Here is a 127549-nt window from a genome sequence, read left to right as displayed (position 1 = left end):
TCGGATGGTCAACGACACATGCGACACAACCATGATGGGATTTTTTTCCATATTTTGAGACACTGAACACCTTGTTGCTTCCTAAAGTGAGCAGGCTCCATTTCAACACCCATAAGTCAAAAAGACCAAGCTCTGAATTGGGGCTCATCCAAAATCTTTGAAGCATACTTTGCTTTGGGGTGGAGTGGTGGGGGTTTTTTTCCATTCTTTCAGAAAATTAGTATTTTTTAACAAGCTCACTGCCAACCAAAAGACAAATTTTCTTTGAATGTCAAAACAGGATGTTTTTGACAATTTCAGGACATTCTAAAAGCGCTTTTTTATTTTCTTTTTGAAACAGGAAGCTCGTTTGAAAGCCCTTTCCTGCAAACGGTTTCAGTTGTGACAAAACTAGCACTTTCTGACAAAGTTTTGGGTTTGTTTTTTTTAAAAAAAGATGCCACGCACCAAAAAAAGTTTAAAAAAACCCCTCTGCCAGGTTACTTGGTACTCAAGGTGGGTGTGGATTTCTGGCTCTAAAAAAGCCCATAAATGGGTAATACATCAAGATTGAAGTACCACAGCAGCTGGGTGGTAGGGATGGGGATATTTGACATGGATATTTGCAGACCAAGGTCATGGCAAGTCACTGCAGTGAATGTGTCCATGACACATATTGCAACCCAGACCCGCTGCATCCCCAAAACCAGGCAGACGGCACCTCTTTGTGTGGAAGTGTGATGTAGGAGGGAATGGAGGTGACAGTGGATGGCAGAGAAACCCTGGTGAAACATGGTGCTGCCCAAAATGTTCAGTCCTAGATGAGGAACTGAAACAATATTTGCAAGTCAAACTCTTTCCCCCTCTTTGCACACAGAGGAAAGGGGGGCTAAGACAGGTCAAGGGGCCTAAAAGACTGGTCAGGGTAGGTTCATGGTGGTCTGGAGCATAGGAGTTCTTGTGTGGGGCTGAAAGGTGGTCAAGGCTTCCTTAAATCCTGGTTGCTTTGCAATGTTTGCCGAGTTGGATTCTGCAGACTGCCCAGAACTGTAAGACTGGGAGCAGTGTTGGCTCCTCTGCCCCTGCCCTGCAGATGTATTTAACCTGAGCTCTGGGTGGGATTGCAACAGGATGAAATACAAGCCCATCACTACCAAAAATGATGCCAAAGGTCTGACCTGGGGCTCTGGATCCCTGGATCTTAACGCATTAACCTAGATGCATTAATGAAGCTGCAGATGGGAAGCTTTTCCAAAGAGCTCTCCTCCTTTCTTAGCCTGACTCTGACTCCCTCATGATACAGGGGTGAGAAAAATAACCTGGTTTACACATGGGCACAGATATTCCAAGACATTTGTCTTTTATTTACTTAGAGATGGGGCCATTGCATCCTGGCCTGGCTTCAAACCATCACCACCTTCCTTGGCTCTCATCTGGTCCTCGGGAGGATGAGCACCCAGCTTTTCAAATGCCAAAAGAGCAGATGCTTGGTTGAGATGTCTCCTCCAGACGCTGCTAAATATGGCCTGGGCATTGCATCTGCAAAAGCCTCCATGACATCCCAGCTCTGTCAAAGCTCAGTGTCACCCACTGACCACAAATGAGCCTGTATGGTGCAGCAGGACCCCAAAACAGAGAAGAGTTGGAAAGGTAAAAGCACTATCAAGCATCAAGCCTGTTTTCTGTATTGTTGGGTGGTCTGAAAGTTATGGGATTAATATGGTACATACACAATACTTTGCATTCATCTCCTCTATTTTTGCCAGGCTTTTGTGGTGACTTGCAAGAGAAGTCAATGTCAGAAGGAATGTAATGAAATATTCATTCCTTCTGTTAAGGAAATTCAGAGAAAGGCAGGAAGAAGGAACCAAATGTGAGATCAAGACAGGAAGATGTGTCCTGCTCATTTCATTTGCATTTCTGTAACCCAGAGCAGGGAGAGGAGACATCTGACTCCTCACCGTCATGCTGAATGCAGCAGCACATGCAAAGAGCAAAGGCAGGACAAGGGCTCTGATGGGAGAGACAAAAAACTCCTTCTTGATCTACAAGGAGGAGAAGTGCAGGTTTATTTGAGTTTTAGCAAAGGGAGAACATTACAGTGAGGGATATGCCTTGATTTTCTCTTGTACAGCCCAAAGCAACAGGACTTGGTAGTGGTGGAAACGATGTTCACCTTCACCTCCTTGACTTGGACAGTGCAGTTGCCGAGTGGCACTGCCTGAATGAATTAATGTTCCAGTGCTCCCCATCAAAAATGTTCTACAGGAGTGCAAAGCACTAATAAAATTGTTCCCCAGATGGGATTTTCAGACTCCTTTTTCCTTGTCTTTCATCTAATTTGATTAACTTAGCTCATTTCCTGTTCTCCCTGTGATCTCGCTTATGAGATGTGCAATCACAGGTTTTATTGCAGCCTGATTAGGATCAGTAAATGACAGGAGGGAGCTTTGCAAGCACGACCTCAGCCTGGCTCGGCTGCTTCCATGTCCTCTGTGTCCCCCAAGCTACATCTCTGTACCCCACTGTTGGGATATGAGGTAGCCCAAAGTAGCAGGAACTGGGGGCTCCTGGGCCACTCAGGGAGCTTGGGAGCATCTCAGGGCCACGGCGCTGCAGCTCGCAGGTTATGGGCAGCGCAAGACCTGCTGTGCTTATGCATCATGGATAACACAGCAACACATTGGATAGACCCCAGATTTTCTACTGTTGCCCTGCTTTTTGGGGGTACCAACTTTGCACTGCTCCATGTGGAGTATCACCCAATGTGCAGAGGATGGAAATCGGGAACTTGTGCTCCCAGACTTGTTATCTGCTCTGACCTTTCTGTTTAAACATTGTTAAACCTTCAAAAAATAAATACGCTGGAAGAGTTTGGCTTTATTCAGCTCGCTGCCTGGCAGCACTCCTAAAATATCCAGGAGTTCTCGCGGAGCTATTTAGCATAATATTTGACACTTCTATCACTCCTTTCATCCTAAAGTGCTTCTCAAACCCAAGACCACCACTGAAGTCAAACTTCTTATGGGACAGGGGGGTTTTTCCCTAAGGATCAAATCCCACATTGTCCTGGGACCCCCATGCATCCTCCATCCCCCTAAAATCAGTGAGAGGTCAGCACATTGCACATCCATGAGGATGTAGCTAGGACGACGCTACTGCAAAAAGGTTGAGGAACACTGGAAAGTGGTCCTGCTTTTGGAAAAAGTGGTGTCTGTGGAAAAAATATGTCAAAAAATACATGCACAAAATATATAGGACATTGAATTTGGCTCTGTAGTGCTCTGCTGGGACATCAGCTGGTAAGGTGTTGCTGTTTATAACACCAAAAGCAGGACAACCACCTTCCTAGAACTGATTCCTACACATTTCTACCTTGGAGCCACTTTGGGTCCAGGCAGAGTGATGCTTTCCAGAGCAGTGAAAGAGCTGCCAAGCCATCAGTCTGCCCCAGGACAGGGATGCAGGTACAGGGCAAGGACAGCACAACTTCTCACATGGCACCTCCCGAGCACAAATCAACCATGAGCTAGTCTGGCTTTTTCCATCTGTGTGCCCTTGGCCAGACCCCAAGCACTTAAACTTCTCTTTCTACCTCAGTGTAGGTAAGTTGGAGAAGCTCACTCTGATTTTACAGAGCTCAGGTCTCCCTGTAATTCTGTTTATTGAGAAGCAGAAAATGCCTTGGATATAAAAAAAAAAACAACCCACTCCTGTCCCCATAATTAAACCTGACACTTGACAAACGCTGGTATAAAAAGCCTCCAGCATGGCAACGGGTCACAGCAACCACACAAAGAAGGATCAGTGCAAAAGGCCCCATTTCAGATGTTGCACTTGGATTTGATCCTTCCAGCTCGATGAGATTTTAATCCACTGTTTTCCTTAAAATCACCACAAAGAGGCGATTGGCCCCAAAATCCTCGTTCTTCTTGGTGCTGGGCTGCAGGGATGTGTTTGCCAGGGGCATGAGAGGTGGGAGAAGATGCTTTTGGGTCCAGCAAGAACCATAAGTTTGTGCTGGTGAAGAAGGATGCTCTGGAGCATCATGTTTCCAGGAAGGTTCTGGAGAAGCATCCTTGCAATTTGAGGCAGAATTGCCAGGAAAAATTAAGCAAATCTGGGAAAAAATGAAGCCGGAGATTGCTGTGGGAGCTCTCCTCCCTCTTCTGGACACCCAGGTATTGCCCAGCCCTGGGAGCTGTCAGGCATGTGGAAATGGGGTCTGGCTGACGTTAAGCAGGACGGGGACCGGCGGGTTTTATTAGCAAAATGCAAACAGGATTGCAACTGAGACTCGAGCGTGTGTGGTGGGGCGGGGGGGGGGGGGGGGGGGGGAAGCACGACACACCTCGGGGAGATGTCCTTGGGGGAAAGAAAGTGAGTGCATTAACTCTTCCATCTCTGAGCCAGTCAACCCTTCTGCAACCCCAGATCTGCCCCTGCCTCATCTGGGCTTTGCAGGTTGGGTGCTGGAAGAGGGAGCAGGGTCCAGGCAGGGTGGCCAGAGCTGGAAAATTTATTAGAGAAGGATGGTCTCTCCCTGCTAAGGAGGATGGCGATGGAGAATGTGCAGCGCATCAGGGAGCTGCCTGCACAGCCTGGGCTGAAGTTAAAGCAAAGGTGATTTTATGATTACCAGCTAATTAAGGACAATTGAAATGGATAAGCCGTGCTTGGAAAAACCAAATGAGGCCAACCACGGAGTTTCTAGGGAAGATTGTCATGATCTCATCTGAAGGAGAAAGGGAAGATGCAGATCCCTGCCAAGGACGATGTCTTTTCTGACTCAGAATCCCCAACTTTGAACCATCTCAGACCGTCACACACATGCTCATGTACCCCAAACTCAGTTAAATCAAGGCAACAACTTCGTACAGCCTGCTCGAAAAAGGGTGAAGACAAATTGCATTTGCTGCCCTCATACCCCACCAATGATTCCTTCACCCCCACGGCATGGTGCATTTACCAGCTGCTGCGACTTCAATCACATCTTCTAGTCCCTGGGCAGAGCTACAAAATTATGTTTAATCTGTCTGACTGGGAAGGATGTTATTAATTCATCTGGGGGTACTGGTCATGTTTCAAGCAGTGGTGCTGCTTCTTTCATCCAGGGTTGTGGAAGCAAATCAGAGGGCACCCAGAAGACGGAGCATCTATTTATTTGTTTTATTTAACAAATATATTTAATCCTTAAGCCTTGGCTGGCCTCACATCTTAAGCTGACCTCCTGCATGAATAGATGCTCTGTCAGGAAAAAGCCAGAGAGTTGGCTGGGCTGCGCATCCTACCCAAACCATATCAGCAGCCACTTGCCTGCATCCCTCAGTGAGGGTGAGGATGCTGTGCATGGCCAAGGGTACAATATTCTTGGCAAAAAGTACCGGGGTGGCTGAAGGCCTGAGCAGATTATCCATCTCCAGCACACAGCTGTGTTATTTCTGCCACCGGGAGATAAAATGTTGTAAATGTGTCTGAACCGGGTGTGCCAGAGATATATTTCCTGAAGACAGGTGAAACGCTCACCTGCAGGTGTTGAACCGAAAAGCAGCGGTGTTTGGAGATATCCCACCGCTTTGAGCTGCTTGCTGGGGATGTCCCATCCACGTTCCCAAGCGAGGAAAGAGCCGGTGCTGCTGAGCCACCAGGGTTCCTCCTCCAGCATGGCTAGTGGGTCCGGCACACAGACGGGAGGGGGTTGCGCCGGGCTGATAACAGCCCCGGAAACCCATCAGAGACACCCAGCCCCGGCACTCTGCCTCTCATCAAAATTACCTGCCAAAGGAGGCTCCGCTCCAGCCCTGCACCTTGTCAGCTTTTATGGTAATAGGAAACAGCTGCTTGTGGGGGATGGCGAAGCAGAAGTGAAAGGGGCTGGCGGAGGGGGAGAAAGAACCATTCATAATTTTTGCTCCTTACCCAAGGCTCCAGCACGAGACAGGGATGGGGAGGAGGCACCCAAAAATCCCAGCACTGGGGATGCTGAGGATGCTTCGACCCCCCCCGGAGCTGTCTCTTGGGTCCTGCTCACCTGTGGATGCAGCCGGCACATGTGCCGGGGTCGGTTTTTCCAGCTCAGTGGGGTTTCCCATTCCCCTGAGTAGGTCTCGGCTCTGATGCTGGTTCCTGACAACATCCCCCTGCCCCAGCTCAGAGGAAAGCTTTGTACAGAGGGGATTGCATCTAACACCAGAGCTGAGCATCACTGCCCAGGCTCAAGGTCATGCCCCAAGAGACAAGCTCAATTTTTTACCCAAAATAGCTATTCCACACCCCAAGCTGTCTGCAGAGCTCAAATCACTGCTCCACACAGGCGACAGACTCCAAGGAGGACTGGTCCCATGGAGAGGGTTGTTCTCCAGATGCGACAGCATCATCCCTCCCTGTGCTCCAGCACCCCAACCCATGCAGCACCCCAAATTTTCAGCTTTCCTTTTGGGATTTTCACCCACCTTAGCACTGGGAATAGGAGTGGGGTGAGGAGTTACACGTGTGCCCAGGGTGGGTTTATGGGAAGAGCAGCAGCATCAAGGAACTGGCTCCGTAATTGGGTTAGTTATGCTCATTTTCAGGAACAGGTTGCTGCTAACGAGTTTTAATTAAAACCATCTTCACAGTGTCAGCAAGTTGAAATCAAGGGCAGCTATTAATATCAATGGTAATTCTCCCCACTAGATCTGCAAGCAGGCAGTGGGTGGAACCAGCCATCTCCTGGCATTTCAATTCTGGGGCAAATAAAGCAAAATTTGCCAACACAAGTGGCTGGAGCCCCCTTTGGACCCCGCAGGCAAAGCCTGTGGTTGGCTTAACCTCTTCCAGCAACACAGATGCTTTCCCACTCTCCCATCTCCCAAGCTTTCTCCAGGCTAATTTTAGCAACCAGCCCCACCAGAAGGTTTCTCCAGGGCTTAATCCCACTCATGGCAGGGGGAAGGAAGAGTTTTCCTGCTGTGGAGTCACTCTCTGCTTTTTTTTTTTTGCCACGAAAATGCAAGTTTTGGGCCCTCTGAACCTCTGGAAGAGATTTTCCCCTTCTCTTTCCCAGTCCTGGCTCTGCCCTGAGATTTCACAGCTCATTGCAGCCACGTTTTGAGTACATCTTGAGTGTTTTAAGGACGGGTCTTTTATGCTCTCTCCAGCATTTAATGCTCGAGAGAGACGGGGCTGTGGTGGTTTTGGATGCATCAATGCTGCACCATGAAACAGGATCCGGCCGGGATGGGAGCTGCTGAGCATCACTGGGTGCAGGAGAGGATCAAGCCGATGGGATTGCAATAAATTCACTTTAACAGAGGCCAAATGTATTTTGTACATAGAAAAAATGGCCCCTGTCTCTATCCTTGCAGTTCTGATAGTTGGGTCAGTCTCATGGGTTGCTCAGATAAGGGATTTAATTCACCAAGAGGAAAAATTGTAGTTCACTCCATCAGTGGAAAATTAATATTGACTTCCAGGCACTGTTTGGGTCCATACCATTTTCCTACTCAACCCTGAATACAAGAAGAGCTGAAACATTGTGCTTCTCGTCACAGAAACTCAACATTTCCTTTTTTCCCACAAAAACACATCTCCAGCTCAAATCTGTGGCTGCTGTTGGCTTTTTGTCTCCCTCTTGTGCCTGGCCTGGAAAGGGTTTCCAACCATCTTGCTGTGAGGAGGTGGGATCCTGCTTATGGCATGTTGGGTCTCAGCTCCACACCGAGGATGGGCTGAGCACAAAGGGACTATCGTGACATCAGGCAAGAATTAAAGGCAGCTTTTTCTCAATGCAGGTCTGTTCCCAAGGAATTGCAAAGACACAAACCCTGCATGGGCATGTGCATCACTCATCCACCAAAGCCTGAGGACCAGCACTGGTGGCATGTGCTGATAGAAAAGCTGAATTTTTTAGAAAATCTCAAATCTGTCTTCCTTACCTGAAATAAAAAGACCCTACTTTGCTATTAAATAAAGGGAAAAACCTGTTGGAGTAGATTTTTTTAGCCTGGATGGCTCCAGAGCAGGCCCAGGGGGTGGGTTTTGTCCACACACGGTGCCTTTAAGACCCTGAACCACAGCAAAAGCTCAGCTTTTCCCAGTGCTGGTCAGATGAAGAAGCGATTGGAAGCAGATGTTGGAGGCAGCAGCTTGTTGCACGGGGGGCATACGGGGCACGATGAGGGGTGCAAGTGGCTGGGGCCAAGCCCCCGCCAGCAACCCCGGGCTCCCGTCGCTTGAGGAGGGGCTGAACTCGCAGCCCCCCCAAGCGATGCGCTCAGCAGACAGACTCCTAACCCAAACCAGATGGGAGGGGACGGCTTTTTTTTTCGGGGAGGGAATCAGGACCTGGAGAGCTACACCGATTAAAATAAATCATCTGCAGAAAGAGAGTTGAGGTGCCCCGGGGATGGGGGATAAAATCTGGGATAAAGCCTCCAACTTTTTGGAGGTTTTGCTGCATCTCTCTTGCAGGGAAGATCTTGCAGGGGTGCCTAAAAACATGCATGTATGTCAAGCATCTGGAAGGCAAGGTTTTTTTCCATCCTGGGAAACACAGTTAATCCATTCTCCTTTCCAAGACCCAACTTATGGCAGGTTTGACAGTCCCCAGGTCTACCTTCACATTTTCTCCCCATCCCTCACTCAGATCCTGCAGCAGGAGCGAGACGTAACGTAGCATCCTCCTCCCTGCCCATTGCAGGACTTGGTTTTCACCTGGGAAAAAGTAAAAGAAGTCCTGGCTTCTTCAGTCCTGGGGAAAAATTTGGGATTTTTTGGCTGGGATAGGAAACAGTGCCCATGTGAACTCCATGCCTCTGTTTCGACACACCAGGGAGGATTTTGGGGTTGGCATGAGTGCTGTATCGTCGTGCAAGATGCTGGTTGTCTCTTACGGAAAAAGCCCCTCAAGAAGCATGGCAAAATTTCCACTTTTTACCTTTTAGTTCAGAAAAAGTGGAGGAAATAGCGTGGGTATGTCATTGCAATGGCTGATCTCCACCTACAGCACAGATTTCATAGGCATCTGTAGGAAAAGCTGCTATTTTTAGAGCACTGTGTGGTGCAGTGGGTGGCAGCACGATGTGCTGGCTCCGGCCAAATCTGAAGTGCATTGAAAATCCAGTCTTTACCCATTTTTTTTGCTGCAGACTGTCCTTTGAAAAAAAAAAACAAAACAAAAACAAAACCAAAAAACCCCACTCACTAAAACCCCCTTTTCTTTCTCCGTCATGAAGCTGGGACTCTGCATGCACAAATCCCTCCTGCTCCCTTTCCAAACCAGTCTTGGAAAAGAATAAAATCATTGAATTAGCCAAGTTAATCAGGTGAGCTTCTGACGCACCTCATTTATCTTTCTTTCAAGCCTGAGCCTGGGAGACCCAAAAATGGGATTAAGTGCAGTGATAAACAAAAGATCCCAGACGGCCAAGAGATTTGTGGATTTTCCCCTGATCTGAACTCTGGGCTGTACGGCCCAACATTTGTTTTTTATTTTTGAATAATAGGAAATGACGGAATTGGGTTTTTCTGCCACACTTTAGTGACCTATTAAAATAGCCTGGAGGAGATGGGAAGAAGGTCTTGTAAGGTGATGGCCAGCAGGATCCACTGCTCTACCCTGTTTTGGGATCTAAAAGATGTGTCTTCTCCACCCTGTTAGTGCAGAGGGGTTGCAGCTCCCATCTGCCCTCACCCAGACGCTTCCCTGCCCGGCTCTCCCTGTCTGGAGCGGGAACAGCAGCTCATTTTTGAGTTATGCAGAGTGCAAGGATTGGGATGAAAACAGTCATGAAGCTTTCACAGCCTGCCTGCAGACGCCCTTGGCCACCTCCATCCATCACCCTGGATCCAGCCCCTGTAGGCAATCCATCACTTGCAGGAGCCCTCTCTGCCTGCAGCATCCTCCTGATGCCTTGCAGATACACAGCTAAATCCCCCTTCCTCCCCTCCAAGCCCCCAGCCAGCACTGCTCTCCCTCCGATTCAGCAGAAATCGCATTTTCTGTTTAAAAAAAATTCTTTCCTTGCAAACATTCCCATCACCCATCTCTATTTTATGTTCATTGGGGGATTTTGGGTGCTACAGAGCTACTGCTTACACTGAACATGAGCAGCAAAGCAAAGAGGGTCTGTGTCTGGAGGATGTCACGGCAAATGGAAGTGCATTCCTAGACCTTTTCAGCAGTGCTTCTGGTTTGGGGATAAGTGGAAGTCCTTTGCTAGGATTATAAGAAATAGAGACATAGGGGGTTTCAAAGCCCTTGAGCTAAGTGAAAATTTTCTAGCAGCTTTCTCCTTTCACATTTGGCTTTTCTTCCCTGAATGAAATATGTTCCTTCGTCTGGAATTTCCTGAGACGAGCACAGAAACCCATAGTCATGGTCTGAATAATTATAATTGATCTCTTCAGCTCTGTATTTTAAGAAAAACTTTTTTCCTGGAAGATGTTAAAGGTTTCATTAAAAAAAAAATGCAATGAACATCTTTTTATGTAAACTCTTCTAAGAGCTACAGCCTTATTCCTAAGGCTCCTAAATCATCATCATTTTCAAACAATGGATCTAAGGAATACATCTTTACAAGAAGGTGGGTGTTTTTCTTTTAAGTGAATAGAAAACAACCCTAGAAGGACAGAATTCAGCACTGGATGGAGGAAACTATGTTTTTGTTACCTAAGATGTCCCAAAACCAGTCTGTGAGGGCACGGGTGGACTGTGCAGGCATTGAAGAGAGCATGCACTGATCTGGACATAAAATCCCAGACACTCATCCACAGCAAGAAAACTCAGCCACCCCACAATTTTAAGTGGTTATCCAAGTGGAAACTTTATTTCTGCAGAAATCAGTAAGAATTTATTTACAGGCTGGTGGAGCGGGGGAGAGAGGGAGAGCAAGAGAGATGTTTCCCCAGGAATAAATGTTTCACACCAGCTTACACATGCACTGAAATTTAACCACTTGGGTCACCTGGAAACAGCTCTCAAAGATCCTCTGAGCCAGGAGAGTTGGGTTTTTCCTTTTCCGTAACACTCTTCATCTTTTATGGTTTGGGTTTCATGCTTCCAACATCCTAGAGGAGTCCCAAAGCAGCGAAGTCAGGCTGGAGGCAGGAGGAAGAGGAGGAGGTGGCCTTCTGACCCCAACCCAAAAACAGAGGAGGCATCTCTGTCCCTATAACCACTAGATGGTGCCAAGAGAAAGAGCGTGGGAGAAACAAGGTGGGAGGAAAGGGGGAGGGGGGTACTCACACCACCAAAAATCCCCTGGGCATGGGGGATGTTGAGCATCGTTGCCAAATCCGAGTCTCGACAGGTCAATCGCAAACTGCCAAACCACGCCTCGCACCAAAAAGTGGACAGTTTGCATCTGAAGACCTCCCAGACTGTGTCCATTGGGAGGTGGTAGGCTTCGTCTGGCTGTGGAGCATTTAGGACTTATCCAACGGCTGTGCTGGGTGATGCAGGTATAGTGGGAAAGTCCTTGGTTGGTTTATATTGGGTTTGCAAACTGATTTCACTGCATGAAGTTGTGTTTGCACCAGGGGGGACTTTCTGCACTCCTCCCATCGCTGTCCCCATCAGATGTCCCTGGTTTCCTCAACCAGTGAAGATGTGATGCATGGAAAGAGGGAGATTATTCTACTGTCACAATGGAAATTCATGACTACTGTGAGATGGGTTCTGGCTCACTTATTTAGGGGCTCACTTCCACTGACACATAATTTGGAAACCCTAGAAGACTCAGGCTGATCATACAGTGTTATCAGCCGATCTTTTGATTGCAGATCCGTTTGTTTTTGAAGCCAACCTGTTATATCATCCTTATTCCTCCCTTGCAGCCAGAGGTGGTCTTTGACAGCCTGCCCTGTCCTTCTTCTTGCAGTTCTAGCTGTCTTCCCATTTCTATTTTGCCCATCACCTTCTGGTAAAAAAACCCACAGCTATTCTGAAACCAACTCCTGGCTTTCCTCGGGTTGTTGTCCATCACTAAGTGTTGTTTCTTGATGTCCATCTTGTTCACGCTCGTAATCAAAACCCAACCTCTGCAGAAACCCAACACACCTGCAGCTCCAGAGGGACATTTCAGAGAAGCCAGATAAAGTATGACCACATCACTCAGATTACACGTTACCTAAATTCAGCTGAACCAAGAGCCAGAGACATGGCTGTGGGTTCACCACGCTGAGATTGTTCATAACAGTACCCTTGTAGGTTCCTGTTGCAGGAGAAAGCATGGATGGAAATACTGCTGGGGTGGGGGACATGTAGGTGCATTGGGTGGACCTGCAGGTATTACAGCCTCCTGGGAAATTTGGGGTGCGAAAGGCCTGGAGGGATTTGGAGAGCATCTCTGGGTTGCATTTCAAGATCAAAGGCAAACCTCATTTAGCTTCTTTTTGACGAAAGCTGGAAGCTTGAAAAAAACCATAAAAGCACAGTGAAGTTTCTCTGTATCTGTCAGCCTGCTGAATTTGGCATCGATGCCAGGTCACCTGAGTTGCTTTTGTGTCTCACACTCACTGCATTTCTCCTAAAAGCCCCAGTTCCCGGAATCCCATCATTACAGATGAATCTCAACTTTCTTTTCTTTTTTAATTGAGGAGGTTTCTAGACCCGATTCCATCTCAAAAACATGACCTTGGGGCACCTCAGAGGCTCAGAAAATCCTTTCCCATTCCCAGAGGGCATATAAAAAGAGCTCATGAACTTTGAGGTACTCTCCACATCAGGGAGGAGAAGGGAGGGCTGGCAATGCCATTTGTATTCACCTTTGGTATTGATTTGCTCCCTTCATCGCAGCCAGTCAGGTTGGACGAGGTGGACCCATTGCACACTCAAAGGCTTCAGTTTTAAACTGGAGTAGGAAAAGACCCCAAAAGTGCGGAAAAAAGCCAAAGTTTCCCACAGTTTGACACTTCCCATGCAATAATGAAGATCAAGGAATAATGCCGTGGTGCACATGGAGATGAAGAGATAGGATCCACACTGCCATGCATGATGCTGTCCTGGGCAAACTGAGGCAAGGAGGGATTTGGCTGTACTGGAAATCTTCTGCACAGCTGGTGGCTGGAGCCGAGTGCCCTTTACTAACATGATTTTTATCCTAATCAGTGAAAAAACCCTGCCTGCAGCATGGGCATGTCTCAGGACTTCCCTGCAGTCAGTAAATAGAGCTGGAAATATGACATGGGGATGTGTCTCTAGGCCCCTTTCCATCCTTCGTCTCTCTCTTTGGCAGTCCTGGGGTTTGCTTTCTTCACCCTGTGTTATCTGGGCTGGAAAATGGATGCAAAAGCAGCACTGGGCTGGATTCTTCATCCACAGCATTCCCAGAATTTGGTAGTTTCTTTTCAATTTTTCCCTCCTTCATCCTGCAGTCAGTAGGGGGGAAGAGCAACATGTTTCAAGAGAAGAAACCACTTGAACTTGCTCAAGCTGAGGCAAAACCCTCCAGGGAAGCTCTTTTTCATCCCTCGCGTTTGCATAGACCTCAGCATGGAGCAGTCATCCACCATGGTTTGGCTGTGCTGTGCTGCCACATTCCCATCCCCAGCGCCCAGGAGCTTTTCCTCTTTTAAAACCAAGTAAAAAAGGAGCAGATCAAGCTTGGAGCCAAAACCCAGGGAGAAAAACCCCTCTGCTAATAAGCTGCGTGCCAAGCATCTCCCTCCTCACCCTTTCTCCCGCACGTCTCCATCCTGGGGAGCCAGCTGCGGCTTGTAGGAGAAAACGACCCTGTCACGGCTGTCTGCGCTGTGTTATTGTTAGTGTTACGTTACAAATCCCCTTTCCATGCGGAGGTCCCGGGGGGGTCATAAACGGGGGGGAGGTCAGGACCCTGCCAATAAACAGGACCCCCAGCCCCACCGCGGCCTCCCCACAGCGGCTGGAGCAATGCAGATGGGATTTACCCGCTTGTTTTGCAGTCTTGGTCCTCCAGATCCTGTCTCCGAGATGATCATCATCCATTCCCATCCAGCCAGGACACATAAATCCCCTTGGAAATACAACACAGCAGTGGTGCAGGGTGGCCAGCGTTGCTTACAACCACTTGCAGCTCTATCTATAATTAACCACCTTGCGGAGATGAAGCTTTTAAAAATAGGTATAAGCACAATTGTTGTTTTTCCCCCATAATTAGTTTATGTGTTTGGTGGATATTGTTGTCTGGTGGCAGCCCTCAGCCAAGTATTGTTTTCCAGTGCATACTCCCTGCACAGCTCGATGCCTATTGTAGGCCTAGAGTGCAAAAATATCTTAAAATAAATTCAGGTGTGGATGGAAATTCGAGGCTGATGCTCTGGGTTGTCTCCTTATGCACAGTATAGAGCAGCTTTGCAATGTCTTTTCGGCATCTCCTGATGCAAAGAGGGTTTTGAGAGCATCCCAGAGTGGGAGCCGGGCTCCAACTCTGCCACAATAATTGTGATCCTGAGCAGGGGCGGGGAAGGGGTTAACACGAAGATTCCCACAGGAGAAGATCCCATCTGATCCCATTAGGAAGGTGCACAGTAGCCCATGAGGCAAATATCAGGAGTGGTGTAGCCTGCAAATTCCTCACCATCTTCTCCAGCCCTGGACCAGGCTGACGAGGATATTTCTCATTAACTGAGGATGTTTCTTATTAATATGTGTATTTGTGTTGCTGCACAGTGTGGAAAAAGGCCAGAGAAGCTAAAAGCACCCAAGTGAGGACCAAAACTCAAGCTCTCCTATTTGCATCCCCCTTTCCCACAGTCTTCTCCAGCACCTTCTGCCCTCTCATGGTTTGGCATGACAGCCCTGGGTAGATATTTGCAGAACGGGGGAGGATAAAGAAAAAAAAAAGGGACTTATCCACCATGAGGACAGAAATAAAACACCACAATAAATCATAGATATTATGAAGACCACATAGTTCAAAGCACTGAAGTTTCTGGATGATTTAGGAGCTTGAACCTCACTCAGATGCCAGGTCTCGTAAAAAATCCCACCCATGGCTGCCATGGGAGGGTTGCAGGGGTGGAAGTGACAGTTCGTTGCTCAAGTCCAAGCGACTTTCGGTGATGCCTCTGAAAACCCCACACCCAAAGAGCAGCTTGCTGCCCACAGACTGAAAAATGGTCCTCCCACGTCTGACTCACACAGCCAGGTTCAGCTGCTCCTTGCAGGTAGTTTGCTACTAGGAAAAAAAAAGGAAAAAGGAAGAAAAGAGGGGAAAAGAGAAAAAAATACTTTAAAAGAGAAAAAAAAGAGAGAGAGAGAAAGAAGGGCTAAGCTGGATGAAGCCGCTCAGCTCAAGCTGGTGATGAAACATCTGGGACTGGTCTTAGGTTCAGCATCAGACCAATTTTTAATAGCCACAATCTGGTTAAAACCAAAATTTCTGCCATTGCATACTGAAACTTTTCAGAAGGGCACAGCTCATTCTCGGCTCATAAACCTGCATCTCAAGGAGTCAGTAAGGGACCCGTATTTCTTATCATATTGGGCCTTATTGTCAGTGATGTTCAGCTCTGAAGTAGAGGAAGATTTTGGGTAAGATGTTCTCCATGCAACGCAACGCATCAGATGTTTTAAACATCTCTTTTACATTGCATCTCTCTGAAAAGCAAATACTGTAGACACAGCAAAGAGATTTCTACGTGTCCTCTCGTGCTGAGATCCTGAGTGTTACCATGTACACCCAAAAAACCTGAGGCAAACAGTGTGGTGACTCAGAGCTATGTGTGATATTGGTTTCGGGTAGATGTGAAAAGAGCTCCCCATCTCATTTCTGCTTGCAGGCCGGGTTGGTAACAGCGCCTGTTTTAAAGGCAGGAGGGTTGGTTTTTTTGTCATTTTTTGTGTTTTGTTTTGTTTTGCTGATGCTTTGCCCAGAAGCTGAGCGAAGTGCTGGTGATCAAGATAAAGAGCTGAATAGCAACAGAGGACCCTGCGATAGGCAAAACAAAATAAATAGGTGCAGAGAGCTAAGAACCGCAAGAGTCAAGGTGGTGTTGGGTTGGTGCTCCTGCTCCAGCTCTTGAGCAGTTATATGGTGGAGAAACCTGGCGGACGATTCAGCTGGAGCAGAAAATGGCTTTATGGGCCTCAAGTCCTTCCTCCAGATTACATTTACAAATACAGATGGAGCATCTTCCCTGTAAAAACTTGCAGATTGATGCAAATCGATTGAAAAGAGTTGAGGTCGGAGATGAAAATACAAGAGCTCCTGGCCCAGATGCTGCAATAAGCCTTATTTGGGGGGATTTTAATCCATTTGCAGATCAAAGCCTTTAATTGTATCATTTTTCACAAGAGGATGGCAAAGTCACGATGCGCTTTGCAAGGGTAAAACCCCCCTGTTTTTAGAAACAGAGAAACTGAGGCACGGCATGGGGATGTGCCTCGCTGGCATGGATGGGATAAATCATGGCCAGCTACAGTATTTCATATTTATTGGAGAATTTTGAAGCTCATTGTTACGGTTTTGGTGGAGTAAATCAGGGGTTGGTAATAAACCGGTAAGAAAAGAGTCTCATGTCCAGGGAAACTTTGACTGACAATGAGTCAGGCGAGGAAACGATGCTGAAAAGGTCAAGTTCATCTCCAAAAATGCAAATCATTGTCTATTTTGACAAAGTGTCCCTTTTCGGAAGGCAGCTGATATTTTCCCATGTAACGTTGTATTTTGCCCAGAAGCCACCTTGCCTGTTCGAGTATCCCAATAGAGGTTGAATAAATAAATAATAAAGAATATGTTCAATAAAGAACATATATATGCATCCTCGGCGAGTCTCTGTCTGTCCCTCAGTCAGATGGAGAGGTCTCCCCAGAAGCATCAGCAGCTTCAGATGAAAATAAACTCTCCCCTTCCTCTCCATTCACTTTTCCTCCCAGAACAGGCTTTTCCTTAGAAACCAGAAACCTCCAGGATCAGAAATATTCAAACTTTCCAGTTTTATTTTTATGGGAAAGTTGGAAAGAAAGCATCCAACCCCAGTGACAGTTTGCATTTAGTAAAATCCCGATTTCCACAGATATTTTTTTTTTTTTTAACAGTCACAAGGCCTTCCCCTCCATGAGAAAATATTTTAAAAGCCTCAGAAGAAAGGAGCTATTTGGGCTCAATTCAACCCAAATACCAATAAAAAAGCAAAGAGCCTCCACCTTTCTCAGCCTGTTTTGCCAAGCAGTGAAGGGCTGGAGCATCCTGGGGACCAAAGACTTCATCTTCATCTCCTCTTTGCCCGTCTTCACATTGAAAAGTGGTTTATTAATGAGGCCTGGTGTAATTATATCCCCTCCTCATGATACTGTAGCCTTCAACAGTCTCTAAAGGAATGGGGTTAGTGGGTTTGATCCCCATTTTCCTTCCAGCTTCATCCCCCCGGCCCCAAATTTCCTCTTTCCCACCTCATAAAAGGATTTTCTCCCCAAGAAATGCAGTTACTATTTTACGGATGGGGTCAGGACCTTTTTTTTTTTTTTTTTTTAATCCATTTTATTGCCCCCTGGGGAGTGAGACTTTCCATCTGGGGAGACATGTAATACAATCCAAAAATAACAGCACAGCCAGAGAGATGGAGAAATGGAGAGTGATGGTAAAACCATGCACCAAAACACCCATCCTGTGGTGCAGGACCAGCACTGCACACGTTTGAGAGGAAGATTTATATATATATATATGTTTGTATATGTATCCCAAAGGCACTGCTCCAGAGGGTTACATACTTAAAGAAACCCCCAGTTATTGAAAAATTAAGTAGGTGAGGATGGGAGCATCTTAAACCAGCCTTGCTCCCATAGAGATGTTGGCAACTTCTGGGTCTGGGCTCTTTTCCCAAAAAAAGTTGTGCTGCCATGAAGATATTCGGCCAGAAGCGCACACCCCTATGGATTCACCCAGACAACCTGAGTTGGGCAGCATTTTCCTTGTAAAAAACTGGGAAAAAAGCTTGCTTTTTTCTTGTTTGCTTTTAATTCACCCTGTGACCAATACTGCAGAGCCCCAGCCGTGTCCTGGTGTGTGGGCAGATGCTGATAATTCACCTGATAATGATGAATCCAGTGAAACACCGCTGCACCCTGGCACAAGGTGGCTTATATGCACTTAAAATAACACTTTTCCTATTTTTTTTTCAACCGTTATTAAACCTTCTGTGCTCCTTGCAGTGTCTCAGAGCCCAGCAGGTACCCCAGGCTCTGTGCAGGCATGAGGTCCCGTGGGGGGCTCACCCCAAACCCTGCCATGGAGGAGCTGCAGGTTACCAGCTCCACCCGCTCACTCATTTGTGGAGCACTGACTCAGCCTGCCCTGCCAACCAGTAGCAAAGGGAAAATGTTTTTTCTCCAAAAGAAGTGGGTGTGTTGGCAAATCCACCCTCCCCCTCTAGCTCATCCTTTTCAGCATCCCATCTCCCTTATCTTCTCTTTCCATTTTGCTCATCTATGGCTCGGCACAGCCTCCCCTCTCCCCACCCACCCATCCTCTTCTCCAGAAGAGAGAAAAACCTATAAAAAGAAGAGTTCCCTTTGGCATTGCCACATCTTTCACCTCTTGCTGTCTCTCCCTTACACTGGCGATAGGGCAGGATCACTCATCTGGTCTGTGTGATGCTCAGCACAGCCCCGCCACCTCTGCATTCATCCCTAGTAATCATGAGTTTTAATGTTATTATCACCCATAACGTAATTAAGGAGAGGAAGGCATCCCTCCATCCTCACACGCTCAGGTCTTGCTCTGTTGTTTTCAGTGTGGGCTTCTCAAAGTGGCACCCAGCACCCAAACCTTGCAAACGCCCACAGGACGTGGGCATGAAGCCCCCGGGGGCTGTCAGAGCACTGGGGACTGGTGTGCACTTACAAACCAGTAAAAAGGGCAGACTGGGGCTCAGGGTGGGGAGCTGAAAGATGCTGAATATGGGGTCCCTTATGCAGAGCCCTTCAGACCACACCACCGGTGTGCACACGCTAAATTTCATTGGAAAAATGCATTTTGAACCCAAATCAGTCAGCTCCCCTGACACAACCCAAGAACAACTTGACTTTGGAAAGCTTGCCCAACCTGGGGATATCACCCCATCCCAGCCCTGTCCCAGTCCCCTGCACTTCTGCTCCCACCCTCCCCGTGGCCTGACCTTATCCTTGCAAAGCTGTGCCCCAGCCCCAACAGGTGTTAGGTGATGCCTCCAGCCCTTTGCAACCCCTGTGTGAGGGCAAAACGGTGGGTTTTGGCACCAAGAAAACACCCACAGAAGCTGCCAGGGCTGCTGAGGACTGACCCACCTCACGTCACACACCACCCACCCCCAACCCTTTCACATCGGAGGGGATGGGGAAGGGATTGGAGAGTCTTTTTCAGGCTGATAATTCAATATGGCATGGGAGACTTCTTTAAAACCTACTCTGAGCATGGGCTATGGGTGTCCATGAGAGTTATTCCCCCTGGATATCCATCAAAATGCCCCCTGCATCCTTTTTTACCTCCCGACCAAGCCTGTCTGCCTGCAGAGATGCCAGAAGGGTGGATGTCTGGGTAGCAGACAGCAGAAATGCACCCTGAAACCTTTTGCAGCCCACACTAAATACGGTGCCTCTGCCTACGCCTGCTGCAACCCCTAGAAACAGCTATTTCTGGAAAAAAAATCACACTCCTAACCAACAAAGCTATAGCAGCATAAATACCAATGGAAGGTACTTAATGTATAGGCAGAACATAAAGCTGCATGTTTCCTATGAAAAACTGGGATAGGATATGATGGACAGGGTGGCTGGGGAGGGATTATTTTATTATCTATGCCTTATTTTATAAACAATGCCCCAAGGTACAAGGACAATGCTTTTCAAGTTGTTTTTTCCCATTCTTCCCTTTGTTAAAATGGTTGAAACTTCCAGCCAGAAAACAAAATTAAAATGTTGTTTCCCTTTGCAACCAAAATAAACATCTATTTATTTTAGAAATATGGCTTGGAAAGAAACACGTAAACTCTCTGTAAAGCCACCATCCCTCAAAGCTCCCAAAGACCCCTTGTAACATCATTTTCTTTTGAAATGGAAAGGGGGAAAAGTAAAGGTTAGAAAAAAAGCCCAGTCCCCACATAGCCCTGTTTCTCCTCCCGCTGCATCACTCCTCCTTTAGCTTTTCAAAAGAGTTTTTTCAGTTCTGAAATGAGTGTTTTCTTACCGTTTGTTGCCTCAGAAGGTGCAGAGAGAAAGATCTCAACTGGCCAGATGCATGGCTCTTTCCATAGGTGTGCTTTAAGAAAATAAGAAAAAAATAGGGTTTGGGGCTTTTTCTCCTCATTTAAAGAAAAATACTAAGTAAAATATTAAAATTGCTGGGGGTTTTGGTGGTTTTTTTGGAAGTAGAGCTGACCCTCAGCACAGCCAACACCACTAGAGGGCCCAAAAAGTGTTTCAAGTGATGCTAGTGCCTTCCTATAGGTGCTTTCCATATCCACTGCCTGAAAAATGGCAGAGCTGCTTGTGCATTTCCCAACCCCTCAAAAAAAAAATCATAGTTTTAAAGAAAAAAACAGTACCAGAGGTTATTTGGAAGGATTTTAATACAGAGACTCCTCCAAGTCTCCTGCAACAGCATATCTTACTTATTTTAGACCCCTTTTGCAATTGCCAGTATGTTTATATGTATTTAGAAGCTATATTTGGGGTTCATTTGTAGCTGTATAAAGTTTTTTCATATCAGTACAGCTTACATGGATGTAATTCCCCTTCTCAGGGGTGGAATTCAGCTCCTGGGTTCGAAGAGCCCCATGCTGACCCTCCTGCCATGGCTAATGCCCGTGGGCTGTGGGACCCCATCAGCTCCAGGCAGCTGCGGCTGAAAATTGATAATTATTTCTCCTGGGGTTTTTAAACGGCTTTTCCACATTCCTCTATGAGGTGAAAAAGAGAACAGCTTTTCCTGGCATTCTTCTGTTGTGATATTTGGTTTTCAACTTATAAAATATAGAGGTAAAGACCCCACAGGAGCAGACCCAGGGGTATTTCAGCTCCTGCCATAAGGACCCAAAGGGATGTTTCTGAGGCAGGGATGTCGGGAGATGTTGTCCCCAGGCATTTCCAAGCTGTCATCACTAATTGATATCTGCACTTCCAGCATCCTCTGCCCCCTCCCAAATTAACCCGGTCATTTAGCTAATTCCCAGGGGGGGCAAAGGCATTGAGAGCAAGTGTCCTCAGGGACACCATTAAGGATGAGAGATGGGAAATGCAGTCTTTAATGGACCGGTGATGAGGTGATAGCTGGCGAAGAGGGGGAGAGAAGAAGGATTTCTCTGTCTTGGAGAAGATCTGGCTGTGCTGCTCTGAGCTCAGCCCCGTAGAGATGTAGGTGTGGGTTGCAAGGTCCAGGTTGGCTCCCTAATCCTTTTGGACCATGGAAAAGTGTGAGTCTGTAGTCTGGGGGTGAAGCAGAGCCTCCAGGAAGGACCTACCCTCATGCAGGAGGCCACTAGAAATGGTTCTTGGCTCACAGAGACCTGCCAGCTCTCAACATGAGGATGCTCTTGCAGGCAAGCTCAGAGCTGAGCAGCCAAGGTGCAAAGTCCAGAAACCAGATCAATCACCCCAGCCCAGCTTCTGACCTAAATTAGGGGATTTCCAGGGCCAAATTCATTGAGCTCTCCGTGCTGCTAGCAGCGATGCTCAAACACTTTCACACACAGGGTTAAAAAGCCCTTTCAGGGAGGAGTACAAGTCCCAGGTGACATTTCAATGCCCAACGTGCCTCTCCAAAGGTCCAGAATGGAAAATCAGTGTGTAAGAAGGTGTTTGAACCACAGGCTGTTGTTTGGGAGGCAGCTCCCAGCAGAGCAGCTTCCTGAGCATTCCCTCGCTGGGGCACCATGCCGCGTCTGGGCCGCAGGAAGGGGCTGGGCTCCCCTCCAGCACCGTTGCGATGCTCTCGCCGGCGATCACAAGCGGCCAAGATGTTTCCTGCAATTCTTGCTGGCCCTGACCTGGTTTTCATTATCGAGTGAGGTCCCGATGCTCTGCACCCACAGCAGCCAGCTATCTCTGACCTTCCCTGCTGAAGTTGAGCTGGGCTGCAGCATCCCCCTTTATGTGGGTTTATCTGTCCATAGCTCTCACTTCCTTTGACGTCTTTAGATTAGCATGGAGCAGAGGTGGCTTTGTGGGGTGGATTACACGTCTGGGGAGCATCGTAGCCTCCTGTGTCCTCAGGAATCATGGCAACATGCACAGATAACCCCATGAGATGCTGGAGCAGGGTGGGGAAGCCTGCCTGCCTCCAGCCAGCTCTGGAAGAGCAACCTAAGATACCCACATCATTCAAGAGCAGCTCCCTCGCTACCAAATACCTCTAATATTGCCTTGGTGTAAGGTTCTGGCTAGATTTAGGGTGGCCTTGCAAAGTCCTGCAAGCTTTGGTGTGGAGCAGGAGGTGTCAGCCCTCCTCTCCAGGCTGTTGGGATTCTCAGCGTGAAATCATGGTGGTATCTTAAATCACCCCGTCCAACATCAACAAGGTGCTGTGTCCCCTGCCACCACGGCAAACCAGCACCCACAGAGGTACGTGCACCCCTTTTTTGGGAAGTGGAAACCCCAGAGCTGGCAACAGGGTGCTCCAATTGCCAACCCCAAAACCCCAGGATCCAGCCCACACCAAACTACCCAACCCCGCAAAGAAACCAACACAACTCTGCTTATGGGGGGGTCACCCTGCAGCTCGGGAAACACCCAACGCCCCACAACACCCATCACTCCGCAGAGGCCAGTTGCACACCCCAAACCTCCTGGAGCCCAGCTGCATTGCTTCGTTACTGCCCAGCATGGCGGCCTTGGCCCTGTGGCGCAAGCAGCTCGTCCTCACCGGCCTTTTCCATCCTCCCGCTCCCTATTGTTCGCTGGAGCCTGGCCCTGACCCCGGGTATTTATAATCCCCCTTTCCGGCGTGGCATTGTGTGCCGGCAGCCCCGGCGCACACCCCACGTCCTGGATGAGCTGGGGCTCGACTCCTCGCTTCCTCGCTTTCCTGTTTACGGGGCTCAGGAGGAGCCGGTCCTGGCCACTCCTCAGAGACCTCCGCAAAATCCTATTTATCCTCCCAGCAGAGAGAGGGACGGCGGCTTGGGATGGGTCTGATGAATTCATAAAGCCCCCAAAATTTGGGAAAAGATAGGTTGAGCCAGGATGTGCTGTCAGACTTCCTATTGCTATTGCAAATGTGTCATGTGTGTCACCAGCTCGCAAACCCCAACGGGTTTGTCCTGAGACGGTTCACCCACCACAGAAGGAAAATGGGTGCTGTCAGTGGGAGAGCAGCTCCCACATTGTTTTTCTGTCTGTCAGATCAAACCCTTTCTTATATTCATTGCTGTTACGCTTCCTCCAGTCCAGGCGTGCTTTGCACTAAGCAATACAATCTGGGCTATCTCAAGTGCCTTTACCTCCTGGAAATGCACTGTAACCCCAAAACAATGCCCAGGCTCAATATTTGGGCCCAAAATGGGATTTTTCTTCTCTCCTAGAGCAGGCAGAGGGTTGTAGCCCAGTGGTCCATGGCCACGGCCATGACTTGATGCAGGCAGGTCTTTTATGTGTGCTGTGTTAGAAAAATAATCTACACTCTGTATCATGTGTGAAACGGTTTATTACAGCAAAAAAGACCTTTTGCCCGAATACCTTTTATTGTTCAGGGTGGTAAATTAACAACGCTGGCAAAGGACGTTTGCTGGTGAGCGGGTGTTGCCAGGAGCTCACAGGCATTTCCCCGCCTGCCAGTGACCTCTGCGACAGAGCTGGGCCAAAACAGGATGGGGTTTGGGCTTCTCTCTGCTGAGGGATTCGTTTCAGGCTGAAAAAAATAAAGCACTCTTTAATGAGAAAAGGTGTGTCAAAAAAATGTGAGCACCCAACCCCAATTTCAGTTGCTTTTGTTTGGGTGTGTGGTGAGCACAAGGATTGCCCGACCATCACCATGATGCTGTCCCAGCAGAGGGAGAGGCGAGACATAGGGAAAAGGCATTTTGCTCACGCCAGAAAGAGGGGAAAATTGAAAAAAGGAGGAAAAACAACCTTTGGGTTTGCTCCGAATGGGTTGTGATCAGCACATTGGTCAGAAGCGTGGCCTGTTCCCACCATCATCCTCTCTGCGTTGTGCAGGGGGATAATTTATCCCCATTTTTTCCACTTTTTTTGCCTAAACAGGGACATTACTAACCCCATAGTTTGCAAAGGTTACCCACAGGGCCAAACTCTGTCCCCCATCCAACATCCTCGTTAGCATGGTCCCCTCCCACCACCCAAAACCCCCCAGTGCAGTCCCAGCAGCGGGAATTAAACAAAGCCAAACAAGAACCCTCCCAGCGTTAATCTAACCCTCACAAAAGCTGGGTGGAGCGAGCGCTCCAGGAAACCCCCATTCAAAGCCATTCATTAGTCAAAACGCTGTATAAATAATTATCTTTGCTGCTGGTTCCTCAGCTCTCAACCTCTGGGTCCAGGTGGGGACGTCAATCCCCGCGTCTACTCATCGCTGGAGGAACACGAGTCGTTTTTTCCCCCTCCGACGTGCAAACAGCGACGTGCGAACAATAGCCTTGCGTCAGCCCCCAGTCCCACCGCCGTGGCTCACAAAGCTCCAATATTTGTGTTTTTTTTCCTGGTCCCAACCCGCTAACAGAGAATTACCCCCTGAAATCCCACCTGGGCTGTCAGATGTGCAAAGCCCACGGCTGTCACTTAACATTTATTCTTTATCTGGCTATGACAGGCAAGACAAATATATTTCCAGATGTTTCCTCCCCCAGAGCCCAGCCCAAGGTTTTTGGGTTTTTCAGTGATGGGCTGTCTGCTCAGCCAGGCTGGTGGTGGACTCATCTGCAGAATAGAGCAGCTGCCTGCAAACACTAATTTTTTCCACAAAAAAATAGAAAAAAAAGTTTAAAAAAAGTAATCCACAGAGCTCCTATTAATCAATATTTAATGTCAAAATAAAATCTCATGTGCTTTCTTATTTATTAGGTCATTGATATCACTATTTGTGGGGTTTAGGGCTGGGGAGAGGGATGGATAACAGGAATATTGCTCTGTAAGGGAGTCGGTAGAAATGTCACCGCATCACAACAGTGTTCATCAGAGATGGACTTTGCAAGGAAACCAAATTTCCTTTGCTGAGAATGGTACCAAGATGGAAACCCAGCTGAGAGCTGGCACATGCATAGGTTTCACCAGTCGCTGGTAGGGAAGGGACAGAAGCAGCTCCAGGTATGATTTTGAATGTGTTGGTTTTGGCAAAACTATATCTCATGAGAAAAATAAAAAAAAAATAGACTTCAATTTTCATTTTGAATTTTATTTTCATTCTAAAGCAAAATACTGTATGCATTTTCCATGGAAAGCTGGCATCTGGATGTCACCATCTCTGAGGTGGAGCTGGCGAACCAGATCCAAAGCATCCCACCCACATCCTGGCAGGAGGAAGGTCCTGCTGCCAGCGTAGGTTGAGGTTTCTCGGTGCTGTGACTATTTACTCATCTGCTAGACCTGCTTCAGTCAGTGCAAAATGAGCTTTGCCTTAGCATCTGTTTGCCAGCGTAAATCCCACCCTACATCACCTTCATCACCCTGAAACTCCTCCTGCAAATGGGCAGCCGCTGGGGAAGGGGAGAGATCTTTTTCAAGCAGGGTGACACTTTCTGGTGACTGAAATTGTGCATCAAGGAAGATGGAGGTTGTGTGATGTGGGAGTTTACAGCAGGGAGATGTGTATTTTTTCAGGAGAAAACGAAAATATGGTGCTGGTGACCCACCTCAAATGAGCAGGGAAATTACAGCTGATGTAGTTGAAGTTGGAGATCTACCTTCCTTCCAGATGGTAGCCAGGATGCTTCTGAAAGAGCTGGGAGATCCTGCCATGGGTTTATGCCAACTATTTTCTCCCTGCATTAATTTTCCCTTTGGACTTTCCTGGTTGAGATCCTACACAAGGTCCCCAGCTGCATTGATGCTCCTGGTGTTATTGATGAGGTCTCTAGATGCCCCCATCACTTTCTCCTCTTTCCCTCATTTGGAGGAAAAATACAGTGCCTACCTAGATCTACCTCTGCCTACAGTCAGGGGAGATAAACTTCATCTCTAATTAATAAGGAGAAGCAGAGAGAGAGAAGAGCAGAATCCACATTGATGGTGTAATTGAAAATCCCACAGATCCTCCATGTCCAGAGGAGACTTCCCAAAGCCTTCATGCCCCACGGGACATCAAGCCCAGCTGGGTTCATACTGAACATCTAAAAAGATCTGAAATAAAGTGATTGGAAAGGAAACGCTCTTTCTTTTACTGACTGGTTAGTGATAGCTACGGGAAGTGGAATTTCCCTTTATTTATATTCAGGTCATTAGAAAGAAACACTCAGAGTTGTGGGTTTCGTAATCTCCTGGCCATCTAGATGAAAGGGTGGACAAGCGCTTGGTGGGGTGTGCGCTCGTGCTTGTTTGCTAAGGGCGGGATCCATCTCGTTTGGTGCAGGTCACCTTGTGCTGAGACGTCTCTGTGGGGCTAATGCCCTGGATCCCACGGGGACATGGGGACACAGCTCCAAAATCGGTGCCCTGAAACTACTGGAGTAGTTTCAAAGTGCTTTGCAACCCCTGAAGCTGCTGGGTGGAGGTGGTTCCACACGCCACGTCCCCACCATACTGAGCAAACAGGGTTTGGGCTACCTGGGGAGAAAACTGCTGGGACATGCGGGTTTAATTTTCCCCCAGCCTTTCCTGAGACAAGAAATAAATTTCAGCTCTATGACCGTAACACCCACAGGGTTTGATTCCTCTCAGATCACCCAAAGTCCTTGAAGGTGCTGAGTCTCCCAGGTCCATCTCGTTGCACATCCCAAGCCAGCATTGGCACAAAGCCACGTCGCAGCCTCCCACGCGTTCCCCTCGCCTCGCTGCTGTGACTCAGGAAACCAGAGCCTCCCTGTTTGTAAACTCAGCAGCTTTTATCAGAGCCCAGGCCCCAGCGCAGGGTTGGGGGGGAGAGGACACAGGCTGCTTTGTTGTGCAGGCAGGCTGGAAGGAAGGAGATGGTATGAGACCTAAAAAATGTCCCCAAGCCACAGCTGTATTTGTGGAGTCCACACAGTGTGACACTGCCCATGTAACTCCACCCATTTTACAGATGGGGAAACTGAGGCAAGGTGTTACAAGGGAGATAGTGAGACCCATGGCCTGAAAAACTTGCCTAATCTTCAAACTTGTTTTAGAAAGTCACCTTAATTCTGTGTATCTGGTCCAGGCTGGTGGCTCACACCAGAGACAGGCTGGATGTTTCTTTTTTTTTTCCAAATATAGGTAGGCTTTCAAAGCAATTTGGCTCATGCCTAACCGCACTGCGCTCTCAGTCACGCTGCTGCGAGGCTGCTGGTTCTGTGGTCTTCACTGAAGCACAGCAGAGAGCAAAGGCTTTGTGAGGCACGTCTACTCATCCCCATCCTCCCCCAGACTTGGCCCTGAAATTTTTGCTGCATGAGGTCACATCTTTATTTTTAATATAGCATTATAGATGGTTAGGATAGTGCTGCAGCACTCACAAAGGTGGCTTTTCTTCTCCGGGGAAGAGATGGCTTCAGCATGGTCCCGTTAGAGGACAAACAGGAGATCTTAGCAGTGAAGATGGGAAGAAACCAACAACAGGGATTTGTGGGAACATTTGTGGATGTTTAGAAGCTGGGAAATCACTGGATACACCAAATGAAACACGCGTCCTTTTTTTTTCCCCACTCCAAAGAAGAGGTGGCTGTGGCTGTGCCAAGGGTGGGGGAAGGAAGAGCAAGGAGAGTTGGAAAATAGTCCGTGATGCTGGCTGGCATGGGATGGGGAGGTTTTGCAGAGCTGTTCAGCTTTGCAACAGGAGAATTTTGTGAAGAAATTCACATTTTTGGGCCAAAAAGCCAATAATTTCTTTTTTTCTTCTTAATTAACCATTACTTCTGGTGGGGAAGGAAACTAGCCCCCTGGAAATTTATGAGATTTCAATGAAAACCAGATCCCTGCCCCTCCTCAGATTTGTCAAAACCTCTTGCCTCCATTTGTGTCACAACATCCCTCTCCCCACACCAGGAAAATAAGTCACTTCCCCACCAGCCCTTCCAGAAACCTTCCCAAGCCCTGATCCCTTCCCCCTTTATTTCCTCCAGGATTGTCCAGGCTATGAGGAATGGGGATAAGCAGAAGATTGTTTAGACAGAAGGATAAACACTGCTGCGAGGAGGAGATGTGCGTGGCACCGTGACATCTCCCTGCTGTATGCACCCACAGGGACAACGGCATGGGACCCTTGGTGGGTGGCTCCAGGTGGATCAGCAAAGACTCAGCTTAAGGCCATGGAAGTCCAATAGCCCCTCCAAAACCTGGCTCTGGAGATGTTTAGTTTAAATCCAGCTTCCTTAGGGACACATCTAAAACTACTCAGCAATATCTTCACACCAGCATCACTGCAATGCCACCAGGCATGGAGAAACACCTTGGCCCCTGCTTGCCTCAGTTTCCCCAGCGATTCAATAGGGATTAATGATCTTTTTCACCCTGGCTCAGCGAATGCCTGTGTAGCACAGGGATGCACATAATAAATACCCGTTTTTAATGCCATTCTGGCATTTAACATCTTAATTTTCATAACAACGGAGCCAGCGGACTGGAGCCTCTGCACTGTGAGCCATTAGAAATCCACTGCGAAGCTCTTTGGGGGGCACAGGCATGGAGAGAAGATGATCTTGGTTTGTTTTCCAGTGTTTTCTTTTGTTTTCCAGTGCACTTCAAAGCTTTGGTGAATATAAACAGGCCACTAAGATTTTACCCTTGTTGCTTTATTCCCTTCCCATCCACGTGCTGAGCAGAAAGGGGTGTAGAAGGGCCACGTATCTGCCAAGCCTCATCTGCAGCTGGGAGACGTGACCTGCCAATATCGATACATCACTAATAACAGCAAAAGGTGCTTTGGAAAAAGAAGAAATTCCAGAGAAATTAAGCAGTAAAGCAGGATAATGCAATGCCCTGAATTGTCCTGGAGGTTGGAGAGAGCTGGGATAAAGCCTCTGTGGGTTCCCCATCCTCTGCGGCCCTTGGGGCAGGACCACATGCCACTCCAGGACTCGTATCTACATAGCCCAGACATAAAGAATAGGTTAATTTGGGAACTACAGGATAAATTTCCTACACAGGTCAGTTCAGATTGCCTCACCAGTGCACTGTATCCTCTAAAGCTTATAAATCTATTAACTCAGGACTGCTAAGCTAATTACGTCTGGTTACACTTCCAGCTAATAAAATATTTGTCATTTTTAAAGCACGTGGGAGTTTTTCTTCAGCTTAACCAAATCACCCTGACAATCCCTTGAACTAAAGAGATTCCCAGCAGCATTTTTGCCAGAGGTAGGAAAAATCTGATTAGGCGAGATGATAAAAAGGTGCATTCCTGCAGTTTTCCCAGCTGGAGCATAACACAGTGGAAGGAAGTGATGCGTGGCTGCATCGCTCCAGCATTGCTGCCATCGATAATCCAGCGGCGTGCAGCAGCAGGGATGGAGGTGCGAGGAAATTCTGGGTTTGAGCACTCAGAGACCTGTTGGGCACTTCAGTTCAAAGGGATTCATCATTTTGGTTTCATCCCTAAGCCAGGTCTTGCTGAGCCTGGGAGGATACAAGTTCACCTGGCTGTTTTCTTGGTATTTATTCATCTCCCGGTTTGCTTGAGACATGTTTAATTCAACAAAAAGAAAAAGAAGCCTTTTGAATGAGTTTCTCCATCTAAAGACAGCTTTTCCCCCCACCTTCTATCTTCTCTTATTTTTTAATGGACTTAATAAAAAAGGAAATGTATTAGCCAAGTCCGGCCCATGTGTTTCTAATAACTCAATTTAATTAACATCTCCCAAACTGTCTTATTAAAACTAAATTAAATCCTTCTTTGAGATGTTTAATAGATCACACAGACTTTGTGCAGAGACAACTGCAGCTGGGGGAGTGCCAGAAAAAGGAGCTGAGATTTTCCTTGCTCACCTTTGCAGGGGCCAGACCTACTCTTTTCCCCATTTCCAGGCCACTGTCTGGGTCTCCTGGTGGGATAAATCAGTGTTAATTCACTGGAGCCAGAGAGAACCAGGGGGTAGAAATGGGCAGTAGCGCCCCATCTCCCTAGTCTATCCTGAAAGGCAACAGAACTGGTAACACAGCAAATTATGCAGAACATAAAACCTTTTCCATGGTGTTTTCCATTCATCTAAAGCACGTTTTTGTAAAATTACTTTTTTCCTTAGAAAACCAAGGATGCTCAGGTTAAATAAGAATTACCATAAAAATTGCACTGTTTACGCTACGTGGGAAAGGAGTTTGGCTTTGGGTTTGCTGGGAAATAGTAACTTTTTTAAGAGAAAGGGGGAAGAGCAAGAAAATACCAATTTCTTTTGCAAATGCTTTCTCTCAACAAGAAGTCAGCAGGAAAGTGTTGGCTCCACTGCCCTCATCTTTTTGTTGAGAAGCTGGTGCCTTCTCCTGGTGCCTTGTCCCCATCATCTCGTCTTTCTGTGCTCTCTTCTGTTTACTGCCCTTTGCTTCCTTTCCACTTTCTGTGTTTTTTCACCTCCCCTCACCTCGCCCAGCTTTGGGGGATACTCGCACACCACAAAACGTCTGGGCAAGTGCTTCTGATGCTTTTCCCACCAGGACCTCCAAAGCCAGAGAGCCAACAAAGACGGCATCTGCTTTCCGTCACACCTGCCAGGCAGGGCTTAGATCTCCTCCAGTTTAAGACATGTCGGTGCATTAAATATATCCAACCAGATTAAAACCATGTTCAAACAATGCTCGCTCGTGGCCGCTGTGGCCCAGCAGGTTGGAGTTCAAAGGAGCTTGTTGGGGGCGATGGCCTGAGATTACACAGCCGAAAGCTGTTGGCGAGGTTGCCTTGGACCTCTTGGAGGGATGGACAGGACTGAAACTGCTCACTGGAGTTTTTATTTTGCATCTGTTGCTCATGTCGAGCACTGAGGTGATGTCAAACACATGGCCGAGCTCTTCCCCTGTGCTCTGGATGGATGGGTTTGGTAGCAGGGTTCAGCTACTGCTTTCACCGCAGGAACGCAGAGCTGCCCCGGTTGGACGGGGGCACCCGTAATGGTGGGAATGGCCAGCATCAGGAGATAATGTCAGTCTGGAAAACGTCTAAACTAAATATGGAAGACACTCTGCAAAGCAGCAGATGCAAAGGCCATGGGACTTGGGGAGAGTCATACAAGTGGGCTCAAATCCCTTAAATCCAGCTGGCCAGAAGGTCACCTCTGAGGGGGGTTGGAAAGTCCCACTCCTCGGTGGGTGTATGAAGCCTGTTTTCCCTGGGCATGCAGCAGCAGTGGGAAGTCTGTGATTCATTTATTTGTGAGCCCAAAAGATGCCCCATGCTCATCAAAATCAACACTTCGTGTCAGCCAAGAACACAGGGCACGCAAGGGAGGACTGCCAAGATGGGTCAGACACAGGACTCCAGCACTTGAGCAAAAAAGCATTTAAAAACCACCTTTAAATCACAGTAATCAGTTTAAAAGCCATTGTTTCATCATTTTGCTTTAAGAGAGCAATTTTAAGCCAGCATCTGGTTGTTTTGCAATTCTGTTGACAATGATTTTCCAACCTCATGTCCATTCCTGCTGACGTTCGTGGAGTTATATCACCTGGAAATCTGCTCCAAATGTGTGTCGAGCAACATTGTTTACTGAAGATTTTTAATCCTCCATTAACAGCTCCTCTGATGTAAAGCTACGCTGAAGTCAGTAAAGGCATCTGCAAAAAAAAAAAAAAAAAAAAAAAAGAAAAAAAAGCCCTTTGGAAATGGAAGGGGAAGGAGATTTGAATCATCGAGTGCTGGAAAACTTCTCTCATCTATTTGTTCCTGGGCCTGATATCTCAGGAAAGAAAAAAAAAAACAAAAAACAAAAAAACCAACTGCTTTCCAAATTCAAAGAGGGGTCTGAAAAGGTTAATCCTGGCACAACTTTACTATCAGCCCTTCTGGAAGCTGTATCCCCCATCGGAAAACATTATCTTTGGTTGGGTTGGGGTGTCCCTGGGTGCTTTGCTACCGGGAGGGATGAGGATTAGCCCCTGACTGTTTTCGCACAGTAACTCCTTTTAATGGTGGGAGATAATGATCGTGTGATAATTCTCTCAGAGCAGGGAAAGATAAATGCTCATGGCTTCTGTGCCATCGTTTGTACGGCTCCAGTCTTGCGCTGACGCCGTTTGGGGGAAAACTCCCTTTTCCCTAAAAAGCATTTAAAAAGTTGATAGAAAAGCAGCACTGGGCATTTTTCTTGCACAACACCTTCCAGGGGCAGCCTATGACTTCTCCTGATGTGGATTTTTGGGTACTTTCTTCTCATCATGGGGTTGTAGTTTTAGGGAGGCGTGGCGTGACGTGGCGTGCGGTGATGGCTTCAGCAAATGGTGGCATCTCCACTGGCTTTGGCCAGGAGATCCTGAGCATTTCAGATGAAACATGATGTTGTTTCAAAGTCGGAGCTCTAGCTAGAAGGGTGATTTGGAAACTGAGATCTGCAGGTTCTAAAGTTGTTATTTTCTTTCTACAAAGTGTTGTTAGAGGCTCTTACTTCTTGGTATCAAAAATCTGCTTTTCCCTTTCCTGGTAATTCAGACTATTAATTCTTTGGTAAAGCCAAGGGTTACCCTTCCAGCATCCCAAGGAGGCTGGCTGCTGTCATTAAGGCCACGTTTGCAGAAATTCAGGTAAATGATGAAAAATGTAGAAATTTTCCTCTTTTTTAAAACTTCTTTCTCCTCTCTGCCATCTCATCTTTTTTGAATTTTTCCTTTTCCTTTCATGGAGCAGTTGGTTGTGAGCATGGTTCACCTTTTCATTTTCACATTGAACTTTTCTTTTAGAAGAAAAATTTTCACTCAAAAAACCACCAGTTCCAGGAAAATGGCATAGTGAAAAATATAAACCACTGTCTTAAGTGCAAAATAATGGTAAAAAACAGCTATGGACAACCCATTTATTGACCTGTTTCTGTGCAGTGACAATACATCCTCCTAGGTGTGTTTTTTTTCTCTTCCCCACGCTGGCTTCCTTCACCCTGAGGACACTTTTAGTGGTGTAAGCGCCACAAAACACCTGTGGAATTGGGGTCCCTCATCCAGAGCTTCTCCCTCTTCTCATCATCAATGCGATAACCTGAACTTCCCAGGGCAAACAAGAGCAAACATCAAAGCCGCGGGGAGTCAGGGCTGGTGCACAGAAGCCGGTGGCTGGTTTCAAGGGTTTCAGGTGGCGAAATCTCCCCAGTGAATCTCCAGTTTGAACTCAGGAGGTTAATGTGGCCATTTATAGATGGGAGCAGAGATTAGACATGTTGAAAGGGAAGAGGAGGAGGGACCCAACATTGCTTTTGATCCCTCTCCACCGTTCCCCCACAAGCCACCATGTGCCCAGCACCTGATAAACACTATTTATAAACCTGGAGGAGGAGAAGGGAGGCCATAAATCTTCTTGCTTTACTTTTCTCTATGGATTGAGAGGAAAATTAAAAACATGCACTTGATTTCCCAAGGATGCCCCATCCTCCTGCCTAAGCATGGAGGTGGCCATGGGGACCTGCCTGTCCCAACCCAGTGATACGCGAATAAGTCAGGATGTGAAGCCCACACATTGGCAAGAGTGATGTTCCACCCAGAAGAGACACTCCCCTATAAAACTTGTGGGGAAGAAATTTTTATTGATGTTTTGGTGGGGTTTCATGTAAAAAATCAAGGTGCCAGGGCCATAAGCTTTGCTGCTGAACCTTCATCTCCGTGGCTCAGCTGAGCCATATTCCCTCATGTCATTACCAAAGCCATTTTATTGGAAAACAGAAAGCTGATTGCTTTTGGTAGGGAGCCAAACCCTTAATTTTGCCAAGCAGGAACCACAGAGTTTCCAACAGGCTCATGGAATCTGCAGTGGAGACTCTCTGATGTCTCATAGGGGGTTGAGCTTGTGCTACAGCCCAGCACCTCTATGTTCATGATAAATTTGGTTGCTGAACCCAAAATTCTGGATGGAAATGTGGATGCCAAGCAGGCAGGATACTCATACAACATCAGACTCAGTGATATGCTGCACCATGCTGGAGCAATAATGCCCCTCTGACGCGGACAGAGTTATCTGATGGGAAAAGCTGCTTTCTTTGGGAGCAATGGGTCAAAGGTCAGTGCCACCAAAGGTGACCTGCATGGATGACCTCGTGCGGGGGCGAGGAGCACATCCAGACGCCAAAACTCATCACAGGGGCGTTGGAGGCAGCAACAGGGGGGAGATGGGGAGGGGATGATGCTCCATCTCCCTGTCCCTGCCGAGAGAGCAAGGGTGAAAGGGGAGATGCGCTGGGCAGAGCCAGTGACCCAAAAGGCCACAGGAGAAGTAGGACCAGATGTTAAACAGAAGCTTGCAGTGTTGCTGTGGCCAGCAGGAGCCTGCCCCGGAGGAAATGACCCTGCGTAAGATGCATTGTCACCAAAATTTCTTAACATGAGATGGCAGCTAACTGATTAGGATGAGCTGCCCAGGGGCAGCAGCTGCTAAAAATACCAGGAGACAGAAAAACTGGCTCCTCCTGTCCCTGCAAAAAATGGTGCCATTGGGAATTTGTTGTGCTGTTTGCATGACAATGAAAATAGGACTTTCCCCCAGTTTTGGGGGGTGGGGGGGGTTCCGTTCCTCCATCCTTTCCACCGGTGCTGTTCAGCTCTGTGCCCTGGACCTAAAATGCAGAGCCTGGGGATCTCTTCTGCCAAAAAACCCCACAGAGAAGCACTTTTTGATATAATTTTTAAGGTGGGAAAACCGAGACACAGAGGAGGGATGGATATTGCCCTGTCCTTCATATCCTGGGGATGAGGCAGGGCATTTCCGTTCAAGTTTTCATGCAATCCTGGCCAAAATAAAAGCCTCTGCCCAGCTCCCGATGGACACGTGTGATGCCCTCCAATCAGAGCAATGCCACCTGCCACGGTGCTGCCCAAATCAGTTTACATCCCCTTTCCCTCTGCCGGAGGAAAAATAAATAAATCAAACAAACCAAGTCACCAGAATTCCTCCTAAAAGCCCAAGTTCTCATGGCCAGCAGCAAGGAGCCTCCCCGTGGTGCTTTCCTTGGGAAAACTTGGGTGTTATATCCAGGTAGGATAATCAGAGCCAAAAAAGGGCTTATTTCAAAACCACAGGTGTCGCAGTGAGAGGGAGGTGCCAGAGAAATTAATTCAATGTGGCAAGAGCAAGGGGCTCACAGTGGTGCTGATGCCTGGCTACACATCTGGGCATCAAGCCTGCGAGAACCATGTTTTCGGGATGTAGTTGGGCATAAGATTGGGAAAATCAGCAAAAGAAAAAAAGGAAGAAAGGTAAAACATCCTCCAGCACCATCCAAGTGTTTCCTAAGCCTCCCGGACCAGGCTCGCACGCAGGAAAACAGCAATAATTCAGTAAATAGAAGTGGGATTTGAAGCATTGGGAAAAGCAGCGTCTGAAGTTTCCAGAAACGTCCCACAGCACCTGCGTAATATTTTTTCTTGCTGCCTTCCCCCTAATTGCATCCATCTGGGACGGAGTATCTCTTTCAACGCCGCAGTGCGTGGGCAGGAACCATTGGTTTTTGCCCCATTTTTTCTCACAGATCACAGATAAACATGACCTCTTCCCTTGGAGAGGCTCTTAGATGCTACGATAAGGCAAATACGCGGTATTATTCTTACAGCACTTTCAACAGAGCCTTTAAGAAAGAAGTTTTAATAAAATAGCTAATTTTCATTCTCTTTCTGACATATTTTTGGGAAAGAGGGGATCGTGTTGAAGGTCAAAAGGAGGGGGCAATCTCAGCTTTCCTTTTCCCCCAGGAGCATCACTGGGGGATATAGGCACCCGCTGCCAACTCCTATGCCAGGCTGCGTGCCTCAGTTTCCCTGTTGATCTTAAAGAGAGGCTAAAACTTCATGCCCAAGTGAGCTTTGCCAAAACCCCCAATGTTTAAAGTAATATTTCCACGTGCTGTCCCCAGGCATGATGTTCCCTCCATCAAACCAGTGTCAAACCAGCTGGAATTTAAAGAGAAAGATAAATCGTTCCCACTAGGCATTGAAACCTCTGCTAGAGGGATAACTCCTGTGAGACAAGGGGCCGGGGGGAGTTTCAAGATGTTTGGAGTTCAGCATCCCCCCAGGGATCAGCATGAGGCTGCAGCAGGGGCTGGGATTGTCATCACATTTTTTAACATTTCTATAAAACATCCAAGTTTTCTTCTGGTGGGAAAAATCTGCAGCGAGGGAGGATGGTTGTTTAGGGGGTCTGGGGTGGGGTTTTTTTCCTGATTGCAATTTTCTTTGTATGGACGTCAAGCTCTGATGCTCCAAAACACCCCAGTGACTCCAGATGCTTACAGACACCAACTTGAAAACAATCCTTTCGCTTTTTGGCACCATCCGATAAAGATGTGGAGAGATTTATCTCCCCGTCAGGAGCCTCTATCAATCGCTTCATAAATACTGGGGAGAGGAGATCATTTAGTTGCCATTTCAGTGAAACCTCATTAAGTGTTTCGAGAGTCCATCTCTCCTAAGTGCTCATATGGTCCCTGTAACTGCAATTAGTCTCGCAGCAACCTTTTTCTGAGCTCATCCCATATAAGATGGTTGGAGAAGGGGGAAAAATCCAAACGTGAGACACCCAGGGATGGAGAAGGGTTGGGAGCAAGGATTTAGACCCGATCCCCTGGGTGGCATCTCTGCTTCTCATGGCAAAACATTTGGTATGAGATGTTTTAATGTCAAGTGGTGGCACCTGAAATCGCAGTGGGACTCATGGAAGTCTCGTAGGATGGTTCGGCTCTGATGCCACTTCGACACCCTTTGTGCTAGTGTGCCATGAAACCACTCGCCAACTGGATCATAGGAGGCTTTTTTCTGCCCTAGGGTCCTACCTGCTCCCCCCAGCCCAGCCAAACCTTGCGTAGGGACCAGGATGAGATGGTCAGGGAAGTAGAGGAGGGAGCTAGAAGAAGGAGGAAGAGGAGGGAGATTCAGGGCCAGCAGATTGCCGAGGTTTCTGCTGTTGTTGTTTCTATTTTTACTCCCTTTATGTTTTTCCAATTTCGAAATTCCACTTTAAAAAAAAAAAAAAAAAAAAAAAAAAAAGAAGCCCTGCCTGGAATTTCTTTCATGCCCCGTTCTCAGCCTGCGTGCGTATTTCCCAACGCGTTGTCAAGGGTTGCATTGACTCAGCGGGGACAAGAGCCAGCTCTGGTTTCTATTACCAGTGATTAATGCCAGGGAACATGTTTAGACTCCCAGGGCTTACACACTGCTCAGGGACTCGGAGAATTTTTGGTACCAGCTCTGGTAAAACCCTTCATTCCTACGGGGCAGTCAGGCTCACGTTACCAGCCGGCGTTTTGAAGTCGGCTCCCCGGGAGGGTGGGAGCAGGGCAGCGTGGCAGGGCACCCTGAGTCCCAGTGACTGATGGGGTACCCCCCACTTTCCCTGCTCTCTGCACAGGATTTCTTCTTGCTCTGGTCCTCGTTTCTTCCGTGGGAAATCCGGTGGTGCAATATGGGGAGGAATGGGAGTGAGCGGCGGTAAGAGGGTTGCAATGGCAATCATGAAACGAAGCAGATCAAAGAAGTATTTCTCCTTCCCTGTTTGCCAGTAAAGTCCTGGGGACATTCAGAAAGTCACCTCCAGGACCAGCATCTTCCTCACCCCCAGCAATTTTCTGCTAACTTCAATCTCTTCCCTATCAAAATGATCACTAAATTCGATTTTACTTTATACCTTATACTTTTATTTGGTTTACTTTGTTCAAATTGTAACAGCTGGAGCTGGCTACTCCCAAATCCTGGATGATGGGGGGATTTTAGGAGGAATCAGGAAAGCTGGGAAGATCTTCAGGGCCGTGGATGAAAGCAACCCCATTCAGTCTATGCACACCAAGCTCGGGGTTAGGAGCCCCCATGCTCCTGTTGTTGTGCTTCAGAGGTGAAGCCACATCTCCCCTGGGAAGGTTAAACCCCATGTTCCCCTCACCCAGAGGGACCACAGCAATCCCAGACACGCTTGTAAAGCTTCCCCCATGCTGGGTTAATTGGATTAGCCCCAGGAGGAAATGCCCAGGCTCCCCAAAATCCTTCTCCAACAGATGTTCAAATAATGCCGCATTAAAAAATAAAATTTCCTCTTCCAGGTAGCTTTAGCTGTCAGCGATGCAGAGGTGAAGTTTATCCTTTTGCTCTTGACGGTATAAATCCTTTCCTGGGCTTTGGGCCAAGGCAGCTGCTGTTGAGAGGCCAATAGATCCTTGGAGAGTTAATTCCTGCTGCCCTCACACCAGCCAGCCTGGACCTACAGGGGGAAAACCCCCAAATGCCTTGAAACCCCATGGGGTTGTCTCGTTACCAGATCTTAGAAGCAAGACTCCTCCCTGCCCAAAAAAACAAGGCAGCCTTGGAAGTGCATGAATTATTCGGGGAACCTCAGTGGCATCGCCATGCACCAGCAAGACCTGGGTTGTGTCTTGCTGGTTGGTTGGGTCACTGCTCTCCACCTGGGCAGATGGAGGAATCCATCCCTTTCCGTTGCCTCCGAAGCCTTGGATGGCCACCAAAAACTCCAGCTATCAGCACTGACCTCTGACAGCCATTGCTCTGGATTGCAAACCTATTAGAAATCCCACTGACTGTGATTTTTTTCTGAACATTTTCCATTTTCACCTTCATCCCCTGCTCCTTCCAAAATGATCCTCATTTTCTGCCACCCGAAATATTGGCACAGCATTGTTTATGGACCCGGGGGAGATGCCAGCAACAAAATCATACCTGACTTGCTTTCCCAGCCAACGTTTAACTGCTTGACCTGCTTATCCTTCTGCCTCCCAGTGATGGGTAACTTCTCTCTCACTTCAGTCATATCAATGTTGCATTATCAGCTTCATCTCAGAAGATGCAGCTCTTTATAACTGCCCATGGTCAGCTATTTCTAAGCTTTTGAAGTCATCTTATTGGAGGGTCACAGTTCTCAAAGTAAGATCAGGGCTTGCTTTTGCAGTCAGAAGGGGCTACAAGATGCGGAAAGGATGGAAGAAAGAGCCCCTGCGCCGTGCTGGGAAAGCCGCTTGGGTTACAGGCTCCAGTACCTGGGAGCCTTTGGGAGAGAAAGATGCTGGGATTTTTTGGAGAGCTGGTCAAAACATGTTTGGATTTAATTTGGTTCCTCTCCACCCCCAGAAAATTGTTATTTTTCAGCTAAAAGTCAAACTCTACCCAGTTTACTCCCACACAGTGAGTATTTCTGTGTAAGTCTGTGTTGATTCTTTCCCCTCTTTTGTAATGTCAATCCCTGAATTTCTACAGAAAGCAGACATCTCTTGAAGAAACCTACCAATTTATCAGAAATCCCATTCTTCACCTAGAAAACTTGAGGCATTATTGCCTTTTCCAGGAAGGAGATTATACAAATTATGCCCTTTTCAGGGTTTTCTTTCACTGAGCAATTCAAGCGACCAAGAAGCTGGCAGAACCATGGGGCTGCAGGGTAAACATGTCCTGTGCTCTGAACATCCGGCATGGAAGAGGAGAGCAATCCAGGGCTGCGTTGGCCCCTTCAACTCTGCTTGAGGTCATAGTCCCCCGTGTTCATCCTCCATTCCTGGAAAGCAGATGGATATTGTCTTCTCCATCCTGACTTTCAAGCCAGGCTCCTTGCTTCCCAGCCCGCCCCATGCTCTCTTGCGTGGAGCCTGAGCAACCAACTCAACCCCAGCTTTGCTCTGCTGGTGATGAGGATGAAGAGCCAATGTAGCCTCCTCCCAGCCATGCTCCTAAATAATAACACATGCACACACAACCGCGTACTTCCCGCTGACTTCGGCGAGACCTCTTGTCTGCTTCCCCCGTGTCCTTCATGGGGAGAGAGAAAGTGGTGGGAAAGTTATTTCCCAGGGCACCCAGCCGGCTGCGGCAGTGTCTTCGGGCTTGGAACAATGCTTGGAAGGGAAGATGGGGAAAAAATAGACTGGGATGACGGTGTACGGACTTATCCAAGCAGCAGCAGTGCATAGTTTGTGGTGGAAATGTCCTAGAGTTATTTCCTAGAGAAATCTGGTTTAGGTTAGGCAGCTCTGCTAACGGGCTGAGATCTTCACAGCTCCCAGTTCCTTTGCTGGACTTTCATTGACTTACCACCAGCTTTTCTGCTACAGACTTTGCTTTTCCCAAAGGAGATCTATTGGCCTCCTCCCTGGCTGGTTTTCCAAGGGGTGTTCCCAAAAACACAACTGCTGGTAGCTGGGATTTCATCCACAGGAGAACACCATGGGATTTCTCATCAGGACATGCAGGGCTGGAGTCCCCCAAGACTCACTCTTACCATCCATCACTTCTCTGTGTTGGGGCTTCAAGAACTAGTCAGGGACTGTGCCAGCAGTTTTGGTGGCTGCATTTGGGTGAGATGAAGCTCATGGAGAGGGTTTGTCCAGCAGAAATGGGGACATGCATGGCTTGGGCCTCTCCATGCCACCAGAGCATGACAAGAAAAGCAACTGGGCAACTGAGTCTGGGTAGTTCTCCAACGACTCTCAGTGTTTTGGGGGGGGAAATACGGAAGGCAAGAACTGAGTTCCCATTTGTCAGCACTTCTATTATCTGCTGGGATGTGAACCATATCTACTAAGTTCTTTTTGAACAAATCAACCCTTGCAGACCACCTTCTTCACTCATAAGAAGTGCACATGGGAAGGCACCAGCATTTTTTTCCCGTTACACCTTCATGTATGTTACTAAGCTTAGACCCCCCTCTCCATAGCTCCATCAGCTCCTACTTATAACACCATGCCTTAAATTTTGGGCCCCCACTTTGAATGGCTTTAAACTTAAGCCCTGTTTCTCCCAGACAACGTCATCAGCGCTCTCTGAAAAGCCATCCTCTTCGAAGCATCTGGAAGCCGAATGCACAGAAGTTGGTCAGTCAAAAACCACAAGTCATTTTTATCCACCACCAGAAACTTCTGTGTTTATTTCTGTAGTTACGGCAACCCAAAACGGAGATCTCTACGGCTTAAAAAGAATGTCTGAGAAAATTGTCAACGAGTCTGAAAGACCATCCGGGTACAGGAGGAACGTTCTCAGAAAAGACAAAAGGATGCGGGTCCTTGCGCAATGCAGGGCTGGAGGACCTTCATCTGCTCTGTGCTGGTGCTCCTCCTGTGCCACCTCATTTTGATCACCATCAAGACAAGATTTAGGGCTAAATTCCTCGAATCCTTCTTCTACCCCCTTTCCCAAACTAATCTGCGATGGGTCATCTCCATGCGTGCACACCGGGAGTGAGGACCGACTTGCAGATTCAAGCTAACCCAGCTGGCGAGCGCATACCAGCCTACAACTGATTTGTATCAGTTTTGCTTGTGTGGTTAAGCAAGTTTGAATCATAAACCAAATTGTTTATTAAACTAATTTAGCTAAAATGTGCAATTTCTGGAAGCAGCCTGTGCTCTATTTTTTTTTCCCCTCTCTTACAAGCCCGATGCTCACGGTGGGGAAATCGAACGCTCCAGCTGCCGAGATTTCTAAATCCACACATAAAACTTTATTTGTTCTGTTTCTGTTTATCATTTCCATAAGCCATCCCGGTAGGAATTGCACATTCCTCGTTGCTAATTTTAACGGAGAAGGATTGCACAGATCCCCAGGCCGCCGTCAGGAATGCTCCTATGGAAATTGCATCGCGTTTTTCTGCCAGCGTGTTGTGTGTGCACCCAGTGACTCTTCCTGAGAAGACTCGCAAATGGCTTTTTGTTGAGTTGTTGGGCTTGCCTTGGGGCTTTTTTTCTCTTTGCTGGTGGGTGAGCCAGCAGTTGGCACGGCCTCACTGGTCTTGAGGCTGCCGATGACTCACCATGACCAGGCAAAGGCAGCCACAGCGCTCCAGCTTTTTCCCTGCATGTCTGGTTGCAACCACCATTTTGGGTTTGGGTTGTGAGGTTTTGGGGACAGGCACCAGCTTTGCGCTGGGTTGGTGCCACCTTAGGTGGTTGGGAAGGAAAAGATGTAAAATCCCATTTTGCTACTGCTACAACACTGCAACGTTGGGATTAGGGAGGGATGGGCTTCCCATTGGCACGGAGGTACCTTTCCAGCTCAAAATAAAGACCTGGTTGCAAAAACTCTCCCAAAACTCATGTGAAAATCCCAGTCTTGTTGTCAGCACCTCTGTCTTGGCAGCCTGATGGGATGTCCTTAAGGAGTTGCTGTGCCCTCTGCTAGAAGGCCTGTGAACGCATTTCTTTGAGCTAGAGCAAATATTCATGTGGGGGGAAAGCAAAACAAGAGCCCTCCAGGCTCCATTTGCACCATGGCAGTCGTGAGCAAGCCCTTCCAGTGGTCAACACACCTCACTGCTAAATACCTCTTCCTCGTTTCCACTTTCAATTTGTTCTCTGCCTGGTTTTTGCCTCTGGATCCCTCAGCCCTGTGCTGCCAAATTTCTCTTTCCCGTGGAGGGAGGGAGCCTGAGAGCCAGGATAAGCCTTTCCTACCCGTAGGGAGAGAAATGAAGCTCCCAGCACCTCATTCCAAGCATTTTCCTTGCTCTGCCTTGAATTGCAGCCAATTTTGCAGCTCCCCCACTCCAGCTGTAAATATCAGTGCTGCTGGAGTCCAAAAGCTGTCACACCATGAGGATGTTCCTTGCTGCTCCTAGTTGATATTCCCCTGTTTGTTCACCCCAAAATCAGATTCATATATTGGCAGAGCCATGAGACCAGGCACTCTTTTTCGGTTGTTATTTTACTGGGGGACAAGGATGCTCAGACATTAAAATTGAGGCCAGTTCTTACCAAAACCTGGAAAACCCCGTGGCAGCATCAAACAATTTCATAGAGCGAACCAAATCTTGCCAAGAAAATCATCATTTCTATAACATCTGAGACTATCAGTTGGGTTACACTTCCTTAGATGCTGAAACCACCTTGAATTACCCAGCCACAGAGCACCCCTAGATGCCCTTTGCACAGGCACCCATGGGTGCTGGGAGTCCCAGGGGGCTCAGGCAGGTGCTGGGTGGCTGAAATCACCACAGGACCTACTGGCATCCCAGAGAAACCCCAACAGATTTGACACTGTGGGATTTAAACCCCTTGGCCCACCCCAGCCAAGAGCTTGGCACTGCCTTTAAATAGGTCAACAGCGACAGAGATTTCCAAATTCAGTCGGGGAACGGGCTGTAGGATTTAGATTGATGCTTAAGGACATAAATCAGTGCAGATCCATTGCCTTGCACCAGCAAAAGGGTCTTCCCCTGCGTCGCCCAAGGATGGTGGCAAAATCACACCATTTGAGACCGTCCCCCATATTAATACCCACAGCAGCCAGCAACCCCTTGGATCCACAAACCCTCCTGCAGCCCAGCAAGTGCCACTCACTTGCCTTTATTTATTAATTTTGCATTTCACCCCCTCTTTCTCCTCTTTCCCTTGCTGGCATGAAGCCCTCAACGCTATTTGTATCGGCGGGGATTGGATCTGGCATGGAAGCCGCCGCGTGGGACCTCACAGGAGCAACACCACAACCCCAAAAAGGGGAAAGGGAAAAATAAATATACGTATCACCCCGTGCCAGCCAGCTGGGCTGGGGGCCGGTTCTCACGGGGAGGGAAAAGCTGAGCCGGGGCTGTGCCAGTTTTGTGCCGAGAGTGATTATTTCCCCCGCTTGTTATTTTTTTGGTGCCTTCGCAATGAAAAACGAGCCCCTGGTGATGCAGAGCTTGTGATTTACGGGGAGCTCTGCTCCGACAAGGGTTTTCCGCTTGCCCAGACTGGGGGGTTGAAGAGGATAAGGGGTTTTGGGGGGGGTCAGGGGGGAGGAGCACAAGCTGGCAGGCAGATTGGAAACAGATGCTGATGGTGCTCACGCCAAGGGCGGCAAAACGTGTCTAGCCCGGGCCCAAAAGGGCCCAAAAGGGCCCCCTTCACCCATGGTTTGGGACAGTTGCAGGGCAACATGGTGCCTCCATCTGTCTTCACCCTCACTGAGGTGCAGCCACCACCACCGACCCCATTTTGAGTGTCCCTGAGCCCGCCAGACCCCGGAGTAGCAGGATAGGTCCAAGCTGGATGAAGCAATGCTGTGCAGAGCGGGGTTTGGCTTTTGCACGTCATTAAGGTCCAAAATCACCCAGGTTAATTTTTAATCCTCCGTGTTGCTGCCTCTGGTCTCTCAACTGTCCCCCATCTTCCCAGAAAAGCATTCTGGGGACCTAGGTGGGTATATTTGGAAAAACAGAACCACTTGCAAAGGCTGTTCATAGGAAGCAAGTGCCCTGAGCTCTTCAGAGCATCCTACCAACCTTCTCACGGGACCCTCAGCCCCGTGAGGAGGGTCCCAGCATCCAGGTTTTGTGTCCCCAGGGAAACCCCAGACAACATCCCCCGGTGACCCCCATCCCACCCTCCTGGGGAGATATTTGGGGTAGAGCCAGGGAAAGGCTGCCTGAGTTGCGGGCATGGGTTTCTTCTGCAGCGCCGGGTTTATTCTGGCTGGGTATACAGGTAACTGGAAAAAGGTTTTGTTGAAATAACTCGGCGGTGACAGGGCTGGCAGGAGCAGTGATCCCATCCTGCTCCCACACAGGGACCCCCGGCATTCATGTGGTCTTTTTAAGCCAGGTAGGGAAGGCTTGGGAAATGGGTTTGCACTTGGGGAAACTGAGGCACGGAGGGTGAAAGAGGCCAAACTTCCTAACAGCTCCGCAAGTCACAGCTTCTGCCTCCTCAATCTACACCATGGGACACCTGCCAACCCCTCCTGCCCTTTCAGATCGGCAGCAAACCCCTTCCCTGCTGCCAAATCCTCTTGCCTGATTTCTTGAGCTCATTTAGCAAGGGGTTCGCCCCCCTCAAGCGGAGCCCCCAGCATAAGGACAGCAATGTCATCACCAGCACGGAGCCACAGCTGGGATTTTAGCAGGAGCAACCAGGATGGGGAAGGGGAGAAACATAAAACTCCTAAAGAAAAACCCCAATGCGAAGATTTTTATTTTTAATTTCCCTTGGGGCACCTAGTCCCTAAAAGGATGATTTTCCCCCTCTGAAAGAACCCCCTTCCTCTGCCAGGATTTGAGCTCAGAACACTTTGCTCTCTTCTCTGTCCCTCCCAGCCCACGCAGCCGCCCGCACCCAGCTCCCCACGAGCCCCAGGGCTGTTTGGGTTTGGGCTCCGGGCCCTGGGCTCGCTGGTGGTCTGTGGCGGGCACGCTGGTGGTCTGCACTGAGCCAACGGGTTGCATGGTTCTGGCTTCGCCTCGTCGTTTCCAGCTGGTAAATGTCATTAATCGAAGCTGAAAATACATGGCACCGTTCCTGAGATGCCTTTTCCATGGTGCCAGAGCTGGAGCAGGAGGAGGTAGGAGGGAGGGGGCAGGGATGACCCCGGGCAGGAGGGGCAGCAGGAGACAGTGGGTTTGGGATGGCAGGAGGGGTGAAAGAGAAGGGGATGGGATGAAGATGGGGGGTGTAGGAAGGCACTTCAGAAATCACACAATGCTGGGCTGGGGCATGGAGGGACAGCCAGCAGGTCTCATCACTCTGGGTCCATCAAGGGCAATTTAGGACATCCCAGTTTTACCCCATGCAAAGACAGTGCTGTCTTAAGGAAGAAATAAGCTCAGGTCAGGGATGCGAGTGTCCTGCTCCCACCCCAAACTCCGAAGAGATGCTGCAGGCGAGAAGGGGATGCAGCATCTCGGGGAGCATCCCTACCCCAGGGACACAGCGTTTTGGAGAGCATCCCTCCCCCAGGGAGGCAGCATCTTGGGGACCATCCCTGGCCCTGGGCTCCCCACAAGGCAGCTGGGTGCTGGCAGGCACACGCCCCACCCCGCCCCGCCTTCAGCAGCTGGGTTTTGGCCCTGGTCGCTGCCTTCCCCCCGCCAGAGCAGCCTGGCACAATAGCTCATTGTGGGGCCAGCTTTCAAGCGAGGCCAGGGAACGGCAGCGCTCGCCGGCGCGGGGGAAAGGGCCGCTGGAGGAGCCGGAAAGTTGCTGTTGGACGGTGTTCAGAGGCCTCGGCGCAGCGGGAGGGAGCCGGCCGCGGAAAGCAAACAGCGCGTGGAACGGAAAGTGCTGACTCCGAAAGGCGTCCCTGGCACCCCCGGCACCACCCGCGGCAGCACCACCCCGGGCACGGCGAGCCCCGGGCACGTAAATAGGGCCCAAGTGTCTAAATACCTTCCAGCGACCCAGTTATTCTGGTGTAAGGCCCTTGCTGTCCCCAGCAAGCTCTTGGCCGTGAACACAATGTGTGCAAGGGCGTGCGTGCCCCACGTCCCCAAGCAAAGCTCATCACCTTGCCCCTGCAGCACCCCATTCGCCTCCTCACACCTCTCCCTCCTGCTGCCTTCCCCTATATTCACATTTCTCCTCTTTCACCGCCTCCTTCCACCTCTCTTGTTCTATTTCAGAGATTTCTAGAGAGCCCTTCCCTTAGTTTAGTCTTCAGTAATTTCAGTTCCTGTTTCAGCCTCTCTTTATTTCCCACAAGCGCCACTTTAGATGTCTCATTTCAAGACACCAACCTGAAAAAAGACCCGTTTTGCTCTCTGGCCTCTATTTAAAGCAGCAGCTCTCAGCGTGTGCGGCTGCTTTCGAGCGTGCAAACCCCCCCCACACTGCAAACTCCAGCCCCTGGCCCCGGGGATACGCTGCCTCCTGCTCCGCTGCGCTGCGGGATGCATACACCCCTGGACATATATATGCTAGAGTCTGGAAAAACCCTGCTTGCTGCTCTGGCTTTGTTTAAATCACGCGCCTGAGCAGCCACACAACAGCACCTGGGGTCAATAAGCCGTGCAAAATCCTCCTAAAAGTGCAACTCCCCGCACAGGCAGGTTTTTCCTGCTGGGGAGCTCATCCCTCCCAGCAGACCCCTTCCTCTTAAGCTAAATGTTGCTGCTCTTTTACGAACAGCTTGTTTGCAGGACACACTGCTGCAACGGCCAGGCACTGCTTTTGGGGGTGCGGAGTTGTGGCCGGGATGCTTTTCCCACAGGAAGAGCTCTGGCTCCCTCCCCAAACTTCGCTTCCCCATCCCAAATCTCCTAAGCAGGTTATTGCACCCAGCGCCAGCATGGAGAGCTTCGGCGCGGGAAAAGGAGGTGGGGGGACAGAGCCGGGGCATCGAGGGGGGGAGCTTCATCCACCACCCCCGGTGCTTCCTTTGGGGCAGAGGGGAGGTGGGGTGCTCGCCCGCCAGGGCCGTTAACTGTTGGCCGCCATTTCCCCAGGGGGTACCCCAGGTGCGCGGGGGCTTCCCCCGGCCAGTATTTTTAGCACAAGCGTTAAAGAAATCGTCTGTGATTGCTGAGGGAGGGGGGGGCACAAGGGATGCTGGGTGCCTGTGGCTCCGCTTCCCCTTCAGTTTTTAATTCCTCTTCCTCCCTCTCGCTTGCAAGGACCAGCAGTATCCAAGCTGTGTGCTCCCCTCAAAGGCAAAACCCCCTCGAAGAGCTGGGGCACGGCCACCTCTTCGCTTTTTAGCTGCTCCCCCCCACCAAAAAGCCACCAGCGTGGAGCGGCTGCACGGAGACTTGAAAGCGGCGGATGGGAAAGGAGCTGCGCTCGCTGTTTATTTACCCAAAGCGGCCGGGCTCTGCCGAGCACGAGGCCACACGGCCTGGCCCGGCGGCTCCAGCTGCGATGAAAAAAGCTACGGCAAGATCAAGGTCCCGTGGCGGCTCGGCTTGGGGCTCCGCATCTCCAAGCCAAGGAGGGAGCAGGCTCGTCCCCACGGCTGTCCCCATTTTGGGGGCTCACCCAGCCTCTCCGCCAGACCCTGGTGTCATTAAGCTCGGGTGTAAGCTGAGCTTTGGAAACACGCGGGTGTCCGCAGGCAGCCTGGGACACACTGCAGCTGTGATAAGGACCATCGCGGTTCTCCACCTCTCATCCTCCAGCCCTTCCCCAGGCCGTCTTGCTTCCTGCCTGGCCGCAAGCTGAGCTACTATAAATGGAGTTTTTATAAATATCCCTTATCCTGGAGATTCATCCGTTGCATCCTCTCTACGCCGATGACTCGTCCACCCTTCTTGGTATCCAGCGAATCTGAGCGGTGCGTTTCAGAACGCTTCGTCTAATCCACTTCACGCTGACTCAAGCAAACAAGCGTCAAGGAGACTGTCCTCTGGGAATTTCCCACCACGCAGACTCACCAGCCCCATGAATAAGCGTCAGCTCCCGGACCGAGAACCTCTTCGAGATGCTGGCCCCAGACCTACACGCTAACGGGCTCCAATCAAACCCCCCCTCCAGTTATGGACAACACAGATTTCCTCCTGGCTTGGTGAGGACGAGGCGATACCCGAGCCAGCGTAAAACTCACCGGGGAAAAGATAATGTATAAAAATATATGTGTTTTTCAAAGATCCAAAGCACAATGGTGTGATTTGATCTGTTAGCAGCTCAGAGGCTGATTTGTCCTCCTGACAGGCCACAGCCAGAGGGCTCGAGTGGGAGAGCAGATGCCCAGCAGCATCTTCATGCTCCAGCGAGGGCGAGCTGGTGGCCACAGGGCTCTGCGAGTTGGCTACACCCATTTAACAGGAGCCTGCTGAAGAAAATACTACTATAAAAAGTCATTTGAGGGGGTAAACCACAGGTATCCCAAGCTCCCTGTGACGGTTTGGGGTGACAGACCATTTTGAAACCCTGGAATTGCCCCTGGGAAAGCAGCGTGGAGGGGTGACGGTCTCCGAGGAGGCGGAGGGGACACGCCACGTGTCCTGCTCCCACAGCGGGAGGAGCATCTCCCTTCTCCCACCCTCCGAGACCACAGGCTGCAATGCCAGCCAGCCCCTTATTCCCTATCACCACACAATTTTGTTTAATAATGAAAAATAACTACAGAAGTCGCTGGGGTTCCTAAGTTTTGGCATTGTTTTTCCACTTTGCTCTCTGAATTTAAAGAGTAAAGCCAACGAATAAGCACACCGACACTGAGGGTTATGAATTATTCTTCTTTTAATTTCACATGGTTTAAAATACGATATGAAATAAGGCTACAGTATATAAAAAACTCTCCAGCAAAATGATGTGCCAGCATCAGCAATTAAAACAAAACCAATCCCCTCCTTCTTTAAGAATTCAATGTAGGAGGGATTTTTTTTTTTTTTGTATCCTTTAAAAACAAAACAAAACAAAACAAAACACAACACACGGACACACACACACATCGCTACATCTCTAAGCTACCTCAGCTCAGTTTTTTTAAAAAGCACCTGCTTTTTCTTTTTTTTTAATCTCGCTTTTAAAATTTTTTTCCACTTTTAAAAAATATAAATTATATGAAAATACAAGTTGGAAAATAGTCGAACAGCACAATATAACAATCTCTTTTTTTTTTTTTCTTCTTCTATGTTTATCAGCTTAAAAAAAAATCCCATGTGTAAAAACAAAACAAAACAAAACAAAGACTTTTTTTTTTTTTTTACTGAGGCAGTTAATTCCTGGAGATATTCCATTATAACATATATGTATACATAGATTTATCATTTATTTAAACCTCTTTGGAATGTAGACAACAGCTCACGGATGTTATATAGACCCTACCAGAGAGCAGAGCACACCAAGGCATCCAAATTTTGCGACGTTAACGAGGAACAAGCAACCAAGCCCTAAAGCCTCGCAGAAAACCCCCCCAGAAGAGCAAGAGACGGAAGATGGGGATGTTTCCTGCAGCATCTGAATTTATCGGTGCTTACTGGGACCTTTGTTTTGGAGGAGGTGTTGGTTTGGAAAGACATGAGGAGGTTAAATCATACAGTATTTTTTATTTCTTGCCCTGTTTGGTTATTTCCCCACGTCTGGAGCGGGACGGTGGTAGTGTGGAAATAAAATGGATCTACACTTGCACACACACAAGTGTCCACGAGTTATGGTCACCCTACATGCAGAGATGGAAGAGAGACAGGCAGCAGAAAAAGCACTTGCATTTTGCATCAGGTTTTTGTTTTTTTCCTTTTACTGAGGTCCCAAATACCAACTGCCGAGGCCCCAGAAAGCTGTTTGCAAGCGCTTATGCTCCCAAGGTAGGACTCAGGCTCTGCCAGAAAACCAAGGGGACATGCCCCTGCACAGAAAACAGCAGATCACGAGCAGGACACAGAAAATATTAAAAAAAAAGAAATCACCAAAAGCACCTGAGACATTCCAAAACAAGACAAAATTACCCAATTTCTAAAAGGCGTGTGTATCTGCTGAGGGTGAAGCTCGGCCCCTTGCAGAGAAACCAGCACAGGAGCGAGGCCCATCCCAGGCAGATCTCCACCATCCCTCTCAAACCCATCCTTCTGGTCCAGCACACGGGAGTGGGCGAACCAGAATTTCATGGCCTCAGAGAATAGGAGGTCAGAGGGTTTGGGTTCCAGCACATCCCTTGCTAAAAGTCAACATGCAGTTAAAAAGCAGAAAGAAAAAAGAAAAAAACCAAAGGAACAAGAACAAATCTGCAAATTTCCAGTGTATAAACAGCACATAGCCCTCTCCGGGATGGTCTCTAGATGGGGAATAAAAAATAGAAGAAAACAGGAAATGATGAACCTGCTGTCCCTGGGACTTTTCCGGCTGCACTTGCACACAGGCTGCGAGCTGGGATGGCAAACAGCCGGGAGAAACGATGGAGAAGCTCCAGCCAGGGGCTACTTCCAAAAAACAGAGCTGCTTTCCACGACTGGCCCTTCCTAACCTTTAAAGCACCTTCCTAAAATCACTAGGAACACACAGGTTCAGCTTGGAAACCTGGAAAAAATAAGCACAGTGGAGCTGACAAGGGATTTAGCCTGGCAGAAGGATGGGGTTGGTACCCGAACCTGCGGTTCCTTCCATTGGAGGGAAATTTTATCCCTGTTTTCCGCTTGAAAAAGGCACTTCAGCTGCAGTGGAGCATCCGAGCGAAGCAGGAGGCATGTCCTGGGACACGGCGTGGTGCCCAGGGCAGGAGACAGGGCACCCTTTCTAAGGGTGTAAGAGGGATTTTCCAAAGCACAGCTAGAAGTGGCCCGTGGTAAGCTAAGGGCACTCTGCGGTTGCACGCGAGACAGCAACCCCGACCGCCCGAAAAACCCCACCCGACTGCTGAAAATCCAACCCATACGATGTGTCCTGTCGGGATGCTCTTTAACTGCTCCTCCCCTGCACATTTCTGTGTCCCTTTTCAGCAGAGCTCTGCCCCGGTGCCTCACCGGTGGGGGGGGTCTCATCCACGGTACCTGTGTTTTCCTTTCCTCTCTCCAGCTCGGCCGAGCTGCTTTCTCCCATCCTCCCTGTCTGCCCGAGGAGATGAGCTGAAGTTTAACTTCCCAGCGGGCAGCGTCCCTTTCCTCCTTTGGTGCATGCTCCTTTCACCTTCCTTTCATCCCCTTTTTCCTTCCTTTCCGTCCATCCCACCCTTTTCTTCCCATATGCTCAGTGGGATGATGCGCAGCCCCAGCCCCGTGAGCTAACAGCATAATAACATCCCTCACCTAAACCACCTTCTGCTTCCACCCCCCATGGCTGGAGGTCCCTCTTGGCCCACTCATTTCCGCTCCACCAGCACCTTTTTTTTTTAAGCATGCAGCAGTTTTGGGGTTGACTTGCGCCAAAATGACCAACTGGGGATACAAAGGTGCCCCGAGGTCCGGAGGATGAGGAGGAGAGCCCAGCACCTCTGAGCATCACCTTGCCCCGGGGTCGAGCTCCCCATCCAACACTGCCCCTGTGCAGGGCGGGTTACGTGCCTGAATATTTTGGGGTTTTGCACACAGAGTCCTGCCCTGCTGACACAACAAATCAGCCTGTACTACACAGGCATCGCCCGGCGACCAACTCTGGAAAGCCTCTCCCCACCTCGCCCCCCGCTACTGTCTCACAGTGCCTCTGTAACGAACACAACTACCTAAACCACACAGACAGACAGACAAACAACACAAAAAGAAGGTACTTTTGGTTCAAACGCATAATACTGTCTTTAGAAAGAAAAAGCCCAGTGGCTCTCAGGGGTGACAGACCCCGTTTGGCGGTTGGATCCGCACGGATCCGGCTTCGGGGTCGTATCTGGATACGGAAACGCTCGCTGCCCCGTGCTCTAACTCACACCAGACCTTCCCCGAAGGCAGTCGGGAGCCTCAGTCTGCTCAGAGCAGCCTGGGAAGTGCTGGGGGCCGCAGGATTTACCCCTCTGAACGAGTCGCCGAAGGTTTGGAGGACAGATGGGAGCAGCTCCCCCCGGGACTGGTCCTGCAACCATCTCGGGCAAGCGCAGGAGACCTCTCGTTTACCCCAGCGACACCGGTCATATGCTTCATGTTAATCACACCCTGCCAGGGTTTGCAGGATCAGGCTTACAAAGAGCAGTAAAGAACCCATTTGCAAGGACAATTTCCTTTCTGCGTGTGCCCAGGCTGGTTTAGACATACAGCAATAAAGATAGAGCTGGTCGAAACAGGAAGGAAAGAACATTTCCCTTTGGTTTTTCAACTTTTTCCTGATGTTTTCGCCCCCAACCAACTTACATATTTTCCACTTACCACATTCAAAACATGGGAATTTCTCCCTTTTCCCCTTCAAAAAAAAAAAAACAAAACAAATTTTCTGAAAGCACCGAAGTGTTCCTTGAGCAAAAAAAGTGGTTTGGAAAATGCAGAAAAGACATTTTCCCCACAAACCTTGACAGGTTTCATGCACAAAACACAGCTGTACAAAAAGGCCCCTTTTTAAACAACAACAACGAAAGCAGAAATTTCAACCAGCTTTATCAGCAAATGGTGGAGCAAAGCGTGTGGGACTGAAAGCAAGAGTGGCACACCCAGCCAGCATCACCAGGAGCCAGTTTGGAGTTAAAATTTTCCTTCACACACGATTCGGAGATGCCGAGTCGTAGTGCTACACTTCTCCAGTGGGGTCTACATAAACTCGTTTGTTTTTTTTTTTTTTTTTTTTTCTTTTTCCTCACTGTGATAAAACTCTCTGCTGGCATAACAGAAACAAACACACACAATATTGCAATACTGAGACCATCTTAGAGCTTAAGACTATTTAAAAAAAAATACTGGCACAAAATTTAATAAAATAAAACTTTAACAAATTTTTTTTTTAAAAAAAAAAGAGTCTTGATCCCTCCTATAGCAAATATTCTGTCTTTTGTAGAAAAGAAGACAACCGACAGAAAGGTGATGTAACAAGAACGACAAACAGTTCTTGGTTCTTTCCTATATTGCCCCTCCCCGAAGCAGGAATATTCACCCACTTTGGTTTTCCCTCCCTGCCCCCAAAAAAAGTTTAAAATCCTCAAATCCTCGGGAACACTGTCATTTCCTGAACTGTCAGTTTGTGTGCGAATAATACAAAAACCAAAGGGATCCACATTTGATAACATTTTTTCTAAACAGCAGGGGATGGGGAGGGGTTTGGTTTTTTTTTTAAGTGAGCTACATTTTTCTGGCTTTCTTAAAACTCAGAATTTCACCCCCAAAAAAAGCCTGTCTTGGAGCTTTCAGGAAAAAAGCAAGCCCATCCTTCTCTGAACCAAACTTTTTAGGTTTTGGCTAAAAGTTTGTCTCTTCCGCCACCCTCTCGCCCAACATCCTCAAAGCATCAGATCTGAGTTGCTCTTTAAAAAAAAAAAAAAAACAAACAAAACCCAACAAAAATAACAGTAAAAATAAAAAAAGAACCAACAGAAAAGGTCCCATCGACTCTCCAAAATGACACGGGGCGATCCCTCCGCCCCGGCCGGCCACCTTCACTCGTCGGCATCGGGCTTGACGTCCAGCATGGCGTGGAGCTCCTCGGGCGTGTAGCCCAGCAGGCTCTGCAGGTCGCAGACGAAACGGTAGACGTAGCGTTTCCCGGCCGTCTTGTGGATGATGTTCTTGTCGTAGTAGTAGCGCAAGCCACGGCTCAGCTTCTCGTAGTTCATCTTGGGCTTGTTTTTCCTCTTGCCCCATCGCCTGGCCACCTGGGACAGGGGGGAGGAGAGTCAAGGCGGGGGTGCACGTCGCAGGGAAGGGAAGGAAAAAAATCAATCTGGCTTGGTTGGGCAGCATCAGGCAGCAGGGCCAGACTTGAGGGAAGGGAGAGCACTTTCTTTGTCTTTAAGATGGACACGGATGGGTCACAATCATTAAAATTTGGGAAAACCAACCTCCGTGCAATGGCAGAACATTGCAGACGACTCTATGGGGATTCAGGGAAAGGAACCAATGTCCCATCTGTTCCCCAAAATCAGTGGGAAGCCCCCCACCACCTGTACACACCCTATTTTCTTTGCTTTGATGATACATGTCTCTACAGTGTTTCAACTACTTCACGCCAGCTTTGGGCACAAATTACTGCTTCCTAGGTATTACTGCAGCCCTATCTTTAACAGGTTTTCAGCTGGACTCTAATTCATTCTTTTCCCCAAGAACAGAACAACATGACTGCCCAAATCTCAGCCCTGAAGGGAAGAGGGGAGGATTATCCACACCAATATTTCAGCGGCATTTGGGCTCTGCACTTAATTCCAGGGCACTCTACCTCGTCTGGGTCGGAAAGTTTGAATTCCCAGCCGTCGCCCGTCCAGCTGATGAAGGACTGACAGGACTTGTCAGTGAGCAGTTCCAGCAGGAATTGCCACAGTTGGATGGGTCCACTGCCTAGAAAGACAAAGGAAACATGAGATGTTAATGCCAGGAAAAGCACGGTCCCTTCTATCCCAGGGGATTTAAAAAAAAAAAAAAAATCACATGCAAACGGTGCTCACTGGAAAAAATAAAACCTTTTCCTATCAAAAAAACCCCATCAGCGGCCACAGGGCAAGATCTAGGCTGAGATGACAGCTTGAGAGTTAAATCCTGCAGGTAAAAGAGCTCCTTATTTGCAATAAGAGCTGAATATTCATGCACTGGAATGCTTTACTTCGAGTTACATAAATAGGATTATTTTTCTGGCATCCAAACAGTGAAGAGTCATTGTCTTGGCACAAGAGCACCACCATTTCCTCTGTGCCAAAAAGCTGCTGGCCATCATATGAACTCCGGCAGACTCCTGCTTCCCGACCTTGACTCTTTGCTCCGTCGCTGTTTAACCGAGATAAAGGGGGACCCAGGTATGAAAATTATTTGGCCTCTTTCCAGGGCGTGTTGCTGCAGGAACGGGCTCCGCCGGCTCGCGGAGCTCGGCGCGGGGAAGGCAGGGGCTGGCTGGCTCGGCAGACAGATCTCACCAGCTCAGGAGTGGTGGATCTCCCCAGCACAGCCTTGGCACAGTCTTAGCAAAGCCACGAGCAAACCTCCCCGTGGCTGCTGGTTCCCTTAAGCCAGGAGAGGCACGAGGCAGCACGCAGCATCCCACGCCACGGACATTCAGCTTCTCCTTACAACTCTGCCATGTCCATCTTTCCCCTGGGTGCTAATTGTGGCCAACAGCGATTTGCCTCGGTGTCCTGAGCCTGACCCATCTATCCTGCAGTACCCCGTGCACCCCGCTGCGAGCTTGCGGCTTCACAGCCTGGTTTTGGCTTGGATTAATGGTGTACGTGGAGTGATTTCGAAATACTTATTTCTTTTTTGCACTTGTGAACCAATCAAAGGTAGAGGAGAAGCCCTCAAGCCAAAATCTCCTTGATGAGCAACTTCCAAATGCGGCCGCACCCAAAATATTGCACTTAGCTCTGGGCAACATGTTTTGGGCGAGATTTTGCCATGTTTTAAACGGAGCTTAGAATATATCACCAATAATAAGAATGACAATAATAATAAACAGAGCCAGAGGTTAGAGAGAATGATTTATCACAGAAAGAATTGCACAGGCTGGATTAGGATGGCAGGCTGGGGTAAACCCGCCTGCTGACAGCAATGAGCAGAAGCTTCAAGCAGGGAAAAAAAGGATGGAGAACAGCCTATTTCCACGAATGACAATGAAGGCTGTCAGAGCTGTGGCTGCGGGACAACCCGCGAAGGGAAGAGAGGGCTGTTCCCCCTTTTCCACAAGGTTTAAAATGACTCAAAAGCAGACAAGCTGCTGGGGAGGAGGAAATGAGAGAGCTGGCTGTGGGACAGGGGAATCACTGTGCGCCGTCCAGCCTTCCCCAAATTATTTCCCTCCTGTTATTCCTAAGGAACCGCTCCAGAGTTTTTCAGGCACCGGGTCCTCCGCCAAGCCCTGAGGGTTATCGAACAGCCACGGGCAGGACAAAGCAGGGAGCTCACAGCATCTCTCTGCTTGTAAATGGGAAGACGACACTCAGCGGGGAAAGGCTCCAGCCCGTTGTTCTCGGCAGGAGCTTGCCAAGACGTTGACTCCACGACCACGCGCTCCGGTAGGGATGGAGCTGGGTTATCCGCACCAAAACAAGGGAGGAAAAATTCAGATGACGCCTTCGCCTCGCTTTTGAAAGGGAAGAGCCAAAACCCTGGCCTGAAATGCCACCGCATCTCAAAGCGTAGACCTATTTATAGCAGCGAGCTTTAAATACCGAGAAAACATTGGGAAAAAAGGTTATTTCAGCTGCCTGAGGTCCTCCATAGGGAATGGCAGGTGAATTCACATGGGGATGGTTTCTCTTGGCCCATCTGACTTTACACCAATTCCCTACAGACACACAGCATCCAACACCCAAATCAGGTTAACAGAGAAACAGGAGAGAAGACTGACGCAAGATCAGGTTTATCACCTGGCATCGATCTCTCTCCTGCCCAACCAAAGAACAAGGAATTTTTTCTTAATTCCTTCCCCAAAATAAGACGGATGGAAACCCATCACCTAGGCACCAGGTTCTTGGGGGAGCAACTGCCCTCAAAATACCCCTGGGCCACCCTGGCTCTGCGGGGAGTGTTTCAAGGTTTGAGTGTCATTAACCCTGAGCCAAGCGGCCGGCGCAGTTCACGCTTGGTGCTCGCAGCTCGGCTGCCAGCTGGCACGGAGAGGTGTCGGGAAACCCAGCAATTCCTCGCCCTCTCTCCAGCAAGCGAGGTAGAGCTCCTGCCGCTGCGCCGGGTGCCGCTCTGCTGGGTATTTTGGGATTTTGAAGGAAGCAGTGTCATCCTCGGAACAGGGATTCCCAAGGTCTATTCCGAGCTGCCTGCAGGACACGTGTAAAACCCCAAATTCCTCTGCGTTGGACAAGCAATTATGTCAAGAATGTGTTTACTGCAGGGCTTGCAGGCATGTCTGAGCTCCTATAAACACACGCCCTGCCAGAGGGGAAGGCAGCAGAGGCCCTGCAGACACCACTGCGAGGTGTCAGCCAGGCGGGTGATGCCTGAGGTGGCAGGAACCAAACCCTGGCACATGCCCGAGCCTGCGTGCCCGAAAGCAGCTCTGGGGACACCACAGGGTAGGAAGGCAATATGATCAGAGAAGGGCTGCTGGAGGTCCGTGCATCATCTGGTGGGCCAGTAGAGCTGTAATTAGTGCTGGGAGGGCAATCTGCAGTAATAAGCGTCTTTTGCTCACTCTGCACACCAGCAAGGAGCTGGGAGTTATTTTTCCCAATGCTTAATAGGATTTCACAGTGACCTTTGGCTCGGGCAGAGATGCCACTCCGCCAACGCTGTGTTCCCAAAGCTATCAGGGCAGGGATGAAGCTGCCAGGCTTGTCTCTGTACCCAAAACCTCCACCCCCGCAGGAGCTGGGAGCAGCACCCATTTTCCATCCTTTCTGCTTCAACCCTTCTGCTTGTCCCTGGCCAGGGCTGGAAATCCCCACCACGATGCCTGGTCCAGATCGCTTCATGGCACAAGCCCGCACCAACCGCCCCACGGCTGGCGTAGCTCGATGGGTGTATCCCACCATGCGACCTGTTGCAGAATCCCAGAATCATCTCGTTTGGAAAAGACCTTGAAGCTCCTCCAGTCCAACCATGAACCTCACCCTGACCGTTCCCAACTCCACCAGATCCCTCAGTGCTGGGTCAACCCGACTCTTCAACCCCTCCAGGGATGGGGACTCCCCCCCTGCCCTGGGCAGCCCATTCCAACGCCCAACAACCCCTTCTGCAAAGAAATCCTTCCTAAGAGCCAGTCTAAAATTGCCTTGGTTATCTCCAAAAACAACCACCACTGGAGTGTTCTCGCAGGCTGTTTTTCAGATACAGCTCCGAGCGTGGGGTGGAGGGACACAAGCCACCTTTGAGGGTGCTGGTCCTGCTGTGCACATCCAGGGACTTCCCAGAGCGAGCCCAGCCCAGGCTGGGGAATGGGGGCAGCCCCTGCTCCACAAAAGACAAGGGTGGTGGGACGTCCTCCCGCCCTGCCGCGACCTCCGGCACCCGTGAAGGCTGCTAAGAATAGTGCCCGCCAGGGCCACAATGGGGGCCCTGTCTGGCCTCGGTGGCACTGAACGGGCTCCTTCAGCGGGGACTGCCACACTGCAGGAATTCTCCCGCGTCAGGGGGAAAATATGCCTCTTAAACCGGATGATGACCAGCTGCTACAGCCGGAACCGTTGGCTGAGCAGTGCCTCCTCCGCATCAGCCCTCCGATGGCACCCGTGGGTGTCCCCAGCACCCAGAGTTTGGTGCCACGTCATCCCTGTGCCATCCTCCCTTGGCTGGGACTGGAGGTCTCCTACCACCTTCCTACCCAACAGCTCTGGAGGGGTTTGAAACCGCTTTCACTGGCGTGGTGATGGTGGTACCACCCGGCTGGGGCAGACAGGCATCCGTGCCTGAAACGCATCATCCTCACTCTCTCTCAAGACGGTTTCACACCCCCACCCCTCTCAACGGCCTCTGTTTTGTTTTCCTTCTTTCAAACAACAAGAAAAAAAAAAAAAACTACTGAAGAAAAAAAAAAGAAAGGGGCGCACCTATGCTTTTCACTCTGTGGTTTGTGGTTCCAACCCAACAAAACAATTGGGCACAGCAACATCTCCAAAACAGCCTTCACCTCACTCACATGCCCACCCTGCCCAAGCCCCCTTCACTGTGGCACTGGCGGTCCCCAATTTATCACACTGTGTTGAGGGACGGCAAAGCTCGTCCCCATAGCTCCCTCGTTAGGCCAAGCTCAACTGCCTCCTCCCAAGCTCTGGCTCAGGTCACGCCACCGTGAAGTGCCAGCTTTGTATGGGTGGGAGGGCAGCGATGGAGCTCGGATGGAAGCATCTCCAAAGAGCAGGCACGAAGAAAGCAGGGAAGCACCCAGACAGCACCTTTCTTGGGGAGCCACATGCTTTTTGGTTGTGCTTGTAGACAGGAGAGCAGCCAGGCGGGCCACTGTGGGCCAGTTCTGCTTTCCTGATGCATCAACTGTTTCGAGGAAGAACATGCTGGGAGGACTGGTCTCACTCCAGAGGCATCTGGCAAAGCACAAGGGGCTTTGTGAGCTTCACATCACCCCCTGAAGGTGGTCCTGCAGGCCAAGAACTGTGGTTTAAATGCTCCAGCTCATTGGTCGAAGGAAAGACAAAGCCTCCGGGCTGCGGAGAAGGTGCTGCCAGTGGCTGCAGCAGCTCTGGTGAGAGCTGAGGTGCTGTCACGGTCGGGCAGCGATGCGTGGGGCTGATTTCACTGTCATTTGCACATGTCTGGCAGGTGGAGCAGGAGCCACTGAACCAGCCCCGAGCCCCACCCTTGAGCTCCCCACCTTGTGGAGGCGAAAAGGGCTGCTGAGCCCAGGCAGGCACTGCAGTGGAGGCAGAAAGCGGGCAGGAGCTGCTGGCTGGTCACACTTGAAGCCACCCTGCAAGGGCAGGTAACGGGTAGGACCCAGAGGGAGCGAGCTAACACCACCCCCTGCATCGCCCAGGGGACAGAGGTGCTGCTGTGTTGCTTCTGAATCCTGGGGCAGCTGCCTGCATCTCCAGATTCCCCTAACTCAATATACAAGTGGCTATGGATGCCCATGCAGGCACGCTTCTCCAGAAGTGCAGACAAGCAGGCAGGAAGGATGCTGATGTTTCTAGAAAAGCTGCTGCACAAGCTCTGGATGTCAAGGGCAGCTGGATCACCGGACTGTGTGGGAGAGGGGCTGGGAAGGCAGCGGCTGGCGGATTTTCGGATGCTGATGACCACAGCACGGCCAGAGAGCTCGCTGATGGAAGCTTCAGGCCAGCAGCACGGGCAACAAGAAGAGGAGAAGCAGCACACAAGCTCTCTTGAAAGAGACCCACTTTCTTTGGCACTGACTTGACTTTCTTGCAAAACAGCAGCTGCATGCTTTCACTTCTGTGTCACAGATAAGCATCGCTCAGAAACAGAGCCTTGTCGAAGGCTTCAGGCTCTGCACCGCAGACAATTCAGACAGGGCAGATGGGTTTAGCAGTCAGATTTGGGCCCTGTCGACCGGGTACTGCGAATGCTGATAGCAAGGATCAGGGCTGGATCTGGCCTGGGCAAAACCCTTTGGTAGACAGAAGCGCTCCTGGGCGCTGGGGTGAGATAGCATCTGTGAGAGGTGGCTATTCCCTGCACTACTGCACTATTTTCAGTCTTCAGGGCAGCATGATAATGAAGATAGCATCAATCTGTTGCTAAGAGAAACACTCAGGTCATGTGCGGTATTAGCTGCGAAGAGGGCATTAACTCTTTAGGTGCTGTAAACAGCAACTTCCTAACCAGGTCGGTAAGAAAGTACAGCATCACAAATGCAAACCCAGCCTTGCAGAGGAAGGCTCACAGTTTGGGGCACGCTCGCTTCACCTGTCTCATCCCTCTTTCCTCCCTTCACCTCTCGAACACGAGGGGAATGGCTCTGCTCTGTCTGTTGAGCTCCGCGGAGCAGCAGCCCGGCCCATCACAGCTCTGGTGGTGTGGCAATGCAGACAACACCCTGCGATGGAAAGCCCCGGCCTGCACAGATGATGCTGAGGTCCTACGTGCCACAAAGCAAACAAACACCACATCTTGGCTAGAAACCCACGCAGGTGCTTTGGGGGCACGCAAGAAAAGCTGAGAACAGTTCAGCCCTGAGTGGCTATCAGCAACCACAGGGGCAGAGGGAGGGTCTGAACCGCCGCTGGACCGGCATCGCCAGGAGGGCAGCGGCACAAGTAGGTCAGCATAGTGGAAAAGCGAATGTAGGACAGAAAGAGCAAAGACCAACGCGGTCAGACCCCCACCACAGGCCCTCTGCATGGGCCGCTCGCTTCTCGACTGCATTTATCCGCGAGGCGTCAGGTCTCACAAAAGGGGCTGGAGGCCACGGTACCCATTGGAGGCAGCAGCTTGCAGGATCTGGCTCAGGCACAGCCGCAGGTGGCACGGAGGCAAAGCTGAGCTTAATTTAGCCCTGCTGGGCTCAGGTACAGAGGGGTCTATGCCCACATTCCAGCATGCGCCTAGCACGAGCCACCCGCCCACACCAAACGCTGCATGAACGAGGGACCTTAAACTGAGCTCAGCTAAGCCAACGTGAGGCTGAGCCTGCAGAGAAGCTGCATCCTAACACAGCATTTACCTAAATTTAATAGATGCATTCTGTCTCCGTTTCCTAGGTCGTGTCAATAAAAGAAATAAATCTGGCTTTATGTAACACTCAAGCTGGCCAAGCTTTGAGAGATCTGGCCCCTAAACCAGAGGTGTCCAGAGCTGGCCCTCCCGGCAGCTATGGAAACTGAGGTTCACCAACTCCTGAGCAATTACATTTCTCCCTCAAAAAAGATAAGAAAATTGCATCAACCTCTATCTGAGCAACCATGGCAACTTGTTAAATTAGGTCAAGATGTGGGGGCAGATAACGCAGCTTTGAAAAGCTGCTTGCGAGCTGGGTGAAGAACACATCAAACGCAAACGGAGCTTCCGCCAAAATGCACCTTCTCACCAAAGCATGCGCCTCTTAGGGCAGATACCATCAGAGATGTGCCGCGGCTGCGATAAAGCACTGTGCCACCTCCCTGGGCCGCTGGCAAAACAGGCCCTCGGTAACAAAACCTGAACAGTATTGTTGAGTTCTTAAAGCCAAACCAGAGAGCCCTGGAGATGAAGGACGTGATGTCCCAGGTTTCACCCTTCCAGCCCGAAGAGGTGCTGGTCTGTTGGGTGCTCCACGGGCTGGTCACTGGTGGTGGACATGTGCTCAAGGCATCATCTAAGTGAGACTTTGGGACCCTGGCTGCTTTGGGACCCTGGGCTGGTAATCCCCTGCTCTGCTCAACTGGAGGCTCCACCTCCTCACCAGAGCTGCAGCGCCCAGACTTTAAGTTCCTCTGCTCTAGCTGCTAGACAGCACTTCCTCCCCCGAGTAAAGTAAAAGTAATGTAAAGCAAAGCATAAAAAGAAGAACCTAGGAGTTCTGCCTGAGAGTCCACACACCCCTTGCTCAGCTGGCCCAAGAAAGAGGTCCAGCACTTCTCAGTGGCCAGTCTGGATTTTTTTTTTTTGCAGAAATACACTAATACAAAATAGTTTTGAGAGTGCCCAGTTCTCCTCCAGTTTGTAATGCAACATGTTCTCACTTGCGCTCGCTGTGACCTGCTTTCACAGCAACCCGGCTTCGCTTTGCACCCACGCTGGGCTCCCTTTGCACAGAAAATGTAAGGTGCTGACAGGTCAGTAGGCTTTAAAAAGGGACAGAGGACATCTCTGGAGTCACGTGCCTGCAAAGATCATCTGTCCAAAGATTGTTCCCAACAGTAAATGCAGGCTGTGGTGGTTTGAGGACTGAATTATTGCTTAGCAGCCTTCAGAGCAAGCAAGCAGCGCTCCAGCCCAAGGATTTCCAAGTGACTGCTGATTCTGGAAACCTCTGATTTTCCTCTCCCCATTTAAAGTTTCTCAAGTGAAGCAATGCAAAAAAAAAAAAAAAAAAAATCAGGCGCTCCCACTTATTGATCACACCGAAATGCCCGGGCCAAAGGATTATCTTTCCGGCTCAAAATGGGGTTTGAAATGAGGCAAGGGAAAATGTTATGCAGTGCAAAGCGTTTGGAAGTGTGCTCTGGCATTGCATTAACCGAAGTCTCCCCTTCCTGGCGGCAGGAATCCAAGGACACTCTTTGGGGTGCTAATACTCCTTGGCAAAACACAGGGTCCAGCCGCCGACTTGGGCTCCACGCTCGCGGAGGGAGCTGGGAACGTCGCCTCTCTACGGGGGCGGCTCTTTTCCATGAGCTGCAGCAAATGCGGAGGGAAACGTCCAGCTTGGAAAATAAAACTCCTGGTTTTGCCAGTGCCTCTGTGCCTCAGTTTCCCTAGCTGTTAACATGCAACCAACGCTCCTGCCCAGGCACCAGGTACCCAAAACACTTCCACAGGCCGTAGTGAAAGGCATTATCAGGAGAAAATAGGAATAAAAATTGCAAGTTCTGCTCACTGGTCTCTTTTCTTAGGAACATCAACTTCTGTGGCACGGCAGAGGATGGTGTCCCGCAGCACGGCCCCTCCTACCACTCATGCCTCTCCGCACCACTTCCCCCAGCCAAAAACCATTCAGGAATAGCAGAGCATTTTGCATAGACTTGGTTGAAACAGGCTCATTCAGCAGGCAGAGCTGAGCTTTCTTTCTAACTAAAGCTATAGTAACAAACCACTTCCTTTTTTACACATAGCTCCTAAAATTATCTCTCCACCTCTCCTCCCCTCTGCATCTCTTCCCCCCTCACAAAAAACTAGATATCAGCCCTAAGATGAGCCACGCGTGGGAGGAGATTTCAGGGACAGTCACACCTCAGGATCTGCTCTGAACCTTTTGATGATCTTTATCTTCACAAACTATTTCCACCGCTTGGCTCCTCTGGGCCACAGCTGCTACCAGCTGGGGTAGGAGAGATCAGTATGTACGAGGGAAAGGGGAACTGGCAGGAGGCTGCCCTGCGAATTTTACTTATAGTACAGGGAAAAGACATGGCACAGAAGGACTGGAAAGGATTATCTCAATTTTAGCTGGAAGCTCCATCCCACCAGGTTTCTCTCCCAGGAGATGCCAGATTGCTAGAGGGCTGTCATATAAAAAGCCGGAGTTTCCATGGCCTATCCCCTTCTCATCTCTTCCAGTGCAGGGAAGGGAAAATGTTTGGGTCTGCTTTGGCACCATCCCATCCCTGCCTCCCACCAAGGTAAAGAGCAAAACCAAGTGCTTCCTCCATGCCAAAAGGGGAGAAGATCATTTCACATCACACACAGCAACACCAGAAATGCAGCCGCTCCTCCCTGAGGCGGGAGACCACGAGCAATTGGCCAGCACGCTGCATAAAAGTGTCAGCGGGGGGAAACGAGGGATTTCTACTACCTTGTGTTCTCAACCACACAAACTGGGCACCAGTTCCTTCCAAACCCAACCAGGAGGCACCCGGGTGTAAATGAAAACACAAGGCATCAAATGCCCAGCGTTCAGTCAGGTCCTATTTCCTCCATGAGGTCTGGAAGGCCGACGCGTGAAGGACATGCAGCCTTGGGGGGCTGCATGCTCTCAGGGGTGCCCACATGCATGTGGCTGAGCCCAGAGACACCCCAAAACCCCTCACTCACAGACTGCTGAGATGTTGGGCAACCCAGAGCCTCTGGAGGCTCTGCCCTCTCCCTCGATGGAGAGGCTCTACCCAAGGCGCTCGGCAGAGAGGCAGTCTCCTGAGAAGCGTGACCCTACCTGTGTAGCCAGCAAGGGCAGCAGCAGGAATGACAGGCTTGTCCTTGTTCATATCGGCCCGATCTCGAACATAGTCCTTGAAGGTGCCCTTGGGCTTGTGGTTGGGCAGGGCGGTGGGGTAGTCCTCCGAGTCGAAGCTGTCGTAGGAAGGGACGCGCTGCAGGCTCTGGAAGGAGGACTGGCTGCTCCAGGACTGCGTCAGGCGGTCGCAGCTGTCGTAGCTCTCTATGCTCTCGAAGGAGTCCTGGCCACCCAGTTTACCTGGCGAGAAGGAAGGGCATGTGAGATGGGCTTGGCCAGCACAGGGATGCTTTAGCTTGCCACAGCCAGGAGAAGGATGTTTTGCCAGCCCGCTGCGCAGGCAGAAGGCAACCGGGCAAATGTTGCTGTCCCACCATGCCTCCTCTCCAAACAAACTCGAAAGTATGGCCTGAAACTGGGATACTTTTATTATCTTTGTAATTCAGAGCAGGGCTACCTGAGCCCCAGAGAAGTTCAGGCAGCAAAGCAAGGCAGAGTCAGGGGAAAAACCCACTCTCTACCCAAGACTGATGCCTGGGGCTAACTGGAAATTGTCCTCTGTTTCAAAAAGGCAACGGCAGAGAAATAATCCACTTTAGACAGATATTCAAGGCTCAGTTCAGGTGCCAGGACCTCTTGCTCTTGCTGCTGAGAGATATGGGTCTCCAGTAAGTCCTGTATTATATCTATATAAATGCCTCTCAGGCATGTTCAAGGGCACTGGACACCCAGCTTCTATACTTTTGATGTTTCCTGCAAAACTATACAGCAGCCTTTTATTGCCATATGTTACAACCAGCTTCCACCCCCAAATCCCCAAACAGCAGCAGATTTGATGGAGGAGGAGAGCAAAAGGCTGAGAGCTCAAACAGCTATTTTTCCAGTTCTGGTAAGGTGAGCACAGCTGGGTTGTATCAAGGCTACTCTCTGGGGTATTTTTAGTACAGACCAGAACATGAGAGGCCAGATCCTCAGGAGTGCTGTGCTGATTTACACCCACTAGGGACAACAGAAGTATACCCTCTGTACTTAAAACTGAGAGCTAAAAAAGGTCCAAAGAACAAACTGAAATTGCTCTCTCTGATCTCCCGTACACTGCCGATTGCTCAACATCTTTACTGACAAACTAAGAGCGTAACAGGATCATTCAAGTTCACTAATTTCCCAAACCGGGCTAAAAACAGCTGCTGGGATTGTGCAAGAACTCCTGGAGAAATTTCCACTGGCAGAGCTACCCACAGCTTGGGCCCAGACAGTAAATCACAGGGGAACAGAACTGTGGAAGGACGCTGGCACGCTCCCCCAAATATTTGTTGTGTTGTAGTTTGACGAGCACTTGCTGTGAAAAGACTCGACTACCGTGGGCTCTGCCCTGATTGCTGGCCCAGAATCATCTAAAGTTTGGATCCATTGGATTGATTCTGCTGGTAATATCCATGCTTCAAACTCATTTTATTTTTTTCTTTTTGTTTTTTGAGAATTTCCCAGAATACACTTCAATCACTTCCTGAATCCTGCCAGGGGAAAATTAACACCGCTTTGTGCATGTTCATTAATTGGCATAACCACTTCCCTGAGAAGTGCTGCAGCACAAGCTCGTTTAGAAAAGGAATTAAAAGTCTGCCAGATGAACAGCCACAGTGACGGAGACGTGACTTGGGTCATTTATTTGAAAATTCACCTAAATTTGACCTAAACATGAGCCTTTGGAAAAATCACGCCTTGTACCTAGTCAGGAGAAATTTGTTAAGAGTTTGGCAGTTACACTTTCCAAGCAGACGCCCTCACTGATAAGGCAAAGTCAAACAACTCCTGTGGGACCACAAAATTAATTCCTAAAGCCCACACAAAGAAAGGCAAAAGGCGACTGTCTGGAAAACCTCCATCCTGAATTTCACACTGCTTGAAGTGCTTGACTTCACGGCAGACTAGCCTTTTAATGCAGGGAAGGTAAAGACGTACGTAAATATAAACTGGACTCTGCTTTATATTAAGGCTTCTTTATACCACTCTGGGAGGATTAATGCCACCCAAAGGCCCTTCTACATGGCTGAAATGGAGCGTTAGTGTAAGCGCGGCCGTAGCCTGTTGCATTTCTTCAACTGCAATCAGTATGTTGAAGTGTTTGCTAACACCAGGGGCCCTTTGGTCCCCAACGCTGAGTTAAGGGCTCTTTCCTCCCTCCCCTAGAGCCTTTTTAGGCTTGCCAGTGAGACAGGCTCCAGGTACAATTGCAAAAGCATGCCTGAATCATTGCATTTCAGTGACAATTATTATGAAATCACCTACGTTAAAGAAAAGGTCAAGAAAAGGGAAAGACACTGATGAAAGACAGCCAGAAAAACAAGCCCAGAAAGAAGAGTTTACCTAAAATTATAACACCGCTGCCCTTTTGGCTCACTGTATCGTCTAAGTCACCTCTCTCATATTAACACTCAGCTAGCAGCAGAAGCAGAGGTAATAATACAAATAACAACTTTCCTGTCATTAGCTCTCCCAGCTTGGAAAAAGAATGAGAAACTTAAAATGAGCTCCACTGAGCATCGCGTATGTGATGCGGACCTGCAAAGGGGCTCTAGCTTTCACAGGGAACCAGCACATCTTCAGCTCTCGTTGCTGGATGAATGGGTTTAAATGTTCAACATCAAACCTGGCTCACAGCAACACGTTACTATAATGAATTTTAGGCATGGGGACACCTGGATTCTATTCAGGGCGCGATCGCAGGCAGGTCAGATCTCTTCCCCGTGCCTCAGGTTCCCTACCTGGAATCAGGAGATAATGATAGCCCTTTGTAAGTGACTTTGAGCTCTATGGATTAAACTTTTGCTTTGAATATATACTGTGAGCCAGATCCTCAGCCTTGCATTAAGCGATGTAATTACAAAGTAGTCGGGCATCTGGGCCCCATGTGTTCAGAATTTAATAATATTAATTGAAAAGGTATTTGGACTCAGATCCTCAAAAGTGTTTAGGTGTTGAAATCCCATCATCTCAAACAGGAATCATGTACCTATAACTCTTTGGAGATGTAGGGTTGTAGCACAAGGATTCAGGGGGTCCTTCAGCTCTGTTGCTGACTGAACCCATGACATCTGCATCTCCTAACAAAGCACAGGGCTTGGGTTCATCAGAACAGATTATCAGTTCAAGCAAACAGCCATCAAAATCAGCGGAGATAATGGATAAAGACTTTGGATCATCAAGTGTAAAACCCTTCAGAGCCTTGGACAGTAATTCCTGATGAGAAGTTGTGAAGAATTTGTGGGGTTTTGCCTGGTCTCCTAGGAAAATGAGATTTATACAACCACACAGCAGTCTGTCCTCCCTAATAACCTTAAAGCCTATTTCGACTTCATTCAAGTCTGACATCAAAGTACAGACCCAGAAATGCTGTATTTTGGCAGATGTTGTAAAAACAGGCAGCAAAGTAGAGAAAAGAAAGGCCTTCTTCGTGTTTTCCCTGGAGAGAAAGGCAGGGAGGGCTCAAAGCCATCAGGGAATCCATCTGGGAGTTCAAGGCCGTAAAATATATCTGTTGGGAAATGGCTTCATTACCGGCACTGCACGGCTCCCTGATGGCCTGGGTGCCCCCAAAGCACTATCTCCTACAGAAGGGAAAGCAGCACTTCTGTTGATATAGGTAGAATAGCAATAACCCAACCAAACCCTCCGAGATCCCCAACTTTACCTCGGCTGGCACGTCCCATACACATGTTATCTGGCGTTACTACTTCTTGCTTGATCGTGAAGTAGTCTGTCTGCAGGGAGTCTGTCTGCACCGGGTCACGCAGGATGACCGAGGGATAGTCGTTCTCATACTTGAGGGACAGGAGCTCTTCCGAGCTGATGGGATGGAGGGTCTGGTAGGACTCTGTGATGAAGCTGGGCTCGGAAAACTCAGAGGGAGGTACGCACTGTGCATGCTCAATGCCATAACCTGCCGGCAGAACGGAAGCGTCAGAAAGCCACCCAAACTCAAAGAGCTCAAAGAAACTAGAGTGTTGCTCGCTCCCCCTCCAGTCTCCCAAAACACACTGAGATTTGAGGTCTGCAGTGCAAGAGGAGACTGCCTTTGGATATAAAATACCTGGCACAATTGGGCACTAATTTTGAGTAAGGTTTCGAAATGCTACAGAGAGATGGTGTCTTATAATTGCAGCAATTTAAAAAAATAAGACATCCTCAACTGTCATCAGGACACTTTATGCCAAGCACCTCTTGAGCAAGGTGCTAGTGGGAAAAAGCTGGAAAATCCTGAGGAGCGTAGTCTCAGCAAAGGAGATACAGGGCAAAGAATCACTGATGATTGTAATAGATGAGTCACTTCCACAGTCACTTCTCCTCACTGGCCAGAGCCTGGAATCCCAATTCAGTGAGCTGTTTCTTTTTGCTGGTTCATGAAATACATCACAGATTTCAAATGCCCTTAAAGAACATCTCCAAACCAATGGCAATGGGATGTGCAGGAGTCCAGATCGGTGACTCATCCCTCTCCTTGCTCGGCTCCTACCGCAGCTATCCAGAATTAAGCCCTCTTCCCCCATTCCCTCCCTTTTTTAATAAGTTTTTAAAAAACTGCCAGTGTTCTGGAGTGTTAAGGTCACTTTTCACGTCTGCCGAGCTACAGCTTCAAACAAATAGTGTTTGCAGATCATGGCACCTCAAGGCAGTCACCAAAAAATGCAGATGGCTTCTAAATAAACCCAAACCACTACAAAAGACAAAATTACACACTTTGCATGCTCTGCCACGACAGAGCAACAGCTGCATGGTGCAGTCCTCATGCGATGCAGGCAAACCTCTAATAGGTGGCACTTACAGGCCTAGAAGGACCAGAATGATACTGATAACTGAGACTTACTAATGAAGTAGTCTGAAGTATAGCGGGATTCTGGATATGTTGTATTCACTCCATTTGCTGGGTACGGTTTTACCTCTTCTGCAAAGAGGAAAGGAAGGAAATGTCACATGTCCATAGGCATATCGTGCTTCACAAGACTTGCTGTAACACAGAGAGGTCTGAACTTCCTAAAATGCTCCTCTCTGGGTTAAACTGGGATGTTCAAAGGAACAGAAATCAGTTAGGAGCTGAAATCCCACTGAAACAAGTGCTTGATGCACTTGGGTTCCTTTGGGAATCCTTGCTGCAGGCATGTCCAAGTTTAAACAAAACAAAGCAAAACAAAGCAAAACAAAACAAAACATCAACAACTTTCTCAATCAGAGGCTCCAGGTGGTTCTGAAATACTAGTTGCATAATTTCCTTGCTTGCCTTAATTTTTGTCGCCTTTCGTTCTCTTGGGGATTGCTTATCACGCTTACATGTATGAGCTTGTGAAAAAGCTCTGCCATACAAGGACAGCTGTTTTTCTGAAAAAAACCCTAATTTTGGACCAGCAGTAGATATGTGCAAGCAAGTGGGTAATGCATACCAAAACCAGCTCCTACAAATCCAAATTAATGCTAATTCCCAGCCTATGCAGCACCTTTTACCTTGCACCTGATGCAGGCAGAAGATCCCACGCTCAAAAAAGCTTTGCCTCACTGTCCATCACCCAGCTCCTGAGACTCCACCATGTATATATATATATATATATAGGCAGCATGCAAAATTTTAGCCTTTCTATAGGCATAATTCATGGAGAAAGAGCAGGTAACACATCAAAGCATAGATTCACTGCTTTCCATTGCTTTTTCTGAGCACTTTGGTACTCCTGGGCTTGGCGCTGGATTTGCTTTCCCATGTAAAAGCCACATTGCTCCTACCCTGCCCAGTTTTTCCATGAACACCTTACTCATTCCAGCACGGCATGTGGGCAGAGATACCGGCATGGGAGATTTTATTTTCTTTGCAGAGGGTAACCAAAATAAAAAACACACAGACAACTTAGGGTTATGTTTATTTCTGCTGAGGCTAAAGAGAAGCGAACCGAAGATAACGCACGTTCGCTTGCAAGGAGCCTAATTTTGGCCCTCTCTCCTGGGGATTGCAGGGTGGAAAATATTCTCTAACAAAAGGAGTTTTTGTGCAAACAGAGAGACCTAATGAGAAACGCTCTTTTCCTCTCCCCACAGTGTCTGCCAAGGGGCAGGGTGGGTGACCACAGAGAAAGAGAGCAACCTTCAGCTATGCTTACAGTCAAATGGAGGGCACTGCTGACTGCTGGTAACTGAAGAGGTTATTTTAGGAAGAAATTTGGAAAAATATGCCTGAAAATACCCAAATCCATGCAGGGAAAAGTCACCCATCTGCTGCCGTTTTTAAACCCTGAGCAGCCTGTGGTACATGAGTCACTCTCAGAAAGTGCTCACAAGGGAGGCATGTTAGCTGAAGGGACAGCAAGGTCACAGCCTGTCCCAGTGTGACCCCATGCTGGCGGTCACCCCGTTACAGGTAAAGCCAAACACCTGGGGGTTAACCACCACTCCCAGCATCAACACCCCCATGTGATGACGGTGGGTGGCTGGGGAAGATGGAAGAGACAGGGACTGGCAAGTTGGACCTTGCCTCACGGTCGAGCCCGGGGAAACCTTGATCTCTTCACACTTCACATCCCCAGCTGCAAAGTGGAGACAACCACCTCCTCTTGAGTGGGGAGAGATGCAGCAGGGACGATTTTGCACGTTAGGTTGGTACAAGCACCAGCACAACAGCACCCAGATCTTGTCAGGGGCTGGGAGATGTCCCACCAGTACTACAAGTCCCATAACTTACAGGGAAAAGAAACTAGTCCTTGGAGTGAGGCTGATTATTTCTTGGAAGCTCTTCTTAGTTACTCTCCAGATACTTCACAGATACTGCCCTTCTGGGAAATGTGTTAAGAACCCACCATAGCAGCTAAGGCTCAGATAGCTTATGCAAGAATTAACAGAGCCACCAGTAAAACTGAACACAGAACGGAGATATCTTGGTTCCCAGGGCTACGCCAACAGTGCTGAGACAAAGGAATTCAGCTTTCTTCTTTTTCACCCTTTTGGAAGAAAAGCTGCAACAGGCACAAAGATTTCCAGCTTCTTTGCAAAAGCTCCTCTCTGTCTCAGGCCTTTTGCATCCTCGTGGCTGCAGCATCCTAACACCTGCATGGGTCAGTGATGTAAGGAAACACGATTCCCTACTTTACTGTGAAACTACAAGTTCATCTCCCCATGCCTTGGGGAATCTGCAGGAAGAAGCAAACCCAGCTCTGATGCCTCAGTCAATACCTGCAGCACATTGCACCCCTTTCCAGCGGGTTACAGCCTGAACAAATGAAGAAGGGCTGCAGGAAGGCATATCTACGTTACAAGCCATGGCTTATACCAAGGAGAAACTGGACTGACCGCAACGTTTTGCTTTGTTTGGTTAAGCTGCTTGCTGTTGATATAAACACTCAATAAAAATTATGCCAAATGAGAAGAACAGAACAGATATAGAGTCAAAGACCAGAAAAACAGCCTGTCATACACAGACCCTGGGAAGAGCGTGTTTACCTTTTGCAAACCACAGGTAGCAGTAAAATTAGTAATCGGCAATTAACATCCATTTGTCAAAGGTTTCCTGGAAGGCATAACTTTGCTCCCCCTCCCCTTCCTGCCATCAGTACAGGCATAACCAGCACAGACAAGCACACAGGGTCGATATGACAGCGCAAGGGATATTCCAGGAAAGCAAATTGCTCTGCAAAAAAAGGAGCTAGAGAAAGAGCCCAGATTTGCTGCTGCTCCTGCTCGTGGCTCAGTTAAAAGTGTTAAGCTCTTCACCTGCTCTTTCGAAACCATCACAGGTGAAGTGTTGCTTGGGCATCCAGACGCTATGAAAAATCAACACCCAAAATCAAGGTGTGTGTCCCCAATCAATGAAAATTAATGCCCTTGAATGTTATCATGCTGGGACTGGCAGAGACAGCTTCTCCTGTGCGGGACACAGCCACCTTTAGCAAAACGCCATTCCACCTTTTGGGACATGAAACAAAGCAAAGCAGCTTCCAATCACAACTGGGAAATTGGGGTGGGATTTTGGTAGTATTGTTGTACCCAGTTCCACCAGAGGAAGTAGTAAAATTCACAACGGGAGTTGAACGAACTGAGGAAGAATGCTTTGGAAAATCCCACCATCGTTTCCAGGCAGGCAGAGCGTCCCTGCCCGCTGCGGATTCCTGCCAAGCGGCCAGCGCAAACACCCTTCCTCTTTCAAGCAGTGCCAGGATTTGCACTGCCCACTCCCGGTTGGGATGCCCATTTGAAATCCCACTGGAAAGTTGGGCTCTGAAAGCTGCTTTTATTGGGATTAAAGTCCAAGGTGAACATCTAATTGCAGAGCCAGACTGCGAGCCAAGGGCTTTGGACAGGCACAACATCAGGCTAGCCAGGACGGCGTGAGCCATTCACCCTGGAGGTTTTTCACTCACCCTTCTGCAAGATCTCCAGGTGTTCCCAAAGGATATCTCCCACAAAGTCAGGCGCTAGCTCCAGGAAGCACTCTTTGCCCAGGGCGCAGAGGGCAGCTCCATTCATGCAAAACTTCTGGAAATCCACTCCCTTCAGGCTAAACTCGTTCACTGCCCACATCACCCAGTCCCGCACGTGCGTCTCCGTCCACTGCTGGGGATCTGCACCAAGGGGGTGTAGAAGAGATCCATTAATGAGCACCCACAAGCCATTTCCCCATGAAAACAGGACACAAACAGTGCTACAGCTGCACTGCACTCGCACAGCCTCATCTCATAGAGACCGGCAGTCCACTGGCAAAAGGGTAAAACGTGGTGGGGGAACACCAAATCTCATACAAAGGAGGAAGTTTTGGATCTGTTTGGGACTTCTAACCCCTTCTCTGCCCCCTTCTCCCACCCATTGCTCCATCTTGCTTGGTTTCTCCCAGTCATCAGCCTCTGGTAAAGGGTCCCTGCTGCTTCTCTGTGTAGTGGAGATGACCTGGAGCTGCCTCTAAAGGAGCAGGTCCCCAAAGCTGCAAGAGCAGTCACGCAGCCGAGGTCGGCAGGACAGACAGGCACAGTCGGTCAGACTGGTGTAGTTTGCAAGTGGCACTGAAAGGTTTTGCCTCTATGTCCAGATTTTTCCAGCTGAAGCTACCAAGAAAAAGGCAATACTACGGGAAGAGAATCAACAAAAGAGATAGCAGGTGTGGAGAAGGGCAGCCGGGCAGGAGGACACAAGCTCTGTGGCTACCATGGTTGCTCGCTGGGAAACCACGTCTTACCTTTGGGGATTCCCAGCCGCTGTTGTTCTTTCGCAAAGCCGCTGAAGGTGGCTTTCAACGCCTGAGACATCATTTCTTTGCTGCTGGGAGTTAATAAAGGCACATCCGCACATTCCATATCTGAAAGAAGCAGGAGAGAAAAATGGCCGTAAGGACACGGGACTGGGAAAGACGACAGGAGTCGTGCTGGCCATCGAATTGTCAGAAGAACAGAGAAATCTTTTTTTTTTTTTTGAAATGTTCACATCCAGACCCTCTAGCCCTACTCCTAAACCCTGCAAGTCCATGAGTCCATTCTTAAATACAGGAAAAAGAACCTTGTGGTTATAATAAGCCTGTACTTAAAGGGCATAAACAAGCCATGTCTGGCAAGCTAGGTTACATGGTGCACATGGTCTCCCTACAAGCCAACCACGTGGAAGTTTGACGGTGATATCAAAGACTTTTCCAGACATCAGCCTGCTGGGCTTCATCACCCCAGGTGGCGTCTGGAGCCTGGGAGATAGCTGAGCAGCTCCAGACGCCAGTGAAGGTAGAGTCCCACACCAGGGTGAGGAAGAAAGCAGGGAGAAAAGCCTCTCTGAATTACCGTTCCACCTCAGGGCATCTCAGGCCAAAGAAAAATAAAAAATTATTTTTAAAGAATCACGGGCAATCCTGGAAAAAGCTGACAGCAGGCTGAGGCAGGATGAAGAACCAGCAGAAAACCCATTCGAGGAGGGAGGGAAAACAAAGAGCTGGAAAATCCCACATTAGCACAGAGTTACATCATGTGCAGCCCATAGCACGGAGCGACGCGATTCGGAGTGAGTCACTGAACAATGCTCAGTCGCCCCCGTGGGAGAGCACGGGGCCAAGCCAAGAGCCGGGCCTTGGAGTAAGTCCTGATGAGAAGCAAAGCTCTTCCTTTCTTTTTTTTTTCCCTTTTTCTAATTTATTTGGAAGGAGGCGGGTATTTGTAGCCAAAGAGTTTCATAAACAAAAGCAACATTGAGAAAAAAAGAACCTCCTCGATCTGAATAAAGGTTTGGCTGTTTTTCATATATTTTAGGCATTCCTGAAAAACAACTTTCACAGAGAAGGAAAGCCTCGTACAACCGCCATCTCAAATGACTGAACTTTATCGGTCTCCTGTGTCAATCTTCCACCTGAGGCTGGTTTAGCAGTGGAGCCTATTGGAAATTTTTCAATGAAAACTCTTCTCAGTGGAAAAATGACAACATGCGCAAGCTCTTCTGGTGTTTTCACGAACATCTGGATGTTGACATCAAAAATCAAAGAATTCTCTGTTTTGTGGAAACCCCAGCCACCTCGGCTTAGGCTTACCATCACTCTAAATTAATTTAAGCTCTGATTTAATAAGCCATTATACCTGCGAAATGGTGGCGAGCGCTTGTTTCAAGCACCGTTGAGTGCACCCCTAATCCAACGAGACAGCGCTGCAGCTGCCGAGCACGGGCAGCCCAGTGCAACAGCGCTGCTTTCCAGTCCGACCCAGTCTGGGGTTCCTGCTCCACTCGGGTCCTCCACAACAAGTCCAAACAACACAATGTTGGGGGTTTTTTTGCAAGTGGGAATCGGGGGGTTGGGTCAATAAGCATCCATGTGCAGCTCTGTGGCACAGGGTGAGGTTGACCACGGTGCAAAGCGTCCCCAAATCATCAGCTGGATGCACCAAATGCAATTCCACCGCCAAGCCAAAACAGAGCAACTTTTCTGTCTCCATCTTTGCACCCTCCACCTATCATCCCCAAATAAAAGACATGCAAAATCACCTCCTCTACCTGCAGCTCCCTCTAACGTTAGTCACCAAGGCACTCAAGTAATGATTTGCGTGAGACTCTTTGCTCAGGTGGGACTAGTAAAATTCCCAACACCGAGCCTCTTGGGACCCGATTCCTCCCCCCTAACCCCACCACGTAAATCAAAGATTGCCTGCCACAGTGGAAGTATCAGGACCTTCGACAGCAAACAATACATTCAAAGGCTATTTGGCAAATTACACTTCATTATTTACTGGATTTGGCTGGAGAGGGCACGGAAAAATGAGCAGCCACCCTCGCTATCTCTGTTCTCCATCTGCTGCGTTGAGATAACACTGGGAGAAAGTGGTTCAGTGCCCCTTTCCCTTCATCCTCATGTTACATTTTAATGCTTTGCTTTCTGTGCTCTGTGGTTACAGGGACCACCCAGGAATCCGCTCCCCTCCACCGGCTGGTTAAACGGCAGTTCACTGCTCCCGGGTGCTATGGGAAGATGAGTCAGAGTTAGGCTAAGAAAAACGTTTCTAACCCCCAATTTTTACACTGAATCACTCGCAAAAACCTGTGTGGAGATGACCTCCTTAGGCAAGCCATGAAGAGCAGCAGGGCAAGGTGAGGTGCGTGCAAAACTGTGTTTTTATCTCTGCAATACAAGTGAGTACCTATCACTGATCCTCCCTGTTTTCTCTTGCAGGATTCATGGGGTTGGGTTTGCACATAGCCAGCGAATCAATTTTTCAGTAGCGGGGGATAAGGTTTCGGTTTAGTAAGGTGAACGCTGAGCTCTGCACAAACAATATGTCAAAACAGGGAAGACTTAAAAGTGATTCCCAGGGAGAGGTCATCGCAGAAGCAAACAGTCTGTTTCCAAATTTAAAAAAAAAAAAAAATTAAAAAGCGAAGTGCCAGAGGAAGATTTCTATTTAAACACCAAAATAAACCAAAATGTGCATTTCAAGACTTCTCCTCCAAAATACGTTGTACTCGGCAGATTTAGGATTGAAACATCATCTACTTTTTTTCCTGTTAGACTGTAGCTACTTGTTAAAAATTCTTCAGAAGACAAAACAGCCAAAAAGCCCCAAGCCTGCTAACGCTTGCAGAAGCCTTATTTTAGTCAGCAGTGTCCCACATCTATAGAAAAGCTCACACGTGTAAAACTAAACGTGTTTATAAAGCTCAGCATACGTGTTTGTGGACAAGTCTTAGCCATGTGATCTGAAAGAGACGGGGGGGACAGACAAGTTTTAATCGAAATTCTGCCTCTGCTGGTTTTCAGATACTGAAATTACGTAAATATCATTTTCTTTGTTAGTCCCTGCGTGTCCGAGGAGCACGATGGGCTTTATCCAGCTCTGCCCAATGCAACTTTGCTGGTGCAGGGGAGCTGCATCTCAGGAAGCAGAATCAAGCCCTGGTGATGTCCCCCAGTGCCTGCAGACGAGTCCTTCACCTTCAGCCTGGGATGCATAAAGGTCACAGCCAAGCAGAATTTCGGTAACAAAAGCAACCTGGGCTTAGCTCCCCCGGTTTCAGCTTTCACTGCCATCTGAAACCTGTTTCCAAGATTTTAATCAAATCTTGCACAAATAAAATGTCTCCTTTTGTGCACCTCATGCTGTCCACAAAGTACATACACACATGCATGCGTGCACACACACGGGTGTATGGGAAGGAGCGTCAGCCAGCACCAACCCCAGCTGTTACACCTAAGCTCGGTTCAGAAATTTCAGGGTTTTAATCCGAAAAGCAAGCGCAGCAGCAGGGGCCAGGCGACCACAGTGTTGCATCCCAGGCTGTGTTTGCTGTATGGGTTTTACGACGCCCATTAAAGCCTCATCGACACGGCTGCCACGTGCAGTTTGCTGCCTAGATGCCATGTCCTCCTCTTGCTGCCGCTGCACTGACAGGGAACTGCATTTGATTTTCCTCCTGGGAGACCAGGCAGGGTGTTATGGTTTGATTTTTAAATACTAACAGGAGTTGCAGTTGCTCTGGAAAATTATGTCACCAGCATCGCCAGCATCTGTAGAACAGAGATAAGTAATTTGCCTTGCACGGTGGGAAGGCAGAGAGGGACATCTATTCATCTGGCTGCAGCTTTCCAAAGCAAGGAGGGATCTGGGGGCTCAGTTTAAGACCCTGGAGGCTTCTCAAAACGGGATCCCTATTTTTCCTCCAGCTCCCTGACATCCCTGGAGACAGGACTTCAGAAAGACAAGAGGATAATAACAACCCTGACACTGCTGAGAGCCAGCGCTGCATCTCTGTATGAGTTTCATGCTAAGGGGGATCTGCCCAAAACCCGCCACCCCACTTGTGCTAGGTGGTTGCACCAACAGATGTGGAGCCTGAGAGAAACCCAGCCAGCAAAGGGATAAAAGAGGCCAAGATCACAGAGTTCATCTCCCAGTCAAATTCCCAGTCTGCTCTCCCCAGGCTCCGCATGTATAAACTATTTCTACGCATCTGATCTTTTTAAAGGACTACGATTTACAAACTTTAGGGATTTTGACCTTAAAATGCAAGCGACTCCGCTGCACGCCAAAGCATTAGCATCTGATTGCATAAGCAAAATAAATGGCAGTAAAGGAAAAAAAGATGCTCTGAGCAGGAGGATGGGAGTAAAGTCATTTTTCACCCGAGTTTCCACTCAGGGTCAATGCCTCTTTAAAGCTCCCCTCGGCCACTCACTTTTTTTCCCATCAAAAGCCCCAGTGTGTCCTTGTCTGGTCCCTGCTACTTTACCCGGTAGCCTGCGTGTAAATGGATGTACGGCAGGTCAGAGTGGAGCCAGCTGACCCAGAGGCCTCCTCCCGCCCTTGTTCTGATGGATGGACACCAAGGTCAGGAACTCAACGCGCTGTTGTCTCAGGTAAAAGCCCGCTCCCTGCCCAGCCTCCTCATCCTCCCCTTCCCAGGCCTGAGACTAACCCCGCAGCACGCTGAATCAGGAAGATTTCAGGCCTTTTGGTGGCTTGAAAGCGGCATGGGGACAAGTTTGGAAGCAGATGTGTGTTGCTTTCAAACCAGATCATTTGCAGAGAGTCAAGAAAATTCACCTCTCTGGGACTGTGCATCCCAGGGCTGCATGAATTTGTGCCTGTCTCCCTCAACAGACCTCAGTCGTTGAGCCCTGAGCTAGCTGAGATCCTCCCCTGAGCCCCCACGCAGGACAGCCACCAGCCCTGCCCCACCTCGAGGTGTCCACAGCCCAGGATGTCCCCCCACCCCTGGATGCCTGCGATGGAGGAAGAAGAGTTTCTCAGGGGCTCCAAGTTTCTCCTACCCTCTTCCCACATGCCCACTGTGAGCCTGTTGACTACCAAGCCCCAGTAGCCCCCATCTCCAGTCCACACCAAGCCCGACGCTGCCCAAGCTCGTCCCCACACTGCGCCAAGCCCCGTCTATCCCAGCCTTCATGAGGACCAAAACTAGGGCAGAGTTAGTGATGGGGGAAGCTGAAACATCGAAGATTTCCCAACATCCCCCAGCTGGCAGGGTTCAGCAGCCGAGAAACCTTTCTCAGGATAAGAGGAGGCTGGGGAGAGGGGGGCCGGGAGCCGAGACCCTTCCCACGCTCCCCATCGAAGCAGCCCGGGCACCGTGGAGGCACCATCTCTCCATCTCAGGTTTCCATCACCACCATCAGGCACCTCCACTCCCCCCAGGGCAGCTTTGCCTTTCCCAGGTGCCCCCTGCTTTGGAGAGGGGACGCCCGGGCAAATAACCCCGGCTGAGCCCCCTGTTATTTAGGCAGGATTAGGCAAAAATTTGTCTGCACTTTTGAACTGTTTTCACAAGCGTTGCCTCTCACTCCCACGCAGGAAGCAGGAGAGGAGCCGGCCTGTTCCAATTAGGGCTCCTTGGACCGAAAGGGCAGCGAAATTCAGGGGAGGGAAAGGGAAAGTGGGACAGAAAGCTGGGAAAAAAGGGAACAGAGGAAAATCTGGGAAGCAAGGATGGATGGGGAGAAGGATTGAGCACAGGGAGAGGTGTTTGCTGGGGATGTGGGGATGGGATGGGAGGAGAGAGGCAGAGAACCAAGCAGTATGGAGGGGAGATGTGGTTCTCCTTCCTGCAGCAACTCGCCAGAGATGGGCCCTGCTTCCCTCTGCAAGGAATGGCACAAAAGGCACAGACATTTGCTATTTTAATTTAAAATAAATATATTTATTTTTTAAAAAAAAAGAAAAAGAAAAAGAAGTCTTTTTTTTATTCCTTCAAGCAGTGAAAAATAAATACTCTGAGATGAAAGCTGGGCTTCAAGAGAAAAACAAGAGAGGAAACCGAAAGCCCACACTGCTTAGCGCTGCAGAAAGCACAACAAAGCCGGCTTTCTTCCGGCATTCAGCAGCTTTCTTATGGAGATGTGGTGTGTCATGGGGGTGAGCTCTTCCCCTAAATAAAAGGCCTGAAAACTGTCTTCCCTAAATGCAGATAAAAGCATTTCTTCCAAGTTTGGACTCTGAGCACTTAGAGCATGGAAGGGAGCGAGGAAGGGGAAAGGTTAAAATGAGGGTGAGAAGTCAGGATGCTCTGCTCAGACCCAGGCTTCGGAGTAAATGTCTGTAAAATGGAGTCATCCTCGCTTGGGTGCAAGCTTGCTAGAAGAGGGTGCTTGGGGTAGATGTGTCCTGAGGAAAACTGGACACAGGAACAACCAAAAGCTGAAGGAGAGTTTGTTTCGGCTCTGGGTATCTTGCAGCTGGCGAGAAACCAGCCACCAGCACCAGCAGGTAAAAGGATGCTTCACCCACTATCCTGATGCTATCAAAGTCACAGGCTTCGCCCTCCAAGCCTGCCTGCTGCCCTCGTTCAGGCTTCTTTCCGCTCCCTCTCTCTCTCCCCCAGCTTTATAATGTGGGTGTTGGATGGAGATCCTGGGAAAGCGGCATCCCCTGCAGTCCCAGGAGCTCGCAGGGGAACAGAGCTTGGTGGTCAGCTTGCTCGGTCCTCCCCAGCTTTTGTGGGGGAGAGGAGGAAAAGAAGTGCTAGAGAAACCTCTGGACCAAAGTTAAGCAAAACCACAAGGTTTGAGTCAACGCTCGCTGCAATTACAGGAAAGTTTCCCCAGTCTCAGCAGGCAGGGACAGGACCTACAGTTCATCTTCTTGCAGCCACTCAAAGTGGGGCTTCCCTCAGTGGAGGGCTTCGCTCTGTCCTCCCCATTTTTAAGCTGCTGGAAGGAGCACGGATGGATAAAAGCAAGCACCGGGAAGATGCAGCCACCTCTGAGGTTGGGGAATGTGACCACGGTTTAACAACGCTCATCAAAACTATGCAAAGCAGTCAGCAAAAAGATTTTTCCATCAAGATGAAGCAACAGCAGAGGTTACGCTGTGCTACGAGGCTGGCGTGGTTTAGCACCACCGTTAACTCAGTACAAGCCCTCCCCTCTCCCCGCAAAGGCAAAAGCTCTTGAATCACCTTCAAAACGGCTCCTGTAGCTTTAGATTTAACAGCATTGCAGTTAAAAACTTGCGCAAGCCTTTCCCAAACCTGCCGGCCTGCCGACAGAGTTAATTAAACTTGTGCAAAAGCCGTGCGGAGGCTGCGCTCGCGGGTCAGCGCTCTGGAGATAGCCACACACCAGGAGGCTGCAGCCAACGACGAGGCAGCGAGAACAACCTCCACGTGCTCAAACCGCTCCTGGGCGGGAGCTGAAGCCTCCCCTTGAGGCGGTCAGGCCCTTATCCTTATCGCCCTTCACCCTCCCGCTTTCCCAATCGAACATCACATGAGCCGGGGCGTCCCCTCTGAAGACAGGATTAGCATCTCACTTTCAGGCTTGTTTGCCTCCGATCCTTCCTTAGCAGGGCTGGGAGGACACTCCCTGCCTCACGCAAACCTGTGAGACATGCTTCCCCTGTGATAATTCGCTCTAATCCCCGCTAACCGTGCTGCTAAAGAGCTCTAATCCCCATGCACAGGCACACACGCACTAATGGGAGCGTGGGGTGGGCTCAGCAAAGCCTGTAATGGACACCCAGCCCTGACTGAAAGGAGGTCAAGTGTAAATAGCAAGTCCAGGTCATGCCTGTGTCAGCTGCCCCACATCAGTGCTCCAGCTCCGGGAGATGCTTCTCTGCAAACAAGCGGCTAAAACCCGGCTCCTCACACCCCGAGTCCCAGCAGCGAAGCTCAAATTGCTCAACAGCAATGAGAAAAAAAGATTAAAAAAAACCCCAACTCCAAAAACCCAGCGATCCCCACCGAACAAACAACTAGATATTCATTTGCTTTCTTGGAAGGGTGCCCGAGGTATTCAAATGGCTCACGCCTGGGACCAGAAGCCTCTTGAAATTCCTCGCTCTCTTCAGGCTGGGCTGGGAGCCCTGCAAGGCCAGCCAGGCTGGCTTCACCGCCCGGGAGGTTTCCACAGCCACAGGAGCACGGCCGGAGCCCTCCCAAAGCAAACCCACGGCTGGGCTCCGGCACTCTGTGGAGGAGACAGTGATCCAGGTCATCCACACCCAGTGCTTCCCACCATCCGTGAGAGCATACATTTCTTTCCAGTCAGGTTAAAACCAGGATTTCTGCTGTTGTCACCTCAAATCGCTGGTTGACTATGCCATTTCTGGCATCTCTGATGAAGAAATGATGCAACTGGAGGATTTGTCCCAAGAGAAGGATAAGGACGCATCGCAGTACCTTGACATAGATTTACCCTGGGGCAAAAGCACACGCGTGATGCTACCAAGGTACTACAGTAATCACACCCGAGCAGTTCAGATTGAGCATTTCTCCAGCCAAACAAGCCCTCACTCTCTCCTCTAGATATTAATCTCCCTCTCCTTCATCATCCGGGGATACAGACAGACATACAATGGGGATCCAGCTCCAACGCCTCCGGCTGCTTGCTCTGGGGAAGGATGAGGCTGCCAAACCACACGTGATAGTATCCCGGAAAAAGGAGAGCAGAGATTTTGCAAGGCCGGGTTGAGGTTAATCGGCAGTGCGTTGTGCGAGGAAGATGCTGTCAGGATCGGAATTGTAAAAAGGGAAGGCTGAGATCTCTTGGCAGGGCTGTCCCCTCACAGCAGGGATAAGGGCCAAGGAACTTTCACTCACGTTGAGCTCCTTCATCACCCCACAAAGAGATCCCAACCCCTCTAAGCTGGCTCAAACACACCTGAAGAACACACCGTGCCAACACATTTTATGAGCAGCTACACATGACCTCACAGCTTGTGATGGTTTCATTGCGTATCCAGTCACGTGAAATGACTCCATGCCCTGAATGAAAAACCAATTATTTGTGCAGCCCATCACCCTAATACGACACACTTCTGATGCAGATGGACTCCATAGATGTCCCTGCTGCTGGGAGCCTGCTGGTCCCAAAAAGGAGCCTCAATTATCCTTGCCTCAGGAAGGGATTAGACATGCAGATGCTCAGCCAAATGCCTCCGATGTGTCTGTCCCAAGGAATTCCCCAACCTTCACTTGATTTTCAGGCCAAGTCCTGCACAAACTGATCTCTGTGTGTCCTTGCCCCGAGGCTGAATCAAAGCCACGTCATGCCAGACACGAGGGTACCACATGGCAGGACACAGTCTGAAGTGCCCTCAAGCTAGGATGATGTTCAACCCCCAGAATATCTCCCTCCACATCAAAGGCGCTCTCCTCCACTCACCAGCTCTCTCATTCATAAATCAAGAATGTTTGTTAAATCTGGAAGGGCTGGACCAGCTGTGGAGACACATTGCTGGTGTCCATACAATAAAATTGCCTATGGGTCACGAGTGCCCGCGTATATTCCTGTGGCATTCCTCAAGCCTAGGCCATCTCCACATGATGCAGAGAGCACGAAGCCAGTGATGCAGATGGGATCGAGCTGATGATGAGGAAGGGAGGCTCGGCAGCTCCGGGTCACCTCCCGAGCACACATGCTGCCCCAGGGCAGTAGGGTACGGGGGTGAAGCTTGCCACATCGCTCTGCAGCTGCAGATTCCTGCCGCCCGTCCCACCCCCACCTCCGCAGCCTTCCTGGCCAACCCTTCCCTTCAGGGCAACGCCAGCCAGAGGTACAGCCAAGCCGGAAAAAAAAACCAAACCGCGGCCGATTGCTCAATGGGAGGGTGCAAGTTGCAGCGTATCACATCCCCCATGGATTGCAGAGGTATCGCTGCTGCCGTCTTACCCAGAGAAAGCCCTTTTTCTAATATCAGGCTTTTGATAGCATCTTTTTTTTTTTTTTTCCATACAGCAGGGAGTGTTTCGGCTCTGCCCAGGAAGTGCAGGCAGCGCTCGATGAGCAAGGAGAGTACGTGCAGAGGAGGAGAAGCCCAAGAGCTTCACCCTGTCCTCACCTGGTGACTGTCAAGTCCCCATCTCACCTCCTCGTCCCCTTCTGCCCAGGGACCTGCCACCACACATGAGGACTCCAGGTCTGTCTCCGCTATCAAGCTAAGCTGTCCAGTTGTCTTTACACTTACCAAAGGAGTAGAGGAGAGATTAGGGTATTTAGCTTTGAAATCAAACAAATAATTGCACAGGCTTTTTGCAAACAGATCAGGGTTGGGAGGTCAGAGTGCGGCTGGTAAATCTCAGCACTGCTTGCTCTGACTAAATAATATTAGACCAAGGATAATCAATCATTTTAATCAACAAAATTATTTATAACTCCTTAGAGCAAATAGTCAATTCTGCTAGCAGCTGCCAAGAGATGGCAGGTAGTGTAACGATCCACATACCTCTAATTCCCCTGCGCTAGATACGGATTTACTTCTTTGCATCACTGGATTTACTGCCACTGAAGACTTGCATTTGCAAGTACCCAGACCCCTCCTCTCCTTCCTCCCTCTCTGTGGCTCACAAATACACACAACAACCCCCTGCAGCTGAAATCGAACCCAAAGTAGCTCGCAATATTCACTGCACACTCCCAGCATCTTCCCTAGGCTAGCTGCATCTCTCAGCACAGCACCACTTAACAGGAGGGGAGAAAGAACCAGCTAAGGAGAAGAGGCAAAAGATGCTCAAAGCAAAGGACCTGCTCTCTTTGCTTTGTTGCCTGAGCCAGCCCCATCTCCTCAGTTCCCCAGGCTGCCCTCAGGGTTGTCACTCCATTAATGCCACCAAATGACACCTCCACCAGCACCATCCGTGTCCCAGCCCACAAACAAGAACCACACACGCTCTGCACCCACTGCACGTTGAACATTTCCACCCGCCAGCCCTCAGACAGCCGTGCTTTGCACGGCAGCAGATGACCCCAGCAGCCACAAACGGGGCAGGATTTTGCTGGCTGGGCTGAAAGCTGTGCAAGCAAAGGTATTGCTGGGGCAAGGCGAACGAGGGTCGGCTTCACAACGGCCTTGGGGCCAGGAGGGGACAAGGGACAAGGCCATCCCTGCATGCTGCCTGCCAGCCTGACACTGTTTCACCTCCCTGTCCCCAGAGAGCGAACCAAGCTGCTCAGCTCCTCGAGTGATGGAGGCCAGAAAGGGCCCTGGGAGAAACCTGGGAACCAAAACTCTCCAGCCCATGCCAGAGAGTGCCTCAGAAACACCGGTGTCAAACCAATTTCATTTCACAACATCCCTGGAATGATTCTCCTGGTATTATTTCTTTTTAAGCAGACAAGGAAATGAAAGCAAAGAACAAGGGTATTTTCTCAAGCACACCAGCCAGCTGAAGAGCCCCAAGATTAAGCCTCCTCCATGCCAGAGCAAGCACAGAGCTCCTGGGCTTTGCCCCTTCTGGGCCACACCATGTAACCTCCAGGTTTATCAAGCATCCCCATGCAGGAGAACAAGGGTTTTCCCAAATCATCCCAGGAAGGTCTTTCCCAGCTCCGACTTCTAGGAAAGGGACCAGTGCAGAGATTGGGCCAGACAAAGCCCTGGGAAGATGAAGAAGGTGGGAGTGAGCTGGGGAGGGCAGCCAACGATGAACTGGGCTGTCCCATCAACTTCAGTCATCCCCATCCCAGAGCCAAGGGTTGTCCAGGATGGGGATTATGTCACCTATTGGCCTTGGCCCGGAGAGATGGGAAAGTGAAGGGCAGGCAGGGATAAATCAAAGCGGCTGGAGGTGCTCGGATTTGTCCAGAGGAAGCCTGAGCTTGGAAACCTCAGTGAAGGCTGGCGGGGGGAGAGAGGCTGAGACACTCACAGCCCTCGCATCCACCCTGCGCGCAGCATCCGGAAGCTATTAAGGAATTACAGCCTCTCTGGCCCCGAGCCTTCCCCGGCAGAAGTGCCTGGGAGCAGATGGTGAAAGGGCTGATTGAATTCGGCTGCTCAGGCCAAGAGGCTATTAGGAGGAGATATAAATGGAGGAGGGGGTGGAGGGGGTGTCATTTGGCGACTCAGGAGCCGGGAGCCCCTGCCAGGAACTCTGGGAATCCTCCACCGACCGTAACAAGCTTGGAGGAGCTTCGGCAGGGCCTTGCATGGGTGGCTCGGGGGTGCGAGCCTCCCTGCTGTCCTCAGCAGCTCAGCCCGGAGCTCCTCCTGCTTAGGGGCTGGGGTGAAATCGTAAGAATATAGAGAGTGGGAGCCACAGGCTGGTTCCTCTCCCCAGGCATCTCCATCTCCAAAGGCAGCACGGTCGCCGCGGTGGACGGGCACCCTTCCAGGGAGGCAGGACGCCTGCAGAGACCTGTGTCCCTGCGGTCACAGCCCCAGGAGCCGTGTCACAGCTCCCGAGCCTTGATCCGGGTTGTACGAAGGAGGTAAGAGAGCTGTCAGCTCCGCAGCCCTGCCCGCCCACGAGGTCAGCCTTCCTCCCAGAAAAACGCAGGTTTGCAAAGATTCTCGATTCCCAACCTGGTCTAATCCTGCCCGTGGGAAGACACTGGGCATGGGACCAGACCTCCCAAAGCGCCTTCAGAAGGGGATGGGACTCAAGTGGCTCTGGATGGGGAGGAGGTGGGGAAAAAAAAGCCAGGGTGAGAGAGACACATAGGATGAAATAAAGTCAACAGGCAAAAAAGCATAAATAGGGTTCGTAAATCATCCACGGTGCCAGCCCAGCCGAGGGCAACACTGGTGTCTGAGTAAAAACACTGAGGGAAGAACCGAAATTGCCTGAGGGCAATGGAAGGGTTTAAAGCCCTCCCTGGGAAGTGGGGGAAGAAAAAGGAGGAATGACCCAAAAAATCCACAAGCTCCGGGCTCCCTGCCCTGGCAAGCCAGCTCCGGCTCCCCACACCCCTGTGCCCCGGGTGGGGACAGGCACCGGCTCTAGGGCCCCCAGGCCACCTCCTGTCTCCAAATCCATCCCTCTTTTTCCAAGGGAGAAAGGTCCAATAAGTCCCCCTGGGCTGCCTTGGCTGACTGCCCTGGCTCCCCGAGGTTGGGAAATCGGGAGCCTCGTCAGGGCTCTGCTGGAGGGGCGGGCACGGAGCGCTCCGTGACCGTAAGGGGATCTTTTCGGAGCAATCTTTTCCGAGACAAGTCATGAGATTGTTTCTTGCCTGGAATTTGCTCCCGTGGCTCCCATCGGCTCCGGACTGCTGAGTCAAGAGACCGCCGGGGCTGTGCCCTCCAGATGAGTAAATAAATTGCCATGGGGAGTGGTGGGGCAGTTGGCGGGGGGGGGAACGGCGCCCTGGCGGGGCGCGGGATGAAAGCAGGGAGGGGACCTGATGACTCCTCGAGCCTTCGGCCGGGGACGCAGCCCGATTTGGCAGCCGGCTTCGCTCCTGCTTTGCAACGCACTGAATTAGTCACCAGATTAGCGAGCGCAGTTACACACGCTGGCGCACAGCTGTTTAAAGGCACACTATCCCTCCACTTTGCTTTTTTTCTGGGTTTTTTTCCCCCCTTCTTCCTTTTTTTTGTTATTTATTTTAAAATTTTTTTAGGCCCAAATCTGCCTTTCAATGAGTGCTTAGGACAGGCAGCCTGCAAACTCCTGGGGAAGCCAAGGAAGAGGCAGCTCTCGATCACAGCCTGAAGATGCCAAACGGCTTGGGCTAACGGCGAGAGGGCTGGTCCAGCCCCCACGGGACCAGCTCAGAGCAGGGACAGCCCCTACTCCCTGCCGAGCCCCCTTCCCTCCTCGCCTTGTTGATGTTACGCCAGTCCGACAGGCAGCCAGGTCACTCTATAGGATCCATATGGCCCCGACTGCTCGGGGCTCGGTCGTTTGAAAGCAGGAACGCGCGAGAGTCATCCAGCTCGAAGGCAAAACAGGCGCACAGCCGGGGCCTTTCAAGTTGCAAGCTTAAGAGCCAGCTTCAAATCTGGAGCCGCTTAAAGGGATGGAAACCAGCCCCAGTGACTAACCACCCTGCCGGGCCACGGCTACCGTGACAGCTCTGAAACCCCACTGCTGACGCTGGAAAGCGAAACTTTCCCAGCGCCGCGGCGGCACCGGGCTTCCCAGAACCAGGGACAGCCCTCTGACATCAAGCCCAAATTTCTTCGCATCCCTTCAAAAGGACGGGTCTGGGAAAAGCCACAGGGTCAGGGCACAGGATGGGGAGCCACGATGCTGCTACCGACCTGCCAGACTCATCTGCCGCCTGTGGCTGACGCTGGGGATTGAGTAAATGAGTTTTTCCCCACTTCCAGCTGCAAAACGAGGAGGAATTGTGTTTACTGACCTCATGAAGCGGTCTGGAGAGACAGAGCGGTTGGGTAACATGCCTTGAGCATTTTAAAAGAGAAAGCACTTGGCATTGCATTTTAAAGCTGCTTCTAACAATAATGTGTAAAAAAAGAAAAAAAAAAAAAAAAAGACCCAAATTTCACGTGTTCCACTACATCTTTTTTTAATTTTCCAGTGGAAAAAGCCAGGAGTACTCAGCTTTTGCAAGTTGTTTCTCCTGACGGTTCAGGTTTCGGTAAACAATTTCTCAAAACTAAAAGGTGACAAAAAAACCCCTTGGTGCTTCCAGAGCACTGACCAAAATTAAGTGGTTTTGCACAAACACATGCAGACACCTATGAAAAAAAAAACTTTCATGTGGGTCAAAAAGCCACATTTTGATTATTTTGATAGATGGTGCTGACAGAGGTGAAAACAAAAAAGCAACAGAAAACAAACCCCAAAGCGCTTCCCAGTGTCCGGCTCCAGTTTCTGGGGTCTGCTGGCTGCAACATCAGCAGCAGCTTTCCCTTAGTCAGCAGTTTTATCCAGAGACCTCCAAGGACAGCCCAGGAGTGGCAGCGTCCCAGTGGAAATCCCAGGCCAGGACTCCAGCCACCCTCATCCTGCTGTGCAAGACACCTGGTTCCTGGAGGGATGCAGGGCTGAGCCGTTCACCTCCCCCCCCCCCAGTCCAGCTCCCAGCCCAAATCAGAGTCAACCAGTACACCTAAACTGGAAATCCCAAGAGGCAGATGGGTCCTGGCCTGCCTGGTGCTGTAGAGGAGCTGGAGAGGTGCAGTAGATCTTAACACAGACTGTAAGAAAGCCTAAATACTGCATGTAGAGACCTGGAGCACACGGCTGGGGATGCTCCCACATCCCTGCTGCAGCATAAGGGAAGCACCATGCCTCAGTTTCCCCTAAAACCAGGTCTCATCAAGCCTTTCTTCAACATCTTTTGGGGTCAGAGGCCCCAAAAGCATGCTGCATTTAAAAAAAAAAAAAAAGCTGAGTCCCACTGGCTGGCTTCTCCTGCGCTCCCCACCAGCCATCTGAAGAATGCCTTGGAATCACGTCAAATATTTGAAATGAGATGGGGGGAGAGGGGGCACGGGGAGGGGAGTGCGGGGGGAGCCGCTCTGCTTTTGACTCAGTGTCTGGCTTCTTTCATCAAACCCACATTCCTACTCATGCCATCACCCTCCGGGAAAGTGCGACAACATACATAATCCATGTGGAGCCAATTTAAAATCCCCTCCGTGTAAGAAAATGCATTTCGTTCATTAACAAGCCCTGAACGCTTAGCTGGGGTTTGGAGCCAGCCTGCAGCTCCACAGCCACCCCAGCAACACGGGTCTTCAGCAGGGAAGGTTTCCTACGCCTGCCTGGGGCACAGCCATGTGCCACGGGAGAGCAATTCCCCTGCAAACCCACCCAGGGTGCTGGGGGATGCTGAGCCGGCACGGCTCAGTCCACCGGACACTTGTTGCAGCCTGAATGACGCTGGGTCTTCTCCACCAGCCACCTGAGATGGAGTTCTTTGCCTCGTCTGGCTTTATAGGAAAGGTTTAACAGGAGCAAAAAACCTGGAAAGCAGTGGCTTGCTGGAGCAGGGGATTGCTGCTATGTCCGACAGCAGCCGCGAGATGATGGGGACGGGAATTACAGCCCCAGAGCCCCAGCAGCGCAGACCCAGACAGAGCCCTGCGACTTTGCACATCCCAATCCACACCGGGGGCTGCCGCCAGCACACAGCCAACAGCTGAAGGCTCACGGTGACCTCTGATCCTCCGCTCTCATTCCCAAACCAGAGGGAGCCACAGAAACAAGGGGATTTTCCTCTCTGGGAAAGCAAGCTGCTATTTCTTCCCTGCATTTGTAATATTTTTCTGGCAGGTTGTATTTATCCGCGGGCCGCGTGGCTACAGGAACCAGAAGCGGGACTGAACGGTGGCGTTGCACCAGCACAGCATCCTGGCAGAATTTTTGCAAGCAACAAGACCACTTTGCACCATGCACAGTGCGGGTCGCTGGGTGGAGGGAGCCAGGCATCGACAGCAGTTTGAGACAGGCCAAAAAACTGTGCATGGTCAGCAAGACCAAGGAGCGGTGTTGGGGGAAAATAAATCACCTGCCCGGTCCTGTACATACAGATATTGCCCCAGTGACTTGATGGGGACAGAAGAGCAAAACGGGCCTCAGATTTTTGCTGGTTGAGTAGGAAAAAAAAAAACCACCCAACGCAAAAACATGTAGTTTCATCTCACAGTTCAGAAAGAGGTGAGCAACGGTGGAGAGCTCTGGGTTTGCCCCCCAACCAGGGCTAAATAAGTTACTCTGCGGCACCCACCACATGCAACAAGGGAACAGAACAGCTTACAGCACTTCCGAATGCAAGCGCCGAAAGCTTTTGCCTTCATCTAAACACATGCAGCCTTGCAGAAGCTCAGGCTTTGCATGCAAACATTTGCAGCCTGTTAATATTACAGGCTCTCAGATCTGGTGGGTGTCTACAATCGAGATATGAAGGCTGAGCCTTTCAACCAAATAGCAAACTGAAACCACCCTTTTTTTTTTTTTTTTTTTTTCAAATATTTATTTTGTCACCTCTCTGGACCTGACATGAAATTATGTATCCCCTCAGCAGGCAAGTCCCTCCGGTGTTCAAGGAGACATTCAGGCAGGTAAAGCGACTTGCAGATTGGCACATTTTCGCATAATTACCACCAAAGCCTGCAGCAGTCACAGGCACAACTCAAACCTGGGCAGCTGGGACAGACAGAAGCAGATCTCTAGGCTGGATGTGCAGGGCCATACAGTAGGACTGAGCGCAGCTTTACAAGGGTCACCTTCGCATCCAAGACCACTAGAGAGCCGTTATCTCTGGAGCCATCTCACAATTTTGCCATCAGCAGGACTCAAGTGGCCCCCCCCCCTCAAATTCCACTGCACCTGGGAAAAATGTAGCAGCTTGTAGGAGAATCAATAAATATTTATTGTTTAACCAGCAGTATTTTGACTGGAGATGTAAGCATGGCCTGACGCCAGTGAAACCAGAGCCTTCTTGGCCAGCGCTGCAAACAAATTTTTTTCTGTATCTAGTTGGAAGACTATAAACTACACAATGAAGGCAAAAAAAAAAAAAAAAAAAAAAAGAAACACAGGCAGTGAGCAGCTTAGTCACGGAAGAGGAACAAAAGAGCTGAGATGTATAACTATGTCGTGGGTTAAAAAAAAGGGGGGATGCAGGCCCAATTTTTGGCTGCGAGACAGCTGTACAGTTTCTATCAGCTACAGATTTGTCCCACTGGCTTCTGCAGTGATGAGGCTTTACGCTGGATCAGAGCATATATCCCCGGCTTCAGTGGAGCTACGCTGATTTAGACAAGCCGCAAACCGGCCCGTAACTTGCAGCCGAGAAGCAAATCTGGAGAGTCAAGTGTCGACCTACGGAGGCACCCATAAGGAAGACCCCAGTTTCTGTGGGGATCCCCAAACTCACAGTGCAATGAAGAGTCAGGCCCTGGCTCCAGGGGCATTTTAATGCTCAAGTAAGGCTGATCATCCCCACCTTCTTCACTTCAGGTAGCCCCCTGGCACCATCTTACCAAGGGCCTTCCCCTAAGCAAAACTTGTAAGGCTGGAAGATGCCAGGAGCTTCATCCTTTGGATCCAGTCCAGGGACAGCAATGACACTTGCTCTCCTAAACGATGTCATTTGTTCACCTTGTGCCCATGGTGCAAAAGAAAAAGACCCTTTTTCCTTGTCTGGGACAAATCCACCTGGATTTGTTCCTTTCTTCCCCAAAATCCCAGCTGATACTGGTACCACAGCCCTTTGGGATGACAGATCTGCAAGTTTACATCCCTAAAGTGTATTCAGACAAAAGTCTGGTCTTACTCACACCTACCTCTTCCCGGAGTGCCTGAGATGTATCTGCTCTCACCCAAACAGTAACTGGTGAAGAACAAACACCAAGCCACCTTCCATTTTGCCACCAGCATCGAACTATCACCCCAAGGTCTAACCACAGGACAACCTTTACACCCTAAACCCTGTCCCTTCTGCCCCCCCCCAGCTCAGCCACACGGCAGGGATCCATCCAGGAGGATGCAAGTCGCTGCTTTTTCACATCAGCATACTCAAAAGCTGGCTTCCCTGGTAAAACCCAGCGTACCACAGACCCAGGGGAGAGCTCCCAGCTACTTGTTGCCTGCCTGCCAGCAATCTGCTATGGATTTGGGAGAGCACGATGGCACAAGACGTGCTCATCAGCTCGCTTTGGAGAGCTCAAGTGCAGCATTCCAGCATGAGACTGTGTTATCCCTTCATTTTATAAAGCCTATCAAAGCATGTCACGCCATAATTACATGGCAAATTAGCAGCCTCTTCGTGTAACAACACTGTAATTACACAGTTGTTACATGCTTTGGGGAGTTTATGATGAAAAAGTGGAAGGAATGGGGCTTCGGTCCTTTTTCCTAGAAATCTCACTCCCTGTCCCCAGGTTAAAAATGCTGTAGTCAAGGATGCATTTCAGTCAGTGTATGGATTTGCCTTCTTTCCACCTCTTTTCACAGCTCTGTCCTTTAAGGAGACAGAAGTTGTCACTAAAAAAGCTGGAGCTGGTGGCAGCCAGGTGCAGACAGTCCCCTCCCTCCTGGGAAACTCTCATTCCCCCATCCTAGCTGGATACCACAGTAATGGGCATTCTGTAAGTGCATAGAAAGATAATTGCTCTTTTTCAGTTCAAATTCTCACCTCCTCCACAGGCAATCAGCATCGAAAATGCCAGAGGAGCCCAAAGCCCTCAATTTATTAGAGTCTCGCCCTTGTTGGCTGATTCATGTGCACACAGAGCAATCCACAGCCAGAGCCGGGCTCTCTCTTACCTCTGCTGTTAATGCAGACGGAAAAGCATTCAGAAAGATGCCGGATGCAATTCTGTGCATCCCTGAAATCACTTCACCTTTCAGCGCTTGTTTCCCTTTCCCGGGCTTTGCTGGGCTTCCAGGCAAACACTGGGGCATTTTGTGTGCGCCCAGCCCGTCTCGGCGAGGACAGGTAAATGCTCTTCCAGTACAACTGATGCCGAGGAAGGGACAGAGGAGAGAGAAATGCCGCTGTTCTGCTGCTGAGTTTCATCCCATACGCAAAAACATGACCATGCAAGCCACCAAGCCTGATCTCCAAGAGCAGCAGGGAAACTGAGTCACCCTGTGGCTGACACAGCTGTAGGGACCAGGCGGGAGGCCGAGCGCTGTGCAAGGATAACGCGGGGTCAAACCTTCCTTTTCGGAAGATGTTCCAAGTCCCTGTGCACTCTTATCCCCCACCAACTCCCCTTGAACGGGCTGATCCAGCTGGGATCCAATTCTGCGCACGTATATACAGACCTGGCAGCAAAGGTACGGCTGAGAACTTGCCCTCCCCAGACAAGACAAAGGGAAGGATGAAGAATTCCATCCTAAAACCATAATGAAGACGCATAAAGCTGCTACCCTGCAGCAAGGTACTGCGGAGGAGGGTATGCATTTGCCAGAACACTCACTTTAAATGCAAACTCCCTTATTTGTGTGCATTGAAAGTGAAAGCAAAGGAGGAAAAGAAAAGATTGACCTGGCTATGGGAAGGGGAAGCGGTGTGATGCAGGCAGGTCCTACATCCGAACACACGCTGCGTAGAAGCTGTCCCTGTACCCTGCAGCAACCGCAGCAGGAGAAATCTTGCTTCAGCCCTGACCCGACATTGTCCCAAACCTCAAACAGAGGGAAAGGCTCTTGCCAGATAAAAATACACCCCTGGGATGCCACCCACACACAGGCCAGTGGAAACAGCACGTCTGTCTCCCAGCTGTCCTCAGGGTACACATGGGAAGCGCCGAAACACGCAGGGTCCTTCCGTCGCCTAGCAGTCCGGATTTCTACACCCCCTGTGCACAGACCAATTCCACTTTTCATGCCAGGCAGCAACAAATCCACAAACCCACCACCGCGCCTGTAACACACCTCCAGAGAAAGGAAGCAAAGAGCCAGCCCGGCATCTCTGCCTCACCTGTGATGCCCAGCATCATCTACCTTGTGGGACGCCTCAGGGGCAGCAAGTCACCTTCATTAGCAAGAAATGTCCTTGTCTCTCAGTACTTGGGAGTCCCAATTACCCGCTGCCAGCTTGCAGCAAGGATTGAGGAGCTGCTTTTTACTCTGACCACAGAGAGCAAACAGAGCTCTGCAGAACTGGAGGAATCAAATTGATTTGTGGAGGGCAGCGTTCACCACTCGCAAGGTTAAGTTCCCGTTTGGGTTGATTTTCGCACGGTTTGGGTTTTTACCATCTGAAAAGAAGCCGGTAAACTAAGTCCCACCAACCCACTGGTGGCTCAGTCGTGTATCTGCAATCAAAACTGATGCTACCATCTACTCTAACAGACCCTTGTAATGAAAACCCACACACATACAACTTGTATATGAAAGGAGAAGCCCACCACCGTGGTTTTTTGGCTCCTGACCTACTCATCTCACTCACACATTCTCACTGGCAACAGCAGGGGGGAATTTGGCTTTGGAAGCTTTGTACAACTTCACATCCCTTTCAGGTTATTTTTAAACCCTTTGGACACACTACAAATCCCATCTTTTACATACAGAGGCTGCCTGCACGTGTGGGTTGGAGCAGGGTTTTATTTCAGGGGAGTGAGAGGGGGATGTACTGTGAGCCCAATGCATCTCTGCAGTTTTACGGGGCATCAAGCACCTGGCACATTAAACATCTTGCACAATTGAAAACCTATGTCTGTAACGACTCTCCCCTCCCTTGCGTACGGTTAACCCTATGGATACCGTGAAGCAAATCTGCTTTGCTACTTGCTGGCGTGTAAAGGAACAAGGGGCTGGACTCCTCAGCGAGGCCAGTGCCCATTTTGAAAAGATGGGCAACGGGCACATGTGGTGGCAGATTCAGCAACCGGGACCAAGGGCTGAACGAGCCGTTGGGGAGCAGTTAAGTCCTCAGATGCAGACCAGAGAGGAGTAAAGTTACATCCCATACACATGACGTTGCTGGATCCCAGAAACATAGGCTAGCAGCACCCACACTCCTTCTCTCAACATCAATCTGACCAAGCAAGAAAGCTTCAGCGTTCTCTAAAAAGTTCGAGGGGAAATGAGGTTAAGCCAGCTAATTGACAACATTGACCTTTCTGGCTCACAGTGTTAGTGCAGCCACCAAAACAGAAGCGACTGCAGCTGAAGTCGATAGGGAGTCAGCTTTTTTTTTTTTTTACCTTTTTGGTTTTTGTTTTTCACAGTGCTCTTCCTGCCAAAGTTTAAACTTTGGGTCAACTCTAAAACTTGCTTGCTGACATAAACTGCAAAAAAGCTTTCAAGAAGACAAGAAAAGGAACTTAAGGCAGCGTGAAACACTGAGTCCTCACTTTAGGCACAAGGCAATTACATTGATCCAATGCTCAAACACCTAAACAACTGCAGACGCCTCTGTAACATGCTCTCGCCCATGCCAGGAGGCGTGTAAATTTAAACAGATACTTTGGTCTGAACTGAAAAACAAACCCCACATCCCCCCAGCCCTGCCCTAATGGACCAGGGGTTCCTTCCTATCCCATTTTCTTAAGCCAACAGCCTGCCGCACAACCCGGAGCGCAGGAATCGGTCCCGGTAAATGTTCTTTTCACCAAAGCTTTAGAAAATAGGCATGAACGGGTCTTCAACTCCACCAGAGCCTCTCATTTAACCTGCAGAGGTGCTTTGGAAAATCATCCTCAGCGTCCCCATTGGCATTTTGAAGCCTGGCCCATCAGAGCCTGAAAGCTAGGCTCAGCCTTGCTGTCAGACACCGAGCACCGAAACAGCTACAACCGGTGACTGGGTCCTCTCCGTGGGCAGGTAGAGCAGGAAGAGGGATCATGCGAAAGCCCCACATCGTGTGGCAGATCCCCCAGGCGTGTGCTGACTTACTGGAGCTCCCTACAGACAAGCTGATCCTCCACCAGCAGCTATTTTAAGTCTGAGCGCCAAGCCCTGCGCCGCTCCGGCCCCCCTTGCACTCCAGCAGTCAGCTGTCACTTTATTTCGCAGATGCAGCCTGAAATCATATTGCCTGGCAGGAGCTGAGCCCCTTTTCTGAGTTTCCTAGAAACTTGCTAGCTGGCAAAGAAACGCACAACTCCGATTTTCTTCGCCGCACCGGCGCTGCCCAAAATCCAGCAAACCTCCACTTCAGCGCAGTGGGAATTACAGCAGAGAGAGATGAAGCAAGAGGACTCATTCCACCCTCCCCTGTACCCAGAAAGAGGTGTTTTTTTTTTTTTTTCCCCTGCAGGCCCTCCAAGCCCCATCCTCTACCTCGACTGAGCAAGGCAGAAATCAGTTGAGCGTCTGGGGTCAGCAGGCAGTCAGACGACACCAGTATGTGAACAACAGCCCTTATTATGGTAAAGGCTCAACTATTAGCGTTAACCACAGCCAGCAGCAGCTCCTTATCGCTACAACAAAAAAACCCACACGCCTCGTTTCAGTAAGATGTTGCTAATCTTCCCTGATAGTTCCTGCACCCTTCCTCCACCCATTTCTCCAGCTCCAGAGAGGAGGGGGTGGGGGGGGGAGGAAATCAAAGCAGCGGGCTTTCCTGGTTTAAACGTGGTGTATCTAGAGGAGGTACCCCTGGAGTTTTGTTTCCCAAATACCAGGATTGCTTGGACCACACCAGACATTTCCAGCGAGGGATGGGGGGAACGTACATCCCTGATAAGGGGCTTGTGCAGGGCTGCCTGCCCCGGTGTGGGTGACCCACTCGGGAAAAGGTGGGGGTGTCCCAGGGAGCTCGTAAAATAAATAAAAAAACAAACCAAAACCAAACCACAAGAACATCCGAGTGCATCTCTCCCGCCTCGCAGCCGGAGGTGCTTGCCTACATGCCCGCAAGGATGCCAGAAGCATGAGAAAAGGAGACTGGAGGGGCGGCGGGTTGTTTTTTAAGAGAAGGGGTGTTGGGGGGGGGGGGGGGGGGGAAGGTGGAAAGTCTTAAAACTGCTCGGGAAGCAAGTTCGCCTTCCCCCAGCGGTGCTGCGGGGCAGAGCCGGGCGGCAGAGCCCGGGCGGCGCCGCTCCGCTGCAACTTGGGGGGTGCGTTTCGTTTTTCCTTCCCAAAGACAGCCCCCCCCCCCCCAAAAATAATGATAATAAAAAAATAACTCAACCCTCCCGGGCAGATATTTCCGCATCATCGCCCTCGCTGTGGAAAAGGGAGAGAAGGGATCCAGAGGGCGAGGCTGGGGGGGGCGCGGGGGGGGGGGGGGGGGGGGGTACGGAGGGGAGGGCAGGGCGCTCACCGGGGGACGGGAAGAGCTCGATGTCCACCTTCTCCGTCTTGATGATGGTCAGGTCCACCGCCGCCTTCATGGCTGGGGCAGTGCCGCGGCGGTGTCGCGCCGGGACCGGGGGGGCGGCGACGGCTGAGCCCGAGCCCCGCCGAGCGCGGAGCGGGGCGCCCGGGCAGCGGCGGCCGGGCGCCTGCCTCCCTCCCTCCTCCTCCTCCTCCTTCTCTTTTTCCTCTTCCCTTCCTTCCGCGCTCCCTCGCTCCTCTCTCCTGTCCGCTCCTCCGCCGCCCCTTCCGCGCTCCCTTGCTGCCGCTCCGCCTCGCCCGTCCCCCGCCGCCGCCGCCGCCGCCCCGGCCCGGAGGGGAGGGCGCTGGGCCGGCCCCGAGCGGTGACAGCGGCGGGGAGGGACCCGCCTGCCCCCGCCCCGGAGGCGGCCCCGGCGCTGCGGGGAGCGGAGCCGGCGCTGCCCCGGGGGCCGGGAGAGCGGCGCGGCCCGGGGAGGCGAGAAGTGCGAGGGGTGCGGGGTGATGGGTGGTGATGGGAAGGGGGGGGTCAGCGCTTCCAGCATAAAGTTGGGTGCTGCAGCACCTCTGCCGCAGCTTCCGTTTGCATCCCAGCCCCAAAACACGAAGGGAAAAGAGTTGCTGTTTTAGCACGGGAAAACGCCGCTGGCTGCAGGCGGAGCCGCCGCGGCCTGCCGAAACCCCGTGTTTATTGAAAGCAGGGCAGCTGCCTTCACCCTGCCTGCTTGGACACCAACCGCCACCTTCCACGCTCACGTCACCCCTTCATGCTCACATCACCCCTTCACGTTTGCATCACCCCTTCATGCTCGCATCACCCCTTAACACACACATCACCCCTTAACACACGCATCACCCCTTCATGCTCGCATCACCCCTTAACACTCGCATCACCCCTTCATGTTTGCATCGCTCCTTCACACTGACATCATCCCTTCCTCCACGCTCACATCATCACAGGCGCTGCTGCCCGCTCGGAGCGGCCAAATCCTCTCCCACCCGCAAGCCAGGGCGCAGAGAATGGGTGCGCAGACGCACTGTCATGTGGCGAGGGGTGACGGCCAGGGGTCCAAGGACATGCTTTGTACAGGTGGGAGGCCGAAAAGTCTTGGGAACTGACTGGATAAAACACATCTTAAAGATGCAAGATGAGCATCATGCCAGCATGGCATGAAGTTAACAGAAGAATATCGGTTTTCACATGAAATATGTTTTATTATATTTAGGTAGCACAAACTTCAGACCACAAACGGCAGAGCAGAAGGGAGATTATGACTCACAGATGTCAATTTACCGGTACAAGTGTTAAAAAAAAAAAAAAGAAAAAGTCATTAGCAACGCGCCGTTGTGGTTCTCTCACTCTGAAAGTCTTAACAGTCTCCCGCACACTGGCAGAGACCGGGCTGCTCTGATCAAAGATGGGCTCAAATGAACATCCCGGTTGTAACGGGGGAAGGAGGCAGCCACGGGAATGAGCTGCCGGGGTCCAAGGCTGCTTGCTAATCCATAGGATGGACCAGGGTCCAGCTTGCAAACACCATCGAAACCTTCGAATGCACTGAAAGATGAGCCGCAGATGCAAACGTAACAGCTCAGGATTATTTCTAGCTTCTTCAGCAGTGCCTTTCTCAGTCGCCTAAGGCATATTTATGGAAGGAAAGTTCATGTAACTAAAAGAAGCTGCGAGGCGGCGGGGCCAGAAATTGAGAGCCTGATTCTGGCACGCATGAGCAGCCGGTCTTACCCAGGTGGATAGCTCAAGACACAGCCAGCAGGAAGTTTGAGAGCTAGCAAAGCTGGGCAGGCAGTCAGCTCCAGCTGAAAGTTCACCTTTCAGGCACCTCACCCATTGACAAGCCTCACATTTCCAATTTTACAGGCAATTTTACTTGCAAGCTTAGTTATGGGCAACCTAGTCCTGCATCAGCGGAGCAGGACCAACGATTCGCTGTGTGACCAATATATAACCTCCTGCCACCAATTCACGTGGGCTTTGGAGAACCTGAGCTGTGCTCAGGCAGGGCACAAGGTTTGAAACCTCGGGTGGGGGGTCCTTGGTTTGAAACCTACCACAGGAATGAATGTGGAAATCCAAAAGTGAAAAGAGGACAGTTGTAAGGATCAAACTTGGTCACCATTGCCGCTCCCTGTACGGGATAATGAGCTTACACCTGCCCTTCGTTTTGGGTTTCTTTCCCCTCTATCCCATACAGGATGGACAGCAATGATTGAAGGAAGAAACTAGAGAGAGAAGATTTAGCAGAACATTTCCAGTTGAAAATCAAAAGGGGATTCAGGAGAAACAGCTGCCTTGCTGTATGATCCCTTCCAGAGCAGGCTTGGGAAGAGAAACCTGATGCAGTTATCGCAGCCTGAGAGTCCTTCCCTTCCTACACTTCTTTCGGCACGCTGCAAGCTCCCCGGCGAGTGTGCAATCCTGCGGCGGGGCGAGTGTGGGAGAGTGCGTGCCTGTGTGCGCGCTGGCGCGGGGGGGACGGGTTTACGCAGCTGGCTGCGGCGATGAAGCCATCAGAAAGCACCTGCGGTCCCAACCGTATTGAAATGACCCCAGCGTTCCCCTCCCCGATTCGGCGGCACTCGGTAATCCACCCTGCTCGGAGCGAGCGCAGCCTCCTGCAGCAAACCACAATCCCCAGACTGAAACAGAAGAACGATGTCGCTGGGGCTCGCTCGAGCGGGCGCTGACGGGGACGGGCTGTCAACACCATGTAGGAGAAGGCTCTCGTGAGCAGAGATGGTCCCGGACAGAGCTGCTGGTGGGATTAAAAGCAGCACCAGAGGAGGCAGCGCCTGCCCCTGCGGTGTCTGTGCTGATGCATTTGGCTCGGCCTCTCATGCAAGCGTTACGGTCTTAAGGATTGGCTGGACTCCAGTGCACCTGTAATGGGGCTCCTTCTCTTCTGGACCAGTACAAAGGCTCTAATAAAGACCTTTCTCACAGCTTGTGTGTTTTTTATTAGGAAAGATACACACGCTCTTGGCATCCCAGCTCAGCCCCGATCCCACAAAGCCGACGACACTAAGCCACAGCTTGGTGCAGCATGGCTGTGGCGAAGCTTTGAGCTTCTCCACTCCCCTGCCTCACTCCCCCTCCATGCTCCCCCAAACTTCTGTTTCATTTTGCTTGTGCAATGTACGGCAGCGCCTACGGGTGGGGAAACTAGCAATGCTTCCAAAAGTAGGACCAGGTCTAAAACCCCCAATGTGGAGGAAAAGAACGGAGAGGCTGCGGACAGAGATTTCCTCCAGGGCAGCTGAATGTCTCCTTCAAACTCCACTCCATTCTAGCGGCTGCCTTAATTTGTGTTCACTTCAGAGCCTGCAACATGAAAGCCCTGGCTCTGAACTCCAGCTGAGCCGCTCAATGGCTCAGTGTTCGCAGAAGGCATGGAAGGAATCCATTGATTAGTTTCTTCAGCTGGGATGTGACCATTTGGAGTCCAAGACCTGCCAAACATGACTTCGCCTCAGCAACTGGTTCCTATTTGCTGCTTACAGGCTTTAGAAAAATCTTTCCTCTTCCACATCCAAGTCTCACCCTCCTTTTCCATTCTGTCGTTACTCAACCTTAATATCTATTCAGGCTCTCTCCTGGTGAGGGAGGATGCTGAGTTGCGGAGAACAGCCCTCCTGCCATTAATATAGCCAAAAGATTTTGCCGTTGATCAGAGATAACCATCTGCCCTCCCTCCACAATGCAGTCCGACTGTTTTTCAACAGTTTGGAACAAATAAAGGACAGGCAGTAATGCCACATTGTTCCCAGGGACGCTGACTAACCTTGGTTTAAGAGAATAATAATAATTATTCATTTAGCATTGAGGAAAAGTATAAGGAGACCGGAGCTTTGATTTCCGAACACGCAGTGAGGGCAGGACTGCTCTTCCACGACCTCTCTCCTAGCTGGAGCCGGCTCTTTCCCTTCAGCAGGGCCAAATTCGCTCCTGCCACAGCCCTTTTGCAAACGGGCAGCTGCTGGCTCTCCTTCAGATGCTACGGAGCTGAGACAGCTTCTCCTCTCTCTCAGATGTACCCATTCTCATTACAGCAGGCTCAGGATTAGGTGTTACCAGTAGTCTGGAGAAGGAGCTTTTCCTAGCACCGCTGCTACCAAAAACGCGGCCACCTCTGGGGTGAAATACAACGGCTACGTAATAACACGGAGCAACACCACCCAGCTGTTATGGACAGGAAATGAAGAACACCATATCCAATTAAAACTGCAGGGGGATATTTATGGCAGAACATAATTAGCCAAATTGGAGCCTTCCCCAAAACTGCCATGGGATTTTTAATGACCACAAGCGGTCAGGGCTATGGTTTGATGTTTTCTCAAGTAAACCATATCCAGAGGGCACGAGACAAAAATCAGGAGCAAAGGGGAAGGGGAAAAAAAAAAAAGTGTCGTGCAATTCCAGGGAGAAATGGAGACATGAAAGGATTTATCGTAAGGGGGACATTGTTGGAAGGAGCAGCAGCCACCACTCCAAGAAAGGAAAGCGCAGGGAGGTGGCTCTGGGTGTGGAGGTGGCCCTCTGCAATGAGAGGAAAGAGCAAACAGCTGCCATAACCATTCCCCAGGGAGATACCTTTCCTGGAATTTAAAACGATATGAAAAATTCTTCCAAGCGCCGTAATAGCTGGGAAGTATTTGAGTTGTTTTACGCTGGCAAAAAGGAGGCTGGATTAGTAAGTCCTGTGGTGGCTACAGCCTCCCCTTTTTGACTAAGCAGTGGGCACGGAAATAGAGCTAACGTTAGTCAGGACGTCCTGCGTGTGCCCCCCGGGCTGTCTGTCGGGCAGGCAGGCTGCCCTCACATCTAGCATTTATGGCCAGGAGTTGATGACCATCACGAAAGAGTTGGCTCCTCCATGACCCAGCTGGCTGTGGCCTCTGGGGTCCCCTCGCTGCTGCCCGCTACAGGGCTGGAGTCACGGAAAGTCCCCATCCTCCGTGCAGTCTGCACTAAAAGCAAGTTTCTGTTCAGGCTGCGGAGATCCAGACTTCAGGCCTCGGCTCAGCCCCAAGACATCCCTGCCACAATATCGTCCTCTGATTGCCCTCCAGGCGCGAGCAGAGGAAGCCGCCTCCGAGCCTCCCCGACTCCTGCTCTCATTAACTTCCCAGTGGAGATGGCTCACAAAAGCATCTTTGTGGCCAGCTAGGAGTCAGAACTCCAGTGCGCACACATCCCCGCATGGCTGCGAGGGAGCGACAGCTCCGGCCCACACGTCGTAGGTACCTCAATCAACAGTCTCGGAGGCTGCTTGAGCATCTTCAAGTGCCTCCTGCTATTGGTTTCCCGGAGGTCCCATGCTGATTCATAACCTGATTAGCTAATCTGGGCTCGAGCAATGTAATTCTGCCTTGAATTTCGTTGGCGGGGGGTGCTGTCACTCACTTGTTACCCTGCTGGAAGAACTGGCTGGATGGAAAATCCTCGTAAGCTGTTCTGCAGCGCTGTTTGCTCTCGGTATATTTTCCCTTCCCTTTCCTCCTCAAGTAACAGCACTGAGTTCTTGGTAAATATAACCTGAGGATTTTTGCTGTTTAACTCTTGATATTCACAATTACTCTGAGCACGCACAGACAATAGACATCAAACCTCACCTGGAGGACCTCTCATCTTTGGTCAGATCTCTTGGGCAGCCTCCTTCATTGCAGAAACAAAGGCAGCCAGTTCAGACTTAAGCAACACATCTCTGCTTGCGACTTCACCCTCGGCATTCACCGATCTCTGGCAACAGAGGTTACTGAACCGATTTCTGATGGTCCTTGAGATCCCCTTCCCTGGGACACCAGTGAGGGATTACGAAGGAGAGACAATGGGATCACAAAGGAGAGGCAATGGGATCATTGCTAATAAAGCAGATCTCCTGAACAGCTAGACTGTATTCACTAACATTTATCTGCTCTTTCAATCTTTCAAAAAGCCACCACCAACAAAAATACCCACTGCTTCAAGAAAAAACTTGAAGGAAACATTTCACTTTCCTGAAGGTGCCAGGAGCCACACAAGCACCTCCCAAGGAAGGTGAGTCCAGCACCAACTTCTGGTATACAAATTCACAATCTAAGAAATGGCAACCACCAGAAAAACACGCTTGCAGACAGCCAGTTGGAAGTGGTCAGTGCAGGGAAATGTAACACTTGACTTCAATGATCCCCAGGTTAACGCTCTGGCCAGAACAGAGGGGTTCAAGAGATGGAAGTTTAATTCCTGGTCAACATTTCCACATGATCTCTTACAAACCTTTGTGCCTCCATCCCCCTTTTTTAACGAAACAACACTTTGTCACTTCACAAGCGGCTGGAAGCATCAGTTTGGCAATCCTGAAGGAAAAGCTCAGGGGCTGGGGACTGTGACAGGGTCTCGCCAGAGAGATTTGAGGGGAAAGCTCAGGAAAGAGAACTGGGATTCCTGTCCCTTGTTGTGCAGGACCCTGGGAGGCACAGACACTGATCCAACAGCCAAGATCCTTCCCGCCCAAACCACCGTCCCACCATGGCCATGAGATGACAGGTGCACACAGCCAGTCTGTGGAGATAATTCAGTGATGGGCACGATTATCCCACGTACACCATGCCCGCAGCAAGGGAATTACAGGATGAGACCCACACTAGCAATTAAAGCCCTAAAGCTGCCCTCCCCAGAGAGGTTCTGCTGGTGGAGACACCCCTTCAGCCTGCCGCATCGCTCCTGGGATGAAGGATTCGCTTGCGTATGTGTTTCAAAGAGGAAAAACCCTCACCCGGCGCTGGAAACCTCTTCGCTTGCAATTGTCTCTGCTTGGCAACCCTGCCCGATAGTGAATAAACGACAGAGAAATATTCCTCTCTACACGTGTTTGGGTTTTTCGGGGTGGTTTTTTTGGACGGCGATCCTGGCTCTGCAACAATACCCGTCTTGTTCGGCCCTGCGCTACAGAGCAGGCTTGAATAGATCTGTCTAAAATTATAAGCGGGCAGCCCCTGGGCTCTGAGAGATCACAGGCCACATGCTGGGGCTGAACAAAGACTCTGCTATTTCCTAACAATTAGCCCAGCTAAAAGGACATCTATCTCCTTCCATTAGAGCCACCACGTGCCTCCCAGTCAGTCCATTGTAAAGCTAATTAAATAACACGCCTCTCTCCCCATGAGGGTCTCCTGATTAGTTCGCCCAGGTCCTAAATCCTTGCTGGTGCAAATGGGGAAGAGACAGCTGGTCGGCAGGGGCCTGCGACTCCAGTGGAACTATGGTGGCCCATCTACAGATATCATCATCATCGCCTGTTATTTCAGGTTTTTTAATTATCTTCAGAAAGCCGTTGAACAGAGATCTTGAGATACAAGGGGGTCCAGCACACCAACTGGTTTGCTTCCCTATCTGCTTCCCCACCGCCTGCAGCAAAAGTTGTGAAAACAGCTGACTTATTTATATTTTTTTTTGCTCTTTGCTGGTAGTTGGAGGAAAAAAAGCAGACGTAAATATTTTTTCTAAATATGTTCCGGGTTGATGCAAACCAGTTTGGGATTTTTTTCACACACTTCTCATTGGGCTAAAATAGCGAAAAGAAAGTAAAGACGGACAATGGTGTGTCATTCAACCTGAGCTAAAACTTTCTATTTTTGCACTTTTAAAATGGGAAGAAATTTCAAAATGGGAAAAAAAAAAAAGAAGTTAATTAAAAGTAATCTGTTTACAAACTCTCTTTTCACCCAGTTCACCTCTTCGAGGAGGTTTCTGTGGGAGGGGTAAGTCTCAGACGTGGATGAGCTGAAATGAATCTGCCTTTTTAGCTGAGAAACCCGGTTAGTGTTTTAGCATCACGAGTGAGATGAAACAAAATCTATCTCTGACACTTGGAGTTTCCTTCCAATCTGAAAATTAGTTCTGGCAAGTCAAGAATATTTATTTGGGTGATACACCAAACATCAGAGGGACTGTTTGCAATGTTTTTCGGGGAGACCAGGGGCCACCACAACCCATCATCTGTCCCTGGAGGAGGTCGACGCGGCTCTTATGCAATGCCCAACCTGCACCTGCTCAAGCCAAATGCCGCGAGTGGCTTTTCTCTCTGTCAACCCATCCCGGTTCTTCGGGGTGAGCTACGTTTGCGTCACCACGAGTGTGCAGCCTCACACAACAGCCCGAAACTGCTAAATCGCTCCAGATGTTCAACACCTTTTCTCACACGCTCCCAAGACCCGGAAGAAATACACTCTCCTTCTGCCAAGTCTACAGTCAGCAATAGTTGCAAATATCCCCTTTAACCCCTTTAAATCATTATTTTCCACTCTTGGCTATTTAAATCATTATTTTCACACCAAGAGAGCATGGCTGGAAAACTGGGAAGGTGAGTCAACAGACTAATGAGCTGATTTCCTGTGGACCTTCGGCTCCAGGCTTGAAACAGCTGGACCTGCCGCTACAGACAGAGCTCCATCCGCCCAAGGAAAATAAAAAGATCCCGTTCCTCAGCTCTGGTGGTGGGGAGACAGTGGGAGGAAGGACATGGAGGAGGAGGCAGAGCTTGGTTTCGTTCTAATGGGAACAAAAGCTTACTCCTGTTTCCCAAACCCACGAGCCGCCCATGCTGCTCACGGCCATCCTGGGTAGCAGCTGCTGTTGGAGTCCGGGTGGGAAAATGTGTGAAGCTTTAGAAATGCATCAGGGCTTGCTAGGAAATATATTAGTGTGTGTGCGTATGCATGTCCGTAGGGTTTTATTGTAAAAGCACAAGGATCAACTCATTGCCCATTGTTATCGAAATCGTATTTACCTTATGCTCAGGAAATGCAAACATTTTACATCAAATAATCAAATTTTACAGAGCCATATCAACAGGGCCAGGTAAATCATCAGCAAAAGATGCTACATGATTCACTTGAAGGCCTAGAAGGGGCTAATACAAGAGTCAGGCCCGAAATACAGTCTGAATATATCCTCAGAGCATGCTACTCAGCCCTCTGGCTGTTCTCAAACCCCAACAGCCAGGTCTGACTGCTTCATTCATCGCAAACCTACCAAAAAAAAGGGTAAGAGCCAAGAAAAAGATGTCTTGTACTAACCGCCTGCCTCCCCTCACCCAGCTAGTGCCCTTGATCCCAAAGCTATGGGAATGGCTCCACAAGGCACTTGATTAATAAGAGCCCAGGGGGGAAAAATCGTTTATATAACCTCGTCTTCTCTAAACTTCCTAAGTGCTTTAGAAAGTGGCTGCCCTGGAAACCCAAACTGGAAACGAAAAATATTATCTCTTCCATTTATAAACATCTCTAGCGCTAATGAAGTGAGGAGCGGCAGCAACGGGGAGGGGAGCGTCGAGATGCACTTGGCAGGCGTGGGAGAGCCCCGATAAAACCATTTCGTTTCAGGTGGGTGTGGAGCGGAAAGTCCTCCCACCCCGCTCTGGTGCCACTGTAGCTGCTGGCTACAGCGCTGTGAGGCCCCCGGGGAGGGATTTCAGAAGATGGATGGTTATGGAAGTATCTGCTACGCTAAACACAGAGGCAGACCAACAGCCTTACTAGGTGCAAATGTGGGGGAAAGGAAAGACAAGGCGACATGAATGAGGCAAGAGCAGATGGATGAAACCTTAAAAATCAGTTCCCTTAACTTGAAGCTGTAGCTCGGATGAAGCATCACGTCCTGATACTGGAAAGCAGGGAGGGAGAATCGGTACTTACCGTGCACACATAGTTTGTGGCACAAACTGCACAGGCCGGGCTCCTTGTGCGTGTCAACAGAGCACGTCTGTTTACACCAGTCTGGTCTAAATAAACATACGAGTGGTCCAGATTAAGCTCTTGGGTTCAACCACCCTCTGCCTTGCAGCCCCACAGACACACATCTGAATCAGAGAGCCAGGAGAAGTATTCTGCAGAATAGCCCAACCTATTTCTCCGTTTTCTTCCCATGTTGGCATTTCCCACAGAGGTTTGTTTTTGCATCAACACAGCCAGCACCAGAAAATGCTGAGTTTTGGCTGGAAATGTTTGGATTTCGTTTTGACAAAATATTGATGATTTCCGCAGAACAATCTGTCATTTTTGGCAGCGACAAGAAGAAAAGTAAAAAAAGACGTATTTCATCTAGATAGGGGACTGAGCTGACACCCAGCCCGGAACTCGGCACGAGTGGAAGGCAAAGCAGGCTACTGGGTTGCCTCGTTATCCTGTCATTTTGATTACTGTAAAGCAAGGGAAACTGCTACTACTTTCATGTAGTAGCTTTTTGCCTGGATAGAAACACAACCAAAGCTGCCAGACAAAGGAAGCATCTGGCCTCCTGGGGTTAGGCAGTAACTAGATGCAAAGCAGGGGAAGAGAAGGCCTGATCACCTCTGGAGACATTTCAGAGGAGATGTAGATATCCCAAGGTTGTGGCGTGGCGAAGAGCTTGTCCAGGGCAGGACTGAGATGCCAGCTTTATTTCCATCACTACCTTCCATAATTATTGCCTCCTGAGCCTGCAAAACTGGGTTGAAATCTCCCAAGCAGAGGCTCTTGTGTGAGATGCCTGGAATGGACCAAATTAGAAATTTTCCATGAACAGGCTCCCTTGGGGCACCTCCTCCTTTTTTCCTATTCTACCTCAATGCTGACATCAGTCTGGTGAAAACGAGCGTGTTTTGCTCCCCTTGAACTTAGGATGTGGAGAGTGAATCATGCAAACCAGGGAGAAAGGCATTTCTGACTCCTGAAAAATAGTTGCTGATATATTAGGGAGAAGTAGTTTGGGCCAGTTCTTAGAAATCACATCTCCACTTTGGTGGAGCAGTTTCTTTTGCTCCATCCCATTTGTTCTACGGGAAGCACGAATATCTACAAGTATTTTTGCCACCTCACGCACCCCTGCTCGCACAGTGTATGCTGTGTCAGCGGCCTTGTAGCCCTTTCCAGGAAGGGAAGTTCTGTCATGAACTTTATTATATTGGTTTTTGGTGTGTGCGCCCACCCTGTTCATCACTAAAATCAACGGCAGCGTTCCCCCTAAGTGAGTTGAAGCCAACCTTCTTTTCCCGCAGGCTCGCTGAGGGCTGCAAGCCGGCTTTGGGAGTGTAAAGGCTAGATCCTGACCTTGAATCCTAGCCTGTCCTTGCAGCATCACAGGGGAAGAAAAAACACCAAAAAAGGAGCCTTGCTTCTAAAAGGAGATCAGAGGTCTCCAAAGGCAGCTCCCAAAGGATGGACCTGCGCTGCTCACGCTGGCTGAGAATCTCCTTTCATAAGCCTAACACTGAAAATAAGCCCGCATGCAAATTCCACCCTCCATCCCAAGCTTTTCCCACACCTCACTCGAGACATTTGGAGGCCGGCAAGCCGCCTGCTCTAAGTCTCCCATGGCTCTTCTGCAAAGAAACCATCTTCCCAACGTACACACACAACCTCATTAGCCCTGTCTGCTGCCAGAGAGGCAGCCTCCCTTCCCGGGAACCAGCTGCAGAGAGAGAAACCATATTTCATCTATTGTGAAACTGCCAACAATTGACCCACTGCAACTTTTTCAAAGCCTATTGATACAAAACCCCACAGGGGAAGGTCCATCCGGTGGGCTGTGTAAACTTCAGCACGTGTTCAGCAGCTTCAAGGCTCAGCCACGCTAGCAGCTCGGTGTCGCTTAAGATGTCTTTTTTTTTTTTTTTTTTGTAATATCAAGCATTTGTACAACACCATTCTCCAGGGACTTCCAGCCACTCGCCTGACCTCAATGAATTAGGCATCTCAATAAAATGTGCAATGAATTAATCATCTACATTTCCAATGTGAGAAACTGCTACGCAGTGGCTCACAGGCAGCCTTCTGAATGGTTTAGGCATCTCACTCCAATGGAAGTCAGTGGGGTTTCGATGCCTAAAAACTTTCTGTTAAGTGATGTAGCCAAAGTCTTCCAAATCCCAGCTATTAGACCCTGTAATCTCAGCTAGATCTCCTAAATCTGCTCTTCTCATCCCTGAGATGAGAAAAAAAGACCACGGATGCTGGAGAAGAGCCACCAGGACTGAGAAGTCAGGTGAATTAAACCCCCCCACAGTCTGGGAAGAGGGTGTTGTGTTATAGAGACCAGGCACTGCAGGGTCCTTTCAGTCAAACAGTTGACTGCTGCAAAGCAGGAATGAAGAGAGATGCTGGGAGAGCAGCAAGGGAGCACAGGCTGTATTTCCTCCCAGGAGATCCAGACAAGGTGAGAAACTTTATGTCCATAAAACAGGGTCTAGTAACGAAGGTGCAGAAAGTACACTACCTTTGAGAAAGCTCAGACCTGGGTCTGCTCTGAAAAGGAGGAATCATTTCTATCCACAAATGACAGCAGACGCAGCTCAAGCTTGTTTCTCTTCAAGTTTAGAAAGAGAGCAGAGGGATGCAACCCCTTACAGGGCTTTCAAGGAATATTTGTCCTAATCCTTTCCTTACTCTTGTGTGGCTCTAAGCATCATATTTCTCCTGCCTGCTCTTCTTCTATCCAGCCTACATATAAGCTCCTCGAGCTGATGGGGCACAGGACAGTCCAATCCCCCTGGAAGTGTCTCTGTGTTAGAAATTTAAATTTGTATTTAAATATAAATTAAATATAAATTAAAATTTATATAAATTTAAATTTAATAATTTAAAAAAAAAAAAGACAGGCCATCCTAATACAATTTACCCCCCCTCCCCAAATGTCTGACAGCCTGGTTTCTCAGTCTGAAGTGATGCAAATAGGTCAGATAAGGTTCAGATAAAGTATCTGAGCTCTCAAGGGCTTATCTGAGCTGAACACTGACTCCAAAAATTCTGAAATTTGCCCTGTGGGGCTATCTCCATAGAGCTTGATTTCCATCTGAAGCCTCGACCTCCAGAGGCTGCAGCAACAGCTACTGTTCAAATGCATTCTTGAGATAGCAGGGTGGGACACGGCAGGTCTACAGCTCCCCTATCGTGGGCTATCTGGGGATTTGCCTTCTGGTGGGAATGTTGCAAGAGCTGGGCTGATGGCTTGAGGAACTGGTGACGGCACCTTTCACCGCCAGCACTTACACTCTAACAGATGAGGTAAAACCTTCTTCGGTGGTGTCAATGGAAAGATCACTTTCCCTTGGCGACAAAGTGCTCCATGCTGGCTTTTGCTTTCAGCCCTATTCCCCCTCAGTAATTGCTAGCAGAGGGAAGGCTTGTGGGAGAGCACTGGCTTAGGGTGTGGTGCAATGAACTCCATCACAGACCGTGTCATCATGGGCATCCTGCTAAGATTTGGGGTTTCCAAAGCAGCCTGGGTGCAACAAGGAGCTGGGTGCAAAGTCCACCCGGGCTTCTCTGAAAATCTCAGCCTGGCAGGATGTAAAGGGACTCAGCAATCGCAGTGAGGAGCTCTGATCAAACAGACCCAGGCTCACAGTACTGGCCAATCTCTAATATTCATTTACAGTGATAAACATTCATGTTTAGAGATCCGGCCTTTCTGAAACACAGCGGTCTCAAAATGTGTGAGACCTGGTAGCGAGCATCCATTTATAGTATACAACTCAGACTGTGAAAGGAGCCAGGGGAAGTCCAAGGCCAGGCTTCAAGAGGGTAAATTGAGATCTCTTTGTAAAGTTGGTACAAAGGGCCCATTAGCTCACTTACACCTGGACTAGAATTATTCTTTGTCCTGCAGGAGCATCAAGGGTCTCCCATCTTAGTGCCAGATCCCACACACTGGGTGCTCTACAAATACAGGAGTAAAAGACAGCAGGAAGGATTCCTCCCCGAAGGGTTTGCATCCAAATAATCAGTAATCTAATCATTTATACACCTAATGCAAATCTAGCAAGGATATAAAAAAAGAGCTTTCTGAAAATGGTTCAAAGCTCTGCAGAAATTACCCCCAAATCTCGCTGATTCAAGCAGAGAAAGATTTCCTCTCTGTAGAGGTTTGCAACCGTCAGGCAGAGTTCTCAGGCAAGAACAACTATGAAATTCTATAGGATGGATCATAAACCATAGAAAAAAAGGTTTTGTTTCCTACTAAAAAATTCCCAACGGCTCGTTCCCAAAGGGCCGGCATGCCAAAGGGCTGCTGCAGAGTGCTGGCTCCCCTTCCGCATCGGCACTTCGCCCTGGCTAAAAACCAGGGATTGGGGGAAAATGCGTGGGCAGGCTACGGGCTCTCCGCAGCTCCCCAGCGCTCAGCTGTGTTGGCAGCACCAGGGTTAACCGCGGCGGCGCCCTGTAATGCAATGATTTCTGGTTTATTTCAGCAGGGGAAGTGTGTCCCAGCCTGATTAGCCCAATGGTTTCCTCTTTTCCCATAACCTCCAGACCCCCATGGCCTAAGTGTTTACTTTCTGAAATAAAAAATCTGCTAGTGTTTTTCTTTTTTCGGGGCATGTGTATTTTGGGAGGATTCGGGGGGAGGAAAGTGGAGAGGGGGAGTTGAATGGGATGGGAGGCTTGCATACACCTCCCTTCTCTCTCCCACCCCTCACCCCCAGCTCCTTTCCAGCTGCAACCTCTGAGCTGAGACTTCTGGCTTCAATGTGAGAGAGAGAGAGAGAGAAAAAGGGAGAGAGAAATGTATTAATGAGAGAGTTCAGTCTCTTGCTTCAGCAGCTATAAACACAGCGAACATCTGGAGGGAGAGAGAGGTGCTTCATGCTGCCAGGAGCTGAAAGAAACAGGCTGTTTGCAGGGTCCCAGCCCCCCGCGCTCCCCATGTCCCCCTCTGCCTGCCCTGCTGGCATCACCCAGCCAGCCCTGTCCATCCGGAGAGAAAATAGAGGCTGGTCTCACTTAACACTGCCCTCCCAGCTCTGTGCCAGCGCAGCAAAGCTCACTGAGGTGCTGCTACAAGAAGGACTAGCCACGTGCAACCCAAACCCTCTAGAGAGGGTGCTCTGCTGCCCACTATCCCCAGAGGCAAGTGCTCATGGGTCTGGAGGCAAAGGAGTTTGGGAAAGCTCAAAAAAAAAAGTGGCTGTGCTTTGTGTGGTCTGTCTGAAGCAAGTGTTTGCTGGCGCAGGATAGCCTCCTCCTCTGGAAAAAGAAATGGGTACCTCCACCTCACTCCATACCTACAAGAGGGATCAATCCTACTCCAAGACCAACCCAAACCAAGATATCTTCTGCAGTCATCCTCGAGGCACCACAGAAGCCCTGAATAGCCTGTTGCTTAGTCCCTTTTCTCAACTTTACATCAAGTTATTCCTTCCCCATGGCATGTCAAAGCTGCCAGTGCTGCTGCTCATTTTTCCAACAGTCCTGGTGCAGTACACTAACTTGCGTCTTCCCTCTTGATGAGCTCCCATCCCCCTGTTACGCTGGTGGCCCTCAGCAAATCTGCAGGTATCACCCAAAAAACAAGCAACAACCTTCCAGCTTTCACCCAACCTCATCCAGGGGACCAACGCCCTGTTCAGATTCCTCCCTGCGCGGCAGCTGATCCCCAGCTGACACCAATCTGCAGCTCAAGTGGGAAACGAGCTCAGCACTCATTCTCTGGTGATGACCCAACGCGCAGGGAGCTCCCTTGGGTTTTGTCTTTGAGAGGCGAGACAGGGATTTTTCCAGAGTCAGGCAGGAAACAAATGGAAAAGCGAAAGCCTGGATTTTTGTCATTCTATTGCTCCAGTGTAGATAAACCTCTCCAAGTGCTGACTTGCAGCAGGTTACAGTGGGGATGCAGAGGGAGCGTAACTAGGTACGACATCGCCTGCACGTGTTTTCCTCACTGTGAAACAACAAGGATCCACACAAATCAGACACTGAGTCCAGCTTCCACTGACCTGAAGAGAAAACCAGTAACTGCTCAGCATTCTTCACAGGGCCCTTGCAAAACGGGAGCCTAAGACACTACAGGCAGCCCACAGCTCTGCAATTCATTCACAAGGCATAGAGGGACCTTTTCTCTCCACCGACAGATTGGAGTAAGTGCTCTTAAAGGAGAAAATTATGCGTGTCCTTCAACAAACCCAGAGCGCCCAAGTATAGTAGGTGTGACGTGCCTTTAACTGGAGCCAATGAAACACCCAAAGACTGCCCCAAAGAAAAAAGGCCGAAGAAAAACCCATTCCAACCGGGCTATAAACAGCGCCAGACCCCAAGGCTTGTGAGAGGCCTTGTCAGCCAGAGGATGACAACAGAGCCCAGCAGAAAGGGCTTATTCATCCCCTGGGCCAGAGAGAACAGCCAGGGAGAGCTGCAGGTCTGGGGAATGACCAGCAGCAGGTTGGGCAGAGGCAGGGTTTTGTGCATGGGTTTTGTTGAGCCTTGAAATGAATTAGCATCCATCGCCTCAGCTCTCACTTGTCCCTCCCCATGGTGGCTCACCCCTTTTTTCTCCCCATTCTGTTTCCCTTCACCTTCCTCCACGTCCTCCCTTGCCCACTCCTTGTTTATTAAGGAGGGAGAGGACAGAGTGGGCAGTCCAGGAGAGCTGCCTGAGAAGTCCTGCTAGGTCTCCAGCCGCAAGCAGATGTGCGTGCCCTGCGAAAAGACGCCCATTCATCTCTGTGGAGAGCGTGCGGGGGAGGCAGCAGCGCAGGGGAGGGGGGAAGTGTTGGAGGAGGCTGAGAAAAGGAAGGAGGCCGCAGTTAAAAATAGGATAAAAGGACATGAAAAAAAATGCAGATTTTTTTTTTTTTTTAAAAAGCTTCGCTTGGAAAATGTGCTGCAGCTGGAGAAGCCATCGGGCTGAGCCTGGTCAGCTTTCACCTTCCCCCCTCTTTCCTCCTCCCCAAGCCCCCTTCTTCCGAGCGTGGGCCTGGAAGACGGCCCAGAAATCGCTCACAGAAAGAGCTTTCCTCCGGGGATCTCCACCAGGGAAAGAGTAGGTCTCACGGCGAAGGAGGGGGCAACGTGGGGAAAAGCAGAGAGAGTTTGCCACGGATGCAGGTGGTCCCCGTGGACTCCTGCCTGCGGTCCAGGCTGAGCTGGGAGCTGGGCTTGAGGGAAGATCACAGCCAGAGTTAGCGGGGTGGGGGCAAAGGGAGGGCATCCTCCTTTTTCCTGTGTGGGTGTGGGGCAATGTGGCACACTGCAATGCATTGCTCCAGCTACAAGGGCTTTTCTTTCCTGCCAAACCCACCACAACACCACTATGGCCCAAGCTGCAGGGGCCCGATGTCTGTGAAGCACCAGGAGGTCAGGTGCAAGTTTGCTGCACTAGGGACATGCCACCCCCAAAGTTAATAAACCCAAAAATATTCCGGGCTGGAAGGTGGCACCAAGCTAATGTGGCCAGACAGCATCAGCCACAGACTGGGTAAGGCTGATCTCTGCGCCATGCTCTCCCACTGCACCAGCCTGAATCACACCGGGTGTTAGGGATGAGCCTAAGGTGATGCCTTTTATTTCTGACAGTGTGTCGGTGCAAGAAGCCTGACCAAAATCAGCATGGTTGCTTTCATTAGCCTGGGATGCAGAGTCAGAGTTGCAGCTCTAATTTTTCCTCTAGAAAAGACTTTAATTTCATTTCTTGCCTTGCAAAATCCCAAAGCCAATCCCATTTGCCTCGGCGAAAGTAAGATCACTCCCCCAAATGCCCCTGTAGTGTCCAAAAGGCTTGAGAGCACCTTCAGTTCAAACATGCTAATTCAGCACAACAGTCGTAGAAACTTCTTCATCCCTCGCTTGCCATTAACAACAGTTTTATCTCCCGTATCACTAAGGAAAACAAACCCGTTCAGAGTGGAAGGGGTTGTCAAAGTGGCCTTGGCTCAAAAAGGCAGCACAGTCAGGACTATGTCCATGTTGAAATCAAATCTTTTCCTCCACTCCAGTTTTATGCCTGACCTCGTATCAGCCAAAAAATATTACCAGAGGGTAATATTAGGATACTATTACCTTATGAATTAAACATACGGTGCTAAGTGTGGCTTTCAGCACCCTTTCAGCAACCTTGCCGCTTTGGGCAGACACATGGCACCCTTAATTTTGGGCTACCAGATGGTTCAGCTAAGGTGCAGTGGCCTTTACGCTCCTATTCCCACCCGCCCAAGGAGCAGAACTACTTTTTAGAAACAGGCAGCAGCTTCTTTCTTGCTAGTTTTTTTCTACCACCTCTTGGATGTGCCCTTTGCTCGCTGTGGACCCAGTTTAGGTTGATTCGCCGGGCAGTCATAGCCCCAACATACGCACAGCAGATTGTGGTAGCAAGCTAACAAATAAAACTGACTATACCATTTCCAAATTTGTGCTTTTTAAACAAAAAAACAAAAAACACCACCACTGCTTCTTGTCTGTATCAACAAGCTAAATCCACTTCAGGCTTTCCTTTATCCATATCACTGAATAATCTAATCGGACTTCAAGCACAATGTAAATAAACTCACTCAAGCTTCAAAGGCAAAATATCTTCTCTAAACGCAAGCAGCTCTAAAACTTTTAGAAATGTTGTGGGTTTCTATTGCGAGGGGATATATTCACACTTGCATTTTCCTTGTTGACTTGTTTCCTTCACCAACATCAAGACCATGAAAACCAAAATAGCCTCTAGTACACCAGAAGAATAGATGACAAATGGTTTTAATGCACACCCGAAACACAAAGGAGAAATGAAAGACCGTTCCTAGCAGTATATACAAATGAGAGTTTCCTCTCATTTAAAATTAGAAACTGCTCTAGACTGAAGAAACAGCAGTTTAAAAAAAAAAATAATCAGAGAAAGAGTACCTTGCATTGCAACAGGAAGAACTGAAAAGTAATTCTTAGGTATTGCAAGAGAATTAGAGACCTGTCCTACCCGTCCCAACGTACCGAAAGTTTGATCAAAACTTGTTGAAGACAGTCACAGCTTTTTTTTTTTTTTTTTTTGCTGGCTTCACTGAGGTTTGAACCAGGCTCCAGTCTCTGCAACAAGAAATTTCACAGACCCAGCATGGGGTAATGAAGATCTGGGTTGCAGATATGTTGGTCCCTGGAGAGAGCACTTTCACAGAAAAGGGGAGAGGGTAAGGAAAAAAACACAAAGAAAACTTTCCAGGCACAGATTTGCAAAATGTTTGAGTAAATCCAAATGCTGCAAGGGCAGATTTCATCAGAGCAGAGTTGACATCATGCTGAGAGAGGTCACCCACAGGAGTTGAGCAAATATCTGAAATAAGAATGGCTGGGAATAGGCAGCAGAGTTTTGCTCCAGCCACAGGCACAGCACTCTGCATCCATCTCCTGCTCACACACAAGTGCTCACCAAAGGAGAAAAAAAAAAAAAAATCTAAATGCCTGAATATTTGCCAAGGAGAGATTTCAAACATTTGACCGCAACAGTCACTGGTTCTGCTGAACTCTTTAGCTGCAAAAAGTCTCTAAACATCAGGGCTTTCCCCCTCCCAAGGGGCCAATGTGCATAACTAACGAGCCGGGAACAAGTCACAGAAGACCAGCACATGCCATGCAAAAGCTTACGTGGGATTTAAGTGCTTCATGATAGGCTTATGTGGGACTTAAGTGAAACATAAACTTCATATTGGCCCTTCGCAAAGGTCACATTCATGCAACTTGAGCTCTTTCACTTAGTTCCTGCAGTTGGCCTGTGCCACAGTGTACCTGAGCCCTCTTCTCTGCCACAGCACAACCAGGCTCTTTGCTGACGCCTCATCACCCGTCCCCCAGGCAGGAGGACTGCCCTCCCGCCTGACATCTGCGCTGCCAGTTGGTTATACAAGAAGCAGCCCAAACTGCAAGCTCAGCTTGAAGATTCACGGGTTGAACAACGTGAAGGGCAAGAATTAGTCACCAGCGATTTTGTAATGACTTTCAAATTATGAATGTGTTAGAGAAGGTGATTGTCCCGTCCGAGTCAGGGAATCGCTTTAGCTGTGCAGCACATTTCAACCACGCAACCCTGACAGCGCAGCGTGACCACACATCTCCAGTTGTGGTTACCTGAAGACCATGCCATCACCCTCCCAAGGAGCAAGGCAATGAGCTACAAGAGCAAGAGACCCAAAATTACCACCACAGTGGAATTAAAACTTGGGAGTCGCCTGCTCCTTGCAACACTCCATGAAGGCCACTTTCCAAAGCCACTGGCAAGGACATCAGTCCTGCAAACACCATGAGAAATGCTGAAGATGCAGCAGGTTGGCGGGTCCATCTTGCCTATGTAACCTCCCAGAGACCCCCCATGTCTGTCAAGACCCCAGGGAGCAGTAACCAGGGCTGCAGTCCCTAAATGCAAGGGAGGTGCATACAGGACATCAAAATCACCACCAAAATCACCATCAAAAGCACCATCAAAAGAGGAGAGGGGTTCTCCAAATCGGGCACCTACACCATGGCAGGGAAGAAGGAAGCTCCCACCCTTCAGCATCGCTCTGACAGCAGGAGAATAGTTAAACAAAGCAGCTTTAAGGTTTTTATCTGCTTTCTGGCCCCATCCCCAGTGAGGGAGACCCTTGATGGCCAGCAAGGCAGGTGTGGCTATGGCTATGGCTGCGTTAAGGGCAAAACACCCCAATAAATTAAGTTAGGACTGGAGCAGAAAACAAATATAGGAGGAAGGAGACAAGTTGGACATGCTGGACAACAAAACAAGAGCGTGGCAGGCCTTTAAGGCTCATCTTTTCACCTGAGCACACTGCCAAGCCCCACGGCACAGGAGGGAAAGCCGCCATGCTGGTTCATAAACCCACCCCCAAAATGGTGTCCTACCCGTGCTGTAGTGCTCCAGGCCAGTGGGCACTTCTTGTGTGGCAGGCTCATCCCAGAGCGGGCAGCATGTCCTTGGCTGGCAGCAGGCAGACTGAAAGCCGCAGGTCACCCAGGGATCCTCGCAGGGGCCGGCGGCACCTTGCTTCTGGGAGCAGGAGAGGGAAAAGCATCAGGGGAGCGGCACCCCAAAATGGCTGCCCTGTGCAAGGTGGCAGTCCTCTTTCTCCCCCAAATCAGGCACAAAGCCCCAGGCTGGCAAGGTTTGCTCGGAAGAAACAGTGTCACCCAAATTCATCTGGCTGAGGGGCATCATGATGAGGACAAAAAGGCCCTTCTTTTAAAGAAATATGAGGAAAAAAAATGAAGGCCCGTAGTGAGGCTGTGCTCAGCAAGATGGCAGCGAGGAGGGGGCTCTCCTCAGGTCCGGCTGTGGTGATGACACCCTCCATGAGAGGGGACTCGTTTCAGCCCCTCCAGCTGGGTCTGTTATTTTTCAGCAGTGTGAGGCAGGAGGCCCCATTCCCCCCCAGAAATGTGGGGGGCCTGTGGGGGGGTGGAGAGGCCACAGCCCTGCCCAGGTCACAGCCCCAGCAGTATGGGGGAGCCCAGCCCCACACTGGCAGGAGCTGGAGCAAGCTGTCATATTTATGTTCATATTCCTCTTTATATTATTATTTGTGATTATTATGTTTATGTTTATAATTTTTGTTATTTGTATTTATATTGACATTAATTATATTTATGTATTCATGGACATATATGTGTGTGTATACATACATGTGTATATGCATATGTGGTATCCACGCATGAAGTGTATACACACATGTATATATAAACATGTATTATTACATATATAATATACTGTATTATGATATGCTTACATATAATACATTATATATGTATATACATGTATTGATTATATGTGTGATATAGGCATGTGTACACCCATATGTATGTAATCCTAGGTTATAACTCATTACATATTACACGTTTGGTTTTATTGTATATAAAGTTATATTTATACTTTATAAAGAAAATGTATGTATTATATATACAAGCATATATAGATATATGGAAATAATCCCAGTATATAATTTTAATTTTATGTTATACATAGCTATTTTATACATATATATCTATAAATAAGTGTGTGTGTGTATATATAGTGTGTATATATAGCATGTATATATAGTGTGTGCATATATATGTATCTACTTTATATACGTATTTACTATATATGTATGTATATCTCTATATAAAAGGATAACAACATACACGTATAAATATATTCAGGATGTTTTCATTTATTGTTGTTGTTGTTATTATTATTATTATTATTATTATTATTATTTCCCTGCAGGGAAATAGTTCTGCTTCGTTTCCAAGCAATATATTATTATTATTATTATTATTATTATTATTATTATTATTATTATTATTATTATTATTATTATTATTATTATTTCCCTGCAGGGAAATAGTTCTGCTTTATTTCCAATCAATATTTAAAAGCCAGATGCATGCTTGGAACCATTTAAAGGAAAAATATTGAGCTGTGTTAGAAATAATTCATGTGTCAGAGTGGTCTTTTCTTCCTAATTTGGTGAAAATTTTGCTTTCTAGCAAGTCCTCCTTGCAGCCTGGTGTCTCAGCTCAGAGTTACAGTTTTCATCTGACCTTGTCTAGGATCTTTAACACTGGCCAGCATTTCTTTGGGCAAACATCTATTAATGTGATTTCTCTAAATAAGGGTCGAAGCACCATTAAATCTGTCCCAAAGCTGGTGGCAGCTGGCACGGGCATGCCCGGGCTCACACTCTAATATATATTACACAGAGCCACCCATCAGCTGCACAGACAGAAAGGAGCTGGCTTGGGAGAAGGAGCAGTAAAATTCTCCAAAAAACTCTGGCCAGACCAACCAAACCTCTTCCAAAGCCTGATCCGCTTTGTGCTGATCCCACTGCATTCATCCACAGCCGTGAAGGTCAGCACAGGGAGCGGAGGCACTGGGACAATGGTTACCCTAACAATCCTCCTCTGAACACAACCGCAGGAAATCCGATGCAGCGATCCTATTTCCAGTTGAGGTTTGCAAGCTCGAGAGGTTCAGATAAGCTCTGGGTAAACACTCAGCATTCGGACGCTGCTCTGAACTACGTGAAACCTTGGAACGATTTAGCGGTCAACACCATGTCGTGTCAGTGAATGGGCTGGCAAAGTCACAGCAACCAAAGAGAAAACCCACTGCTAGGGATAGAAAAATAACCCAAACTCCTTTCTTACCATCACTCCAGGGCGAGCCAAAGGATAAGGGGCTGTGTTGCCAATGGTTGTGTCCATATAGTAACTCATCATCTCCGAGGTGCCTGCAGAAATGGGGATGGACATTAGAAGTCCTGCTGCAGAAGGCATAAAAATTGATAGCGTCAGCTAAATCTGGGCTTTCTCACAGCCATATAAAGCTAGGAGCAGACTATCATCTTAATGAGTTTAAGCTGGAAAAGTTGAGAGGAAAAATATCTGTATTAATAGCAGATATTGTGACTAGACGTGTTGTATCAACAATGCAAACACACAGATCCGTTAGTGTAAACTGATGAGAGCCTGACAATGGTGAATGAATTATCACCTGGAAGCTGATGGAGCTACTCCGAGGGAAGATGAGATCATATTTCCTTTGCTGTAGAATTGGTGGGAAATTGTTGCCAATTTTTTTCTTTTGAGAAAAAACCCAAACCAAACAAAAAGCACCAGTTTGTTGAGATCAACACCTTTCCTGTAAAGATTTTGTCAAAAACAGACTGTTTCACAAGGAACAACACTGTTTCCAAGAGACATCTTCTGTTTTCCTGCATTAGCTTACGTTTCCCCCTGCTAAAGCTCTCCTTGTATATCCTTATATTCCTGAGGAATTTGCAGTGCACTAAATAACCATCTCAGCCCACAGGAGCATGTCACAGTTTCACGTGTCATTCCTAGCATGAGATGTACCCCTCCGAGCAAGTCCTTCTACCGGTGCTGTTCGTTACGTGTGATTTTTAATCATCGATCAGCCCATTTGTGTAGTTGAAGTGAAGGAGCTGCAGTCTGGCTCTGTTTTCAAATATGTAGATGTTTCTCCCCCTCTCCTTTAAATTCGCAGTGGAAAATGCAGGGCCAATGTACTTTCTGTGCTTTGGGGAATATGACTGGAAGGTGCTGGGAGGAAAGAGTAAAGGGGGAGTAGGCTGGGCCCAGAAGGGCTCACTCAGGCAGGATATGACTGGGAGCCAAGGGGAATGGCTGTTTTCATCACGCTGATACATGGCACAGCCTGTGAGACGGAAGAGCTGCCACTGCTTTAACCTCTCTGAGGACACAGCAGTTCTGGCTCCTCTGAAATACCTCCCTTTTGATTTCTGCAGGCCTCCTGTGCTACCAACTGCAACCGCTGCAGATGGAAACACTTGTCCGTGTTGTCTGCTAGACAGAGCCAGCGCAACCACTGTACCTTCAGCCTCCACTCCTGCACTGCACCCACCAACAGCTCCTGGAGGCACTGGTACTGGCTCCCAGTCTCCCCTCCACTTCTTTCCCTGCTCACGGGGCCGGTCAGCGGTTAGCAAACATCCAGGCAAAGGGCAGAGCCTGCTTCAGCTGGGCCTCACTCACCACTTCAGCAAACAGGGACTACAGAGGAGTCTCCCACCGCGCTCTGTGACTAATGGCCAAATGTGAAACACCTGCATGTGTATGTGTATTAAATTATTATCATCATTTCCTGCTTGTTATTACTAACTTTTGCTCTAACACCAGTATTTTTTTTTTTAAAACTTCTCTTTTTAAGTCACAAAACTGAAAACTACCTACAGGGTGAAAGAAAAACAAGCCTATTTCTCTTTGCGCTTAGAGCAACCCAAAAACACATATATTGCAAGTTACTGTGGCTGAGAAGCCTTAACTAATCTCAGCATCTGTGCACACCCTACCAGCCTGCGCGAACCAGGCGTTAAAACACATTTGCTTACATCTCATTGCAGCTGGGTCAGCCTGCAGCTGGGTAAAACAAAGAAGGTGCGTGGAGGCCATTTCTGCAACTCAGCTAATGAAGGGCAAGGTGCTCAGTCCCAGTCCATCACTCTCCTGTCCCCTGATCCTAACCTTAAACAAGTGTAAACTGCCTCACGTAAACATGAACTGATCTCCCTCTTGCTCTGGAGTAAAGACTGATGCTGCCAAAATGTACCAAAGCAAGACAGACACTGCAAAATGGAGACAGAGAAATCTCCAGGCTGATTCACCTATTTTAATGTGTGTCTGAGAGTAAGGAGTTACAGCATTAAAATAGCAGTTAAAACAGCAGTCCCCATGAGCAGCTCTTTTTCCTGCTTTGCAGCTTGTGCAATAGGTAGTTGGGGTTGGTTTGGTTTTTTTGTTCCTTTGATCAAGACACCTAAGTCACACCAGTTCTCGAGAACTGCTTTCATGCCTCACTGAACGTCGTTTGCATCTTCCTCAGGATGCCATCGCCAGCTGAACCTTCCAGCAAAGTTACCACACGTTGATGCTCGAAGCAGCATGTGCTGTTGTCGCAGGAAAAGCACTAAACCCCTCCTGACACCCAGGACAAGGCTTCACGCAATAAAGAATATCAATAAGATTGCCAGAGCTTTAAAGCAGCACCAGCAACCCCCTCCCGAGCCCTGGACTGGAAAAGGGGAATTATCATCTCTAGACAGCAGCTCCAATAGATTTATAGCAAGAACAGTTTGCTTTTCAGTTTCTCTTCCTCTGCAAGCTGTGCTGTTAAAAAGCACAAGTGGGGGTGAGAAATACAGTGCAACCTCAGCAACCATTTGCACCCCCATCCCTGGCTGTTTAAGGCAAGTTCAGCTAAAACACAAGTTAAATTCAGTCCCCCAACCTGTTGGAGATTTTGTGGGTGACAACGGTTAAACAGAGACATGCAGGCTTTGGGCTGTGAAAAGGACCTGGAAGACAAGCCCTGCTTGAAAAAGGCGTGTGAGCAGATTCTGTGCACAAAATAATTGTGCTCTGGAAAAACAGGTATGCAAGGGCAGCAACGGGAGGAAAGATGACAGCAGAAAGAGCTCTGGAGTGCTTTGTCCAGGCTAATTTTAACAGAACTTCCACCACTTCCCATAGGAAACTACTTCACAGCCCAATACATCTCTCACTGTCAGCAAGTTTCCCTGATGTTTGAGTGATATTTTTCTTCTCTTTAGCTTCCTCTAATAAGAGCCTAAATAGTTCCTCTCCTCCCCTTGGACACCATTAGATAGCTTTAATGACCGCTCAGGAGCTTGCAGCTGAAATAAATTCAAAGATAGCGCTCTTCATGGCAGGTAACTTGGCCAATATTAAGGAAATCACTGCAGATTTACACCAAGATAATCAAGATCCACAGCTTGCTGAGAGCTGTTAATAAATAGAGGGGAATCAGAGCCATTTGGTAAAATCCTTGATGACTTAACAGCTTGACTTCAGTCTTATTGTTTGCTCTTATTATTCCTGTCTTATTGTGAAAACATGTGTGGGAGAAACAGCATTTATTTTGGGACTTGATCAAGTACCAGCCAAAGCTATTAGACTCTTGGGTCATTTCTAAACTAAATTAAAATTTTAATTTCATTTCAACATCCATCCCTCCCCTTTTACAAGATTTTTTTTTTTAAATGAATTACCAAGCTAAATTTAAAAGGGAAAAGCTGTTTGTCCTCATGATTAACACACACCCCCATTCAGAAATTAGGAAGAAATTAAAAATGTATATTAAAAGAAAGCAAACTTTGTCTGTTGGATATGTGAAGACCCTTCACAATATTCCTATATAGTGGTTTAGTATTACACTGTTCAGGATGGGGAAAGGGAAGTGGAATGAGACCACGGTGACTTTCCTGTGGCAGAGTCAAGACCAGCAGCTCCCATCTCTGTCTCACAGCTCAGTGCTCTGTGCATGGGTCTCCCCTGTCTCTTGTAAAGTCCTGAGGCTCAGGTTGCTCCCCAATTTGTGAACTGTAGGACCACACTCAGCTTCTGCCCATCCCATATCCCTCAGTAAAGGTGTCGCTGTGGGGTGGCACAACTGGGGCAGCTGCAAAACAGCAACTTGGGTGCTTTTCCCCATCCCAATTAACCACCAAGATTCCCCTTCTGCGAGGTTAGATGGGAAGCCAGGAGGAGGGGGCCAGCATCAGCAACCCCATCAAAATATTTCTGACTTCAAGAATGTGAAGGAAGACTTTAAATATGAGAAGCAGCACCTTCAGCACGACCATCCTCTGTGGGCTGCTGCGCTGGAGCTCGCTGACCCAAAGCTCCTTAGTGATAGCCATTTTATTTTTGCATCAAGTAATAATTTATCATCTTTGAGGGGGTGGGGAAAATAGCTCATGGAAATTACATTCTTCCACAAGGCTTTAACCCTTGAAATCCTGGCACTTTCCAGGCCGCCTGCCAATTCAGTTCTCAGGGGAAAGAGTGTTTGTTGATCTGTTGGCATGTTAAAAACCTCATTCAATTCATCAAACCCTGGCACCAGCTTAAAATAAAAGAAGCATCCCTAATGCAGGGATATGAGCAATAGGAATGAGCGTGCTTGTCTTGCTGTCTGTCTACAAACCAGGCTTTTTAACAGATCGGCCACCTCCTGTCTCCGTTTCATATCAGGGGATCCCACATTCATTATGATTTTAAAACTTTGCAATGTTCTCACAGATAATACCTGATTTACTGAAGGGAAACCAGGCAGAGCAGTAAATAATGATGCTATGGTAAACAGCAATATAGCAATTGCCCTTCTGCACCCTCTGTAAATACTCCAAGAGATTAAATGACGTGGCTGATGTCACAGGGAGAAAGTGAGGGTGAGAGCCCGAGTATCTGAGCCCCTGAGCCGCTATCTTAACCGCACGGCACTGATTGCAGTTGGATTAGCATTGCCGTAAGAAGGTTGTCCACGCTGTTTCTGGGAACGGAGTGACTAGCAGGGGCAGGGGGGCTGCCTGTCAGCACATCACTTTCTGCTTTAACGCTGTGCCCTTTCTTTTCTCAGTAGCTGTCAGATCTGAAGGAGATATGGTGGTACCTTAAGAGCCTTCCCATTTGGCTTGACAAACTCTAGCTGGGATGAATGACAGAGCTCGTGAGATATGCTGGGACAGTTAAGGTTTGGACCAGTCTCATAGACACATGCACCCACGAGCCCTTGCTCTCTGTGCTCCGTAGCAAACTGCTTTCTGCTTTAGACTTCTCCTTTACCCTGCTCATTCATCTATTACTCAGCTGCTATTTTATAATTAAGCTAAACCAGTGCCACCGTGAACAGCACCACCAGAGCTATAGCGAGCTGACAGCACAGGTCATGGCAAGGAGAGGGGTTTAGGTGGGCTACTAAACCAGATAGGCTGTTGCCATTAAATCACGCTGCTCTCTCTTGGATTGTAGCAGCTACTTGCAATTGCAGGAAAATGTGAAGGGGGTGGGGGGGTGGTAATTAGGTCATCTGTTATTTAACTCACGAATTTCCCTTTGTGAAATAATAGACTTAGAGCACAACATCACAGGCCAGATCCTCAGCTGGGGCAAAACAAAAGGGGGAAAAAACCAGATGAGTTTCAGCAAAGCATCCCCTGCACCAGGGAAGGATCTGGCCCCACGAGGAGCATGTGTTCCCCATCTCAGAGAGCCCCATCTACCCTGTGGCAAAGGGGTCTCGGTCAGGGATCGACGACCCAGCTGTAAGTCTGCATTTTGCTCCAGACTCCGGGTATGACCCACAGCATGATGCTTAGGACCAGGCTGCCCGGATCTGATGATGCTTTGGAAATCCCACTAAGCACCTCTCTTCATTAAGTATCCAAACTGCTTTAGAAAGTTAGGTGTTACCTTTCATTTCTCTGTGCCTCGACTTGCCAGATGTATAAAGAGGATAACAGCATCGGGGTGTTTTCTGATTTGGAGGGGCATGTGGTACCCCAAATCTCAGCAGTGAAGCTGAGGACAAGGGACACACACACACACACACACACACACGCGCGTCCCAGTACTGGGTGCACAAAACGCACTGGGTGAGTGGTGCCATTTCCTGCTGCCCAAGGCGAAAATGTCCGGCTAGCCCAAAAATCTGGTTTGCCAGAAAATTGTTTACACGACAGGCAGGGGAAGGCTTAAAAAAACCCAGCTGAATTAGAGGCAGCATGAATAGCCCGTAAGCAGGAAACTGCTCTGGACCCAGCCCACAGCCCCCAAAGGTGTCAGTTGACAGCACAGGATGGGAAGTTGATGGTAACTGTAATACCAAATGAGTGGCCACATGCAAAGCAATGATTTAGAGACTAATGGGAAGGGGGAAGGCCTGGGTGTGCTCCTCGGGGACTCACAATTTCCACTGGCTCTTCTTGGCTGGGTGAGGGGTGCGGGATTGTGCCCTTCCCAAGGAATGGCAGCGGCACGGCAGCACATCCCTGCGCTGTCACACTCGGGGCCCCAATTCCTCCCAGAAGCAAACGCTGGCACCTGTGGCACTTTCTGCCCTTTGGGGGATGGCATTGCTATTAAAAGCATGTGGAGGTGCAGCAGCAAACCCCTTCCAAGCATCCTTCCAAAGACAGGAATCAGCCCCGGCCTGAGGGGGTCCGCTCCTTGTCTGTCTGTCTGTCTGTCTGTGTGCAGGGCTGGAGGGAGCCAAGTGAGCATCCGACTCCAGGCACTTCGCTTCTCCCCCTGCCTCACAACAAAAACAAACAAACCCCCATCCAAACCAAAATGCGATGCAAAACATAAAAGGAACTGCAAATTTAATCCACTGTAATAATGCCAAGGCGCAGCCTTCTACCTAGACGAGGAAAATAATAATCTTTCCCTAAACATACATATAAAATTTATATACTCTATATTAAAAAAAAAGGGATTTTTAGAGGGAAGCATCAGCTCAGACATTTATATAAGATCCTGCAGTACTGTTAGCAAACACATGAATCAGTTACTGGGTGAAACTGGAAATGGAGAGAGTAAAAGTAAATCACCGGCAAAACAAATCTTAGATGTCCTGAAAATGAACACAGGTACCTACAACCCACAGAAGAGCTTAAAGAGACTCTCTCCCCACCGCCACTTACTACTTAGCTGAAAGACCAGGGGAAAAGCTTATGTCCTCCACGGCTTCCCACACTTGTCTCCGATCTCTTTCCAACTACCTGGTGCTATCCTCTGCGCTGGAGCTGGAGAGGATGGAAATACCATAGTGTTTGCAGCAGGGCCGCCTATTCAAAGGGAGGGGGAGTGGTCAGCCCCGCATCCAGGGCGGTGGGAAAGGCGAGATCCACGCTGCTCACGCTCCGGCGGCCACCGCCAGCCAGGAAAAAGCCACCTCTGGCAGATGTCATGCCGGTGGGGGAAAAAAAAAAAAGTGTCGCTTGGAGGCTGGGTCATGGGGGGCAGCCCCCCTGGTGCGGGGCTGTGGTGGTGGCATTTGGGTCCACGCGTCCTGTGAAGTGATCGGAGGGCT

At 49.4% G+C, this 127549-nt stretch overlaps 1 protein-coding gene across 3 annotated transcripts; it reads right to left on the bottom strand.

Moving 5' to 3' along the window:
- Nucleotides 1–48990: 48990 nt before the first annotated feature.
- Nucleotides 48991–127224, bottom strand: ETS1 (ETS proto-oncogene 1, transcription factor). Of its 3 annotated transcripts, none has more exons than XM_074894921.1 (10): nt 127161–127224; nt 120325–120407; nt 118039–118180; nt 73754–73873; nt 72945–73145; nt 69419–69496; nt 68246–68494; nt 64534–64794; nt 54544–54662; nt 48991–53983 (listed from the first exon to the last, which is right to left on the bottom strand). In XM_074894921.1, the coding sequence occupies exons 2-10, from the start codon at nt 120394–120396 to the stop codon at nt 53768–53770; spliced, it is 1458 nt and encodes a 485-aa protein (XP_074751022.1). In that variant the 5' UTR covers nt 120397–120407; nt 127161–127224; the 3' UTR covers nt 48991–53767. The 3 variants fall into 3 exon arrangements, with proteins under 3 accessions (XP_074751022.1, XP_074751021.1, XP_074751023.1); XM_074894920.1 differs by having other exon boundaries at nt 118039–118183; nt 127161–127219; XM_074894922.1 differs by lacking the exons at nt 118039–118180; nt 120325–120407; nt 127161–127224 and adding an exon at nt 97412–97700.
- Between the last annotated feature and the right edge of the window lie 325 nt (nt 127225–127549).

The sequence above is a fragment of the Strix uralensis genome, chromosome 26 (assembly GCF_047716275.1).
Source record: "Strix uralensis isolate ZFMK-TIS-50842 chromosome 26, bStrUra1, whole genome shotgun sequence".
NCBI classification, from domain to species: Eukaryota; Metazoa; Chordata; class Aves; order Strigiformes; family Strigidae; genus Strix; species Strix uralensis.
Note: the sequence above shows the minus strand (reverse complement) of the source record. Positions and strands in the feature narration are given on the sequence as shown.

Coding starts and splice junctions, on each gene's coding strand:
- ETS1 (XM_074894920.1), bottom strand. CDS start 120,396: ATGATGAGTTACTATATGGACACAACCATTGGCAACACAGCCCCTTAT. Junction 64,795..68,245: donor TATGGGACGTGCCAGCCGAG/GTAAAGTTGGGG, acceptor CCTTCTCGCCAG/GTAAACTGGGTGGCCAGGAC. Junction 53,984..54,543: donor AACTTTCCGACCCAGACGAG/GTAGAGTGCCCT, acceptor CCCCTGTCCCAG/GTGGCCAGGCGATGGGGCAA.